The sequence below is a fragment of the Ciconia boyciana genome, chromosome 2 (assembly GCF_034638445.1).
Source record: "Ciconia boyciana chromosome 2, ASM3463844v1, whole genome shotgun sequence".
Classification (NCBI taxonomy): Eukaryota; Metazoa; Chordata; class Aves; order Ciconiiformes; family Ciconiidae; genus Ciconia; species Ciconia boyciana.
In genome coordinates this window covers 7,651,859-7,796,037 of record NC_132935.1, presented here as the reverse complement: position 1 = coordinate 7,796,037, position 144,179 = coordinate 7,651,859, and the positions used below count along the sequence as shown (strand labels likewise).

General features: G+C 37.6%; 1 protein-coding gene across 5 annotated transcripts; it reads left to right on the top strand.

The window, feature by feature from the left end:
• Positions 1-41,124: 41,124 nt before the first annotated feature.
• On the top strand, positions 41,125-136,516 carry KHDRBS3 (KH RNA binding domain containing, signal transduction associated 3). Of its 5 annotated transcripts, XR_012040569.1 has the most exons (12): positions 41,125-41,641; positions 66,752-66,870; positions 79,137-79,253; positions 84,359-84,505; positions 90,450-90,589; positions 102,522-102,632; positions 104,021-104,213; positions 114,513-114,595; positions 128,999-129,057; positions 132,397-132,546; positions 133,910-133,966; positions 136,387-136,516. XR_012040569.1 is itself a non-coding variant. In XM_072851153.1 (10 exons), the coding sequence occupies exons 1-10, from the start codon at positions 41,554-41,556 to the stop codon at positions 132,486-132,488; spliced, it is 1,146 nt and encodes a 381-aa protein (XP_072707254.1). In that variant the 5' UTR covers positions 41,125-41,553; the 3' UTR covers positions 132,489-132,946. The 5 variants fall into 5 exon arrangements, 4 of the variants coding, with proteins under 4 accessions (XP_072707254.1, XP_072707252.1, XP_072707256.1 ...); XM_072851153.1 differs by lacking the exons at positions 133,910-133,966; positions 136,387-136,516 and having other exon boundaries at positions 102,525-102,632; positions 132,397-132,946; XM_072851151.1 differs by lacking the exons at positions 133,910-133,966; positions 136,387-136,516 and having other exon boundaries at positions 132,397-132,946.
• The last annotated feature ends 7,663 nt before the right edge of the window (positions 136,517-144,179 follow it).

Below are 144,179 nucleotides of genomic sequence, written 5' to 3'. Positions count from 1 at the left end.
AGATAGGGAGATTGTGACATCAGTTCATCTGATATAACTGTAGAAAAGCAAGTGTAGAAGCAATAACAGACCCTCTAGGTCATTCATCCTGGGAAATACACACCAGTAAGTCTGGCTTCCATCACTCGTAAGATGGTTGAAGCTGTCACAAAAAGTAAGATCACTTTGTTCATGGATAAACACAATGCGTCGGATAAAAGTTGTCAGGGCTTATCTCAAGGGAAATCCTGTCTTTCTTACAAATCCAGTCACAGTTTTATGGGGATTCAGTAAGCATGTGGCTAATGGAGATGCAGAATACATTATATATTTGGATTTTTAAAAAGCCTTTTGATAGGATTCCATAACATTACAGAAACCAAGTTGCCAAGAGATTGTAAATCCAAGTTTTTGGACTGAAGCTGGTGAAATTGCGGTAAGTCACACTTTTCAGGAGTCAGCAGTGGGGGTCCCTTGGACCCTTAAGTCAGTAATTATTAAAAATAAGCAGAACATTTTGGGGGAAAATAGGACAGAATGAGACAGTGAGTATCCTCTCTAAACTTGGGAAAGTATATTAATACTCTAGTAATTTAGAAGACGCTTGCTTCCTTCCCAGGCATTAGGAATTATCGTGACCCTTACAGCTGTGAAGAGCTGACGTTAACTGACCACTGCTCCCTCTCGTATACCGTCTCACAGCTGGCTGTTCAGACTTGGAGACTGCATTTTGGACATAGCTCTCTGGTTCTCTTCAGGAAATTGCAGTTCAAGTGCTCTCCTATGTCTCTCATCTCTGGTCATAAATGGGGCCTACACTGGACTCCTTCAATTAGGCTGCTAGTGTCAACACTCAAGTAAATCTGAGGTCCTTACCACTGCATCAGCTAATACCCTCCTCACTGTCTCAACTTCCCAGAGAAAAATCAATATTATAAAGAATCACATTGATGTCTTGCCCATGAATAAGCCCTCTGAGCACAAAAATGCTTGTTTCTAGCTATTACAAAGAGTCCCCTATTCCAGCAGCAGAGGCTGCCATTCAAGGTTACTTACCTCCTGCCCAGATATGACATGATTCTTTTGCCATTTCCTTAGTGGACTGCAATAACAGCTTCTTTATTATTATTTAACACAAATATCTCAAAAATTGACACACATAACAGGCAAACAGCGTCCAGCTCAGTAAGTTCCTCTTACCCCACAAAGATTTCTCCCTACTTAGGTCATTGGTCTATCTGGATTTCTCATAAGCCACCAGTTTCTTTCATCCATTCTTTCTCTTCATCCACCAATTACCTCTTCATTCTCTGAAGATTTAAACTCCACACCTTTCACCTCACATCTTCAGGGAAATTCTGAGGGAGAATACAATATGCTTAGCACAGCTGGCATGTATAGCTATTACAAACAAATATGAAATAGCCATACGTAAGTCAACAGAATTAAAAACTCAAATGAAACTGTATTACCACAATCAGTAACACATTTAGATGATAATTTATATTAAGTACAATATGAAATATTGAAAATTTCTTTACTGAAAGGGTGGTCAAGCATTGGAACAGGCTGCCCAGAGAGGTGGTGGAGTCCCCGCCCCTGGAGGAGTTCAAATAACGTGTAGATGTGGCACTTCAGAACATGGTTTAGTAGTCATGGAGGTGTTGGGTTGATGGTTGGACTAGATGATTATAGAGGTCTTTTCCAACCTTAATGTTTCTATGATTCTATGATTCTATATGGGTATCATAACAGCTGAACTATCTCTAGATGTCTTTCAGGTTGATAAGTAATAACATGCTATTCAGACACAGATCCATACCCTTCATCCATCCTGACAATACAAGCACAGATTTCTTTTTTTGTTCAGTGTCTTATTGCACCTTTTTTGCTGTAGATATTTTAGTCCTATAAGTTCTCTCCGATAGCTATCTACACGCTGCTTCTGCTCTTCAAAGTGACTGTGGAGCTCCATAAGCATTGCATGTCAGTGATTTTCATACCAAATAAGCTCAGTTTAAAATTTGAGGTGTTCTTCCTTTACTGCTTCCAGCTCTACAAAGTCAAGCCTGTGCCCATACTATGATAACCAGAGCTGGCGTGTACCACAGTAAATGCAACATGGACCCACCATACCCACCAAGGGTCTGGAGGCTGTGTTTCAGGACCATGCTTGCTCTAGCGTGTACTTACACCCCCAGAGTTTCTGACTCTTGAAGTCACCTCCTCAACACCCAGCTCCGGTATCTGGACCCACTGAATACACATGGCTCATATGCTTTTTTATTCTTCTGTATCAGTACTGGCAATAAAGGTGGTGTCACATTTTTATCCATACTGTCTTCAGGTTATGTCCCACTGTCTCCACATGACAGTAATTTCCATCCCTACAAGGACATTTCCTGCAGAGCGGTTTTGTCTTGGTGTAACTTCGGGGAAAAGCAAATGGCAATAGGGTTATGGAGGTGTTATTGAATTGTTACTGCTGGCAATAAAGTGCCAGCAGAGAAAAGCACAGTTTGACTGCCATATTCCAAACTGAGTTACCAGCTCTGACAGCTAAGGAAAAGAAATGAGTACATATCTTTTTGCTGGTAAAGTGATCACATTTGACTCAAAGCCCCTGAAACACTGTGCGTTTGGAATGATATGTTACAGCTTTTATAGTCACTAATCAGAGGAAAAACGTGGTTTTCTATAACTTCTTTTAATGCAGACATCTGGATGACATAAGCTAACTGTACCCAGAAAATCTTACAAAAACTGAAATTCTGATCCAAAGTTTTGCAATAACTATACATACCTACAATAATAGCTTGAGCTCCCTAATCTTTATTGCATGTGTAGTGCACCACTGTGACAGAATAATATACATTACAGTCATTTGTTTTTCAGTGCTGAAAATTTAAATAATGTTAACCTCTCTTTAGATTTGATGTAAATTTATCTTGCTTATATAGCAAACTCCAGTCTTTCCCTGGATAAATTCTGCATTCCTCTTCTGTCTTGACCTTTGCAAATCTTCCCCACGACTACCAATCAAAACACTCCATACATCAGAAATTATTTCAGACCTTGCTGGAAGATTAATCATTCTGTATTCCAAAATATTCAGTTGAGAGTCTTTTAGTTAGTTAATTTCCCCAAATCATATTCAAATAGTGTCTGAGTAATAAAAATTGGCAGAAATGATTAGTGGCAGTATCCTACACTTGCCGTTGAAAAGGACATGAATACTTCCTCACCAAAGATATTCATTCCCCTAAGTGTACTTTTTGCTTCCTAAGCTAGATCCAATAAGCAACTCCTATGCCTGGAAACTAATATATGACATTTAGAGGTCTGATTCCCCGTAGGCAGAATCCAGAACTCTTTGCTGAGTGTTTGGACTCTGGGTATGAGACATAGACAATAACATACCACAAAATGAGACTCAGGGCAGCTACTGTGCTGAGCAGAAAGCTGACAAGAGTATTTATGCTCAGAGCACTGACACCTAGGTGTTGTCAATAAAAAACCGTTGTTGGGATAACTCTGGACACAGCTTTAAAACAGTTTAAAAACACCTCTGCTCTGGCTCCTTACACAATCTAGTTTCTTTTCAGGAATATTGAGAATTCAAAGATAATCCAAATACAAGAGCAGACAGGTTTAAGAAAGAGCTGTCAAGCTATATACACCGACTCTCCCAGAGTACACTGGCAATTAGCACAGACACACTCCAAACAATTTGCCAAATTCAAGCCTTGCCATACCCAAGTATATGGGATGAAGGTGCATGTGTGTGTTTGCAGAGAGTGTTCATGCTGATCTCAAGTCCCTGCTCCTTCATCTGTTGTCTGATGGAAGGTAGAACGGTAATTGGATAAGAAATAATCAAAAAGGGGGCTCTGGGATTTGCTGCTCTAACGTGACACACCCCCTCCCATAGGGGCACACAGTTCCTGTAGTCATTATTCCCACAAGTTTAATTTCTCCTTTCTATTGCATTGGAAACATAAGTGTTCAAGTGAAGGCTCTGAATTTAAGCAGGGGGAGCCAGGTCTCTAATGGAGGGATCATATAGGTGCTCATCCCCTAATCTCTGCACTTTTCCCCAGAAAGTTATTTTATTTTTAATTCCCATGTATATCAAAGATTCATCATATAATTATGTTTATAATAATTCCTCCTCGGAAAGTACCAGCAGGGTTGTTCAAGATGAAAGACACTTTAGAAACACATTAGTTCTCATTGTGATATCAGGATTTATCATTTACAAACTGTACAAATAACAGTCTTAGTAGCTTTTCCTAACTTTATGTTTGTGATATAATTGGTATCTCTCTTGGGATTCTTCACCACCAGATGGGTGACCATATGGATAGGGACACTTGTTTATAAACCCTGTTATTTATGCACATACAAGGCTACCTAGGGAAAATAAACTTCCCCTAGATTTTATTAGGGAGACAGGCATTACAGTATTGTCATTCCAGAGTGGTAGGAATTACATTTTTCTTGTACCTTTTCAACAGAAACTAGAGAAAAGCTTAGGTTTTGCTTGTGGTTTTTTTTTTTTTTAATAACTTCTTAAAGTGAAGACTTAAATCAGTAGTAAGGTAAAAAGCTATTAACTGTGCAACTGCATCACTTTTTCTTCTCCAAAGAAAGAGCACACAATGGTAACAGGGATAAAAAAATGTCTCTGGCAATAAGCCTGACTCTGATAAAGAATAGTGGGGTTTACTATTGTAGAGTGCGCCAGAAATATCAGCTGGAAAACCAGCAAATGAAACCTGCATTTTAAGTCCCACCAAGCAGGACAAGGGGTCTGGATTTTGGTCTATTACATTAGTAAATGTTCAGAAAAAGTTTAGTAGCTCTAAATCAACAGTTATCTGCATTCACACCAGTGTAACTGAGATCAGACCCTGGCCTGGAAACTGTAGTAAAACTAATAATATTAGAATAATACTTTAGGCTAATGACAATTTACATTACTTAATTTGCCATTTCCCTAAAGCCCTTTAATCCACCAGAAAAATTAATTCACTGTTAAAAGACCTTTTATATCCCATTGACTTCAGTGGACATTGGATAAACCTTTATGAGTTCACAGCTATTTTCAAAAGGAAATGAAGATAAATAGTAGCTAGTTTTAATATCGGTCAATTAGGACAGTACAAGTAAGGAATACTATGAAACAATTTATACCAAATCATTTTTACATACTTCCTGTAAGTCAGCAAAAGAGTTTTTTATAACATGAAGTTAATAATTGCATTACTAACACATACAACAAATGCAATTGAACAGGGCCTTGCACTGAAAAGAAGTGCAAGATGTTTTGCATGCTCTGTGATATCAATTCAGTACTGATCATAAAATCCTAGAATGGTTTGGGTTGGAAGCGACCCTAAAGATCATCTAGTTCCAACCCCCCTGCCATGGACAGGGACACCTTCCACTAGACCAGGCTGGTCAAAGCCCCATCCAACCTGGCCTTGAACACTTCCAGGGAGGGGGCATCCACAACTTCTCTGGGCAACCTGTTCCAGTGCCTCACCACCCTTAGTGAAGAATTTCTTCATTATATTGAATCTAAATCTACCCTGTCTCAGTCTAAAGCCGTTACCCCTTGTGCTATCATGACATGCCCTTGTAAAAAGTCCCTCTCCAGCTTTCTTGTAGGCCCCCTTCAGGTACTGGAAGGCTGCTATAAGGTGTCCCTGGAGCCTTCTCTTCTCCAGGCTGAACAACCCCAACTCTCTCAGCCTGTCTTCATAGGAGAGGTGCTCCAGCCCTCTGATCATCTTTGTGGCCCTCCTCTGGACTCGCTCCAACAGGTCCATGTCGTTTCTTATGTTGGGGACCCCAGAGCTGAACGCAGTACTCCAGGTGGGGTCTTACAAGAGCGGAGCAGAGGGGGAGAATCACCGCCCTCGACCAGCTGGTCATGCTTCTTTTGATGCAGCCCAGGATATGGTTGGCCTTCTGGGCTGCAAGCGCACATTGCCAGGTCATGTTGAGCTTCTCATCAACCAACACTCAATCCCACTGTCCATGTCACCGACAAAGATGTTAAACAGCACCGGTCCCAATACCGAGCCCTGGGGAACACCAGTCATCACTGGTCTCCACTTGAACATCAAGCCATTGACTGCAACTCTTTGAGTGAGACCATCCAGCCAATTCCTCATCCAGTGAGTGGTCCATCCATCAAATCCATGTCTCTCCAATTTAGAGACAAGGATGTTGTGCGGGACAGTGTCAAACGCTTTGCACAAGTCCAGGTAGATGATGTCAGTTGCTCTTCCCTTATCCACCAACGCTGTAACCCTGTCATAGAAGGCCACCATATTTGTCAGGTACGATTTGCCCTTAGTGAATACACATCTCATCTGATACACTAGATGAGTAAAACCTGCAAAACCATCAGCTCCTACAACAAAACATCTATTCATATCTTTCTGTAAGTATTAAACATAGTCTGATGCCATCGTTGGACTGAAGGACTGAAATATGGCCAAGCGGTATAAGCAATGAAAGACAGAGTTGTCTCTATCTATTCCTAGCAGGGCTGTTATGTTCATCCCTAGGCATCATTGTCCAGCCTCCAAGGCCTCATCCAGTTTCTCCTAGCCTCTGCTCTTCCAGGCTGGGAAACTTATTGGGCCATGCTGGGGGCCTGTTCACCTTCCCAGTTCATGAATGAAGGGAAGAAAGAGAGGGTATCTGGGTCTCATCAGGACATGAAGTCAAATGTGAGTAGCACCTGAAAGTGAATACAGGAGCTGGGAAACACAACTGAGATTGTAGGGTTTTTTTGGTTTTGTTTTTTGTTTTCAGATATAGCTCAAGAAATTGCTTGATTTGTGTTTAGCCTCTACAGCCACTTAAAAGACAGGTTATAACAAAGTATAGCTTACATTTTTGAACTGTTGGTTTCAGCAACACAGCACTGCAGGGAGTTTTCACAAAGCAGCTCACCTTCAAAGCCCAGTGTGCAGGAATGGCTTATTTCCTTTTTGAAGCCCTGTAAAGGAAATAACAAGACAGCGTGAAATGGGGGAAGTATTCCTCTGCGCTGCGATTCTCCACTTAATTTGTCTGAAATCCTGCCTTACTTCGATACGAATCGAGTTAACTCAGCTGTGAGGTTAAATTTAGGTAGAAGGTTTGCATTGGCACTTCTCCCCCTTCCTTATAATCCCCCCGTAATACTCACAGCAAACGTAGCAGCAGGTTGGCTACCCAGTTACTGCTTTCTCACAAGTACTTGAAAGATCCACACTTTCAATGACAGAGTAGCACAGAAAGTGTTTTCTAAGGTCAGAGGTTTCTTCTTATTTACCTAATAGCCATGTTAATGTAGCTTTCACATAGAATTTATGGCTATGTCTATACAGTACATTAAACAGTGCCAGGGAATATTCCCGGACATGGGTATTCAGTTCTCTGCAATGTTAAATCATTCAGATGGTCTTTGGTGCTGTTTTGGCCCATGCCAACCAGCACTCCCCCAAACAACATCCAAGCATGGTTTGGGAGTTAGCACAGGCCAGTGATCACTCCTAGGAGGAAGTCTGGATGTAGCCACCCTGTTTTGGAAGCTAGAAAGCTTCAGTAGTGTGGACACAAGCCATTAGCTTCAGGGGCAGATGACAGTCTTGGTTACTTTTGACTTGATAGAATAAGAGTAGCCTATGATTTTGTTGTATGAAAATGTACATGCCAAGAAAGAGATGCTTAAAAAAGGGTGAAATTTATAGCCGTCATAGATCATAAAAATCAGATTTCCATTGTAGTAGCCAGCAGTGCATGTTATTAAGGCAGTTTATGAAAATAGTGGCTATAGGAGATGAAGACAATTCCAGACAAGATGGATCCAAGAGGTACAATGTACTGTGAGGGTGACCGAGCACTGAAACAGGTTGCTCAGAGAGGTTGTGGAGTCTCCATCCCTGGGGATATTCAAAAGCTGTCTGGACATGGTTCTGGGCAACTGGCTCCATGTGGCCCTGCTTGACCTCCAGAGGTCCCTTCCAACCTCAACCATTCAGTAATTCTAATGAAGAAAAATAATTTTAAATTATTCTGTTTTAATTCTGTCAAAGGCCTCAAAGAAGATGAAGGGAAATATCACTGCTTCTGGACTGTTTTGTAACAGAATTGATTGTCTTACTGTGGCTGCATGTCTTAGGCAGCAGAGAGCTTGACCCATAAAAATCCTCTGCTCCTATACTATAGTGTGCAGGAAAGTGGGAAAGAGACTGGTGAACAGGTGAGCTGAGAGAGTTGAATAAAGACGAAAAAATAATTTGCCACCTTGTAGTGATAAAACATCATACCCTAGTACTGACTAACTCAAGCTGGAATGCAACTCTTTCCTTTAAAGGCAGAATGTATTTCTCACAAAAGTTGATTAATTGTCCAGCTTTTGCACAGAATAGGAAAAGCACAGGGAATAAAAAAGAAAACTTCTTTGTCATGGATTGACAAGCATGTTATTAGGGCTATTTATTCTGCATATATGCCTCCGGAACAAGTAAGCTGTCATCCTGTCATCTGAAAGAACTGCAGAGGCCAACAATTAGGGTCACTAAGTGAACATTTGACCACTAGAAACAGGGCTGAGATCACTGCACTCACTTTTGACCACAGGCTGCAGGATAAAAGGTCCCATATCCCATAATTCATCAGGCTTATCAAGTCAGAAATATGGCCACATCTGTGGTCCTATTTACTGAATATGCTTGAGCGTTAAAGCACCAATAAATCAACTTTTAGGTAAAATCTGCAAGGGAAACATTTCAGATATCTCTTTAATATTTCACAGCTTGAAGAGGGTTATTGCCCCTTTACCTCTCACTTCTCAGAGGGCTGAGAGTTTGAAAGGCATGTCTGTACCCCCTCCTTCTCACATCAACTGCACCACGTTATTCTCTCTAAATAACTTACGTTCTGGATTAGATTCATCAAACTTTTCTCGATAACTAAGTAGAAAGATTTCGATCCTATTAGTAAATTATATATTTCATCCCTTTTAAGAAATCTACATTCATTTTTTTTAAAAAAGTGCCTTTGGACACTGGAGCAATTGATGGTACTAGGGAGAGCAACAGTTCTTACCACTGAAAATGGGCCATGGCTTCGCAGAGGTCACTGCTTGTTAAATGACTGGTGTAAGATGAATTAGAGCCAGATCAGGGTGGAGAGAGGGGAAAAGGTGTTGCCAATTGAAACAGAAGTGGAATGAGTAAATCCAACATGGGTCCCAGCTGATATCTACCACTGAAACACCTCACGGAAAGCAGGTTTCTCCTCTGTCCTGGTTTCAGCTGAGATAGAGTTAATTTTCTTTATAATGGCTGGTATGGGGCTATGTTTTGGATTTGTGCTGAAAACAGTGTTGATAATATAGAGATGTTTTAGTTGTTGCTGCACTGGTCAAGGACTTTTCAGCTTCCCGTTCTCTGCCAGGTGCAGAAGAAGCTGGGAGGGGGCACAGCCAGGACAGCTGATCCAAACTGGCCAAAGGGCTATTCCATACCATATGATGTCATGCTCAGTATATAAAGCTGGGGAAGAAGAGAGAAGGGGGGGACATTCGGAGTGATGGTGTTTGTCTTCCCAAGTAACCGTTACGCGTGACGGAGCCCTGCTTTCCTGGAGGTGGCTGAACACCTGCCTGCCGATGGGAAGCAGTGAATGAATTCCTTACTTTGCTTTGCTTGCGTGTGCGGCTTTGCTTTCCCTATTAAACTGTCTTTATCTCAACCCAGAGTTTTCTTACTTTTACTCTTCTGATTCTCTCCCTGATCCCACTGAGGGAGGAGTGAGCGAGCAGCTGTGTGGGGCTCAGTTGCTGGCTGGGGCTAAACCACGACATCCTCCTGGCCTTGAATTCACTGTGCATGCCCAGAATTGCCCTGGTTAATCAGATATGTCCCTGCCTCTTGATTTCTACCTGGGCCGTGACAGGGTAGAAAGAGTAGGTAAAGTAAGTCCACACTGTCTTGACGAGCCCATCTGGTCTGTTCAGGGTCACATAATCAGCATACCAACAGCTGTCTGGAAGCTGCAGATTATGTGTTTATTTTCAGTGCTACCTGATGGCACTACCAACATTTTCTATATGTCATATCTATCACTCAGTACACTCCTCTCAGGCGGCAGACTATGCTAGCTGGGGAAGAGGATTCCTGTCCCTGTTGGTGGCTAGGATGTTTGAACAGATAGGTGTAGCTTCTTTGAAACCCCTGTGGCTGAGAAAGGCCTTGGACCAGGGTCTCACTTTCTGGGTAAGAGCTTCTAACCACTTGTCTTGAAGGTAAAGGAGTGACACTACCACTGCTTCTCCTCCCTCTTTAAAAAGACAAGAGTAAATCATCATCACATGAGCTCTTTGAGAGAAGAATTGTAGGGGCTTATCCTAAGGAGAGAACTTTGGGCTCTAGCTTCCAAATAGCTAGGTAAATCTGTCTGGAAAGCCTTTGTTGAGACTTCTCATTTTTGGAAGAGAGTCAGGGTTTAAAATGCATCCACATGCTTAGCAAATCAAACCGACTACATGGAGAGAGGTCAACCTGAGCTCTGAAATGGTTGAATTGATCTAATAGCTCATGATAATCAGATGGGTGGCCTACTTAAGGTTATATGCTCTCATTGCATCTTACATTCATGAGGGACCTTGCACTTCACTAATCCAGGAGAAAACTGTTCCCTCTTTCTTCCTAGGGTAGTTTTCTTTCTAGCATAAGGGAGGGAACAAAGAGAGAAGAGGGGGGGACAAAACTATACCTCTGGCTCAGTTTAGCCTTTTTCATGAAACCTCACCCTCAGACTGCATATTCTTAACTTGCTTTCTCTGCCTAAATCTTCCTGTACACCAGATAGAAAGGCAAACCTCTGAGATCTGGATGTGACCCTAGGCATCAGGGAACTCCACTTGTAGGTACTTAAATCTTGTATAGAATTAATTCAACAAGAGTCAATAGGCTACTGTTCAAAAAATCTCAAGGCCCAGTAACCACAGCTCAAACCGCAGTCAACAGACTGCTCTGTTGCACCTTCCTAGTGACCCTCTGGCTGAGTTAAATTTTCTTCTTCTTCATTGCTCAAAGACAGTCGGCAGTATGGAGAAAGCGATAGATCTTGGCATGTGCAAAACACTTTGGGAATCCCACAAGAAATGGGTATTTTGCTGTATAAGTGAAAATTATTCGCACCATCATTTTAAAAATAGGCCCTTGAGTAAACCTGCAATAAGCAAATCTGTGCCTGACCTCATGAAAACAGATATTACAATGGATAATTTAACACTTTAGAAGCTCGGATATTTACCATTTTTATTCTTGTTATTAATAATGTTTGCACAATTATTAATCCAGGATTTTACTTACTTTTGTGTCATTAGGATTAAGTCAGACTGCAATTCCATTTTCTTGTATAAATATTAAATGGTAGTCAGTGCTCTCATGAAGGTAATTCCTAATGGACAAGACATAAGGGGTGAGTGTCTGTGCCCTCACAAGTACACCGACTAATGGAAAAGATTGCAGAGCTGAATGAGATAAAAAAGTAGTAAGTAAAAGTGGAAGAGGGGATTTTGAAAACAACATATTATTTCAGTATTAGTCATCAATATGCATCATTTAGAGTTAATCAATAGTGGTAATTACAACTCCTCACTGACCTAAACATTATCAGATGGCAATATTATATAAATATTCATGTTATTGGAATGGATTACCATTATTATTCACAGCTATATTAATTTTTATAGTGGTCAAAATCCTTTTCATGCATGTGTGGCATATTAAAATTTTAGTTTTGGTAGAAAGAGATCTGCTCCATCCATCTTAGCTCAGTTCAGCTGCTGATGAATTTTCTGATTACTTAACCCTGAAGAAATATTCCTGCTAAACTGCCATTTTGTCTCCTCTAGTCACAATCTAAATTTCAGAATACCAGGAAAAATGCTGGGAGGTGTCAAGCATTTATAATTTGTGTTCAGTGAAAGTTACAGATGCTTGATACTTTTCAGGTCATGAACCAACGTCTGCTTCTCTAGCTACTGAAACACTGATGCTGTCCACTGTAATTTGAGTTCACTTTGAAATCATGGACTTGATTGTCAATTGCTGGAGTTAATGGCAGTCTTGCCATTCATCCCACGTGGGCAAGACAGAGCTACATGCAAAGAATAACAGAGATTTATTTCTTATGATTGCATTGAGTATTCTGTGAGGGAACTAAGTAATAGTAAAACATATTTATAGAACAGAATTTATACACAAGTCATAAAAGTACTTTACAAATAGCATAGGTCTATGCTTCATGTCCAACTGTCCCAGCAATTGAGATAAACTCTTGTGGTAAGATTTGGTGAGCCTTTGCTCCACGTTCAAGGCTCCAGGTAATCAACAAAGTATTTGTTTATCAACAAAACTGAAGAAAATACTTCTGGAAATAATTATTTAGTTTATTTATCCAGTAAGACTAGCCACATAAACATCAGGTTTGGGGTTTATATTTTATACTTAAATGATCAAACTTCAATAAGTATTGGCATACAAATAAGATGAAAATCTGAAAAGATAGATAAATAATTAAAGGCATTACTCATATGTTGACATATGGCCATGAATTTCTGTGCCTAGAGATTAGACGGTGTTTTTGGAGATGGTTGTGTGCATTTCAAATATTCACCTCTGAGGTCTATAGTATTTCCGATAAGTACTTTCCATGTAGAAATCCACAGTTGTACTGATGTTTCAGGAAGGGTAAAACCTGCTGCACAGATGTTGTCCAGCTGATCTATGTTTGCACGACAATTCTGAAATTTCCCAAATGGGCTGACCATTCAAGGAGGCTGTGAGTCTTCCTGTGTCTGAAGGGACACTGAACACATTGCGGTTGCACAGAATTGCGCAAAATCTTCTAACTCCACTCAAACTAAACTTTCAGGCAGAAAAAATATGTGACTGAGAAAATGTTGACATATGGTAGCCATAAACCACTGGGCTCTGCAAAGCGGAGATGTGAAGTAGAAGAAAAGTAAATTAAATGTCTTGCAAGATGTTGCAAATGAAAAATAATTCCCTTAAAAGTTGAGCATTAAAGAACTGTCACCAGTGGGGTGACAACGACAGTGTACCGCTGTCAAGATCTCCACAAGTTCACAGCTCTCTATTTATTGTGTTTTTTGAAGGATTTTGATCTTGAGAGATCTTCATCACTTATAAATGAACCAGTCATTAGTAGTCTTTTATGTATCTCCAGAGAGCTATCACAGCTCTCATTAACCGCTATATCTAAACAACTGAAATCTCCTGTTCCAAAGGCATGTGTTTTCAAGTCTGAATCTTTACCCGTTACCATGTCCTGTCTTACAGAAGCAGAATAAAGCCTGAATAAATTAAGGTAAACCACAAATCTTTCAGCACTGCCTCAGTTAGTGTTTAGGGTGTATACAAGATATATTGAACTTAATATTTCAGTCTCAAAGACTTTTTCAAGAAAATTAGGAGAAAGTAAAGGACTGTCACAAAATGTTTCTTGTGAACTGATAGAACTTTTTTTTTTCAACAATTGTTGGTGATCTAATTTGTATCATTCATTTGCTAGCTATAAATGTGATCATTTAGGTCAGAAAAGAAACCTTTAATAAGGTCTTTATGCAAAACCTATTTGGACAATTATTGAATCCTATCAAGAAAAGCAGCTGTGTTGCTTGTTCTTTTTTGCCACAGCTTTCCAAAGGGGAAAAAAAAAAAAATATCCAGAAATGAGTTGTCACCTAATTCACAGCTTCCACCTTGCCCTTTGTATGGCTCTTTGTCTAAGACTGTGTAAAAACACAAAACACCGTGTGTACTTAATTAATGAGATCACTTTGTTTCTCTCAGTCTTACTACTATCCTTTATCTTAGCTAGAAATGCAAAACATATCCATACTGAACTAGAGAAAAGGTCCATCTTGCTGAGTCCTGTCTCCGACAGTGACCAGTAGCTGCTGTTTATAGAAAGGTATAAAATCACAGTAAGGATCCAATGGTATTTTCCCTCATCCACCCTACCAACTTCCAGCAAAAATATAATGGGTTGCTTTGTACTCATCTTTTCACCCAATTTCTTCCCTTCCTGCTAACTTGAAGGATTTTATGAAGCACTATAACTACACAATCACTGTCCTCTTTTATGGGCACAGACAACATTTCCCCCCACCCCTCTCTTTTATTACATTTATAGTCTTTGCCTGCCAAGATACTTTTATGGCAGTGGGAATGATAGCCTCACTCTTGATAAAGTCTGGAGTATCCCTTGGCGCTCCATATAACTTGTCACAATATTCTTAACAACAGCTCGTCGCGTATTCCTGAGCGACTGACGCTTGCTACCAACTCCCCTGATGTGCTTTCTGACACTGTTAAAAAATATTCTTCTTTACAGCATCTCCCACACAGTGCTGTGCACCAGCTCTTTCAGCTTCTGCTCTTGGTTTCTTCACTTGTCTTAACTCCTGGACTTTTTCCTTTGGAGACAATGAAAATTTATACATTTGCTTTGCACTGTAACTACGCAAACAATTTGAAGTAAAACATTGCCTTTGCTGCAGAGTATTTTTGTTGAGAGCTCTGTGTGTGTTCTTGTAAGGGGTATATCCCCAACACTTTTTTTTAATGTAACTGGAAACCAGGCATGTTTACCTCAAAGTATCTTGTGGAGAGCAGCTTGCATTGTTACAAACTCTTGGCTTTCCTTTCAGCTCAGCCTTGCTGCCTGGTTCATCTGCATTTCCAGCTCATAGAAGATTACATACGTACTTTTTGTACTGAAATGTGTGACCTAAAGGGAATAAAAGACCAAGCAATAGTATAGATTTGGCTCTTCTTCAGAGACCTAAACAGGAAAGAAATATTGAAGATACTGTTAGGGCCCCTTGCTGAATCATCAAACTATTTTGCAGTGGTAATTGAGACAGCATATAAATACTGCATAGATATCTCTTCAGGCCCTCTTCATAGAGCAGTTATATTCCATTAAAGTGCTTTTCTTGTACAGGTTAATCTCTCAGAATAAAAGTGGAAAATACAGCAACAAAACAAGATGATATTTTCACTACTCAATAAACCTCTCTTCCCTTGTCTGTAAATAAGCGATTCCCAGAGGCAGCCCCTCCAGGGCTTCTGAAGACTCAAAAGGGCAAGGGAAGGAATTAAAAAATATCACAGCCTGCTCCGACACATTCATAGTATTTATTAAAAACAAACAAACAAACAAAACAGCACGTCAAAGGCTGTCCTGCTTTATACTTCACAGAGCCTCACTGATTCACACGGTATGCAAGTTAAATCAGATTTGGACCCAATGTGACTGTAGGAATACATGCCTTCTACTCTTGTTGTTTGAGATAAAGGTGAAAACAACCTCCCAGTTAACATGAAGAAGAAAAGCTCTTTTTTTTGAAAATGAGAATGGCAAATCAGGCTTGATGATCAAGACAAATCCAAAGTGCAAAAGGAGTAGAACAAGCTGCAAAATCCCCTCTTGTAATTTCTTGTACATCCATTGCTTTCTTTTTTTCCTGTCCTGTGATTTTTTTTTAGTACCAGAACTATATCTACAGCAACTGAACAGCACCTGATATATTTTGGATACTATGATAGTGTAACTACCAGTGATAAAAATGCATTCTTGTTGCAGCTGCACACATAGGAAAGTACTTCAGTGCTCACTGTTGGATTGATTTCACATTATAGGTTAAAAAACACAAGTGTCTCTCCTAAGGGAAGTCCTGCAGTATAATGGCTAGATTCCCATACCAGGGTACTTCGATAAATTGCATTTATTTATAATGTATCTAATTACATACTATCTGCCATTCTGTTTTGACACCTTTGTCCTTCACTTCCTGTCCCAAACTGTTGTATAATGGTATGGCATATTTTGCCAGACAATTGTTTCTTGCCCAAGCAGTGGTCACATTTTCTTCATAGGCCTTGTGTTTCCTCTCAAAAAGGGTGTTTAAAGGAGTTCATAAAATGTTTTGGGATCTTTGGGGGATGAAAGGCACTATATAAATCTCAGTTATTACTATTAAAAGACCACTGAGTGAGTTGTCTAGAGGCAACTCCAGTATGTGGTTTGGCTCTTTATCAATAAATCATAGAAACCTGCATTACTGGTCTGCTTTACTGTATATGAAACAAGTGTTGGATGACACCTTGTATTTCACCAGCTGCTTTCCTGCAATTTCTCAAAGAAAGTAACACAATATATGGCCCACCTGCTGTGAGAACATCTGAAATACCACAGACAGTAAAAAGCCTTTGAGTAAAGTTCTTCCACAGAGTCTTTTGTTGATATGCTCTATAGCCCTTACTCAGTTTTCAGACAGTATCTCTAGTTTTCCATGGAAAAGCACTATTCTTATATCACTGTTCATTTTTTTATATGCATGAGAATTTGATAATAATATTTTTCAAAAAAATGTTACTTTTCCTTTTGTTTTAGGCTTCCGTATTTTTTTTTAATTTTCATTTAGGTCTTCACAAAGGATCAATCAGCCCATTATTACCTCATTACTACCAAGTACAATTTTAGCTCCTGCAAGAGTCCTAACAAAGGACTAATCTTGTCTCCTTCACTTATGTAAGTAAATTGTCAGATCTTAGTGGAACTAATTACGAGAACATTGCTTTCGGCTTTCACCAGGACTTCAAGGCCTGATTGAAACATGGTCAATATACACTGTCTTCCAATGATATCTTTATTCCAGATGTTGATTTAAGAAGTAGTGTCCTCTTTGAAGAGTGTGAAAGAACTTTATAAGCATTAATTCTTGCAGTGACCTGGAAGGGGGCTACAGCCATCCTACAGACAGGTCAACTGAGTCACAGCAAGGCTAGGTGGTTCAGCCGACACATCATCATCAGCGACTGAGCCACATTTTCCATAACCCACACAATGCTCGTCATTAAATTGCACTTGATTCCCTACAAGCACTCTGTGCCTTTGATTTATACTCAATTCCTCTAGACCCACAAAGCAGCCACTAATTGTACTCTATGTACACAGTGAAATAGGACCTTAAGGGATAGGTTTTTAGTAACTCTGATGACACCTTTCTAGTTAGTGCGGTGTAGCAGTATCCTATTTAAGATTGCTTTGTTTAATTATTTAAGAGCCATTATGGTAACTGGATATACTCTAACTGTAATTTATTAACTCATACACTTGAATTATCCAGGTCTCTACATGCACTTCACAGAATTACAGAGGAACTAGAATAAGGTAATGGTATCAAAACGCTACGGAATATTCCCTCTGCTGAGAAGTACAGAAGCTCTCTTTTCTCTCATAGCAAAGGGGTTCATAAGCTTTTTCAAACTATGCACTAAGATCATAAGAATCATTCTATACCAGCAGCAGTTGTTCATATTGACAGTATTAAGAAAATGTATGCATTTTATATATAAGTATATGTGTATGTATGTATAAGTAAATATTTACACATATATATGCATTCATAGATATATCTTCAATGTAATACTACAATTCGCTTCCCTTTTTTGTGTAAAAAAATGCTACTGCATCCATCTGTTCATCCCTGTTTCTCTGCTCCTCTTAATATGCTTCTTCACACTCCGGATCCTTGTCTCTTTTTCTACTCTTGTGCTTTCTTGTTGTCTACTCGTCTTGTCTAAGCTAGGTTGCCATGTTAAATGGTTCCTTTCTCACTGGAAATACTGCTGTTCCCCTGAATCCCTCTTCACCATCATTCTCTGCATACACTGCCTGTCTGCCTCTTGCCTGCCTGCATGGGACATCTTTTTTCTCTGGAAAATGACAGCTCTGGGAGCAGCACCTTGAGAGTAGTTCTTCCTTGCCCCAATATAGTGTCTGTTCTTGTTGTCAGCAGCTAGATTCTCTTCTTGCCATTCAGGCACTTTTACACATCTCAGAGCTGTCATTTTCAGAAAGAATAGAGACACATGGAGCAGCAGATGAAGAAAAAAATCTAGACTAAATCATGTGAGCAACCAGCTCCCTGAAAGCCATAGCAAACACTCACAGACCATCTCAGTGTCATAAATTAATTTGGAACTCCTTAGAAAGGAAAACTTTTAGCACTCGAGATCCTTACTTATAGCAGTCTCTTCAACAGAATATTGCTTTAGTTACAGCATGTATCTTTCTTAACCTAAGATGCTTACCAGAATTCTGCTGTGCTCCAGACAATATGTCATAAACATCATGAACGTGCAGAGACATTACAGGTCCCAGATTCTGGGCTGTAGCATCCCTGCTGTTCTAATATACTGGCACAGGACAGAAAACTGATAACAGCAATTCTACAAAGCTTTTGAGCCAGGAGGAGAAGAGGATTGCAACCAAATACTGCCTTGGAGGCTCAGATGTTCTAAAGCAAAAAGGGGAAAATTCATAATTTACCTGGACTGACCACTCTTGCAAAAAAAAGTAATTTGCTCTAAACTAAGAGCTTGCCAAAAACTAAAAGTTAGGCAGGCATGTCTGAGAAAGGTTATTAGAAGATACAGAATGCTTTCCTGCACTAACAGAATTGTGTAATCACTAATGCACAACATCCCTCTTACACTTAACCTTTGTGTGCTACCAAAGTACAGTGTCAAGACTGTCCTTCCAGCACATGTCTGTAACTGAAAGCTTTTAATATCCTCCTTCTGCCTCCCTCAAAGCCAAGTTATCAGGAACATAGAAAGATTTAACCACTTACGAAACAGCGCTATCTTGTTACACAATATGTTCTTTTCTGCAGGGCATAGTGAATTGAATGTGCAAGAGAGACAAAGTGTCTAACAGAAAAAGTTGCTGGATGACAAGGATTGCTTCTCCTCTACCAAGGAATTCGACTAGCAAGGAAGCCTCCTCATGGAGTATAAAATAAAGCAATCCTATGATAGGAAATAAGGCAATAGGAAATTACACAAATAAAGATGTAGAAAGAGATTGGTGGACATGAGTTTTGTAGCTTTTTTTGTAATGCTGCTTCAATAATAACAAGAAAACTCAGGACCCAATTGCTTTGCTTACCTGGCTCATGGTGAACCTCTCTCCCTTCCTCTTTTTCTGCAAAGTGGAGTTGGAAAAAACAACTCTTGCTGTCATGTTTTACACCACCACTGCACAAACATGGCATACAGCAAGCCGAGTACAGAAAGTAGCTGAGAATCAAGCCTTGTGGCAGGCACTTGTACACTTAAGAACATGAAATAAATATCATTACATAACTATGGGGGAAAGCTGTCATTGGGGATTGCTCCAGTGAAAGAAAATGCAACAAATAGTTCTCCCATGGCAATATTAACACATCTTTATTGTGCAGTATAGATGCATGCATATATATTGACATAGAGAGGTCAGAATGAGCCTGTATCCAGCTTCACTACCCCACAGCTTCAGCATATCGACACCTGCACTGTCCATGGGGACAAAACAGTGCAAACACTTCAGGATTCCAACATTTCTATGCCAGTAACTCCCATCTTCCACTGAGACTGCTGCTGATACAGATTCACACTAGCTCACATTTGTTTCCTTTCTTTAATGCTCTGTCTAAACCCATAATTACCAGTTGATGTATAGTCATGAGTCATATATACAAAAGCCACCAGCACTTCTGGGCTCTCCAGTCTCTGAAACCCAACATGAGAGACGCTAACCAACCTACAACATCTCTACTTGCCTCTGCAGATCTCTGCTAATTGGAGGACACAAGGGCTTGGTCATATTCCTCTTTTTTTTCTTTTGGACAGAATTCCACCCAGAAAAAGAAGATGCAGCCAAGAATGCATGGGTGTATGGCAGCCTTGAGTTTTAGGCTTCCATGCTTAAAATGGTTACCTAAAATCAGTAACTATTTTAAAAAATGTAGGCTGTAACTTTTACAGGGCCGGGAGCATCCAGTACAGCTGCTCTCACATGGCCAGATGAGATCTTGAGCACAGTCCTAAGAAGGTGAGAAAGAAAAAAACCCGCAAAGCAACCCCGCAAAACTACACCTCCAAACTGAAGTACATTGTGGTTTCAACAGAAAACTAAAATATTAATATAAAAATTCAAAATTAACTGTACAGCCATAATGTTAAATTTACACAGTTAATTTAGTTTTCTTGTTTATTTCACATTTTAAAAAAGGGGAATTGTTTTACATTCAGTAAAACAGACATTTAATTAGGCTTTTTAATTCATATATAACTGAATAAAATACTTGGAAAAGCGCATATCCATCTCAACTAGTTTTATATCATTGTTTGAATTAATACAGCATGCCTCCATAAACAGCAGCTATAGCTTGACAAAATGGAAGTGTATTGTTTTTAAATGAAACAGTAAAAACAAGGACATTTGCAAATTGTTGCCCAATCAGTCACTGAGGCTCCTTTCCTCCTTCCCACATTCAGCACGAAGGGAAATGGCTAGCAAGAGGCTTCTGTATCACCCTTTGTAAAGTGTCAAGTTTCTCATCCAACGTGTGCCAGGTAAAGCTGACAGCCTCTGAGACAAGCTCCTGGAAATGGTCTGAAATACCAGGGTCGGTTTTAAATTTCAAGATCTCACTCTCTGGGGCTTACAAAGAAAGTTCCCCTACACACCAATTGTGTCCTGTGCATATTCGTAGCTACATGTCTTATCTCATTATATACACATATATATGTCACATATGTCTATAATTTGATCTCGTTTTAAGATTTGCAGCTGCTTAGTACATGAAGTGTTAAAAAAGAAGCCGGCTATGAATGTGACAGTGGGAGCTGCCGGAGAGTGTCCAAAACTTCAGAAAGGCTGACCCTTCTTTTAACAGTGACTTTCAGCTTTTGAAAACCTAGTCATCTCTCTGAGGGCTGAGTGATTCTGTAGTCTTTATGCAGACAGGTCAAGTGGAGCTGGGTGTTCTTGGAAAGCCATAAGCAACACAAAGAAGCTAATGCGTATAATTAAGTTGAAGGATACAGACTCATTAAATCATTTCTGCAAAACAATGAGAAGTTGCTAGCAATTAGATTGATCAGTATGCTGCAAAAGAAATTGCTCTGGACCCAGATTTGACTTAAGGAATATAATGCTTTGTCCATCTTCCTCAATAATCTTGTGAAGCCAGAGTAAGAAGAAATTAGCGTGCTGGGGTTTTCAGTCTGAGTCTCAATTACTGCAACTGTAGTAGAATAATCATATGAAAAAGTCAGAAAAAACATCCTGCAAATGCACATATGGATGTAGCAATGTCTTATTGTATACAAAAAAGGAGTGTACATACTTGTGTGCATTTAGCATTCAAAATACAAAAGAAACATCATGATTTATTTCAGCCAAAAAACAGCTTTAAAATTTAAAGGCATCAAGAATGAATGACGGAGGAAGCCACCGGGAGGCAGTAGTGTCACTTAGCAAGTACATGACCAAAGTCTTTCCTGCTGCTGCAGGCCCTGGACCATAACCCTGGGAAGCACAGCGTAAGAGCGTGGTATGCAGCTCAACTTCCAAACAAGAACATCACAGTACAGAAAATATAGCACAGATAGATATTTAGAGGCTGGTGCGTTTGTACCTACCTTGAATAGTATTGAAAGTATTTGCAATAAAAGTGATGTGCGAGTTTTGCTAGTTACCCAAGACTAAAGTGGTTTGGTTTTGGGGTTTGTTTTTTTTTTTTTCCCTTTGGTACAGCATCATCTATCTTTATCCTGAACAATCGTGGTATAAAAAAAAAGAGGGCTATAATGAACAAACAAAAATCTTATGTGCTTATGAAAGAGCTTCTTTGTACATTAGAAATTAAGGAATATCTACAGAATGAATACTTGTCTTTCAAAACTGCAAAGTGCTTTGAAAAAGAAGAAACTGAAAGTGGTGATTTAATATGACTCTCCTCTCAGTTGACAAAAACCCTTAAATTTGTGTTTTATTAATTTTCAACTGTATCAACCCCCTTGATTATAACCTCACAAGAAGAAACAAAGCTATGTGCGGCACAGATGAAAATCAGAAACCACAGAAGCCTAAGAGACATCCTCTTCTTATACTGCTTCTCATCAGAATAAAAGTCCACAAAATCCAACTTTTTTTTTCTTCCAGATTCACTTAAGTAAAATCTTTTTTTTCATGTAATTAACAACTTTTTTGCAACTTGAAGAACATTGTAGGTCTTTTTCACCCCTGCATTCCATGATTCTGAAGGAACTTAATAAAAAAAATTGACTCACATAGTATCACAGTCAGAAAAGGCTTTACTTAATATTCTTGTCTTATGCATTTATTATATTATTAAAAGCTGCATAAACTTGGAAAAATACAGCATTATTTAGGATTTTTGTTATTTTATAATGAAAATAACATATGAAAACTGCTATTTCAAATAATGCTTTATGATCTCTATTGGTCCATACGTACGAGAGTTTAATTCCTGAAGCTGATTGTGCATATAACATTTTCCTTTTCTGCTGTTACCTGCAATATTTCATATGCAGGATATTTGCCCTTTTTCACCTGAAGATAGAAAGACACACACCTCTAATTATTGATAAATGTGCTATCATCTCCCTTGACTGCCCAGGAACAATGAACCCAGAAAGATTTGCTGATAGCATGAAGTATAGAAACACTTATAAAGAACCAAAGTGGACAATTTTAAGGCACACTATACTTTGAATTATTTAGCTCACTACACAGAATACATTGGGAGAAACGCGATACACATCTCAATTGAAACTCCTCTTAGTGAAGAGGTTTTAATGTTCAAGTGAGTCTAGTAGGTTAATCCCTGGGAATATCAGATGTTGCCTGGCATGTCTGCCTGTGCCAAGAGCATGTGCTCAGGCAGGTGGAAACATCTGGTTTTAATTTTGCTTCCACCCAAAGCTAGCAAAATGCAAATCAGCTCCAGGTTTGATAGCTGCGCTCCTGTGAGAGTGTGTCAACTCCTGCGAGATGATGGATACGAGCAGAAACCTGAGCCAATGACATTAAATAGTTCTGCTTTCACACCTGGGTTGCACCCTGCCATGCTGCAACATAGGCAGAGTTAGCCCAGGTCAGTATGTGGCCATGAAGGTATGCCAGGGCACCAGAGAAAGATAGTTTGCTGTATGGGGTGCTAGCTGAAATTCAATCCGCTGCTCTGTCCATAGCTTATCTTTGGACAATTTTCTGTGCTTTGGATCTTCACCTACAAAAGATTAATTCTCTAATTATCACAGTATTGTAGAGATAAATCCATTTATAACTGCCATGCACTTTGATACTGTTGTAATGAGGCTCATATAAAATACTTCAGAGAGGTCCTCAGAGCTATCTTCTACAAAAGCGTAGTAAAGCTGGACAGGCAGCGCTTACATGCTTCAGGCATGAGACACCCAGCAGCTTCAGCAATAGGAAAAAAATCTGTTCATTTGATGTATTTATTTATTTCTTACTGCTGGACAAAGGGAACAAAAAGCAATCATTTAGTTCTACTCCAGAGAGAGAGAAAAAAATGCAAAGTTCAACCAATATTCTGGCTGTTTGCTTCTACCTTTATTAAAAACAATTCATGAAATTATAAAGTCAAGTTAAATGTGGGATTCGGACCCACTTGTGATTCACACAGTGGTTACAAAGCAGCTCTGGCCCCACACTGCTTATCGTCTAGAAGATAAGAAGTGCTGAGAGCCCCAGAGAGTCCACTCATGAACTTGTGATGACATCAGTGTGTGCTGTCATTCCTTTATTTATGAGAGGTAACAATATTACAGAGAAAGTTCATTTTTAAAAGTTGCCATTTCCAAACTTGATGTCAGAGGTAACCTGCAAGGTAGGAAACAGTTTAATTGATGTTATTAAACAACTTAGTTGTTTACTTAGCCTCAGACTTCTGGGGTTACGGGCAACCAGAACAGGTTTCTTGAACCAGTTACACTCAGTAGCTCATCAGAGAGCATATGGCAGATTATATTTCCAATGATGTTCCTACAAGTTAAGCCATCCAGGGGAGACAGTTCCAGAGAAATCCAGAATTTTACCAATGAAACTCGCCTGCCTTCATTATTAGGAACATGAATTTGTATAGGACTGAGTATTCTTGGTTCTCTTTTTTTTTTATCCTAAAGAACAATATTGTTTCTACAAGTTGATGAGAGTGGAAACCTATAAACAACTGTTGAGGGATTGCGAATTACAATCCTCTTGCAGCTGTACAGAGTAATAATAGTAATTAATGACTTAGTAATATTCTGTATAATGTCATGACCTGGTAGATGGTCTTTCATCTATAATTAATTATCGTCCTCATTTTGGATAGATATTTTTTACAAATAGGAATGACAGTATTTTTCCCGATCTATTTAACTGCTAACATTAGTCTAATTTCATTCAAAGTGAAATTTTGTTTCTGATTTGCACCAATGAAAACAAAATCAGATGCATGTGCTGGTTTTGGCTGGAATAGAGTTAATTTTCTTCACAGTAGCTACTATGGGGCTGTGTTTTGGATTTGTGCTGGAAACAGTGTTGATAATACAGGGATGTTTCAGTTACTGCTGAGCAGTGCTTACACAGAGTCAAGGCCTTTTCTGCTCCTCACACCAGCGAGTAGGCTGGGGGTGCACAAGAAGTTGGGAGGGGACACAGCTGGGACAGCTGACCCCAACTGACCAAAGGGATGTTCCATACCGTATGACGTCATGCTCAGTATATAAAGCTGGGGGAAGAAGAAGGAAGGGGGGAACATTCGGAGTGATGGCATTTCTCTTCCCAAGTAACCATTATGCGTGATGGAGCCCTGCTTTCCTGGAGATGGCTAAACACCTGCCTGCTGATAGGAAGCAGTGAATGAATTCCTTGTTTTGCTTTGCTTTCATTTTACCTGTTAACCTGTCTTTATCTCAACCCCCGAGTTTTCTCACTTTTACTCTGCTGATTCTCTCCCCCATCCCACACGGAGGGAGGGAGCGAGCGGCTGCGTGGGGCTTATTTGCTGGCTGGGGTTAAACCATGACATGCATAATTCCTGAAAAGTACCTTAAAACTAACTAAACCTTTGCTTGCTTTTACCAAGGTACAGAAATAGATTTTTTTCCATATAAAAATAAGATGAGAAAATATGGACTTACTTACCTTTACTGTCTGGAAGTTGCTGCCCATTTCTTCCATTTCAATAATGCAGTAGCTGTAGAGCTAAAAGATAGGCTCGGAGGACATTTGTTTTAAAATTAACTCTTTGGAGAGTTATTGGATTTATATGCTTTTTTATGGAAAAGGGCAAAACAAAAACGATGGTGAAAACCAGAATGCATAAATAGACCATGTACCTAGTTACATACTATAAATCATGCAGATGAGTATTTTTAACTGAAGAAAGGCAACACAAGAACAATGAAGAAATGTAGCTGTTTCTAAACCTTAATGTGATGATATTCTGTTGTTCTAGAGACACTAGAAATGCACATATACACAGAGGTTTATAGAGCTTTGCTTACTTCTCAAAGGGAATTGATAAATGGGGGAAGGCATCCCAAGGGGTTCCCTTAGTTTAACAAAAACAAAAGTACTTTTCAGTACATTGCTTTTTCTTCACGTCTTCCCTCAAATAAAATGAATTATGCACACAGATTGCTTATTGTCAGTTTGCATGCTGTGGAATTTGTGTTGTAATAACCAGGGCTCTGAGGACTCCTCTGTAAATGCTTTTCCTGTTTATTTATGTGGTTTTTAGCAATACAAATGCTTATCTCAACCCCAACATTTTAGCCCTCACCCCCCCCAAAAAAAAGAAACATTATTAATTTGGAGATGCTGAGATATGTTGTAAGTTGCTGTCTCTGCATCTTTCCATCTGCAGAGCAAGTGGAATACGAAAGTTTACATTCCTTCAGCATTGATTGTGAGATTTTTTGCATTCCTTATATACTTAGAAAATGGATTTGCTAGGTGTTTAAGTTAATTTTATAACTAAATTAGCTGTAGGATTTAGGAATAGTCATGCACAATTTAGAAGAGAAGTGCATATAAAAAAAACAACCTGAGGATATTTTTATGGTAACTCCATTCTATACACAAATATGGCAATTTTTTTTCAAGCAGGTGCAGTTCTGCCTTCTTCCCCCAATAGCCCGAAGCACGAGCTCTGTCAGGATCAGAAAATAGGTAGAGCAATGCCTAACACTCAAGACACCCGGTCTGGAAGATGTCTTCTGAGAATGGTGGGGACACATAGTCAAAAGGACAAATGCTGCCAAAATGCACTTGTAGCTTCTTTCTTTAAAAAACCCAGCTGTAGCAGTATCTATCATTATAATAGCCAGTAGTTGCAATGTTTACCCAGAAACTGTTGAGAACTAACTTGCATGCTTTGGGAAGTTTCTCCCCTCTCAGAAAACTACTCTAGTCAGTTAGCAGTTCACTCTTTCACATCCTTTCTCCTCCTGCCATATGAATCTTTCCTCCTTTTCAACACAGGGGAACGCTTTGAATGCACCTACAGGCTACTATGTTTTGCATTCAGCAGTCAATGGATTTAAAAAAGAAATAATCTTGAGGACAAGTTGAGCCTCCAGGACTCCACGCTCCTAAGTCAAGGCACTAGGCACTAGTGTAAAAGCATTTCTGATTAAGTGTTAAAACCAGTAGGTTATTTTGTACAAGGAGGGCATCACAATGTTTTTAGTACAAGACTTTTTCCATGTTTTCAGATTAGGCATCTTCCCTCATGAACCGGTTTTGACTCTGGACTCTGAGGACGCTGTGTAGCATCTCCCTTGCAGAACTGACTGTGGTGCCTAAATTGCAGCAAGGACACAAAAATTGGACTTCTCCCATGCTCAGAATTTTCCACTGGCAACTGCTGAGGTACTAGCGATTCCCTAATGAATCTGAGGGTCTTTGGATTGTCTCCCCAAGGGAATTAGTTCTCCCCACGTCATTGCAGAGAAAGCACATGGTGGGCTTTGGCTTCCATTTCTTGGGACCAGCCACCTAAAAAATAACCATTGCAAAAAAATCACTGCAGTTCTTTATCCATCTGTCTTTAGTGGTGGTGTGAGACAATTTTATTCTAAGTTGCTAGTACTGAAGGAGTCCTACTTCACTGAAGTATTGCCATCAAAAACAGCTAGGCAGAAAAAGCTGTTCTTGGAAGATACCTTTGCTCATTGAAGCAGATTATAATACTCCACAGACTTACACAATCCTGAAAAAGTAAGAAGGTGCAGAAGGCTCATTTTGGCTAAGGTTTCTGTGGCTCCCTGTCCCCATTATAAATGTGCTCATTAGAGGCCATCATAAGAGGTCTGCATATATGTTTGAAGTTAAACACCTGCACAACCTTTGACACAATGGGGTCATAGCTATTACCAGTTACATATTGATAGTTATTTTCATCTGCTCTCATGCTAGCTTGTTTTCTATATTTTAAAAAGGTTACCAAAGCACCATCATGTCATTAAATAGTCAGGACATGAAAAGCTTGGTGAAGAACTTCAATTCCTACAGAAAAAAAAAAAAAAAAGAAAAACTAAGCAAAAGCTATATCAGCCCTTTGTCTGAATATTGAAATAATGTAATAAACCTCAGGATTTCAACTACTGCTATTACAAAAAATCCTATCATAACAGATTTCAACAGATGATTTATTTCATGTTGCTTACAGACCCTGTAACGAAGCAAATAATGAAACCCAAACCAAACTGTCCTACATTATGCTCATAAAAAGCATCTGGTTTCTTTACTGAATGAAATCAAAACACAGGCTCTAAAGACACCAGGTAATCTAGACCAAATGTATCACAAACAAGGTTATGGACCCTTATTACACCCTAACATTCTCCTGCTAGTGCCATGTTGTCTTTAACTGCAAGATACAGTTTTATCAAACACTACCAGCTCTTCATCCCCTTTTCCCAGTGTGTTAATAAGGTTTAATTACCAAAATAATCACTTGCAGTAGAACCACATTTCCCAGACTGTTTTTCAAAGCACTTATTTTTCAATAGCTCTCAAGACTCATGTAACAGGAAACCTCCTTCTTGAACCTTTGTCAGGGACTGCATTTTAAGACCCAGTCGAATCAGCCACTACAACTGGTATTGTAGAGTAGCTCTCAACTCAGGGTTTGCAGGTATTTGTAAGCAAAGACAAAAGATTAATTTTTTATAGGGACCTTATCTTGCCTCAGCCTACTTTACTGTTGCATCTGTACACTGTTGTACATTATAACTAATTTCCTTACAACAAAATTTGAAGGGGGAACCAAATTTTCTAAGAATTTCTTCACCACAGGAAGTGTTCATGTAGCACAGGAAACATCTAGGGCTGTATTGAGAGCTTCAATTTTTGAGGCCTTAAAAAATCTTATAAACCACAAAGGATTTGTTAATATGAGATAACATGATTTTTCACATTTTTAATGCATCTTAATGTTTATTTGTTTCAAAATTCCCAATATTAGAACCAATCCCCTTTTTGGTGGGTTGGTTCTAAGGCTCTGGAGAATCAGAAATGGATTAAGAATTCCAGGCCTGCTTCTTTCTCAATTTGGATAAAAAAACATGTTATAAATATCACTAGCTGTGTGTGAGGCTTTAGGGTTTTTAAGAGTGGAGGTTGATGGCTTTTTTAAAATCAGGTTAGAAATTACTCCAGTAAAGACTCCTGCTGTATCAGCAGATCTGGATGAAAGTAATCAGTATAAAATGATGTATGGGTTTCTTTTCTTTAATAAAAAACCCAAAACAAAACAAAATCAGAAGAAAAAAACCCCAAAAGAAAACAAAAGTTGAGAGCTCAGTGTAAGTAAGGAAAAGCTAGCTGCAATAAAGATTATATGAACACTAAATTAGTTTATAATTTATTATTTTTTCTTCCTGTGTCTCATATGCTTTTTAAATTACATACTCAATGTAATTTTATGTCTTTGAAATGAATATGTGGACTAAATTTTCTTATTTTTATTAACAATTGAATATTTTCCTTCTTCTGAAGGACACAAAATTAGTCCTTTCAATCTCAGGACAGTCATAGCAATGAAATGCCAGAAGTCCAGATCTTTTAAGCTCCTTGATATGGATGAGCCATCCTGTAAGATTAGGGCCACGAACAGTCAACAGACTTCGATTTCATTCGTTAAGAAGAAAACAACTTACTTCTCAAATTACAGTGTTTGCTTTTCTCATCTGATATCAAATTCCTTTAAGTTTTTGTAAGTTTACAATAGAAAAGAAAAATTAGACAAGCACAACTCTCTTGACTTCCTTTCATTTTTTTAAAATCAAATTAAGATCTTTTGTCTTACCACTGCCGTAGTAATAATACTCTCCACATCTATTTTCTGAGTCCTTTCCATGGAGCAATTTTGAGACTGAATATTGTTTTCTGAACTTCACCCATCCCATATTGCAGTGCATAGCAATCTAACTAAAATGACTGAAGCATTAACATTTTAATTATGAAGATTTTATTCAGAATTTATTCTTCAAAAGCCCATAACTTTTATGTTAACCTTTCACAAGTGCCTTCCTCTGGCCTTTACATTTAGTGAGACACAGAAGACCATTAGTCTGCAGCAATTTTATTGCAGTAGGTTTTAAATAAAAAATAGACTAACCATTAACCTTTTCAGCTAAAAAGGGGTTAATTGGGAGACAGTATTGCTAGTATTATTTTCAGAACTGTTGAAGACTGAAACATGTTAGAGGAGTGGTGTGGAAAACACACGGACTCTTTCCCATGCAATTTACTCATTCCACATGTAAACAGATATGGTGGTGTGAATTCAGCATCTTCTATGAGCCCTAAATTAACTTGAAAATAATTCATACCATGGAAAATAGTATAGTGGGGTGTAAAGTTAGGTTTTTATCTCATGTTTAATGTAAGAAAGGGTAACTAGGCACTTGTATAGATACTTAGATTCTAAAAGCATTACATTATTATTCACATTCTTTAGGGTGGGTGAATATTAACAACCAAGATGCAGGATGCGTAAGAGCAACCTGCATAACCTGAAAAAGTGGGATAAACGTTATCTACGTTGTCTTACAGCTTTAGGGCAAAAGCTCAAGTCCCGCAGTGAGCTCTGTCCTGGTGCACTTGCATCCCATAACGCTTTACATCAAAGGACATGTCTGTAGGTATAAGAAAAGGCCCTTACCGGGGGCATTGTATCCAATTTTCTGGCAAGGCAGTTCAGCAGATATTAGTGTCCCCTGGACTCTTTCCTTGGGCAAACTGTTGGATTAGATGACCTTGTGGGGTCTGTTCCACTCTGTTTCTCTTCAGTTCTGTATCATGCAGCTCACTGTAAGACTGTGTTGTCAAGAAAGAAAATTCATGTTGTTTTTTTTCCTGCATGTAGAGGACAACAGCATCTGCCAAAGAAATCTTTTATAAAACTGCAGTTGACCACTGGCCCGTTGTGTTAAGGAAATCTGAATATTCGTATTTTCTTCCATATAAAAAACCAGCATGACTTTAACACTACCATAGCTAAATACCATAAATCTTGAAATCAAAGCATATGTTTCTTTCACACATTCCCACGTTTATGCTTTAATTTGTCCCAGCCTACCTGAAGTGTTTTTACTCAAATTAGATCTGTTACTAGTATAAAATTATAGCTGTTCTATTTATGTGATATAAAAAAATGAAATAGAAATGTATCTGGCTATACTTAGGATTGGATATTTTTAGGGTTGCTTCCTAACTGCTGTGGAAATCTAATGCAACATAGAACATAAGAGATCACGTTATTATCCTTATAGCTATAATATAGGCCACCATGAAGCAAAAAAAAAAAAAAGGATACAATAATGAATATTAAAAATCTAATTATTTGTGTCATTTAGAACATTGTATTTGTTTTACAATACAACCAAGAATATGGCACATTTGTGTAACACATTCTGTTTATTGAAAAACAAATACAAAATGAGATAATTTTAACTGTATATTCTATCATGTGAACAAAAGATCTGTGGCAAAACACCAGAAAAAAAAATCACAGTAATGAATTAAAAAATTAGTAGCTGAGAAACTTACAGCTAGGGACCAATTTGTTCTCTAGGATTGTTATGCTAATTTTCGGGACTTGCTGCAGCAGCAAAGTTGAGATTTAGGATGAATGCATCAATTACTAACTACTAATGCTATAAAGATATCCTTAGCTTCTCAAGGTAATTTGAAAGACCCATTCATATCCTACTTTTCAAGCATTGCACTTTTACTTTAAGAGTTAAACTCTTAAAAAGTCAATAAAACTTAACAGTTTCCTTAAGAAAACAGAAGTGGTTTCCTTGGGAAGTATTATGTTCTAATTCCCCCCTAATGAAAAAAAAAAAAAAAAAGCTATCTAGAGGACTGTGAATAAGACCCAGAATTGAGGTATTAGCCCACTGATGTATTATTTTTACGGAAATGCGTGCTTGGATACATTTTAAGCCTTACTGAGCATTTCTTACCCAAGCTTACATTCATGGCTGTTCACTGCCAAAATAAGACAGTGCATCAGTAAAATTCAAACTATTGATTTTTAGTAACTTGTTTTTGAAAAAAAGTATATTTCTCAGTTTAAGTCACAGAACTGCATTAAGTCAATATCCCAAATTATTAAGGAAAATGAATGGGTGAGGGAGGGAAACTACATTTAATTAAAATCTCTGAGCAGGAAAGCAAAGACATATTTTTGTCTTAACATTTCACTTTATACACTGATCTATAATGAAATAGTCCTGCTTGTTACTTTACCTCATTTTGCTAAATCTTAAGAGTTGGACAGAAGTGCTGTGATATTTCTGAACATATGGTCAGGACTATTGTTTCCCAATTGAGTTCTAAATTAAAAATCTGAAATCAGGTCATTCTCACCCACTGAATTCTCAGGCATACTTTGTAGAAACAGATTATTTTTTTTCCTAGTGACTTCTCTTTCTCTTTTCACAGCCATTTCCTTTTACCATCCCCCAAAGCAACAGCTCTCTCCACTCTTCTTATATTGCTCTATTCTATGTGTTCTGTCTTGTTTCCAAAACACATTTAGGACTCACAAATCTGGGACAACCTCCAGTATTGCTCTTTAAGTCTCAAAAGCCCATCTCCTAATATACAACTGCCAGACTGTATTCCCAGAGCGCTTTCCCTTGGGATTTATTAGTGCTCAGATATTTTTTAAAAATGTAACTAGATTTGATACTTTTGTAATTTTTTTTTCTTGTTACACCATAGAAATTCCAATACACTTATTGCAATTATAACCTGTTGTTCTGGATTTTTTCTTTTTTTAACAGGGCAGGTAAAACTGATTTTCACCTCCTAAGGTGAAATTTTGAAATTACCTAACCTCTTTAAACACTCTGAAAACTGCATGCAGTAAAGGAGGCTGTAAGACAGCTAACAAGATACCACCTTATAACTGTAAAACTAGCATGAGGGGTTTTGCCAACTGTTGTAATAACTCTCTCTCCCCTTAACTCCATGTAATGCTACCTGAAGCTGTGACCACTCAGCATTTAAACAATGCATGATACAAGTATTGTTTTCCTCCTACAGTGAGACAATTAATGGGATGATGAATCTTGATAAACAATTTTAATTGATACTTCCATCCAGACTACATTATCTCAAATAGAGAAATAAATATATGGCTATATATTTAATATAATTATTACAAAGAACTCAAGATTGCTGTTCTAATGCAGTATCATATTGCAGAGCAGGCACTTGAAATTTCAATTCATGTCTGATATAAAAGAAAACCTGAAAATGAAATCAGACTGTTACTGAAATGGAAATTAGCTAGTCTATTCACTGTCTAAAGCAAGAAATGCTACACTTAAAAAGATAATACTTAGTTTGCTTATTGCAAAAATCTAGAGAAAGTTAAATTTAAGGAAGGAAACATTTTATTTCAAAATATAAGACCAAAACACAATGATTAGAAGTTCAATTAGAACTGAATTTAAACTTATGTGATGGATCTAAAGAGCGATTTTCTTCTGAGACAAAATTCATAAATACAGTATCTGACAGAACTCTGCCTTGCCACTATAGGTACTCTCTTTTTCTGTTACTAATAATTATCAATATATGCACAGCTGAAATGTTTTTCGAAACAATTGTTTTGCATATATTGCCTACCTGCCTTGTGATATTACAAAATTAAGCAATGAAATACGTATGTAACACATCAACATTTCAGTGTGGAGCTGTTATTGATAGGTGGCTTGAAAGCATTGGGCCGTAGAAAACAGAACTACTTTGAGTTAAAAGTGCAAATGACATTATTTGGAGCTAGACATAGCAACACGCTAACCTTTATAGCAATTGCTAGTGAGCTGAGCAAATCTCTGATGGCAACTGTTTGATGATTCTGTTTCTGTCCCTTATCTCTCTGCATCACAAAAGATACCAAGAACATAGGACACCGAGAACATTTTGCACTGCTTGATCCTTCCGTTGCAGGACATATGCCTGGCAGAGTGGGAGCACTTATGAAATCAATGTTTCACATACTCATTTGCCTGTATAATTTGAGCAGGAGCTGAGTCTTGCTGTCTTTCACGGTGAGTTCATCCTCTTTCATCTGTTGCCTGTAGAAGGTGCAGAAGGAGCATGCTCCCATTCCTAAACAGAAGATGAACAGGTTAGAGTGCTTTACGCTCTTTTTTTCCCAAGAGTTCCTTTGGGGCTCTCCTACAGCTGCTGCTTTGCTTCATAATCTCACTTCAGATATGCAGACTCTTGAAGGTCACTTAAAAGCGTCATTATTTTTGTGTGTACTTTGGTCTCATCACAGTCTGCAAAGTTTTCATGAAGTATGTTCTGGCTCATTCTCATAGAAGTAGCTGGTGCAGGCGAGCACCTGGACTAAAAACCCCCATCTTCCAGCATTTTAAACAAGATTTTTTTTCCCAAAGAAAAATGGACATTTTACTGTTATCCCTCCTTGCCTGTTAAGAGAAGCTTAAGAAATGCTTTTGATAAGACTACTTCATGATTACTCCGTCTGAGTTTACTCTGTTTAAAGGCAAATGCAATAAACTACCATCACCACATGGCCTCCATTATATAATAACTTCAGTTTACCCTAGCTCTCCGAGGATCTGAGCAGTCTGAACAATGATATTTTCTGATATATTATCATAAAAAAAGAAACTATCTACAGTTTTCATGCAGAATAATGAAAGAAATGGGCCATGGGTAGATCAGAAAGGAAGTACTGCAGAAAATAGTAGTATATAGAAGATACTAATGCAGCAGATTTCTTTCAGGGTTGGAGTAGATAATATTCTTCACCCTGAATAGCCACTCGTTCCACTAGGTAACAAGGAAAAAGGCAGGGGTATTTTCAAAGCTCAGGTATCCAGTAAACTCATACAAGCAGACATGAAAACACAGATTATCATTCTGAATTGAGTTCTGCTTCTTTTTAAAGAAAACATCACCATACAAAGATAAATGTTGTGAGACACATCAAGGTCTTACTAAGACAACTGATAAGTTATGGCTGATGAGGCCTTGGTAGTTGTGAAAGACAGTCTGTGAAAGACAGGCTTTTAATGGGATTGAATACAAGAGAGAAAATTAGTAACAAACAATTTCACACTGGAAAAAGCTGTCCTAAGAACAAAAGATAACATTCATTAGCACACAACACAATGTGCTAAAAGAGGTGCAACCAGGAAGAAGACAGGTATAACAAAGATAAGGGTGCAGTGGATTTGGCATCACCCACATTCAGAGCAATAAAAGAGGTATGTGGGTGGACCAGATGCATCGAAGCTTGTAATACATGTTGACTGTCCAGCACTAGAGAATAGAGTCACAAAGTGCACACAGCAAACCATTTTTATAAGCATACTACACAGGAAAATAGGAAAGGAAAGAGCATAGAATTTTGCAAAAGCTCCTAGCAGAGGAATTTAGCAATAGTATAACATTCCTTCATAGCTACAGTACAGGATCAAGAAAGGAGTAGTAAGGAAGTATTTATATTCAAATATGACACAAGAGAAAAAGCATATACAAAAAAGTCTTTTCACCATGATAATATTGATATCTTTTGCATCATTAGAACTATATGAAGTGAGTTTTAGCAAGTATATAAAGGAAAGTGTCAAAATCTAGATTTTTAACAAATACATGTACAAAGCCAGAGAGCTGTAAAATCACTGCACCTTATTTAAAACAAAATTAGAAAAGACTCTTTTAATCTTACAAAATACTTCAGAGCAGAGAAAATAAAGTTCATCATGATGCCTACAGGCAGATCAAGGTATCAAGGTATATGTGCATGCAGTTCAGGACTATGTGCACTGTTACAACTGCCATTAGCAATAATGCCTAAAGGAAATAAAAAAGCCCTTTAGATCATGGCATACATGAATATAATGAAAAAGGTGGTGAACTCACTGCAATGTATCACCTCAATTACTGTACTAGAAACAGGAGAGACTGTTCTGATACAGTGTGTTAGCTTTTAAGACCTAAAAAGAACAATAAGGTGGAATGCTAAAATTTACCTGCTGCAAAGTATGTAAATTTTTTTGCCCCCCAGGTCTCACACATTCTACATACTATGTGTTCCACCTGGATACCAGGAGTTCAGGCCAGGCAGAGTGTAGCAACCCACATTTCAGCTCTCTGGAAGATGGCAGTTCAAGAAAATGTTTTTTATCATGACTGTTGCACCTGAGATTTTTAAGGAAGGTGCAATGATATACTAGAAGGACTGTTTGGAATTAGCCATTATTGATACTATACTGAAACAACAACAACAACAAAAGATTATGACAAAATCCTAATGTCACAGGCAGAAGATACAAGGAGATGCAATCTAAAATTCAATTACACTTGATGGAAAACTCGTGTAAATCATTTTGGTTATGTCTAGGAATAGAGACATATCTAACTCTCCAGAGCTAGTGCTTAAAGTAAGTAAAAATATTTTCTTTTTACAAGAGCTGAAGAACATAATGAAGATGATGACTAAGACTGGCAGAAATCTAGAGCAATTGGGGAGGGAAGGATGAAAATGGTATTGGGATCACAGTCTGAATGATTTCACAGATGATATTTTCCATAACATGAAAGATTTAGTCATTTACTTGTTCTACGGTAGTATCTTAGCTCATTCAAGGAAACACACTGTAGGCCAATATATAACAAGAAGTTAAGAGTAGCCCTTCATTAATGTAAAATTATGGTTATCAGAATAGTAGTTACTCGTAAATACTATACATATTATTATTTTTTTTTCATCACCCATATGGGTACACAGGAACAGTAGAAACTAAACATAATCAGTTCAGATTCAACAAAAATCTTGATAAACCTTTGGCTATTTCAGTGCTGACTCTATAACACAATATAAAAACTACAAAAGTACAACTTGAACAAGGTATATAATCATTAAAAAAATCTTTTTTGCACATCTTTTGTACAATACAGAATCTGGTCCAACCCTCCCGCTCAAGCAGGGCCACCTAGAGCCAGTTGCCCAGGACCGTGTCCAGATGGCTTTTGAATGTCTCCAAGGAGGGAGACTCCAAAACCTCCCTGTGCAACCTGTGCCAGTGCTCAGTCACCCTCACAATAAAAAAGTGTTTCTTGAAGTTCAGAGGGAACGTCCTGCATTTCAGTCTGTGCCCATTGCCTCTTGTCCTGTCACTGGGAATCACCAAAAAAAGCCTGGGTCTGCCATCTTTGCACCCCCCCTTCAAGTATTTATATACATTAATAAGATCCTCCCTGAGCCTTCTCTTCTCCGGGCTGAACAGTCCCAGCTCTCTCAGCCTTTCCTCATAGGAGAGATGCACCAGACCCTTCATCATCTTCATGTCCCTTTGTTGAACTCTCTCCAGTATGTCCATGTCTGTCTTGTACTGGGAAGCCCAGAACTGGATACAGTTCTTCGGGTGTGGCCTCACCAGTATGAAGCAGAGGATAAGGATCACCTCCCTCAACCTGCGAACAACACTCCTCCTAATGCAGCCCAGGATACCATTAGCCCTCTTTGCAGCCAGGGCACATTGCTGGCTCCTGTTCAACTTGGTGTCCGCCAAGACCACCAGGTGCTTTTCTGCCAAGCTGCTTTTCAGCTGGGTGGCCTCCAGCATATATTGCTGCCTGGGGTTATTCTTACATAGGTGCAGGACTTTCCACTTCCCCTTATTGAACTTCATGAGGTTCCTGTCAGCCCTTTTCTGATATTTAATACCATATAACAAGGTTTAAAACAAATGGAAGACTTGGATGAAGAGGTGCATCTTTGCAGGAAGAAAGTATCTTGTGTTAGGAAAAAAAAGGCTTTCAGGCATATAAGTTCTTTGCCATCATATTTGTAGTCACTATATGAAAACAACACAACAAATCCTGTAAAAGAAACAACCTTAACATAGCTGATAATGAAATAAGTTTCATTAGGGATGAAAATAGCCTAACCTTTGAACTATGGGGCAAAAGGTATAAAAGAGAAAGCCATGAATTTTTTAGAAGAAAGCATCCAGAGCTTTTGAAAACGGTTCATGATGGATGTCTTGATATGACAGTATACTCTTGTCTATTTTTTCATACTTTAACCGACACGGAAGTATGAAAAAAAAAAGAAATGGCCACAGGAATATTGGAAAAAGGAGTGCAATGGTCATTTCCATGTGCCTAATAGAAATTGGCAAGTGATATATTGGAATACTAAGGAAGCCAGCACCTACTTAGCAACATGCTAATCAGAACTGTGGTGAGTCACATCAAGGACATATTCACTAGATGTGGTATTTGTGACAAACTATTTCCCAAAATAGACCCTGCTTCTATAGGTCTTCAGCTGTGTGCATTTTAATGAGCTGAAGTCTCAAATAAATAATGATTCCGTAACAGTCTGTTGTGGGCTGAGCTTTAAATCAGGAATGCAGAGGTAAGCCAGAGGTGAGAACTATATTAGAGCCATGTAAAGTCTATCACGGCCAGTGACAGCCTGATATGATCATTGCAAAAATGGAATAACACTAGTCATACAAAATAAAAATATGAGTGAACAGTAATTTAGGCAAAATTACAGATATTTAGGTGTACTTACAATATTAGGAACAAAGACTTAAATGGTGAAAATACTGCTTGTTATGCTGACCCAGCAAAGAAGGAAAATGTAACTGCAAGAAGTTCTACAGAACCTACATACCAGAGAGGATGCAGCTCAGTTTCAGCCTCTTCACACATACTCCTCAGACATCCCATTGGCTGCATCAAGAGGTACAAGAAGTAAGAAAGTGAATCTCACCCCTGAGAGTGAAGGTACTAACACATCCTAATGCTTCTATTAGGTATGAATACTAATTTTGGCATCTACAATTTTTGTTTATAAATAGGCAGGCACACTGTCCGCTCAGACAACTGGTGCTTTAAGGGAAGTAATGGAGGTTACTCTGACACCCTCTTGATTGATGTACACCTGCCAAACTAACTTCCTGAGACTACCACATGCATATAGACAGCAGAGTGGACATGTGTAAATAAATGTTTAGTTTACTGTTGGAGAGTAGGAATAAACACATGAATTGTGAATTTTAAAAGTTTGGACTCAAGACACTTAAACATTTGTGAATACTAAAGCTAATATTGACTGGGCAGTTCCTTGATCAAGCTGCTTTTCAAGCTTTGTATAGATTTCAGTAGCAAGAAAGCAATCAATCTTTAAAAAGTTGGTGTTTCCTGCCATTCCTAGACAGTAAGAACTACGCTCAGCAGGCTTTTCCCAGCTAACCACATCCTAGGCTGCTTTTTATGGCTTGACGCTCATCATTTCCCATCCTTTCTGTCCTCCTCTTGTTTTATTACATTCTAGTGAATTTCATTGGAGAAAACAATATGCTGCACTTGTTATGTGCAGGTTTGAGTTTGAACAATAGGGCAAAATGGGGATAATTTTATAATTCCTATATTATTATAGACTTGGTGAGAAAAAAGTCTTCAGACATCCAGTAAGCCTTTCTCTATTGTAAGCCAGAGGGAATGGGTATAATTTGGGAAGAAATACTGTGGTTTCTTGAAACACCAAATGTTTATTTAATCAGTTACCAGGGAGAATATGACTCTTTCCAAGAAAGGTACATTGTGTTTTACTCCATTTGTAATAATATAGCTGCCTTTCTGTCTGAGGTCCTGTATGCTGTAGAGGGAGTTTAAATACATTTTTGGCTTTACTGGCAAAGATAGGGATTATTTTGCTCTGGGTCATTCAATAAAGATTACACTCCTACATATCGTTCTGTGTCAAAGTTGTATGTGTCTGCCTGTTTCACAACAGATGGCTGCATTTCAGTAGTTTTATATAGAAGATGTATATGGAAGGTTGAAATAAAACATTCATTGTAATCCAGCTTCTTCCGGTTGCTTGTATATTTCAGTTGTATCTGTCAAGCTTGATGTCATGCAGGAGAACTTTTAAATTATAACTTTGCAAATTTGTTTCTGTTAGTGCTGGGTCAAGATTTATTTGGAACGGTTGTAGAGAGAATGTAAATCAAGTATATTTCATATTGTAACATATCAGACATTGTTTTATGAGATATTCCAGCCTGTAAAATACAACAAGAAATAAGATACCTTAATATATGGTCCTTCTGTTTTAAGGGTGAAAGAGCACATATAATTCTGAGAAGGGAGCCTTAACCTCTGCTTCCAAGCTTTGAGTGAGTGATTTCTCATGCTAGCCTTTTTTTCAGAGCTTTTTTCTCCCCGTCTTGCAAAGATATGACTAAGATACATTGCAAACCTTTTTTTTTGCATGAAATACAAAAGTAAATGTGTGATTATTCGATTCACAGAGATACGAATATTTTCAGTGGTCTTTTAACTGTAGCTTATAACTTAAAAGTTTCTTATCAGCTTTTCCAGTAAATGTTGGTTTAAAACCAACAGAGAGAGAGAGGAAAATGTTACTTTAGCATTATGATTTTGGCTTCAGTGATTTAGTAATTTTCCTCTGTTTTGCCCTTGTGCTCTGTTAGAGGAGAATAGTTGGTCTTGCTTCCTTTGGGCTTTTGTCACCAAAGATTCATTGATGAAACACCTAAGGTCTAATGAGGAAGCTATGTAAAGCCTCAAAGCTAAAGATCAAAGTGAATAATGATCTAATACACCAAGTGTATCCACTGAAAAAAATAGGAAAATACGCTTGAGCAAGGGCTCTTAAATTTTGCTTCTCTTTCTTGTAAAATAGGCTGCTACTGAATCACAAGCCCACTTACAAAGGCCCATCGGTGTAATTCAGTGGAAATAAGATTTTCTGGCTAGTATTTATGAAGTGCTTTGTATTACTAGAGGCATAAGTACAAAATGTTGGATAGAGTACCGCTGTTTGGGGGAGAAAAATAAGTTAAAATCGCGATTTTACTCCTTCTTTAAAAACAAATCTTGCCCTTCTTCGTTCCCCTTCCCCTTGAGGTCTGAAAGGGAGGGTCAGGCTGTCCTGCCTCCCGAGCCCCTCTCACACTCCCTGTTGCCTGAGGAGCGGGTCCTGAGGAGAGGAGTGCGACCGGCAGGAGGCGGGACACCCCGGGCGGCTCCCTTCTCCCTTCGCCTCGCTACAGCTCTCCGTTCAGGGCACTCCCGCGGGCTGAACGCCCGCAGATCGGCCGGCGCCGATGGAGCGCTCGTATGTCGAGGCGCCCACGACCTTATGGAGGTGAACAGCGTCAGCTCTCCTCTCAGCAGAGGGTCCGCTGTGGGTTTTAATAGCATACCCCGCTCCCGCCTCCTCGCAGCCCCTCAGACCCGCCCTGGCGCCCGGTCCGCCCCCCGTGAGGAGCCGCTGCACGAACGTTACCTCAGCGCCGCACCCGCCCAGCGCCAGCACCACCCCTCACGTCGGCGGCGGGGCGGGGCAGCACAAGAGCAGGCACCAATCCGAAGCTGCGGTCCGTCCCTGACTGGCAAGCCACACCACCCAATACAAGTCGTCACTTGAGTAGGCGGGGCGACAGTGAAGGGGGCTCTACTATCACCGCCCTTGGGAGGAGCCGGGGAGAGGGGCAGGGGCCCGGGGCGGGGCTGGGTGAGCAGGGGGCGGGGCTTCTAGGCGGTTGGGGGCGTGGCCTCAGCAGGGGTATTTAAACCTGGCGCGGAGGGGCTCGCCCGCTCAGTCGGCGCAGCGCCGCTAGAGGTGCGTGTCTGTGTCTGCGCCAGCCGCCTCCCTTTTCTTCTTCGCGCGTGTGTGCCGGCGGCCGGGGGCGCCCGTCCCGCCTGGGTCAGCGGCTCTCGGGGCGCGCCTCTTCTTCCTCCCCCCCCCAGCCCTGTGCGCCTCCGCAGAGGGATTTCTCCGCGTCTGGTGTGCGGGGGCGTCCCGTCCCCCCTCTCCCTCCTCCCCCCGGCCCGCGCCCCTTCCTCCCCGCTCCCGGCCGGGGGCTTGCGGCGCTTCCCTCTGGATGCGTCCCCGCAGCCCCGGGCGGGAGGCGGCCAGGGGGAAGCGCTGCCTCCGAGGATTTACCGCTGTCTGGGACTCGGACCCGCGCCGCCGCCGTCCCCTTCACCGCGGGGGCACCCGGCGCCCCGGCTCCGCTGCCGCTCCAGGCCGCCGCCGCCATGGACGAGAAGTACCTGCCCGAGCTGATGGCGGAGAAGGACTCGCTGGACCCGTCCTTCACCCACGCCCTGCGGCTGGTCAACCAAGGTGAGGGCCGGCGGGGACGGAGTGGGGCCGCTTCGTCCCGCGGTGGGGACGAGCCGGAGTTAGTGACGGCCGCCGAGGATGCTCAGTGAGGGGTTTACTCTTCGTTTTGCACCGCTTGGTGGGGTTTTTTTGTGTTCAGGCTGCTGGTGTTTACCGGCTCTTGCCTCCTTCCCCTTGCTAGGCTGCGGGGAGGAGTCGGGGGGCTCTGCCCAGCGCCGGCAGCCGCTAGCGCCCTGCCCGCCAGCCCGGCGCTGCCTGTGGCGGGCAGCGAGGCTTCCTGGGCTGCTCCTCTAGCAGGCAGAGCATCTCCCCCAAACAATAGCAACCGCTGGACTGCCTTCCCAGTTTTCTTCTTTCATAGGTGTTTTGTTTGGTTTTTTTCAATAGCAACTTGCTTGAGTTATAAATTATTCCAAGTTGAATTGTTGTGTAGAATAGCTTGGGTCTTCTGTGCTCTGCTTGGGCTTCAAGTCGATTAAAACCCCAAAAGGTTTTCCGGTTTTACCCTGCTAATGTGTTTCTTAACAATAAATAGCTTATTGTTTATCTATGTGTGAGCCTTTTTAAAAAGGAGCCTACAACCTATGTCTTTTCCTAGGAACTTTTGGCTCTGTAACTAGAACATTAAGGAACCAACAGTACATTTTGGTGAATCTTTTAAAAACCCAAAAGCATATTTTCTTTTGCAATTACACAACTCCAAATAATGATTCCTACCCCTTCTGCATCCGACATGTCAGATGCGGTTTAAAGTGCTAGCTCTTTGTTTCGGTGATACTACACTGAATAAAAAAGTAATTCTATGTGGTTTACAGTATGATTTAATGTAAGTTTGGAAATATTGTATAATTGGCAGGTGACTTTCAAGTACAGTTCTGGAGAGACAAACACTTGATACAGTGCTTGGGATGGTCAAGTGAAATAAGTTACAAACTGATCTTGTAATGTAACTTAACGACAGCCAAAATGATTTTGGCTTCAACTGAAGTGATTACAAAGCTGTGCTAGTGTACTTTACTTCCTATAACAGGAATAGGTTTAAATCAATGCGACTTCTTTTAAGTGGTGTTGTACTTTTTGATGTGTAATGGGCTGCGAATGCCCATCTCTAAATTAGAAGGAGAATTAACTATTGTCTGAAGTATTCTGGGGTTAGGAGTAGTTGTCACAATTTCAGCTGTGGAATGCATATGCCACGTGATTTGTAGCTGCATGTCCCTGGATGATTGGTATTTTGCATATTTTTCCTAACTTTTTAAAAACACCACTGTTGATAGTGGGAGATGGAGAATTATGTTAATATATATTTGTATTTTTTGCTATAAATAAAAAACTTGTTAAAATTAAGCTTGATTGCTGAGAATTTAAGGCTGCAAATTAGTGAAGTTCTCAAGCTAGTGAAGGAAGAATCTTTTTTTATATGTAAATTATTTGAGGAGGTTACAGAAGTATGTGATTTACTATTTTACAAACAGTATTTATGAAAGCAGATATGACTGTATGGCTGTTATAAAAATTGTGACTTTTTGGGACTAGGATAGTTTTTTTTGAGGTTCTCATTGAAATTAGAAATTAGTGGACAGACAAACTTCTGGCTGCTTTTATTATGTAATACTTGGTATCTGCATGCATACTTTCAGCTCCAAAAAGAAATTATATTGTCAGTGAAAAAAATGAATGTAGATAGACCTGGATCCAATGTCTTTATTGTAGTATGTCTCTAGATTTTTTTTGCTTACTATGAAAGTGAAGTCTTGCATTAAATCTGAAGTACCTCATGTTAGAGATGGTAAGAAAAGATTAAGGAGTGTGACTATAACTGGTTAACTGTAGTTTAAAAAGCAAATTTGTGTAATATCTATGTAAAGTAGGTATTTTAAGCAGTTGTAGAGTCACCAAAGAACCAAATAAGGTGAAGTGACTGTATAATACAAGTGGGAAATGTAAGAAGAGATGTTTTACAAACCCATCCTATCATGACACTAACTTTATCAGTGGCTGTTTTTTTCTTCTCAATTGTAACAATACTGTGCAGTTAAGTGAAGGCAAATATTAGTGGAAATGTATATGTAATAGTTCTGGCTTGTACTTCATGTCAGGTCCACTGAGTTCTTTCTATGATAGTTAAGTGAGCAGGCAAATGAAATGGCTTGTCTAATTTTTTTAAACTGGGTTTGTTTAGCTTTTCAATTTAGAATGAAACATGTTTCTCAGTTTGGCTTCTTCCAGGTATGTGTGAGATGTCTTAGCAAAGGTCTTAAGTGCTTAAAATAACCAGCTTAATTATGTAATAGCATTTTGATGTCTTAGTATCGCATTTACTATCTGTATTTACTTAAACTGAAATACTGTTGATCAGCCAACTTTCTTCAGAAACTCAAGACTGATTTGTAAGAATTGTATGGTTGAATTAGTAAATCCTTCCAAGATGCTGAAGGAATTGAAGTTTGTGTACTGTATAGATAAGAGCCAAATCGCTAACCAGTTTCTAACCATGTTGAAAATTGGTTTCTAGGGAAAAGTCCTATGTCTAGATTTCTAAAATCTGTTAATTATAGTTCTCAAATGGAAGTGGACACATTTGCATATTATGCTTATAATTATAATTTGCAATTTGGGTACACACAAATTACATAATTTTAAATGATATGGGGAAAAAGTGGAGCTTGACATGCTTTTAGAGTTCCAGGGTAGCCTTTCAGTTGAAAAAGAACAATGTGGAGATAAGTAGGATGCTGCAAGAATACTTACTTTCCTGGGCAGTATTATTAGTCTGTGTTTCAGAACTGTGTTTCAGAAGAGATGACTGCATCTTCTCTTGCCCGAACAAAGCCTTAGCATTTTGAAAGCATTAAATTCAAAGATCAGTATCCTTCATTGTTCCTGCTTAGCATGTGGAAGTGCTGATTTTTCTTGTTGAAAACTCTGCTCAAGTATTCGACTTGTCTCTTTGGGACACAAATATAAGACCTATTGTTAAATTTTGCTTTAAACAGTCATTGAAACATTCAGCTGCTGCTTCAATTTTAGCACAGTAGGAATCTTTTGCAGGAGATGAGACTATATCCTTTGCTCTAAGATGATTTACTTGTATACTTGAACATTAAGCCTTCCTAAAAAGGGGATATTTTTACCTGTAAACCTTTAATCATCATTATAGATTAGAAGTAGACTTATTTTGCATGTGTAGTAAGGTGACCATGCTAATAGGATTAATTTGCAGCTGGTACCAGACAATGGGAACTGGAACATTATGTCCAATTATTATCTTATAATAAGTTCTGTAATTGAAGAACCTTGGGAAAGATGAGATTCTGTGAAGAAGCAAGAGTTTAGTACATGTGTATTTGTATTTTTCCTATTTACAGCTCTCATGCTCATCTTTATGCAAAACCTGAAAAGTGTTTTTTGTATGTGACAGTGATGCTTGTTCTGAAATCAGGCTAGTTCTTTGTGTTTATCATTGTAAGGCACTGAGTAGCTTTACCTTTTAAGCTTTTTTGAGACCTTTATTTTGAAGGCTGACTTTGCATTTGGGATTGTATGCAAATGTTGGTAAATGTGCAAGTGTAATGTTGATTGTCATAACTTAGTTATGACTGATGCTGTAAAAAATATTGAAAGATCTGTAAGAGAAGAGTTACTTTATTTTCATCATCTTCTTTCACATCTATGCATGGTATTGATTTGACAAGTATTTTGTGAATGTTGGGTAAAGTATGTGAAATTGCAGATGGAAGAAGCTAACTGTAAATAAAATGTGTTGATACCAGACATGTTGTGTAACAGGGGAGACATTAAAACAGATGCCTGGCACTTGATTTGTGTAATGTTAAATGTGTAGGTGGAGAGACTCTGTAATCAGTCAGGACAGCTCAAATCTTTGAGTCCCGGTGCCATTGCTGAAAGACAACTTTTACTTCTCTGTGGACTGGACCTGTAGAATTCTTCCTTACAAGCTCATTTTAGCTACTTTGAGACTTGAGGTAATATCTTAAATTGGTAAGGCTTCCTTTAAATTGTCTACAGGATGAACAAGCCTTCCTATCAGTAGATGGCTGTATGTGCTAGCTGTATATTGAGTGACTTTACTGAGCCATGTGCTCAGGTGGTTCATGTGAGCTGGTTCTTGTTGGATTTTGAGCTAGGAGTTCAATAGTCAAATAGACCAGTACCTCCCTAAATATTGGGGAGAATGGAGTGTGTGGAAAAGCGTACTGACTTTCTGTGTTGTGGAGGATATTAACAATCTGATTTTTTTAAGCAGGTAAGGGATACCTTTGTAAAAATGTTTGAAGTAGGAACTTATAAATTAAGGTTCTGAGGATGTTACTGATTTTGAATAAATCTGTCTTGGTATGCAAGGGCTTCTGGGTGCCTAGCAAGGATTTTCTTTGATTTTTCACAAATAGAATTCTAATTTTTCATGATTCTGAAAGATGTACTTGATCATATGTAGTGAAGTGACATACATATGTTGTGATATAAATAATCAGTTTGCTACTGAATCATCCACTTTCCTCTGAAGACAGGTGTTTCATGGCATGGAACAGACATGCGTGGTGCTGCTCATTCCAGTCCCTGATGGTGTTACATGTACTCTGTTGCTGTATAACCTCAAGCTCTCCTTCATTTCTCATTGTAGTCTCAATCGTATGAACAGCACTTGTTTCAAGTGTCCTGCTCTTGGAGGCTGGCAAAACGCTTTATGAAGGTCATAGGTGTTTTGTAAAGCAAATATAGCTGAAGAAATCTGGGTTTTAAGATTACTCGGATCATCCTATTAATTTGAATAAAACAGTTTTGTAATTTGCCCTTCAGACAGGCATTTTTTCAGACAGCAGGTCACTAAGTTGTCTTTCTTGGAGGTTAACTAGAAAGAAGAAACTCTTCTGTCTTCTACTAATCTGACTTCAAAACAACAGTCTATGAAAATGTGCAGGGGGAATTGGTTATTTGGCAGGCTCAGTGTGATGAGAAATTTTGTGACAGTAATAGGAATGGATATGGTGTGATGGTAGCACCATAAAACCAGGGAAGGCTGGCTTTGGTTCTATTTCTTTTTTCTTAAAACAGCCTGAAAAGTAATAAGATTAGGAGTGAAGAAGGGGTATTTCAGAGATTGCCCCTCATGTCTCAGCCTTCCTTGTTCAGTAATACTTCGGAACTTCATGTTTTTGTAATGGTTGGCTCTTTGCTTTTACTGCAGTGAAACTGTACTGGGAAAGTCAGAGGACTTATTAACAATTAGATTCCAGTCTTGGTCTCTTAAAAGGCTGGGGAAGTGATTTATCAGGTATTCCAGTCATGTTAACAGTGCTGCTGTGAAATGCAGCTGAAGATAATCATACATACTTCACCCTAGGCTCATCTGCTCTGAAGCATGACTCTAGCCTGCAGCCACTCACCGATGATCACATTCAGTCTAAAGCTGACTTCTAATTCACTTGCACACTTACTTTGGCAGTCAATGAGAGAGCTCAAATTTAAAGGTTTCAAATTTAAACTGACATGGTTTGTCGCTTTCAATCCTTTTCGACACCAGCCATGGAAATTAAAACTGTAACCTTCTGAGTACTTATTTACTAGAGAAATCAGAAAGAAGGTCACAGCACTGAATGGCTGCTCTTCTGGCCTGTGGCTTGTTTGACTTAACTTGCATGTACTTAAATTCTGTGTATGTGACCTTTCTGCCCTCTGAGTTCCCCCCCTCTGACTTAAAGTGTAATTAAGAAACAAAAGAATTTAGGATGCGCTTTGATTTGAAAGAATTGGGTATCAAAGTTCGGAGTTGAGTAGCCTCTGTAAAGTATTCAGTCTGGCACTGCATGACTTTAATTAGTATTTAGCAGTTTCAGTAAAAAGCATGTTTAAATGGATTAACTGGTAACTGACATGCCTAATACTTTATGGCGAATTAACTGACTGTTCTTAGCTGAGCTCTGCAGGAATCTTGCAAGTTTAATGTTTACATTAATACTGTTTTTCAAATAGAAAATGAGAAAGGACAGGATGTTTATACTGTGCAAGTGGAGCATCTTGATAAAGTTGGGGTTATTTACCCCTGAGACCTGGGAAGGCAAGTCTCACCTGTGGAATGGGAGCTGGATGGTAGGGGTGGTGGTAGTTCTGGGGATTACTTTAGAGCCATATATTGCTAGCTAAGTGTGACTTCCAGGTACAAGACTAGCTAGAAAATTAATATCTTTATGGCCTTAAGCTAAGGCCATAAGGGCATATGGACTTGAGAATTTCATTTTCTTGTGACATTCTAAGTACAGAAGTCCATGTGTCTTAATCTTTGAGAAAGATAATGGGAAAAACACAATGCTTTGCAAGCTTGAGAAGGTCTGTAGGCCTCTTGCTAGTCTGATTTGTTTGTGAAAGTGATCATTAACCTGTGGGTTGTGTGCCTTACTACCTTCACAGAGGTAAATAAAGGTGCTAAGAGGCCCTTTAAACTGGTGATGAAATGTCTGGCCAAAAAAGTGCAAATGAAAAAATAAAGCACAGTGCTTTAGCAATGGATGATTAACTCTTAAATCAAATATAAGAACTGGTAGATTTTGCATCTGTTGGCATCTTTGAGATGCATTTCTGGACAATTGATCTCAACTAAATTGTTAGGCTCTTTACCAACCTGTCAGTGATTATGGATATACTGTAGACATAGGCTGGCCTTTTATGACAAGGAGCAAATTAAAGAGTAACAACTGGAGAGGTGGAATGAAGAAACATTTTAAGGTGAGAAAGATGTATTTTTGAGTGTCTCAACAGCTGAGCAGTGCATGTGTTATTCTCTGTTTATTCTATCTTAAAATATTCCTTTGCTTGAACTCAACTTTGTCATATTTATCACTTACTGTTCTTGTGCTGTCATTTTTCATCCTTTTACCTTATTGTCAAGGTAAAATTAATAAGACACTGGAAAGTTAAATGGATTTCCTTCCTTCCTATTCTCCATTTCCATTGCTGTTTTGCTGGCTGCATTCCATTTCTTATTTTGATGTGTTTATCAGGCTTTTGGCTTCAGCTAGCAGCTCAACAGGAACAAAGTTGCAAGGCAGCAAACAAATGTCAGTTTAATTCTTGTAGTTGGTAAATCTTTCACTTTTTTGGCCTATATAGGTGTTCTTTTATAGGTCTTTATTTTCTAGGAAGAATTTCTTGACAAAATAATTGGAAACTTAAAAGATTAGAAATCATTTCAGTAAACCTATTGTTCTTGCACTTAATCCAAAAGCATATTTGTTATAACTGCTGCTGTGCTGATCTCGGTATAATGTAGTGACAGTGAAAATCTGAAGTTGCAAATCCTTTGAGGATTTACTGATTTTTTTCAACTTTATTAATCCAAGAATCTAGGAAGAAGTCAAAATTGCTGCTGTTGCTCTGACACTGAATACTGCATTTAGTGAATGCTTGGAGAGTAAATGCATCTGTGGTCTCTTACTGCCTCTTATCCAGTAACAGTACTCTGGTAAGCAGATACATTTGAAAGCAAAAAGTTTTAGATATTTTCAGCTGTTTTTTCCTGCTGCTTTGGGATAATAATGATGTTTTTAAAAGATGTAGAAATGGAAGGACTGCTTTTAAAGCTGTCATTCTTCCTTTTGTGTCACCTTTTCTGTTAACTGATAATGGACAAAAGTTTTCATTACTGGTTCCTTTTGATCTGTGTCCTAACTAACTAGAGGTGGTGGTGAGGCACCAATCCTGATGCACCTCTGCTAAGCAGCCCAGTTTCTGCTCCCTGAGCTCCTTAGCCCTCAGATACTGAGGATTGATCTTTTTCATGTAGTCTTTCTCCTGCTACCAAGCAGAAATTATGTGCTCCCTTGTATGCAGATTTGTGTGATACAGCTCTGTGGGGTAAACCAGTGAAGTAAAAAAAATCACACTTTTCTCTTCTGCCCACCTCCAAAGTAACGTTAAATGATAGGTTTCACTTTTGCAAAAGTGGAAAGCACTAAGGTCCATCATGTCTGGTTCTTTCATGGCTTTTTGTTATGCTTAACTATACCCTATACCCCTCCCAGAGTTTGAAGGAAAACAGATTTTTCTATTCTATACTTGCCTTCACACAGTTTGAGTACAGTGTTCTCAACAGAAGTTCAGAAACCTGGAGTGGTTTGTCACTTTATGAATTATCTGACTTGCATGACCACTTCCAGCCTGCCTCTTTTTAGGATCAAGAAGCCCTAATTTCAAGGAAGAAGGGTGTGTCACAGATGAGTTTTTTGCCTTCCTTACAGGGGTTCCTCAAAACTTTTATAGTAGGTGGAGGAGTTTCTCAAAGTGAAACAGTTTCTTACTAATGATTTGACTCAGTTTCTCCATTTAAATCCTGGCTGTGTGTGGAGGAGCTAATCTGCTTCACTTTCTGCTTCATAGCAGGTAGGTTGCAGTGATATCTTTAGCTCTAGTTAACTCATGCTGCTTTTCTAGAGATATCCTAATGATATCCTAGGCTGAGTAGACAGAGTCTGCAAGGTGAAATGTGGCCCCTTAGTCCTAGATCTTAAGACTGGAAAGGACTACTGTAGTCCAATTTCTTGTGTAACACAAATTGGTCTTAAAGATTCTTTTCACTTATCATATACCCTTGACCTTTTTGTTACACCATGCATCCATGGTCTGGAAAAATGATTAGGGTTTTATTGGCCTACTGTATGAAAGCATACAACAGAAGATTTATCATGTCTTTAAAGCTTACTGTATCTGTTTGCCAGATATTTTTTCTGCAGACACTTAAGTCTTCACAGCAGCCTGTTAATACCATGTGAAACAAATGTTGGGAATGACATAAGTGTAGCCATATAAAAAGCTTGTGAGGGAATTAATGACCTTTTAAGATTTCTTCTGGCCTTATTTTTTTTCCTGTGGATTTGAGGATCTTGGGCAATTATGAAGTATTAATATGAGCACACTTTGGAACTGTTCCACAATGGGTTTTCCTGTAGGATACCTATAGAGCATCTTAAATATAGTGATGCTGAAATTTTGAAGGTATAACTTAGCCAAGAAGTAACTTATAACTTACCCAGGAAGGCTTTTGGATGCTGTCTGTGTGAGGAAACTCCATTGTATTAGCGGTAGGTCCCTAAGCGTTGGAGCAATCGTCACGCACTTTTCAATTGCGCGTGGAGCTTTTTCTGAAGCGCTTTGTAGACCGTTTTTTGGAGTTGCTGAAGATAGAAACGCTGCCGGCGTTTCCAGCCCGGCGGCAGCCTCCCTCAGGTGCAGTGCTGGCGCGGTGTCAGCAGGCGGAGCCGGCGCTCAGCCGCTGCGGCCCTGCCGGGGCTCCCCGGGGAGCGGGGTTGGCGGGAAGGGGGGGGGTCGGTCCCCGGCGGGAAGCCGGGGGCCGCTTTCGCGAGAGCTGCGCATGCGTGCTGGGTGCCATCGGTGTTCGCTTGTCACCACAACTCCTGGCAGTGTTCTGGCTGCATCTTAAAACGCAGGTTCCTCCTGAAAGCCAATATTCGGTTAGCTGAGTTCGGTGCTTAGAGAGTCTTTTTGTCAGTATTACTTTTCATGTAGCTTTGCTATGTGAATATAAAAAGTTGGTGCTCGAGGTATAAAGGCTTTAATTGGGAACTGGGCTGTTTGAAGTGAGCATTGGTTGCATCTTCCTGCTCGGCCATCTCATAGGTATTTGTCTTTACTGCTCATACCTCGATTGCAAGCTTAGGCTCAAATATAGACTGAATGCTGCGGCTGTAATAGAAATACCTTATCTTCAGGCACAGGGTTTCCAAATACAATTGAGATGTGGATGGGAGCTGAAATAGCTTTGGCCTGGGCTGTTCTCTTGATGTATGCTTTAACTAGTAAGACTGCTGTCAGTCAGTCCAATTTGATAAGTGTTGAATGAAATTTTAAAAGAAATACTTTGCCAGACTTTTAAACTCTAAGCTTTTACACTGTCATGTCATTTAATCAGCTGATTAAATGGGAAAGTGCAGGGAAACTACCATAATGTTATTTACAAATCATTTATTCATAGATGCACTTAAAGAATTTACAAATCTCCTGAAATAATAGTCCTTGTTTGGAACACAAAGTACTAGTTCACTTAGTTCATAATAAGGTTAATTAAAAATGCTGATGTGTTTCATTATCACATAAGTGGCAAATAGCTGGCTGTGAGATCAGCTCTATGAAGAACTCTAGACAAATTATCCTTTTTAAATTAAGGCCCCTGATAGAAGAAAATGGATGCGATTTGCTTGCTTAATCAGTAGATCCTGGTTTCTTTAGACTTCAGAGGTATGCTGAGCATTATGCTAACATAATGTATTTTCTGCTTCTGAGTAGCTTGTAGGTCTTCAAGGCACTTATCCCTTATTTTTGTCAATGCGGTCAAAGCAATGACCAAAGCTTTCAATGGCTGGTTGTCTAGGCTAGAAGACTACCTGTTATGATGGCTTGCATGAAGATGGTGCTGAGAATTTAGCTGCTTTAGGCACTAAAATACTCAGCTTGCTGGATAGCCTCCTGCTTGGTCTTTCTGCTGGGGAAAACAGTGAAATGGATAGAAAAAATTGAATCTGAAATACTTTTTTTCCCCACTGTTGTGGTTTAGCCCCAGCCAGCAGCTAAGCACCATGCAGCTGCTTGCTCACTCCCACCCCCCGATGGGATGGGGGAGAGAATTGGAAGAGCAAAAGTAAGAAAACTCGTGGGTTGAGATAAGAACAGTTTAATAATTGGAACAAAATAATAGTAATAATAATAATGAATTGTAATGAGAAGGAAAACAACAAGAGAGGAACAAAACCCAAGGGAGGGGAAAAAAATGATACAACCACTCACCACCTGCTGACTGATGCCCAGCCAGTCCCTGAGCAGTGACTGTTACTCCCTGGCCAACTTCCCCCAGTTTGTATACTGGGCATGACATCATATGGTATGGAATAGCCCTTTGGGCAGTTGGGGTCAGCTGTCCTGGCTGTGCCCCCTCCCAGCTTCTTGTGCACCTGGCAGAGCATGGGAAGCTGAAAAAGTCCTTGACTAGTGTAAACACCGCTTAGCAGCAACTAAAACATCAGCATGTTATCAAGATTATTCTCATACTAAAATCCAAACCACAGCACTATACCAGCTACTAAGAAAACAAACTCTATCCCAGCTGAAACCAGGACACCCACTTGTATGAAGTAGGATGTAAAACTATAGGTTTTATTCTGTGCAGTCCTTTCAGAATCCTTTGCATAACTTGATATTATTGTATTGGAGTAATACCTGGCTAGAGATCAAACCTGTATTTTGTAGTGAGTAAATTTTTCAGGGTAGCTATTCATTATTCATAAGTCTGCAAATGATGCTAATCATGTAGGTATGTCTTGTCAGCATTTGTATGAGGTATTTTTGGGCACCTCATTTGGAAAGCTTTGGTGCTGTTATCAAAGCAGAGATTTGAAGCTTTTCTGCAGAGTCATCTGAAAAGAGCTGAGTGCAGAGAATACAGAAAGCAAACGTGGTCCCTTTATTCAGATTTGGCACCTTAAAACATAGCTGTGCATACTTGTCAGTAATGGATGTCAAGCTGTGTTGTAATAAAACAAATGTTAGAGCATTATTTTCCCTTCATTTTATTGATGACTAATTAGCTATTTGAGCTGTATCAATTATAGTCAATCAGGTTTTGGTAATAACCCCTCTTCACCTTATAGTATTTCATCCTCAGGACAGCTATCCTGACATGGGAGAAATTTTTACATGTAACTAATTGAAATCCTGACAGAATAGTGAATGCAATTTCAAGCTAGGCCATGAAATGAAGAAATAAGAGCAGATGGCCCCTTCAGAAAAATAGATTAAAGAGAATAGATGTTCCTGGACAGCTACATAGTTAATCCCTTGCTTCTTGTCAAGAGGTACTGCCAATAGGTACTTACTATGCAAGGGTAAAATAAAAGCTGTATGAATTTAATGAAAAAAATGCTTTTCCTCATTCCCAGCTCTTTCTAATAATTTAATGTTATGTTCATATTTTTAAGATACAGCTATAGTAATTGGAATAGTAACCTGTTAAATTAGTTGTATGTTGTTTCAGAAAGGGATACTACAAAGAAAGAGAACAATCCTGGGAATGTAGTTCCATTTATATTCAGCAAAGATTCATTCTAGCATTTCTAGTATCTTCTTGCTCTGTCAAACACTGACTGAGTCTTTAAACCCTCATGTCAAATTTGGTAGAGGTATTTGTGCCTATATGTCTCCTGATGGCTTAAGGAAGTGTTTAACACCTCCCTTGTTAAATGTTCTTTCCAGATTTATTATTAGTGGATACTCATATCTCTTTCAGTTCAGTTAAACACCTTTATTTCTTGGGTTTATGCAAAGTAGCACATTCCAGCATTTTAGGTGGTTATTCTGTTTGTAACTAGGTAAGTAATTCCTGCACTTGCTCTAAAATCTGTGAATCAAGATGGGGAAGTGAGATTTGAAACTTTATACACATGAACTGTTCTTTAGGAAGACTTATTCATGGGATAATAAGTACCCATTATGACCTTTTTGATCTTTTCTTCTTCCCAAATGCACTTTTATGCTTTGCTTCTCTCTAATACCAAGGAGTGATAGAACGATCTACCATATTAAGTGGTTATTGCTCTCTCAGCTGTCCTTCATCCTTTGGGCACCCAGATCCTGAATTTCTTAGGCAGCTGCATTTTTTAAATGCATCCCCTTTGTCCTGTGCCACATCTAGAAGGTAACTTGATGCTATACTTCTGGAAACTGAAGCATCAAAAGTTCCTTTCCCATATAGAAGCAATTTAAACATCACTGAACCAAGAAGTAATGGCACCTCAGGTTCTTGGTGTTTGCACTTTTCTTATTGTTTCTTGGCAGACAGAAGTGATGGAGCAGAAACTTGAATATATGGGATTATGAAGGCAGGTGGGGGACAGGCAGGGCAGGTGTCTGGTTAGTAGCAGCTTCTGCATTTTCCCAGTGCTGCTTGTATCTCAGTGTGACCAGTTCAGCTGTGGTTTTGGTGTCTCAGCTTGAATGTAGGTGTACTTCCTTGGCTGTGAGTTGTTCCACTGCACTTAAAGATGTCAGCTGCCTTGTGGGTGTGACACTTCCTAGTAGTTGACTATTCCATGTAAAATATGTAGAAATGTACTGAAATCTGCTATTTAAACTATCAAATATAGGAATTACTACCACAAGAAAATTCATAATGCACACAGGCCTTGATGGGAAGAAGTTGTAGTGTTCAGTGAAAGCTGGGATTTTGAAATTAGGTGGATTAAAACTAAAACAGTAACATTTCTAAAATTCATCGCATAACTACACGAGAGAATGTGGCTTCTGAAACTGCAGTAAAACTGAGGCATCGCATTTCCCACTTCCACATAAGCACTTGATTTTAAACTGTCTTCAGGACAAATTTGAGACAACTGAATTTGTAATATCTTGACTGATGAGTAGTTGCACAGAAAATCATGCAGGTATTCTGCTTCTTACAGCTATAACATGACTGTCTGTTGGAAAGAAACTTGACCTTGGGTTTTTGAAAATACTTTTTACTGAAGAAAGATGGTTTTTGAACAAATTTACTAACCTGAAATATGACTTATTCAGAAGGAACTGTTTAGTTTTACTGAAGCTAAACATGAAGACACTTTCTTTAGATAAAAAATTTTAATTCAGAGCTGTTTCCTATGGCAAGTAGAACCATACCATAAATGCTCTAAAACTGTAGTATATTAATTTTATTTACAGAATTTCTTTACTTTAAGGTTTGTTTCAGCAAAAGTTTACTGGCATAAGTTGGTAGTTATTTCGGAGACTTATGCAGGTATAAATTATGAAGGTCTGTTCCATTTTTCTTAAATCTGGAAAAATGAGTAATGTTCTATTAGGTGAATGCTAGAAATAGTAGTTTAAGGAGAAAAACTCAGACAGGTACCATAAGTTGGAAGATTGCTTTCCTTAGTGAAGGTGCTAGATGGATAAGCACATGGTGCTACAGAGAACAGGCTTATTGCAGACTTAGATCTTGCTTCTCTCTTGGAGAAACTGGTCTATTGGCAGAGATGTTAGTTCCTTCCCTGTGAGTTGCAGCTAGAATGAGTCCATGAGCTGGACTTTCAAGGTTTATCACACTTCTAGGGAAGTCTGATCTTGGTTTAAAATTCCATGAAGTGATTCAACTGATTTTATGAGAATAAGTTTAATAGAATAATATTTGGAAACAACTGAATGTGGTAGCAATCTGCTTAATTCTGTGTAATATACATCTTCATACACAGAAAAGATACTTGGATTCACCTGCTATTGAGCATGTGGAAGGGATAGTAATTAATGTTATCCCTCTGCTAGTTAAAAATTAACTTGGATGCTAAGAGCTTAACATCCAAATTATGTTGAAGTTTAAAAAAACATGTGGAAATTTTGTGTTAAGCTGCACTTTCCCATAGGGCAGTAGAAGTACAAGCTTCCTTTGTGTTTTTCCTGCCAAGCTATGTTACTGCAGCCAAGGCCCCTAATAGATGACAAATAATAAAAGTACTGCCTACAATAATTGTATCAAAACTAGTGTGCCTCTTTTGTCTGCTGGCAGTGTCAGTAATGGCCTTCTGAAGGATTAGAAGTGTGTTAAAGTAATCCAGAGTGCTGTGCTGGAATTAGTCCCCTTTCTTCTCCATGTACCAACTAACCTCCATAGGTTTGTCTCATGCATCTGTGGACCTAAATATACAAATGCTTTAGGATCCTTTGGTTGTTACCTTTTTCATAAGTATTCTGAATGCATTTTTCAAATTGTTGAGCTATATTTTTGTTTTATGGATTAAAATACAACCTATCCACAGTGTTATGCCCCTTCGCATTCACCTGTTGGCTTCATGTTCTTTCTGTACAAGTTTACCTTTTCATACATCAATAGTTTGTGCTTTAATGTAAACAAAGCTGCAGACATGAAGTCTCAGGAATCTCAGAGCAATTTACATCAGAGGATGAGGAGATTTGTGTTAGAATCAACAAGCTGAGAAACTTAAGAACAGTAGGTTGAGTCAACAGATATGCATGAAGGTTACTCCAGCATATACTGTTTTCAATAGGTAATCTTCTACAGGCACCAAAGTAGTGGTAGTGTTCACCTGACCAGTGCAGTGTCACAGAATTTAGGGATGTTTTTCTCAATTTCTGTAGTAAGAGTGAGATTACACTTGTTGGTAATGGTTACGTTGGATTCAGTGGGTATGAGTTTTTCTAAATCCTAAGTGTCTGGTGCTGACTGAGTTTCACTGAATTCAGTGTAAGAATTTAGATGCATTATGGGTGCTTGTGATACCTCATCTCTGTTCCTTTCCCTAACACTATGTAATACGAACAATGAGTTTTTTATTGGACAGAAGTGTGTTTTAGACAGCATGGTGTTCTGAGAAGCAGTGGGAAGAGATTTGTACCTTTGGAAGAATGTGTATGCTTCCATCCATGCAGAACAGAGTAATGGTGGGACTATGGAGAGGGGAAACAATGGACTACTGTACATTGGATCTGTCTGAATCTGTTTCTCTGGACTGTTTGAGCACATGTAATCCTGTGATGCAACATGAATTTCTAGCATGCTTTCAGGTAACAAATTGTGGCTTTCTGGGCTACAGTATTTAATGAGAAATAAATATTGGGGTAGGGACAATTCACTAGAACTAGTATTCTTTAAAAATACCAAAGATGGAACAAATCTTTCCTTTAAAATATCCTTTCAAAACTCTTCTGCAAAACAGTAGAAATCAAACAAGTAGCTTGCTAACACTTGCACCAGTGCTGAGTAGAGAGGAAGGATCACCACCTTCACAGTGCTTGCAGTGCTGTTCTAGTGTGGCCCAGGATCATGGTGGCCTTCAAGCATACATGCCTGGCTAGTGTTCAGCTTGTTAGGACTCCCAGTTCCTTTTCTGCAAAGCTGCCTTGGGTTGCCAGTCTGTTCTGGTGCATGGGGTTAATCCTCCACAGGTACAGGACTTTGCACTTTGCTTTGAACTAAATGAGATTCATGTCTGCCCACTTCTCCAGCTCGTCAAGGTACTTCAGAGTGTCATTGCAACCCGCTGATGTTTGAACCACTTCTCCCAGTTTTCTATTATCTGTAAACTTGCTGAAGCTGCACTCTGTCCCATCATCCAGGTCACTGATGAAGATGTTAAATGGTATTGACTCTTGGGGCACACCGCTAGTGTCCGACTCCCAGCTGGACTGGTTATGATGCCACTAATCGCAACCCTGTGAGTCAGGCAGGTCAGTTTTCAGTCCACCTCGCTGTCCATTTCTCTAGCCTGTACCTCCTCAGTTTACATGAGGATGGTATGGGGGCAGTATCAAAAGCCCTACTACAGATGAGATGGACAACATCAGCTGCTTTTGTCTCATCTGTGGAGGTACTCCTATTGTTGATGCAGAGGTACTCACATTGATGAAGGCTCTTAGTTTGGTACAGTGTTACTTCCTTGTCATAAATCCATGCAGACTACTCACAATCACCTTGTCCTTCATATGCTTGGAAATGGTTTTCCAGGGCTGTTTACTGCATCGCCTTCCAAGGGTCAAGGTGAATCGTACTATCCTGTTGTTCCCCAGATCCTCTTCCTTGCTCTTGAAGATAAGATTGATACTTGCTTTGCTTCAGTCAAGAATGTTCCCTGATGAGCATGACCTTTCAAAAATAGTGGCCTGTCAATGACATCAGCCAGCTCCCTCAGTGCTTGTGGATGTTTCCTGAAATACCTGGTTTAGTGATTATTTTAAGTAAATTGTGACTTATAGGTGTGAATTATGTTTTATTAGGATTTATCAATAGGATAGACACATTACTGAATTAAGGGTTGCCAGAGTGTGAGGTCTGCCCTTCTGTCAGTTGGGACAGAGGGTGTTGGCAAAGCTTTATAGTTGCTAAAAATGATTTTTAGAGAAGTAGGGGAAGATAACACTCCTTTGTCTTGCTGATGGCTACATAAATCTTGCATAATGCTAGGTAAACAGTGGTACACTTACTTGTGTAACTATCAATTATACAAAATATGGGGATGGAAAATACCTACACTACCAAAATACATCTTAGTAGAGTATCTTCCAGTATTACATGTGGTTTGTTTGAGTCTATCAGCAGATTTTTAGATTGCACTGTCTTTGCCAGTGCCTTAAAAAGCTTTAAATGTGGTCTTTAATAGTGCTCAAGTCTGCCTGCTTTAGGGTTCAATAACTGGATGTGCTATGGCTAGTGTTTCAACTTGGCAATAGTTTAGAATGTGATATATGCATATTAAGAGCTGTGGGTCGTATCCATTTTTCAAATGAGATCTGAATTATGCTTTTCCTTCTTGTGAAAGTTGTTAAAGCATCACAGAAAGTTTGAATAGTGCTATGTACATAATGAGGAAGAAAGCATATAGACCCTTGATGACTCACCAAGATGACAAGTTTAAACCTTGTGTGAGGGCTACCTGATCGTGTTCATACATATAGATGAAAAGATGGAATAGCTTTTTAAAGGGCTCTTGATACAAAATATTAACTTCATTTTGTCTAAGCCCTATGCCCCAAGTTACATAAGATGATCTGTATGTTGGATCCCTTTCGAGAATAAAAAGTCATGGATTAACATTTGAAATCTGCATCCAAAGTAGCTTTATATCTGTACTGCCAATTGTCATGTTTGCACATGCTGCTTTTTGAGGGAACTACTTAATACTCACCCCTCCATACCATCTAAATAGTTTAGAGGGCTTCCAGAGCTTTGCCTTTGGGGCTTGAGGGCTACTTGTGCTGTCATATGGAAGCACAAAAAAGTCTTTGCAGAAAGAGAATGGTATTATCCATAGGCTATTGCTCAGTAGACACAGTAAGTAAATCCAAGACAGCATGGGTCCCTTTTTGGACACCTTCTCCTTATAGGAAGAATCATAGGATGCCTGAGACTTTAAGAAACCTCTGAAGGTTCAGTCTCCTGCTCAAAGCAGGATGAAAGCCAATGCTTTTTCCAGTGTTTAGGCAGCAAGGTTAGGTGTTCCTGAAGCAGGGAGGAACAGTGAAGTCAAATGTTTTCATCCTGATATGATGGAGCTTCCAAGTTTGAAGTACTTGACTGTATGACATTGGGTACTGTTTTTCCACATATATATAAGTTGCCTTGGCATTTTTGTATTAAGTTGTGGAGCAAATGAGTTGACATTTTTGCAGTTAGTAATTCTTGACTGTGTTAATGTACAAACATTCATGTTTAAACAAAATTGTCAAGAGTAGATAAGTCGTATAGGAAATGTTAGCACTTTGTTATAAGTTCAGAAGCTCTCATCACAATGAGATAAATAGTAATTTTCAGTGGAGTAGGGTGGGTATATGGGACTGAAGCCTATGTTTACATCTTGTTTTTTTCTTGAGCAAGGCAGACTGAACATCTGTTAATATCTGAGATGTTACTTTTGACAGCTTCCACTGTGGTACTTTCTACTTTATTGCTAATATTAATCAGTCTGAACATATTTTAGTGTAGTCATTTTTGATGTGAAGGTAATAGGTGTTCAATTAGTTTTGAATTGCTTAAATAAAAAGGCCTATTCAAAATATTTGCCATATTGGTGACTGAAATGTATTTTCAAATCAGTGCAGACAGTAGTACTTAACTGTAAAATAGAACTTACAATGCCTGTGAATGCAATTTAAATAAAGATTGGTTTAAGTCCTTCAACAGGGATATTATTGAGTATGCTGAATGTTGTAGACATTCTAGCATGAACCAGTCATTTTATTGTAAATTCAAATTAGATTCATTGTCAGTTGCTTCTACAAAATTAAGGTGGCATATAAAAGACAGTTATTCTGAATTCAACTATTGTAATAATGTGCATTTGTCAAAACAAATTCCTATGTTTCTTATGCACAGTTCATACTCTTAATGTATTACTTCTTATGCCAGTTCAGAATTAGGACCTACTGTGGAGGTTAAATTTGTGATTTTAAACCAGGCTTTTTTAAAAGTATCAAAATTATGGCTGAGGAAGAGAAGTGGAGTTTTCTGAAGTTCCTAGAGGAATGGGGATGGGTGTAGTAATAAAGCAGCTGCATTAAAAATTGAAAATTTTATTGCATTTTTGATTTGAGTCTTTTAGGCCCATTCTGGGTAGATCTACATGTAGCCATTCCACATATTAAACTCCCTTATTTTAAAATAATTTTTGAGGCTATTTTTGTTTTATTTGTGTGATTACTTTAGTTGTCTAATTTGCCTTTTTCTTGAAGATACACAAATCAGTATTTTGTTTTGGGAAAAATCTTGTGGGTGGAAAAAGGGATATTTGTTTACATCAGAAAATGTTTAGTTGCTGCTGTCTTAATTGTGTTTTTTCTTGTGGGGAATTGGGATGCTACATACAATTCAAACTGAGGAGTTCTGCATTTCTTGTGAATATGTACACAGAGAAACTATTTTAAATCTAACTAGGCTATGCTAGACATGTGTTAAGATACTCAAAAGCAGGAGGCTAAGTTTACCTCTTCTGTTTAGTGCAAAAATCGGGAGAGTCATCCAGCTTCATACTGATCAAGAGGACAGGGAGAGTGAGTAGTAGGTCTCTTAGAGGCTGCCTTCAGGAAATCTGTGGGGTTTATTTCAGAAAGTCTTTTGAAAATGTATTAAAGCCTTAGTGTGGTTACAGTTCAAGTTCATGTTGCACAGTACTATTTTCAGCTGAAAAGACAAGAAGTATTTGTTGGAGAGGTACTGTTTCAGGTAAATTTTAATTGCCCCATTAGTGGGGGAGGAAATAAAGGAGTCCAGTGTAAGAGATGTATAATCTGAAGCACAGTTGAGACTATTTTATTATGACAGTAATGAGATTAAGCTGTCAATGTAATCAAAATTAGAACTATTGTTAGGTTCATAATCCTATGTTACTGCACTTTGGATTTAGCAGAAGCAGCCACGGAAGGACTGTGAGCATTAAACTAACATCCAGCGTAGCAGACTTTCTATGACTTTGCTTCATTGCAAAAGTTCTAACTGCTGGTATTTTCAGAATAGGTGTGCTTAAAATGTGCCTGAAATACAACTACGGATTTTGCCACAATGAAAATTTTCAAATAAGAAACAGTATAGAATGCTGGAAAATTTTACACATGGTATAAAAGCAATGTTTTAATCCCAAAGACTGTTTCAGAAGTACTTACTGATACTGTGAACTGGAAGGACTGTAGAAAGGTTGAGGAAACTGAACCGATATTTGTCCATGTTTTTTTCTCCATTAAGGAAGAACTATTTTTGTTCTGAAATTCTGCTACAACTGAATTGGAGTCCCCCTCCTCCTCTGGAAGCTTGTCTCTTATTAAAGCTTGGGTGTGTTCCTTAATGGAGATCTTTAAAATGCAAACTAATAAGCCAAAGTCTGTTTTTTGTAGTGCCATAATTTTGAATTTTTTCTAATGTGAAACCATATGGAATTGTATGGTGAGACCAGCTATCCATCTAGCTCAGTGTTGTCTCTCTAGCAATGGTCAATAGGAGAGATTTTTCAAGTGTTAAAAGGACAGGGAAGGTATATAAAGATACTTCCACAGCCTTCAGTTGACATTAAGAGCTTTCTGAACTGGAGATGGTGTATTTTTTCTAAGTCAGCTACATAGTCTTGAGAATTTACTGAGAAGTACTATTGTTGTTGGGGCATGCTTCAGTAGTTGTATAACAGACTTGTTTGACTTGGTCTAAATTGTAATGTTACTTTCTCTTAGCTACAAGCTAATAAAATTGGCTTATCCAAATAAAGCAAAATATACTGCTGCTGTTGTATAGTGTTAGTAATTTCCCAAACCTCTTCAGTGTATTTGTCAAGCGTTATTTAGGAGTATTTATAAAGGATAATGTTACTCTTACAATATTTTCATTTTCAAAATTAATGTGGAAACTATTTCTAGTGAAATTGCAGTGCAGTTCTATCAATGCCCTATGTTTTCTGAAGCCACGATCATTTGGGTGTCCTAGAATAATAAGCCTTGGATTCTTCACTTGTAGCCTTGGATTCTTCACTACTTCCATCTGAAGTAGAAAAAATTAGTATGAAATTATTTAGGTTTTATAGAGTGTCTGATAAGACTTCTGAATCTAAGGAAAAATAGTAGAATGTTTCTCAAGGATTTGCAGAAAAATTTACCTGGTTCCTGTTTTCCCTGATCTTGTGTTTTGGAAACATTGTATTAACAGAAATGTTTCCTGCATTTGTCCTTTACTTTGAGTTTTTGACCTTTGATCTTACATTGATTACATTGATTTACTACAGACAAATACAGAGCATCACTTTGTTCTACATTAAACTCATGTATTTATATTGGCTTAGCAGAGGGAGCTGGAATCCTAGCTTGTAGTTCTGTCACAGGAAGATTAATTCTACCTAAAGATTAACGTGGAACAATTCTACTTTGTCATTATCTGATGTATCTAGCAACATTATTTGGTAAATTAACTGAGGAGTAATCATTGCTTAGATCTCTCTGCTATGATTAAATGTAAAGAAAAAAATCCATGCAGTTATTACTTCATCCAGTTAAATTCCTGGACTGTTGCATTAGCTGCATCCTTGGTCTGAGAACATGGGATTTTAATCTCTAGCATTACGGGAAGCTTTAATCACATGTTTATTTACTATTTGTGATCTAGGAAATGTCATAGCTTCATATAGCTAAGCAGTACAGAATGTAATCTAAGGATTAGGAAAAGGCAAATCTTCCTATCCATTTGACCTTGAAAATCTGATTGGATTTTCTGTGTGATCTGGCATTTTTCCCTAATTATCTAAAACTTGATGTATGTGATAGATACTGAGTGAGCTGTGGAGATATGGGTAAAATTCTAATGCTTAACATTATTTCATATTCATCTTAGATTCGAGTGCAAAGAATGACAAGAGAAATCTGAGATAAAATGTGGTCTCAATGTAAGATAAATTTTCAGTAATTCAGTGGCCTTGACATTGTTCATTCAAAATGAAAGTCTTATGATAGCAGTGAGTATGCATAAAGTCTTAAGTCAGTTTGATTAACTTTGGACCATAATAGGAAAAAATCTTACTTTGTAGTGCTATGGTAATTGTCTATGACTGTTTATTAGAAGAAAAACAAGTCTTTTGACTTTAAAACAAATGGGGAAAATTGTGATCCATTTTGCTAAGAGTTAATTGGCAGCCTCTTATGGGTTTCAGTAGCTGCTTCAAGCAAATAAAGTTGATTAAACAGTGGAAGTTACAATAAAGAAAGAAATGGTTGTTCTTAAAATGGTAAATAAAAAGTATGTAGCTATTTGGGGTAGGAAAACTGATCTTCAGAGTAATGAATGGATTTCTTTTAATATTTACTTCGGCCACTTCAAGTTGAGTGATCACTAGAGCAAGAATGTTCTTTCTATGACCTTGATTTTTTTGTATTGAGTAAATCAAAATACCATAGAATTCTATCTAGCATTATTTAAGTTGTTGCAGTCATGTCCTTCAAATACTGAATTCAAATAACTTATGTAAGCTAAAATATTTAGGAAATATGAATAACAGTGTATTGATCTTTTAAGGAATTTATGCAGCTGGCTCACCCGAGGAATGCTACTGAGATATTGTTAGAACTTGGCTCTTAACTTTTACAAATACATTTTAACCTTGACAAGTCCGTTTGAGACCTCTGAATGTTCCTGAAACAAAACTCACTTAGGTATAATATTTCTTGACACCTTTTGAGAAGGTCCTTAAACCACTGTTCATTCATAAACTTGTTGTTCTAATTTAAAATTCCTTACTACTTCTAGAAATGCAATTTTTATGAAATTTTCTGGTGGGCAGGGGGATTGCAGTGTATGCCATACTGTGCAGTTGTGCACAACAGGATATGACTCAACAGGAGAAAACAAATTTTTAGCTTTACCAGTTTGTAAAAGCATGGTGGGATTTGATGTTACAGGTACTTTTATTTTGTAGGTTTAGATTACTTCAGGAGAAAGTCCTTCACTGTAACAGTAACTATAGCTACTGAAAACTTCTAAAGATCTTGTATCACTTTAACTATCTTTGCACTGATCTGTTCCAAAATACTGCAACACAGTGCATTAATTTTCAATCTTGAATGGAGTTGAACTGTGCTTTTCTGATTTTTCTGAACAAATTTTAGTCCTAACATTTAAAGTCAATAATAAAATAAGTCATATTAAATTTTGTTGTAAATGCATTTGCTTCAGTCATGACGAAGTGGATGTATTTTTATTACAATTTTAATATTTGGTATTTCTTGGTGTAAAATGTTGCTAAAGAACAACATACTTCTGATCAGTTTTGAGCTTTGAGTATTTATACTGTTAATGGTGTATACCAACTGCAGCATTAAAAATGTCATGTTTCTATTTTCCACTTGTAAAATGTACAAACCTATGAGTATCTAGTGTTGTATTCCAAGAGAAATCAAAGAGCTTTATCATAACTGCCCTGTTATATCAGGAAGCAGGGGTGTTAAAAGTAGTTTATTTGTATTTGAGTGCTGTTCCTCAGTAGTTGCCAGCCAGTAGGCTGAGGGGTTTGGAGTTTTTTCTGAGCATGCTGCAACATAAAGGACACTTCAGAGGAGGGTTGCTTTGATAGGGCTCTGCCAGAATGTTTACTTCACTAGAATCCATATGAATCAAACTTCCTAGGGACTTACCAAGAAGATTTGAAAGTATAGCTGGGGAAGGCTTTTCTTTCAAGAAGCCTTCAGGTAGTCTTAGGGTAGTTTGGCTTTCTTAGTTTCTCAGTCACTGAACACTTATTTGAATAAATACAGTTGTATTTATTTCCTGTTCTGTGCTGGTGAGGTGAAAACTTGCATGGAAGACTGGAGTTTCAGTTATTGAGAAAGATGTTAGCATCTTCATTTCTATTGTGGTAATTGAGAATGAACTGGTATTCATTACACAAAGGTGCTAATGATGCATGGATTTTTTTCAGTAGTAAGAAATGTGTTGGTTTACTACTCCTTCTGTTTTTCATTGCAAGTACTTTTAAACTAAATTGTCTTTTAACGTGTACGTAAAGGATGCTTTATCCTTCTATATTTTTGATTGTTTTCTTTGCACTGAAAAGTTTTTGTTTGTCTCCTGTTGGCATAAGATCACATTCCCACTAAAGAAATTTCAAGGTCTTGATAAATGTCATTAACTTCTACTGGTGAAGTAGAGTAGAAGGCTGTGTTTTCTTCTTAAAAACTAACAAGATATTTGAAGATTTGGGAGGACAAATGCTACATGTCTATAGAAGAACCTTTGTCACACTTCTGAAATTGGTTGGATTTTTGGTATGTCCTGTGCTAACAGGTTTAACACTGCAACTCGCAGTGTGCTGGACTCCAGTCCAGCAAAGACTTCAAGCAGTGCTTCATTTTTAGTGTCCTTTTATGCTCATACTTCCCCACCAATGAAGTGAAATCTGTGATTTTTCTTTAGCACACTGGAGAGTCAATGTTTGGAGAGTTATAATCAAGAATCAGTTTTGTATGTTGCTCTAGAATGAGTAGTCATGCAGCCTGGGTTTGAACTTCTAAATCTCATTCCGAATTCTGTTGTCATTGGTATAACACTAATCTCAGATTTTTGGGTATGATCTGCATGCCTCAATTCCATTCCTGAAATTTTGAAAGATTGATTTGACATTTGCTCATAAGTACATTGTAGACAACCACCATTAAAACTCTATACTTTGTTTATAGTATAGAGGGATAAAATAGTCAAGTATTCAACTATGCTGTAAATATTTGAATTTAAAAATGAATAAAGGTATCTAAGAATAGTTTTTCCTGCTTGAGCCATATAAAAGGTAAATGTATCCTAAGTATTAAGCTAAAAGTTAGCATTTACAATGCTTGCAGTGCTAATTCAAGGTGCTGATATGAATGTGAGTATTAAAGCCTGAAAAAGCAAAACATGGTTTACCCCATTGACCTATGTAACTAATTACATGTTAATTACACATTATGCCATATGTATTATGCCATACAGTATTAGTTTTAAAGTTTTTAATTTATACTGCCTTTGAAGATTCTCAGCTTTTAGATTGTTATATTAAACTGAGAAAATAACTAACTTTTTTCCTTTAACAGAAATTGAAAAATTCCAAAAAGGGGAAGGAAAGGAAGAAGAAAAGTATATTGATGTAGTCATCAATAAAAATATGAAGTTGGGACAAAAAGTTTTGATTCCAGTAAAACAATTCCCTAAGGTAAGCCCAATTTTCATATTTTATAAATCTAAATGCTTATAGAAGATATTCCACTAATATCTCAACTAGTTTAACTGTTACATTTAAAATAGTATTAACAGTCTCTATTATTGCTGTTCTGCAGCCTGTTCCATAGAATTTCTAAGGTAGGAATGGTTCTTGTTGGAATAAATGTGTAGGAAAGTGGTGCTGGTCATGCAAAATAATAGTATGTTGAGAACAAATGGTAAATGAATCATATTTTCAGGATAGCAGGATCCTCCTTCAGAACAGCAAAATGAATGAAGTATATTTCAGTTGACTCTGATGCCAGGCTTTGAAACTTTCTTATTGTAGGTAGAAGTACAGCTTAAAATGCACCATAAAAGGAACTCACTGTGTGAACTTTTTCTTCTCATCCTCTTAAGTTTCAGCCATTGTTAGTCTTGAATTAGTTAAATCTGCACTACTAAATTATACAGTCTATTCTGGAGGGGTAGGGACTGTTTTGTTAATGTCTGACCACCACTTAACACTTCTTTACTGCCAAGTATTATCCTGCACTAAAATATCGCTACCTGGAAGCATTTATTCAACATTCAATAGGCTGTGGAACCTTTATTCTTTTGGTCCCTTTTTAAATTTTAAGGTTAATGTTATGAAAATCAGATTAGCATTTTTTCACTTGTTTGAAATGGCTTTTTCTTCCTACTAAACTTCAAGATTACTTCTGTTTCTGCTCATGGAGGAAAGGAATTACTTCACTCCTTCCATTTCTTTAGGAAGACTTTTTCTGTCAGTGTTTTCCTCAGACCATGCTGGGGAACTTGCAGGGATTGGTTTACTGCTGTTCAAAGTTTCATTAAATACTGCTCCAGTGAATTCAAGATTGCATACCACTTATTTTTACCCCGATATAGGGGAGCTCAATTTTTCTTAAAACTTCTGTTTTATTACATATACATGGATATTTATTTTAAAGCTTACTCATTAAAGATTCCATATAGTCAAAAGGAATTAAAATTTCTCACTGTAGAGTAGTAGTCTGGGAGGTGACTATGAATTCAGACTTATGACAGTACTCTTGAACTTCCCTGAAAAATACCCGCCCTAAACCACAAGTGGTCACTGCAGTTTGGTATCACTTGTTTACTAGGACCAGGCTTGTGGTTTTATTTCTGAGATCTAATAAACCTATATAAATGTTACGAAGTGACATAGCTTCAACATAGCAAACTGAGAGCCTTATCCTGGCATACCGTAGTCTGCAGTGAGTCACGAGTTTTGAATGCCTGTACACAAGGGAAGAAAGTCTTTCTGCATCCTTATATTTGCTCTAAAGACGAATCCACTTCTGTTAAGTGTGTTCAGAGGAGGGCTCAGAAATTAGGGTTGATTTATCAAGTCTTTTGGGGTAGTTATGAAATGACTCCATTCATCTTGGTTTCACTGAGTTGTATTTAGAGTGCATGCATTGTATATTCAGATTCTGCAGGACTTCAGCAGAAGGTATTACATGGTACTTACAAAACCTGAAATGATACTTCACATAAATGCTTTACGCCTCTATGCTGTTCTTTTCTGTGCATGTATGCAGTTTTATAGACCATTTTGGCTACAAGAGGTGTTAGTATTAGTGCAGATGTGTCATTTGTAGAAGGTACCAAGTGATAGTTCCTCAGAAAAATGGTTAAAAGATTTGTTTCTGATTTAAGAGCAATTTTCTTCCTCCTCCTGATCAGGATTGGTGACAAATGCTTCAGAAGAATGAAATTTAAGACTTAAATATGGATGAAATCTGTGCAAAAAGCTTTTCTGCATGTGAATATTTGATTTAGAGCAGTTCTCCTAGCAAGCTGGCATCTCTTTCTCTATGCTTGCAGTCCACAGTAATGCTGTTATAGTGCAAGATCCTGAACAAAAAGATACTTCCAGTCTTTCAGGCGATGTAGTCTTTTTGGTGTTAGTGAACTGAGAATCTGCTGTTTGAAGCTGACCATGTCACTACAATAATTGATAAACCTGTCAAACTAGCATTTAGGGTACCAGTTTGGGTTGAATCTGGCAAACTTGAGTATCCAGAAAGTGGTGAGGAAAAATTAAGTTTGCTTCAACTTTATGAATAGAATAGTGCTTCCCCAAATAAATGATCCTGCTTTTAAACAGGATTAAAAAAGCAAGTTATTAAAGTTATTAAATCCTTAACAGGGTTTAATATCTGAAAATGAAGCTAACTACAAATATAAGTGATTTTGCTAGCAGAAACTATTCCTTTGTTTATATTTGCCAGTGACTCCAGCAAGCAAAGATGCCTCTGCTGTTCAGGTATATTGATAGGATTAATGAAATATCAATCATAATTTTTTGTGATAAATGAGGTCTCTGGACCAAAACAGCCCACCAGTGCACTACACGTGTTCAGACAGCTTACTAGACCTGACACAGGGTTAACTTAAGTTTCCTTAAGTATTTCATTGCCCTTTCCCTCTTTAGAACTCCTCTCTAACTCTGACTCCTTGAATAAATCATAATGGCCTCAACATGGGTCAGGCAGCCCTAGCTCTGATCCGATCAACCTGGCGTTGTAATGCCTGCTCACATTACCTGTCCTGTCAGATATATTTTCATGGGCTTATATCTGGGTTCTGTGCAAATTCAGCCTCATTACCTCTGTCAGCCCTGGAAGGTGACAGGTTAACTGCAGCAGAAAGCTATTCAACTGAAGTTCAGAGCAGCCGGGTTTCTATTGGAAAAGAATCTGGTAGGCCTCAGATTCAAAAGTAGGTATTTCACTTTTTGGGCATCTTTGCTCTCCCTGAAAAAACCCTATGAGTTTCTGGTCTTCTGCTTAGTGTGCAAACAGTTGAATGTCTGTGTTGATGTGCTTAATTTACCTCCTACCTAACAGCTCTTGGTTGCTTCTATGGTACTATGTATTTATATACTTTAGCTGGGACCTTTTGTCTTGCTCGGACTTTGGCAATGTTAACAGGCCTAATATCTCATACTAGAGCTAGTTGGCCTAAATGTTTTTCATGTCAGGACCTTGATAGAAGGTGATAGAATAACCAAGACAGCCTGATTTTTTTTCTGCTTTATGAAATAATTTGTCAAGATAGTCCCAGGTGTTATGTTCAGTTTCTGCTTGAGGCTAGTTAGTGCATTTGAATTAATTTATTCATTTGTGTGCTTTAGACTCCTGTATGCATTAGAAAAACACCTGCATTAATATGTCTTGATATGGTGACAGTCTTGCTTGGTAAGACAAAACCTTGTGGAAACTCTTCTATAGATTGCAGGTCCAGTCAAGTCTTTTCAAAATCCAATTGTATACAATCTTGTTAGTAATTTTTCAGGCTAGTCCAGCTCTACAGATTCCTCTGAAGTCTAATTTCCACATCACAGCAATTCAATCTGAGGTATTTAGGTGAGGCTTGAATATGCTTTGCTAATGCTGTCTACAATCCTATTGTAACTGGGATGTGCTACAAGCAAGGATTAGAGAGGTTAGGGCTTTTATGCAACCTTATAGGAAAAGGGCCAACTTTTTGAGGTAGGATTCAGTTCTAAATCGTTACCTATATGTAGGAGTCCATGTGGATGCTGGATTTCTAAACTGCAGTTAGTGGAATGAGATCTTGTCAGCTTACGCAATGGAGTTCAGGGTGATTTAATACACCTTGCTATTTGATCAGCTGAATACCTCAGCTGAGTCTAGGTCAAGTGTGAAAATGTGACCCTTAAATCTGTACTTCTGTTGTATTTCATGCTTGAAAATAATCTTCAAACTTGCACACACTTAGATAAAGGCAGAAAGAGCTGGCCATGGAAGGTCATGATGTGGTTGTCTTGGTGGAGGGACTCTCTGGATCTGTCCTAACACTACTGTGAAATGCCAACATGTGTGAAAGGTGTTTCATAGCTTAGATATGTACAAATGAGGCAGGAGGGAGTTATCTCCCTCCCATGCATTCAATGAATATGCATCACAAAGTAGTTTAGTCTCAGAAATCTGATTCTGTTTTGTCAGTTTAGTGAACTCAAGTGTTCTGAACCTGGAGGAAAAATAGCTTCCATGGATGATAAATGGAATGATGATGGCTTTCCATGAGATGGATCAAAACTATGGGAACAATAATTTCTGTTTTGTGACAGGCTACCATTTTAAAAATTGCTCATAGATCTACACTTAAATACTGGGTAAATCTCAGAAGTTGGTAAGAAATGCTCTGTGTTGTGTCCCTGAAGTGATAGTTTAAATATATATTCTCAAAAGTTACTGACTTACAGAACTGGTATCCATTTAAGCCTTTTAGCTCAACATTTAAAGTGAAAATATCTGTCCTGGTTTTGGCTGGGATAGAGTTAATTTTCTCCCTAGTAGCTGATATAGTCCTGTGTTTTTGATTTAGTATGAGAATAATGCGATAACACTGTTTTAGTCGTTGCTAAGTAATGCTTACACTAGTCAAGGACTTTTCAGCTTCCCATGCTCTGCCAGGTGCACAAGAAGCTGGGGGGGGGGGCAGCCAGGACAGCTGACCCCAACTGGCCAAAGGGCTATTCCATGCCATATGATGTCATGCCCAGTATAGAAACTGGGGGGAATTGGCCAAGGAGCAGCAATTGCTGCTTGGGGACTGGCTGGGCATCGATCAGCAGGTGGTGCTGACTGCTGCGGAGCAATGGCATTGTGCATCACTTGTTTTGTACATTCTATTGTTATTTTCTCTTCCTCTGCTGTCCTATTAAACTGTCTTTATCTGCAACCCATGGGTTTTACTTTTTTCTAGATTCTCCCCCATCCCACTGGTGCGGGGAGGGTGAGTGAGCAGCTGTGTGCTTAGTTGCTGACTGGGGTTAAACCACAACAATATCTATTTTAAACATTGTCATATACAGTGTATCTACAGTTTTTATGTAAAGTCATGGAGAGATTAATATTTTAATCACATGACTAGTTAGAAAACAATTTTTCATAATACCTTAGTTCTGAGGATTTCCTAGAGAAGGACTGAAAATGTGGTTGTATAACTGTAAGTGACATGGAGAAACAAGCATCAAATGTAATACCAGGGATAACTTTTGAACAACTTTATAGTAATTGACCAAGCTTTCTGTTGTGACTAAATGTCTAAAGTCCTATTACTGTGTTGTGTGAAGGAGAGAGTAGTTTGATGTACAACATAGATGCTTGAAGCATTTACCTTTCTCTAGAAACCTTATTTTCTTGAAATGAGTAAGAAAAGTCTTGATGATTTCCTGCTTTCAGGTCACTGTAAGGGAAAATGCTCTGAATCTTAATTTAACTATTTTTATTTTTTTGTAGTGACCCTATCACAGAGGAACCATTGCAGAAAAGTAATATGCCAAGAAAGCTTTCTATGGCTTTAATGACAATGGCTTACTTAGAGCTTTACAGGAAAGCATTTGGTCAAGCATTTATATTTTCACTAAGCATTTTAAGCTGGATGAACCATTCTCAGCAGACTTGTCTTGGTGGGGATAAACAAGGATTACTTTTTCTATTATATCCCCCTTTCTGTAATATATACATTTAAAAACTCTGTAGCATTGACATTAGTTCCTTTTTTGCTGAGATTCATATAGTAGTTCAAATGCTTATGAAGAGAATGTCTCACTTGTATACTCTTTGTAGCTGTGTTTTCTCCAGAACTGTTTTCAGGGAATAGTTTCAAGCAGTGATCTAGTAAGGAAATAAATCTCTAGATAACTGTTAGTCATATTTTGATTTGGAGATTCTGAAGAAATGGGTGTTAAGCAGCGATGTCCCTAATCTCCATTGTACTATATCTGTAAAAATGCTTCTTAAAATGAGGATTTATGAATATCTAGAAAGGAAACAATTTCCAAGCAAAAACCTGATTATTGATTCATTTTTCTATTTCTATAAATTTTTCTATTAAAAATGTATTTTAAATTAGAGATTTTGTAGTTATACAGCAGTTTAAGATAATGTGTGAAAGCAAAACAAATCCATGCTTTCAGTATAGTTAACCAGTGTGTGTTTGGCTAGTGGACACTGTGGCCAAGGGATAGAATCCCATATCTGAGGAATTTGAGAAGGGGCTGTTGCACTTCATGGTGTATCTTTAACCACAAAGTAAACCAGAGGTGTAGATATTGGGGTATGTGCTTTCAGTTATCAGAGGCTTTAGGAAATAAGAACACCCCATAAGTCTCACATCCTTTTGCTCAAACTAATGTATATCTGGTGATACTTTGTAGTGATGTAAGACTACAGAGGGTACCATTTATCATGATTGGAGTATTTGGCTTGAACTGTAGCTGGGGTAACAGCTTTTCCCATCTTCTCCAATTGTCTCCTATCAGCTCTGTTAATCTGAATCTTGATAGTATTTTTGCAAAGTTGCCTTAAATGTTTTGCTGTAATCTTGTTTGAGGTGCCATATTTGGCATATCCTTCAGAGCTGGTCTAGAAGCAACTTTGAGTTGGGGACTTGATCTTCCATTTCATATACCATAATCCTTAAGATGCTGATTATTACCGAAGACATCAGAAGCTGTCTTAATGTATAGACAAGCCTTGATTTAACATCGATTATTCTACACTGGATGAATCACATTCATGGCTGGCTCTTCAGAGTTCAGCTATCCTGTAGAACTGAATATGGCAGTAGCTTCCAGACCAGCTTGCATTGGAAAGCAGCGTGACTGCTTTAATACAAAGTTAAGCTGAAGCTAGTGAACTTGAGGACAATTTTGGGTATTTATGGCAGTTCAGATAGGATCATGCTGTACTAGGGAGAAGGATGAGTGAAGAGTGGAGTCTGGCATGTCTGATTCTGAGCCAGAGCTAGTGCATGTGACTGATCTGACTTGTATGGAGCTGCTCAGATGTTCTTTTGTTACTATCCAGTGCTGATAATTCAGAGTTTATAAGCTTGAGTTCAATACTAAACCCGAATTTGTTTTTTGTTCTCGTGCTCTTGGGCAAATAAACTCTAGGAATGTGAGGCATGGGAAGTGCCCATGAAACTTGTACATGAGCTATCTTGTGTAAGAGTTAACTTGGATCTGCCAGGCTTATTTGCTTCTGTTCCACCAGCAGATAGCCTGGATTTGTTGCTTTTGTAATGAAAACTTGTCGTGCTGTGTGGTGGTTTTGTACCTTTAGGTTTGAGTCCTTCTACTCCTTGATTGCTGGGGATAAAGTGTATAAATAATGATAGTAACTTATTGGCTGATATCTTTTTAAGTGTTTCTATATCTCTATGAAATATTTCAAAATAAACCTTTGCTGATCAGATGTTTCCAATTTGATGTAAAAGGGAGATAAACCAATAGTTTGAACAAAATCCAGTACCTGTTCAAAGTAAATCTGTTTTCTACTGAAAGGATTCATTCAATATGAGAAATGGATTTTATTTATGGAATAATCAACTGAAGTGTTCCTAAGCTTTTTAGCTTTGTTACATGGGAGCAAAAAGGCTTTGGGACTGCATTGCAAGCCATTTTTTAGTAACCTTCAACGTTAGTCGTGTTTTTAAGCTACATCCAGAGGTACCGTGCTTTCAAATCAGCGGAATTTCAGACTTGCAGCACAGGTTTCTCATGCTTCAGACTTGTCAAATCTAATATTTGGAGCCTCGGTGCACAGGAAAGAATAGTTGAGTGGATCTCAGGCTACAGCTAATACATTTTCATGTTCATTAAATGCGTTGTCTAGAACATGTCATCTGTGCAGCTACTTGTATTGCTACCATAGCATCTAGCTTCAACACTAGAGATTTTTTGGTTTTGTGAAGATGACAACTTTTGACAACTTAAGTGACAACCTACAAGTTTTGTAGGTCAAGTTTTAGATATACACAACATATTAAGCTATTTGGCTTTAATTAAAATAAACAATACAGCTGGAGTAAACAAATGTGCTTTGGAATACCTTCTGAGTGCTGAAGCCTTTTAGTTACTTTGATTAGACACAAAGTGGATTTCACTTTTGTTGCAGGTATAAACTTCCATTTGTTATGACTTGTAGTTTGTATTTTAATTGTCAGGTAGTTGTTTGTTCCAGTTAGGAAGTCATATTCAGAGCTATGCATTGCATAGTTAAATACATGCTTGCTTACTCCTAAATTGCTGTCAAAAATTCAGTAAAATTTCATCTGACTATTTTAACTAAGATTACTGCTAGAAATTTAGACTGTATTGGATGACAGGTACTCAACATTCTGAAATAATTTCAGCATACTTTACTGTAAATGGAAAAATCTCTCATTTTAAGTGTATGCAGTGTTTATTTTTGTTACTAATAACTTACAAGGCTATTTTAAAGTAAACATAAGTAATCTTAAGTAATGCTTGAAAAATACGTGGTATTCCACTATAGGAAAGCTTTCATTTGAGCTTAACTATGAACTCCCTGTTCAAAAGTAATGATCCTTTATCTAAGGAAACTGTTGACAAGGAGTTACTAACTTCTGGAAGTTCAGCCTTGTTATGAATTGTCTCAATTTGTTTGCTTTCCTTGCAGTTATACCTCCAGAAATAATAAAATCAGAAGTCTAAGTTGGAGGGGACCTCTAGAGAACATCTGGTCCAACCTTCTGTTGAAATCATGACTGTAAATTAGATTACACAGGGCCTCATCAGTGGCCCTAAGTCTTGAATATTCTCAGCATGGGAGATTTATACTGTTTTCCTGGGCAACCTATTTCTGGTGAATGTTTTCCTTAACTGTATCTTAGGAACCATAAGAAAAAAAATGGAATATACCTCAAAACAAACTTCAAGAAATCCTCGGACAATTTCTTTATTTGGCCTGATAATTTCAGAAAAGACTAGTTAATGCAAGGCCTTAGATTTAATAGCTTCTGTGGACTATAGTCATCCATAAGCAATTTACTCAATTGTATCTTGGTTCCAACTTGGGTCTACATTGGGAATTGAACTTGCAAGTACCAAGGGGAATGAAATTATATTTTCATATTTAGTAGGCTTTTAATGCTTGTGTTTCTTTTTGTCTGAAGCTGAAGTAGGTGAACTGGAGCTGTAGACTTTCTGCATTGTAGGGTGACTGCAGCTGGGCCTTTTTTCCATCAGTACTTCCAATGAAGCCGTAAAGGATTTTGAGCTGCTGCTACCCTATTGTTAAGTGTTTTCAAACTTCTCCAGAGGAGTAGGGAGATAAGAAGCCCATCTTGGCCCTTTAGTGACACAGTAGTAGAGGAACAGTCAAAGAACTTACATACTGTTCGTTGTGGTTTAGCCCTAGTTGGCAATTAAGTACCACCCAGATGCTTGCTCACCCTCCTCCCCCCTGGTGGGATATGGGGGAGAATCAAAAGAGCAGAAGTAAGAAAATTCTTGGGTTGAGATAAGAACAGTTTAATAATTGGAACAAAAAATAATAATAGTAAATTGTAATGAGAAGAAAAACAACAAGGGAGTGAGAGGAACAAAACCTAAGGGAAAAAAAACAGGTGATGCAACCACTCACCACCTGCTGACTGATGCCCAGCCAGTCCCTGAGCAGTGACTGCTGCCCCCTGGTCAACTCCCCCCATTTTATGTACTGAGCATGACATCATATGGTATGGAACAGCCCTTTGGGCAGTTGGGGTCAGCTGTCCTGGCTGTGCCCCCTCCCAGCTTCTTGTGCACCTGGTAGAGCATGGGAAGCTGAAAAGTCCTTGACCAGTGTAAACACCACTTAGCAACAGCCAAAAACATCAGTGTGTTACCAATATTATTTTCATACTAAATCCAAACCACAGCACTATACCAGCTACTAGGAAGAAAATTAACTCTATCCCAGCCAAAACCAGGACACTGTTTCATAAATCTGAGGCCACAAAGAAGTAGTTTAAGCCTGTTTGCTCTTTAGCATCACTATATTTTACTTGTGCCTAAAATGGTCTTTCTGTTGACATGATTGTGTCACTTTAGATTCCAACAGTGTGAATATCCTGGTTTTACAAAGTTTCATTGGGGGTAGTAAATATTCCTGAACAGTAGTTTTAAGTAATCTCTATTGCAGTATTTTGACAGGAATTGTGGTGGCTTGACCTTTGCTGGCTGCCAGGTGCCCACCAAGCTGCTCTGTCACTCCCCCTCCTCAACAGTGTGAGGGGAGAAAGTAAGATGAAAAGCTTGTGGGTTGAGATAAAGACAGGGAGGTCACTCACCAGTTGGTCATGGGCAACACAGACTTGACTGGGGAAGATTAATTTATTGCTGGTTAATTGTAACAGAAGGATAGTGAGAAAAAACAAAACTAAAAACACCTTTCAGAGAATCATAGAATCATTAAGGTTGGAAAAGATCTCTAAGATCATCTAGTCCAACTGTCTTTCTTACATCCCCCTCTTCTTTCCAGGCTCAACTGCACTGCTGACTCTTCTACCTCCTTCCCCCAAGTGGCACAGGGACATAGGGAATGGGAGTTGTGGTCAACTCATAACACTGTTTCTGCTGCTCCTTCCTCCTCATGCTCTTCCCCTGCTCCAGCCTGGGGTTCCTCCTGCAGGATAGTCATTCACAAACTGCTCCAATGTGGGCCCTTCCCATGGGCTGCAGTTCAAGAACTGCTCCAGTGTGGGTCCATTCCTGAAGGACTGTACCCTGTGGAACAGACTGCTCCACTGTGGGTCCCCCATGGGGTCACAGCTCCTGCCAGGAGCCTGCCCCAGCATGGGCTCTCCATGGGCTGCAGCTTCCCTCAGGGCACATCCACCTGCTCTGGTGTGGGGTTCTCCAAGGGCTGCAGGGGGATATCTGCTCCACTGTAGTCCTCCATGGGCTGCAGGAGTACAGCCTTCCTCACCATGGTCTTTTCCACAGGCTGTAGGGGAATCTCTGCTCTGATGCCTGGAGCACCTCCTCCCCCATCTTCACTGACCTTGGTGTCTGCAGGGCTGTTTCTCTCGCATTTTCTCACTTGTCTCAATTTTGCAGTGTTTTTTACGCTTTCTTACCTATGTTAACACATAGGTGCAATGTTGCTTGATGGGCTAAGCTTTGGGCAGTGGTGGGTCTGTCTTGGAGCTGGCTCTATCCAACATGGGGGCAATTTCTGGCATCTTCTCACAGAAGTCACCCCTGCAGCCTCCTGCTACCAAAACTTTGCCATGTAAATCCAATACAGGAATAAATTACTACTTTCAGGAAGTGTTTACAGCATTCCATACCAACTTCCAAGTGTTTATCAGCTCTCTTTTTTGTGATTTTTTTTCCCAACTGAAATAGTTGTCTGCATACTTTAAGTGAATCCTCGTCTTCTCTAACTTCTCTGTAACTTCAAATTTTATATACCTTCCAAAATACAGTGCAGTGATATATGAAAGTGGACTGCTGAATGTACACAGCTTTTCTCATGGTATGTGTGACTGGGAATTTATGCCCTACGGAGCAGTGCTCGTCAGAACTTTTACAGCTTCTAGCTCTACTAAGTCCAGTTTTGTGTTCAAGTGACAATAGGCAGATTCTCCCTTTTTGTTTTCCTTTATTATGAATGGATTTTTGATACCTGTTTTCTTTAGCCTACTTTCCCTCTGAAGCACCTTCTGGGCTGAAAGAGCACCAGCTGTATGTTTTGGTGTTTTCTATGAATGGAAATGGTTGGGTTTTCCTTGTCTTCCTTTATTTTTGTGGCTCTCCACTTTCTTCTCCCTAGTTATCTTAATGGTGTAGTGCTGTGGTTATGAACCCCAACTGGTTTTGGTAAACTTTAGTGATAATGGGGGTTGAGTGGTAGTTGGGAAGATCTTGAGTGTTGATTCTGGTTTGGGACTGGATTTATATGCTTATGTTCGCTGGATTTAATTCCCTGTTTGTTTCTGTGTTTTAGTGTAGGGTATATTGTCTGGGTTGCGGTATTACTTCATAAATCTTCAAAGGAGGATAAGGCAATTAAGATTTTTTTCTCTTCAGAGCTTTGGTTGGATAGTATTGTATCTGAGACTGCTGCCAGCTTTGTTTTTATGGTTTTATGTACCTGGGAACAGCTGTTGAAAATTGAATTGCAGTTTGAGCACATCTGTTCTCAGTGTTGAATGTGATAAACACAAAGTTCTCTTTATACTATTAGAGTTCTTTGAGTTCAGATACTTCTGTGTTTCTGTTGGCACCTGGTAGAACCACTGACATGCTGTTAACTGTCCTAATGACTTAATGACTGTGTAGTTTATGACCTAATACTTATTTGCACCTAGAACAAAGTTGTTTCAGCAAAATATTCCATTTTCCTTGTTCATTTATGCTTAAAAATCCAATGAGCTTAATGTTTTTTTGTTTTCTTGTAGTTCAACTTTGTGGGAAAACTTTTGGGTCCACGTGGCAATTCTCTAAAGCGCTTACAGGAAGAAACACTGACAAAAATGTCTATTTTGGGAAAAGGTTCTATGAGGGACAAGACAAAGGTAAGACCTGAGTATGCTAATGGAGTGTTTGATACCTGGATTTCGCAACTTTTCCCTGAAGATTTTAGGGAGGTGAACAAACCCTGTGACAAAAATTAGGGAGCAAATAAAAAGCATAGGATATCCTTGCATTGGTTAGATTCAGATGGAGTCTCTTTTCTCCAAGGAGTCTGTTTTGACTCTGAGTATTTGAGGCTACCATGAGTTGTACTTAGCCCCTCCCAAACTACGGTCCTTGGGGGTGTACGTGGGGCATTACCAGTGGTGTGTTCTAGGTTGATCTTGTACAGCTTGTAATGGGTAATGCCCAGGTGAACATGGTAGTGTTCTCACTTTTGAAGGAACCTGATTTCTAGATAGGTCCAAACATTGTCACATGAAAACATGTAACATTTAAATTTAATATCATTAATAACACTTCTAGACAAAGAAAAATAGCTGATGAAAGGAGATAAAATACAACTGGAAAAAATTTCACAGCTCTGAGGATGACTTATGCAGCTTAAGCAATTGACAAATTGCAATTGTTTCTATGGGAAGTATTTGGTTACAGGATGTATCCATACAAGATGTAATGAATGTATCCATTACAAGAGCCAAAGTAGACAGTAGAAGAGAAACCTTTAGCTTGATAGGTGTTTGTACTAATCAGTTTCACCCTTTACTGAAATAAATCTCTGGACAAATTTATAGCAGATAAGGGTACATCAGTAAGGAGATATGTCACCTGTCTGGTAAGCTGCATTTTTTAATTGGAGCATTCCTAATGATACAAATTAAAACACTGAACATATTTCTTGCCTGTAGCATACCATGTTTTATAGGCCTCCAGTGAAATCTTTCTGTGGTTATGTAGTCTGAAACTTAAAAATACTGTGTGCTGTAAAGACTGATAATGACATACATATGGAAGAGTGACTTAGAGGGCGGGCTACTGAATTTCCTAAACTATGTATTTTTTTCAGCATATTTCTCTATCAGCGAAATATGTTATGTGATTTATAAAGTATTTATCAAGACCTTTATCTGAGCCCATAAATGACCTTATTTTTTATACAACTCCAAAGCTAACTCTTTTAATTCCTTCTTGAAAATATTTATTAAATATAGCTTACATAAATATAACTTGTTTATAAAAACTTAATAAAGCCTTGAAAATATGAAATGGGTTTTTTGAATGAGCTGTTATATAATACATAATACAGATAATGCAATTTCAAATGCTACACAATTAGTTATTAAATACTAAACTTGAAATATGACAATTCAACTAGAAAAAAACCCCAATGAATATAAACTAAATTGGCTACTAAGCCAGGATGACAAAGTAAGGCTTCAAACACTGTTTTAAATGACACTTGCTGAACTTTCTCAGTTCTTGTGGAACGTGTCAAACTGACATTATGCTGCTGGATTACATGTTTCTATATCAAAATATGATGCATCATGGACTAGGAAGGCCCCTGAGTTTTTCTAATGGCTCTGCAGTATTAAAAAAGCTTGTTTTATTAAAAGTAGAAGCTCAAGCTGAAAAGTTCCGATTTGAACTTGAATCTCAGAATCCTGAAGAAGAGTCTTAAAGAATTACACTTGAATAATTTGAACTTCTCTTGTTTCCTTTGGTAATGATGTAATTATGACTTATATGTTAGTACACCTGCTACATTACCAGTTTTAAATGTATGATTGTTACCTCTTTCCTGAAGAAAAGTGGCAGTAAGCTCTGTAGGCTTCTCTGGCTAAGCCAAATTTTTAGATACTTTTTTTAGCTTTATGAGAACTTCAAAGACTTGTGGAAGAAAGCTGACCGATATGAAAGGTTGACAAAACATAGCAAAGAACACAATTACCTTCTGCAAGTGCTCTAGGGAAAGGTATAAAACAGGAAACACAGGATTCTGTCTCACTTTAAATTCATTTAAATAATAAGAGACCTGGGTCTAAAAAGAGCACGTTCAGGAAAGTGTTTTCACTGGATCTTTGTTCCTTACTGATTAAAAACTTGAGTTGTAGAATCTGTCTAGTGTTTCTATTTCCACTTCTTTGTCAACATCTGGAGAACCATTTCATGCATCTACTTGTCATGTGCAGTATCTAAATTCAGTAATTCTTCTCTTCCATTAGCATGTTTTTTCAAGCTGTGCTGTCACTTCATCACTGGCTTTTCATGAGTCATTGCTCAGTGCAGAGATACCTTCTGCTAGACTATTCAGGCTTTCATGTGTCTATGGGAGAGTGAAAAAGTAACAGGACCCATTTTGGAATTTCTTTATTGCATGACAAGATGGCTTTTGTATTGCAAATCTAAATAAATAATAGTTAAATAAAGCCTTCAACCCCAATTGGTTATTCCTGTATTATCAATAGTTTGAGACTGGTACAGGCCTTTCAACTTCAGTATTCCGAATGGTCTTTAAAATCTGACAGAAGATAAACTTCCTTTAAGGTAATGTTAAAAAGAGATATTGGGTAGTACCCAAAAAAACCCCTTACAACCTAAATCAAAGGTGGTGTAGTAGAGATGAAAATGGACAGTACTATGAGCATTTATTTTGATAAATACTACTGCTCAACTAATTTAAAGCAGTAGTGTTCTAGGGCTGGTATCTGGTTCTTGATAGCTTGACAAATAGGATGAAAAGAAACATGGTGCATAGGTACAACAGAATACAGGGCAAAGTATATTAACTGTCTTTAGGAGGCATATTGCCAGATGCCTTGTGCTGCTATGCATCATAAGCTGTGCTAGTACTCTGCTTTGTTCTGGACCATGAAGGGATGAAATATAAGAGCACAAGGTACAAAGCAAATAGTGAGCTTTGTCATAAGGCTCCCAGAGTGCAGTACTGCAGGGATGTGTCTGTACTGAAAACATAAGTTACATCAGCTTGTCCAAGCCATGAACCATTTGGTGTGATAGATTTTGTGTGAGAAGAGGGAGACTTAAAGGACAGGTTTTTAAAAAAACTAAAGGAAGTGACCACCTTGCTGTCTTTTAGCTCCCTTTTTCCATATCTGCTTTACTTTCATCCTTTCAGCATCTCTCAAAAATCTCCATTGCAGTCAAGGAGAAATAAAGTTCTCTGTTTTGGCTGGCCACACAGCATCCACATGGACCAGGCGAGCCTAGCCATGTATGTACTGTCAAGTAATGGAAGGCAGAGGGTTTTGTGGGAGCTAAAAATACTATCAGTGAAAGATACTGGAATGGGAGCAAGCTGTGGCTTTTGTTTGTCATCATGGGGAATAAAGCCTGAAATTCTTAATGTGTGCCCAAGATTGGGAGATGTAGGCCACAGTGGATGAGCTCTTTAGCATTTGTGTGCTGTTAAGAGCTGTGGACAGTAGTGTGTTGCCAAGTCATGATACAGAATGGGGAAAAAAAATTAAAGTGAACTTTGCAAGTGAAACAAGAAGAAAGGATAAAGTAAAAGCTTGCTTATGGGAATGATTTGAGAACAATCTGCATTGAAATATCTTGGATGTTTTGTTAAAATTGCTGACTGGGATCCTTTTTCACCAGACACTGCACATGAAATTGTGATGTTTCTATTGCTTGATGCTATTACCAGGCAAGCTGACTGATAACCACAGAAATGAATTTTCTTAATTCTCAATTCTCTGCACATCTAACTGCAAAGTGATTTTTTTTCCCCTTCAAAAAAAGGGACAGGGGATGCTTGATAGCATGTATATACTAAAAAACAAAGTCTATGTGGAACTCCACTGATGAAAACATCTAGCTTCCAGTGCTAGATGATGGTTCATGTGTCTTGAATAACTGTGCTTAAATACTTAAGTGAGAGTTCCTATTAAAACTAAATGTTTGAGCTGTAGTGTTCATATTGGTTTACTTCTTATTTCTAAGATCTGTTATTTGTATCAACAAGATAATGGTTTTGCTGACAAAGTCTAATCCTGCTGTCTCTGGCCTCTTAATATTCTTGCTGTGGATGCTCTAACAGTTAACTAGATTCTGTTGATTTTTTTAAACATCCCCCTAGTTGAATATAGTCTGACAAGAATGTTATTTATGAGAAGCAGTAATGGATTGTCATTTATAAACCTCAACCCATAATTAAGGGGGGTGTGAGTGGGGAGGTTTCAACTATCACTGAAACTATATAATTTTAGTCATCTAAGGGATGAAGTACTTACCTGGTGCTTGCTAAATACAATAGAGTTCTTAGGGCTTTGGGTTTTTTAGATAACATTATACCAAATTCTTAGCAGTTCTGCTATCTGGTAATAATGAAACTATTTTTAAAGGTGGCTTAATCTCCTGGAATGGACCAGTCACAAACACACATGGGGGGCGCAGAGAGCCTACCTGAGACTAGCAAATGTCCTTTAGGTCTGTGAACATTTTGCATGTGATTGCAAGTATTCAAGAGAAGTGAGCTCTGTTCCGCTACACTGAAATCATAGTTTTTCAGTCATGTTGAAGTGGGTTGGGTGAAGCAGAATAAAAAATAAACTCAGTTCTTAAATAGTTGAACTCTTTTTTTTTTCCTCTAATGTCCTCCTCCTTGTCTCATATGCTGAACTGTTAGTTTCATGTCCAAGTAGCACAGTTCTGTGAAGGATGTACTTATGGGGTAGAAATCTCAGTGAGAACAGAAAATAAGAAGTATCTGAGCTGTGCAATGATACTAAGAACAGATTTAAATAATATTGGTAAAAGAAATCTTGCTCTTGTGGAATATTAGATCAAACCTGTTTCTAAAGACTTTACTTTTGAGAAAAAAGGCTTCAAGTTCACTTATGTTTCTCAGTGTCTTCTACGTGAAACTGGTGCACTTGAGAACTTCTGGGAACATTCTCCCTTGTGCTACAGTTTCTGTATGTGAGCAGAAGCTCGTGGGTCTTATTTTGTGTGTTAGTAGTCACTTAGTGTTGATAGACAAACTGATATTATGATATTTTAGCAACATGCTTTGTTTGAAGTGTGTCAGAAAAGTGTGTAACTTTCTACTTTTTTAGTTGTTGACATTTGAACATGAGTAAACAGTATGCACAAATGCCTCAAACAACTTTAACACTTGCATTATAATATGTTTGAAATAAGAAGGTGGAAAAAACCCAACTTCTTTCTTGTCTCCTAGGAGGAAGAGTTGAGAAAAAGTGGAGAGGCAAAGTACTTCCACCTAAATGATGACCTGCATGTTTTAATTGAAGTATTTGCTCCCCCTGCAGAAGCATATGCCAGAATGGGACATGCATTGGAAGAAATCAAGAAGTTCCTCATCCCTGTTAGTATTTTAATTTTTTTGTAAGAATTCTGGTAGTCTTGAGTGAGAAATTTCCTCACGCTAACTTACTGTATGATATTGGTCAGGTCATGTTGCTTAATTTCCTTCACCTGTGAAAAGTGATATTTACAAATACTTTTCATTCTGATACAGGCAGTTATTGGGTGAATGCATAACTGTCCACATACACTGTCACCTCTTGATATGACCTATAGTAAAAAAGCAACTTATTCTTGCTTAACTGGCTATGTGCAAAGTATTTAAGTTTACAAATAACTGTAAAAATCTGTAAAATATGGAAAAAAACTTTAAGGTAGGGCTCTTCCCTATGTTCTTGGTACACCTGAAGCATCAACATAAGGTTCTGTTTCACTAAGAATAAATTTGAAGTTGTAGTATTGTTCCCACCCATAATCCTGGTTTAGTACTCAGTGATGAGAATCAATACAATTTTATCTTGTAGCTTTTTTCTCGCAAAGCTAGTGATACATGGGTTATACTTGTCTTCTCGTGTATTCTTCAACTTGTGATGTATGGATATATAAGATGAGATGTGATTTCCAGTATAAGTTTGTACTCCAGGTTTGGGATGTGTATAGACACTGATGTTGCAGGGTTTCCAATGTCTTTTTACAGAAGATTCCTTTATTTGCTTCTCATGTAAGGACCACCCTCGATTGTTTTGCAACACTAAACTGCTTGGAACAGTCCAAGCTCTCTTAAGCTGGGGCATTTGAGGTGGTCTTACTGTGTGCAGTTCCTAACTGTGTTAGCTCTTCAGTGAACGTTCTTCTATTTTTATTGGTTGTCAAATGACTGAATATAGAAAGCAAAGCATCCTCAAGGTGCATTGATTTCTGTTTATTTTTACTGCTGAAAATGTTATCCAAGTGTTATTCTTGATTAGTGTCAGATCTTGGAAATGTGGGAGACCTAGCTAAGGAAACTTCACTAAGGTGTGTATTGGAGTGATAGCAGCACATAAAAGTTTGAGAGTATAGTCAGTGTAGCTGTATTCAGGACCAGTTGGGGATGCCTGTTGTATGGCCGCTACAGCCTGTTGGGAGTAGAACTTCCAGCTGTACCTCAGAGTGAAGCGGCTGGTGCTGATGACCTGACAATACTACTGTATTCATTTTGGGGATTTTAGTTTGTGCTAACTCTAGTCTAGATCCATTAAACTAAGTCCCCAAGTGACTCGAGTTGATTGTGTTGTCCTTGAGTGTTTCTTCTGGCTTGTTTTTGTCTGAATGAAAACTAGTTCATATGCCCCAATACCATTCCTTGACATGAATCAAAGTGTGGTAAGAAACGATCATCAGGAGGCATCCTGATGTGAAGTAACACACTAATGGGGATGCACCTTAAGACAGTTAAACCCCCCCCAAAATGTCCTGAGTGTTATGTTCTATTATAAAGAAGCAAGCACCACATCATAATTCTGTCTGTAGGTTCCAAATGGCTTTTGTCTTGATGTATAGGAAGAGGTAAACAAACGTACTACTGTTCAAACATCCTAACTGATTAGGTAGGGGATACTCAACAAAATATTTGTAGGAATGCTGGGCTGTCATAATGTCGAAGGTTACTGTATTTACATGATTCATGATTTGATTGTGTGAAGAGATAAGGGTGACTGAAATTCTTGGCTATTCTAGTGAGCAAACAGCTGTTTTCTTTTTAGATGAAAATATGCTCAATTTGAGTGCTTTTTGTGTGCACTGGAAGTAAGGATGTATGATTCCCCTGCCCCTTCATCAGAACTTTTTTCTTCACTGAGCTTGATTCACATAATGTCATAAATGAAGTAAGCTTATCAAAACCTAGTCATTACTCTAGTGCTGTTAAGCCAGTAGGATTACAGACTGATAATGAGCAATTCCATTCATTGGTTGTACACTTTTCTGTCTCAGTTTTTGATCATTGTATCTTTATTGTACTGAGCTGAACTGATGCTACATAATCTTTTCTGAACTATGGGATCAAGCCAACACTGTCTTAATTTCCCTCTGGCTTTTCAAATGTAATCTTATCAGAATGGTTCTAAATGCCTTAATCTCTTCTGCCCCCCTGTCGCCCTTGCAGCAGCCACTCCAGGAAGCAATAAGGAGCAGCTTTGTCTTCTCCAAAACTAGCATTTGGTTAACTGCTGCCAAATGCAACTTGATTTTTATTTTCTATAAGGTCTGTTGTGGCTTTCTTAAAAAATTAGCAGTTTTATTTCAAGTAAGAAGTCCTGCTATTAGTATGTATGACTACGATCTTAATCTGTGCTCTCCTTACAATGTAAGCTAATTATACATTCCAACAATTTTAGATGCTCATCCTAATTTATGAATATAGGGTCATTGTTCAGTTTTCAGATCAGGCCTGAATATACAATTGCAACTGGTGCTAGAGTAGGATACAGAATGTCCTTGTAGTAGCTGACTATAGCCAAAATGTCTTAGCCTCTCTTCTCAGATCTCTTTAGATCCACGAACAAGCTCTTTTGCATTGAAGTTTAGCCTCAAGCAGCTGCAGTGGTGTACTTTCCTTTAAACTGTTGGTATAATTCAAACCAAGACACAAAACCTTCTGACTTGAGTTTTTTTGGCTGTGCTTATGTTGCCTTGACTGTCATCTGTCTTCTGCAGGTAGAATTGTGGCTTCTGACTTCAAGTATATTCTCTTGTACTCCTTTAAATTAGCCAGTCCCTCTGTTCTGGCCAGACCCTCTGGTCAGCAGTCTGTTCGACTGTTAGATTGGGGGGTTTTGTGCTTGATATTTATCCCAGAATTACTCCTGTCAGTTAGGACAAAAAGCCAGGCACTTCCACCCTCACCTCCCCCCAGTTCCTGTATTATACCATGATTACTGCAGTTTTGGCCAATAGGACTTTTCTTAGTCTATCTTGCTTAATTTTTGCATAGTGGCAGTTATTCTTCTTTTAACAGCTACAGTATTAATTATGCTTTGCTGTTGGTTACCCAAGTTACTTGTTTTCCTTGTCTTTAAAGCAAAGTATAGAAATATCTTTGAGAGAACAATCTGTAGCAGTCAATTTACAATGTGAGCAGAATTTACAAGTTTTCCCTGTAGTCTGCCTTGCCTCCTGCAGGGTCGGTTTGTAAGGTGTGGTGATGAAATAGCATTTAATGGCACTTGGAAGAGCTGGTGGGGTTTGGAAACTCACACACTTTTCTTTAAGCAAGCCGACAAATAACTGTAAGGTGTGTGTATAAAGGTGGCTGGAAACCTGGTAACTATTGCTTGCTATCAGGATAAAGATCTGCTTGGGTGTCTTGCAAAACTGCATAGGGTTTTGCAGGGATCTGCCCTAACAATAAATAAAAATTTTTACCACTAGTTTGAATGATAAATTGGAATAAGGTCTTAAGTTACAGATAATCCCAAGGAGAGCTGCTGCCAGTGTGTTGACCAGGGCTGGGGGAAAATCACAAATAACATCTAAAAGAACGTTGCTTATTTGGGTCATGTAAGTAATTATGTGTAGGAAGAAAATGTCTTGCATGTATCTTGATGATGTAGTCATTCCTACAGAAGAAAACACCATCCACCTTCAGAGAAGACTAGTCAAAGTCAGGATGGGCAATATTCATAAAAAGAGTACATCTGTTCACTTGAAATTAATCCGCATTTGACTGAAATTCGAGTGTTGCCTCTGCCTAAACTGTACAAGGGAGGAGTGCAGTCTAAATGGTTTCCATGTCCATCTTGTGTTCTAGGTGAGGAAGAGATTGTCTCCTCAATTTGACTTGGTGTGCTGTTTTCCAGCAGTGGGTATTTGTAAATTGACCATCTGTTACTGTTAATTGAAGAATCCATTTCAGAGTCTAATGGATTAACACCGCTGCTTATCATGGCTTCCCTGTACTGCCCCTTCACTCTGTATCCTCCTGCTGCCTCTGGCATATGTGATAAGGACTATATTTTCTGGTTTGTGCCTTTGTGCAGTGGAGTCCTTGTCTGTGAGTAAGGCTGCTGGTATGTCTAGTAGTATGCTGCAGGAAAATGAGAAATCATTAGGAAGAAAAAGGACCCAACATGTACAGTGGCAACCTAAGCATGTCTCTGAGAAATTAAATGATACTAATATCAAATGATGATCAAAGGTATCTTTCTAGGAGCCCAATTCTGAGGAGGATGTGTTGTGGAGAAGTTATAAACGGCATCTCTGATATATGCTATGTCAGAACTTTGAGACCTAAGCATGGTGTTTGTGGAACAGTTTTAACAATTCATTAGCATTTTGTTTCAAGACTGAAGGTCTCTGTTCCATACATACTTTGCAGAGAATTTTGCATTTGTAGACAGTTCCGGTCCAGCAACAAAGCACAAATATTGAAGTGGGTTTCTGTACACTAGTTGGCCAGAATAGCATGCAATTGCCTGTTTCTATTCTGTTCCCTATGATGGTTTGGCTGTGTGCTGGGTCCAAGCTGTTTTATAATGAAATCTGTTCCTCAAAAGCTTCAATTACACAGTATGAAACAGTTGATTCAGTCTTCCAGACTTTTCTTTTCACCTTGTTTGCTGGTTGATTTCTGCTGCTAAGTAGAGGATGATCTCAGATGGGCAGTTGTGAGTTAAATTTCAGAGCCTATTCAAGACAGTTTGGACAAAATGCCTTTATAGTGCCACTTTTCTTAAACACTATCTTCAGAATTGGCATGTAAAGGAAAATTTCCTTATTTCTGTTCGTGGAAGCCTAGGGGAAGCAGAATGTTTCAAGGATAATGGAGGTCTTTGAATTCATAGGAATTTTAACTTCCTTTCATTGCAGAGTTATGTTTCAGAGTTGTCTGATGCAAGGCTACCTGACAGTCTTTTGGTACCTGCCTAGTGCATAAATGTAAAACTCAGATTTCCCATAAGAGATGCAGGTCCTTTGTTTTGTAATTGAATTGTAGAATGGGCAGCATTTAAACAAACCTTCCTTCTTTGAAATGGGAGGATTTGTAGAAGATAAGAGCTTTTATATCAGAAGTATCACTTCATTCTCATTAGAGGACCTATTAATATTTTGATGCTTGGTTTGTATGTATGTATTGAGTAAAATATTTGTTTTTCTGATTCACCTTTACAGATGCACTCTTTGGCTCACTATAAATGGGGGAAAAATGATAGCAAAATATGTATAGCTCAAGAGTTCACTGCTGTATCTATTTTATTCCTGTGTGATGTGCTAGTTTTGCAGGTTGGCTCAAGGTCCCTGAAAACTCTTGTGTATTTTAGAAGTACCATATTAATTCCATGTAAATAACTTGAGCTTTCTTTTTGATAGAGAGAGAAGATTTGTGCACCTTGAGAGAGGCTTTGTGCACAATAAGAAACAAGCCATGTGTCTTCAGTTTGTTTACTGTTGCATATTCTAGAATTGACATTTTTGGAGGTCTTTTTATTAGATAATAGTGCATGTGTGTATTGAATGAATTTCCCTTTTATTCTTTCTTTAACTCCTGATTTTAAAAGTGTAGATGTCTAATCTATTCCTTCTTCGTGAGGGGCTGTTCTCAACAGTGTGTTTATTCTTTACTGCTTTGCAACACCAGGCGATAGGATTTTTCCTGATTTTAATACACTATCATTCTACAGCTGGAACTACAAACGAGATCTCAACTCAGAATATGGGACCTTGATTTTGTTGTTGTTTCCTTCCATCTACAGCATTTTAACACTGGCATTTTAAGTGGTAATGCTATATGGAGGTAATATGCAATAGGAAAGAAAGCCATTCCTGAGCAAAAATTGTAATTAATATGTAGAACTCTTTTAGAAATTTTTGACTGAATAATATACCTATAGTATTATTCTGCATATTAAACTTTTTCAGTGGGATGTTCAACTTCTTAAGAGGAAACTTTCAGGATCAGTGTTTGCTGATGCTAAGCTTGGTGGTTGAACAGTTTGGTTTTTTCTCACTCTGCCCCCCTGTTTTAGGACTACAACGATGAAATCAGACAGGCACAGCTTCAAGAATTAACATATTTAAATGGTGGTTCAGAAAATGCAGAAGTTCCAGTAGTTCGTGGAAAACCATCTATTCGAGCAAGAGGAGTACCAGTTCCTGCTTTGGCCAGGTAAGTATCTCAGCTGCAGTGGAATCTCATTTGAACATACCTATTTTAAGCTTCTCCCTTGAAAGGCACCCCCCCCAGAGTACAACAGTAAAATTCATGAAGGACTCCCAAAATATGAGTAAAAGATAAGGGAAACAACCCTGATTCACTGAAGATAGTCTAATTAGTTTAGAATGAATTAACAATGGTGCTGAAATTTGTCTTATAAAACTTGAATGATACCTACGTTAAGAAACAATGTGCATCATACAAGATGTTCAGTCTTACTGTGTGAGCCACCTGCTTGACTTCTAACTTTCATTTGCTCCTTAGGTGCATGTAGGGTCTGTGTCTTGGCCCTGTGGAGCTCATGGCTTTGAAAAACTGGTAAACCTATCTTGCCTTGGCTGACATGAATTTCAGAGCGATTTCTCTAACTTATGGAATATGCATATTCCTTTTTTACAGTATTACTAGGTTTTTATAGTCATGATAAAATGTTATAGAAGTGCTTTGGAGGTAGAATTTGGATTTAGTCTCATCTGAGTGGCACTTATTTCATAAAGTGGCTTTTATTTGATTCAGGCATAGGCAAGTCTACTGCTTTTGCTTTATTTTTCTTTGACACAGGAAATGTTTTATTTTTACTCTAGCATCCGCTATCTTCCTTGCAGTACTGAGATGACAGCTTCAACTCCTTTGAGTCCTGAAGTGTGAAAACTAAATAAAGTGCATAACTGTTTCTGTTACAGTACAGACATTGTGGCTGAAGCACCTAAGTGTAACTGTTTTCTACGGTGAACTATTTTCCTTCAGTTGTGGCTATGTGATTATTAATGCAAGCTTGAAACTTACATTTTGGCTTTTAAAAATAATTTCAAAATAATATTCTGAAGTGTTTTAAGTCAGATTAAGCATGATAGAAGAAAGCACGGAGGAATGATTCCATTTATACAGATCTGTTTAGTTACATGTATCCTGTAATAATGATTGCAAATGCAATGCAGAATTAGTCGTAATTTAGAGAATTTACACTTACTGTTGATTGTGTCCTGTAATATAATTATTTTCTCTAAACCAACAATTTTTTTCTTATATTGTGTAATATATCTATTCTGCTTCTTTTCTTGATCTTAATGTTATTCAGAGTAGTGGTAATTATATACCAAGGTTCACTCCTTTAGCACTGCAATCAGCCATACAAAAGTGCTGGCAAATTAGAGATCTCATCTGATTTTGGAGATTGTTTTTTTGCTAATTCTTTCCTGTAGATGCCTGTAACAGCTATCCTACAGATGCTCAGTACAGAGACGCTCACAGTTCTATTTCATGTTTTCTTCATTTTTCATATGTCCTTAAGCTAGTGTTTGTGATACAAAAGTTAGTTATTGTTTGGTCCGATCTTACTACTGAAGTTTGATACCTAATTTTCACTACTGGTATCTAGCACATGCATGCGTAATTAACTTTTCATAGTCCTGAATTTCTAACATCACATGTTCCATCCTCTGAATTCCAGTAAAATACTTTTTCAGACCTGCGTTTTGTACAAGACATACATGCTGTTTGGTAGCTCACAAAATCCTTTGTAGTTCATCCTATTGGCCTACAACTATTGAAGTGTCTTCAGGGTAAACTTAAATGCTGTTAGCATTTGATTTGGAGATGACAGCTAAAAATTGTATTTGTCATCTCCTTTTTTGTATATGTTCTAAAGAAAACTGAAAGGTTGTTGGATTGTTTGACTTGTCCTTACTTTAAGGCTTGTCTTAAACTCCAAGACTTTTTCCCCTCAAATTGAAGCACTCTGTTAGCATAAAAGATTCCTTGACTGAAATTTAATGCCATTGCTACTGAGATACTACAGCCATTGAGTTAAAGATCTCAAACTCAGTTACAATGCTCTGATTCTTTCTTAGCACAAATTGATTTCAGTGAGTAACACTTTTGATGGAAGGCTTTGTTAAAGGCTTTGTCTTAGTGTTAAATAAGAGTTTTAATAGCAGGCATCCCTGAGGTCCAGGAGAGGTTGAAGCAAAGCTTGAGAAGACTTGTAAAATGAAGTCTAAAACCTCAATCCTAAGCTTTCTTTATAGTCCGGAGAATATTTTTAAGATATCAGCCTTGATACATGAAACATCCTCTGAGGATGCAGTAACTGACTGTGTTTAAGTTCCAGATTTTTTTAAGCCTTTATTCCTGAATATTTTCACTTAAAAAACCTAAAGTACTAATTTATGCCTTTTTTCCTCCTTATCAGACATGTTGAAACTGGAGATAATGCATCTTATCAAGTGCCTTCTTTTAAGAAGACATGTGTATATTTAGCTCCATACCAAAATTTTACTTTGTAGAAAACAATACATTTGTTGTGCTTGCACACAAATTTAGCTTGTGCACATGTATTCCTGTATATGGTAAGTAATTCCCTAATGGTTGTGGTTTGGTAATTTTTTTTATTCTGCTATTTCTGGCTTGTTCCGGATTTTCTTGACTGAATTTTTTTTACTTTAGAGCCAAGTAAGATTTTGGGGGTGAGTGGATGGAATTTGCTGTAGAAGGGGTTGTGTGTGTCTTACTTTACATTTAGGAATATGCTTTTTTGTATCATCATTGATCTTGGGCGTATAGCTGCTTCCTTCTGCCCTCTTGCCCCCACTCTTTAGTTTTTTCCTTCATCCTAATACTGTTAAAGATGACCTTCAAATGTAGTTACAACACTTCTATTTTCTGTGATGTTTGTGGAGCATTTACCTTTTTAAGGTAGTACCTGCCTCTTCTGTGCAACAAGAGAAGGGACGTGAGAATCTTTCCCTGGTGAAAGTCTGGTTTTCTTTCCTTTGTTTTTATTGTAAACTGACATTGTTCTTAAATGTTTTTTTGGAGGCAACTATATAAAATGAAGGATCATACCAGTTAATTTTTAATTTATTGTGCTAGCAGGCTTAGAGAATCCATGATGTTTAATGTGATGCTGTTACAGTGAGTAGCTAGATGATGTACCTCTTTTGGAATCAGCGTTTCTTTAATGCCTTTGAATTCCCATCCTGAACCAGTGCAATATAAATAATAATACTACTGAAATGTGAATTGAGACTTCTGATTAACTAAGGACTCCATATGAACATTTGTTAACATACATGTTAATGCACACCTCTAAGGACATTTTGCAAATAAAGTAGGATTTCCTCTCTAAAGCTTCACATTCCTATTTTAAGAATAAATAAAAATAAGATTTAAGGATCACTCAATTCTGGCTCAAACTAAGATATATTGGAAAAGTGAAATTCTAGAGGATGATAATAGTAAGAAAGAATATGGATAAATCTTCCTTGCTACCTTGGGGTGGGGGAGGAACCAATACATGTCACCTATAGCTAGAAATCACTGTTAGAATCACAGAATGGTTTGGGTTGGAAGGGATCTTTAATGATCATCTGGACATAATCCCCTAGATCAGGTCGCTCAAAGTCCCATCCAGCCTGACCTTGAACGCTTCCAATGAGAGGGCATCCACAGCTTCTCTGGGCAACCTGTTCCAGTGTCTCACCACCCTCACTGTAAAAAAACATTTCTTCCTTATGTACAATCTCAATCTACCCTCTTTCATTTTAAAACCATTGCCCCTTGTCCTGTGGCTACAGGCCCTAGTAAAAAGTCTCTCTTTTACACACAGTCCCCCTTAAGTACTGAAAGACCACAATAAGGGAGAGCTGGTTGGGTTCACTGCCCAGATTGAAAGGAATTGTATTTGAAAGCAGATATTTTGCTTTCACTGAGATGAGGGGAGGAAAAAGTAATTTTGTATAAAGCCAACATGTAGGAATAGTCTAATTAAAGAAATAGAAAAATTCTGGTTTATGCTTGCATGAGATTGTGGGTTTATTTCAATGTATGCATGGCTGGGATCCTAATGGTTGAATGACTGTCACTCTATCTGGGGACAAATAAAACTGTTACAGAAGTTGTAGATTAGAATTTGCTGTCTTATATATCAGAAGTAATGAGGTGCTGCAGATCACTGCTGTAAGGTGTTCACAACTTCCAATTGTTCTTTTTTAGTCACCAGATCAAACTTAAGTCATATGTCTGGAATCAACTGGTTTCATTTTTGAAGAATAACTTTTTGTTAAGAACATGTAGGTAGTGTACTGCAAAAGATTCTGTAGCTAGCTCAGGATTCAGGAAAAAGGCACGTATTATGTGCAGGGTGTTCTGTTTCTTTAGTCTTGTGATAAATCTCCCATTGAAACATGAACATACATATTACTGTTTTCAAATAAAAGTGTGAAATAAAACTTGCATAAGAGTTAACTTCAGTGGTGACTGTCATTAAAAAAAAAGATGGAAAGGCAGGAACTCTAGCTCTGTGAGTGGTATCAGGATATCTGTGTTTCAATATTTTGGTGCTGACATTATTTTAAAATAACAGGACTGTTATTTTTCAGATGTCTAATATAAAACCTGAACAAAAATATTTACTGTTTGAGGAACATTGTCTGTGGTTGGCTGTGCTCAAAGGAAGATAACATATCATCATCTGGTAACAAAATGTTAGATCCATTTATTGAACAGTTTAAATCCATGTAGATGTATGGAACTATGAATGCTAAAATTAAAGAATTCCAAGTGTTTCCTCATTGAATAATACAATGTTAGGGAACTGGTCCTAAATTTCACAAGTATTTTTATTTTAAAGCTATTCCAATGTTTACTTCCCCTTCTGGAGGGGAGATATTGAAAAGGAACTTCATATCACGTAAACTGATTTAGTTTTTGTTCTTTCACTGAAACAAAGTGAAGGAAAGCTGTGAACTGACTCTAGTTGGGATTTCATAATTAGAGTAATTTTATTAACTCAGTCATCCAGTGAAAGGAGAAACTTGAAATAAAAAACAGTATTATACTAGAGAGAAGGTGATAAATGAAAAGAAAGTAGACCTATTGCTTAGGGAAGCTGGAAAGGAGTATCAGCTAGACACTATGCCTGCTATGATCAAGGGCAGTAATTTAGTTTGCTGGAAACAAATCCTAGAAATGCTACGGGACTACTATAAAGTAGATATGTCAAATTATTGCTAATAAACACTTCCTCTTTGGCCTTTAGTTTTCTATGGATGTATTTAAGCTGTATGAATTGGTAAAATACTATTTTAATGGCAATTGAGGATTAGATTATACCTGTGAACAAATGTTCTGAGTCCAACATAGTACAATGTGGTTCTGAGTGGTACTAGATTTTCTTTGGAGTGTTTTTCCACACATTAAACTCTTTATTCAAACAGTGAGTGATTAATCAATTAGAAAATGCAGTGCTTAAGTAATATTTTAACTCTACACTGTCAGGTACACTTCTCAGATTTTTATACATCAATATTGTCTTCTATAATTACTGTACTGCTTTTACAAATCACACTAGCACATTCTAACGCTTTTGCGAAAGGCCTGTTCTCCCATTCTCTAATGTATTTAACCTTATAGAAATTAAGTGCTTCACTTTTTATTCTTAATTTTTCCTCTCATACTACATTGCAAGTATAAATAATGAAACTGTTATGGGGGAAGATTGTTTCCAACAAATAGTTTTCATGACGTTATCTTCAAAGGATGCTGTGACATGAGTTAAATTAGATTATTTCCCCCCACTATTCTGGTACACTGTTCAGTGTGTAGTGAAAACAAAAGATATTAAATTAGTTACTGGGATTTGCTTTATTTAACCTCTAGTCCATGATAGCCAGATTGAAAAAGACCTTTTTTCATTGCCGAGCCTAGAAGTTAATTACATACCTATGGGAGTAAAATTATTAATTTAACCACCTAAATTACCTGTGCATTTAATGGGGAGGGGTTAACTTCATTCACTGCATTCATCACTGCCAGATTAATAAATTCAGGAAAATCAAAACCAAACTGATAATCAAGATGAAATGGAGAAGTATTTCAAATTTTCTCACATAGTTGTAGTAATCTGGTTTAGGGTAGTAAAATGTTTCTTTGAGAGTAGGACTCAATGGTCTCAAGTACCTAGATGATGACTTTGTTTTTCAAGTATGTCTGGAGGTGATGATAATAGCACCTGGCTAGAAGATTGGATTTACTGAGTATGTTTAAGTACTGTCTATTTAACTTCCACAGTCTGTTTAGTATAAAATACAGTTAATAGGTACTTAAGGAGCAGGGTTTCCCTCATCCAGAATCTCACAGATTTCCTTGCATAGCATACTGATTTCAGATTCAGAAGAGCAGAGGTTGTCTTACAAATGTAGCAAAAAGAAAACCAAACACTAGTGCCTCCTGTGATGCTTCAGTACTCAATATTTACAGTATCATAAATCTTAGGGATCGCAGGCAAGGACATTTTTTTCAGATGTCCTGAAAATAAGGCACATTAACTTTGTTTCAAAGTGGTTACACAATCAAAGTATACAAAAAGTTTGAAGACAGATATGTGGGGGGTTCAGTGCCCATTTATGTACACCATTAGCCTGGATATATTGGCAGTCTCAATACTGTAAAAGATGTTCTTAGGGGCACTGGGGTAAAGAGAACATTCAGAAGACTTCTGAAAGGGAATGAGATGACAGCATGGTAGTCAGGAGGGAAAATAAAGGCAAAAAGACCCTTCTTGTATTTCAGAATATAAGCAGGCAGTCAAGGCTGACAAATGAGTTTTGATAACATAACTTCCAAGGTTTGGGGACAATGCTTTGTGGCCTATAGAAGTGGAAACAAAGATCTTTTTTCTTCTCTAACAAAGAAATAGTGGAAGGACTAAGAAGGCTAACAGGCAAGGAAATGTATTGGGAGACTGATCAAATTTCAGATTCAGAAGCATTCTGATTGAGGGTAAATATAGCAGTGTTCTTTATCAAAAGGAAAAGTTAGTTCCAGTAATTGTGCTGCTTTTCGTGAAATTGTAGTGAATTATGTACTTGAACCAAAGTTGTGGATCAAGACTGTTTCATAGCTATTTGAACAAACGTGCCATAACTTCAATTAAATGGGAATTTGGTATCTAATCACTGATGTTCTGGAAAGTTTCAAAATCTGCTTTTCTAAACCTTCAATTAGCGTGAAAGAATATCTGATTTTGGGAGAGGAGCCCTTCATTGTTTTAAAGTTTTAATGTCACCTGAAATCTCCATGCCAAATAATTTTTCATGCAATTTGAAAAGAAAGGCTATTTTAAGTGTTTTTATGAAGAAAAAAGATAGTCTGTAGGCTGTGTGCAAGGACGAGGAGAGTTGGTGATGGTGGCTGAAATCTGAAATGCCTGCAGAATGATGTCCTTGGTCAAAGAAGAATGGTCCTCCAGTGAAAGACTTGGAGGAAATAGGAGCCGTGATGAATTTGATTTGATGGTAAGGTATCTCTGTGAATGTGATAGAACAGAGCTGAGATCTTGATTTGGGTGAAATAAGGAGAATGAATGTAAATGTTAGCAGATGCACCAAGGTTTTGGAATTTATAGGTGACACGATTGTAGAAAGAGTAGAGAAAGGATCCTCTGTGCAGTTTCTTCAGAGAGCTGAGAAGCAGATGGATACTCCTCAAAAGTACTTGATTAGAAGAGGGAAAGCCCAGGAAAGTGAAAGAACAAGATTCCAAAAGGAAAATGTCATTGATTCAGAAATGGTAAATACAACATGGAATATGTGGAGAAAATGTAGGAAATCTAGCTGAAAAGTTGTTAGATACCCACTGGGAGAGCTTTTTAAGATGCTGTGTATATTTGCACTCCACTGAATGTCAAGGGTATAAAGGGAAGAGAAGACTATTGCACACTCACTAAACTTAATGGTGGTAGTGGGTTATATTCAAGTATGTGTGAATGAAGCTTTTACTTAAAGTAAAATAAAACCACTTCAACCTTAAACACCTGGAGAAATATGTAAATTGTAAAGGAGTGAAATGGAAAGTGAAAGTAGGCAAGATGGACCAGAATTGAGAGCTGAAGCATTAGCTAAAGCATAGATGGAAGATGAGAATTTTAAGATGTGTGGGGACTAAACTGCCCTAGGGCCATCAGTTCTGCCACTAATGGATAGACATGTCTGCTGCATAGACATGAGTAGAGATGACTTACAGGAATCATCAACGATGTGGTGAGGGATGTCAAGTCAACACGTGCTTTTATGAATACTTCAGTAGCAATAGAAAGACTGGGGAAAATGTGGGCCTGCTGCTGAATGGAGCAGGGGCCCTGATAACAGGGCATGGAAAAGGCTAAGGTACCTAATGACTTTTTGGGCTCAGTCTTTACTAGTAAGAGAGGTCTTCTGAAATCCAAGGACCCAAAAATGAGGGGGAAAGCATACCCTTGGTGGAAGAGGATCAGGTTAGAGAATAGCTAAGCAAACTGGACATAGAGAAGTCCATGGGCTCTGATGGGATGCACCCAGAAGTGCTGAGGGAGCTGACGGATGTCATTGTGAAGCCACTCTCAATCTTTGAACAATCGTGGAGATTAGGAGAGGTGCCTGAGGACTGGAGGAAAGTAAATGTCACTCCTACCTTCAAAAATGGCAAGGAGGACCTGGTGAACTATAGGCTGGTTAGCCTCACCTTGATCCCTGGGGAGGTCATGGAGCAACTAATCCTGGAAACCATTTCCAGGTGCATAAAGGACAAGGTCATCAGTAGTAGTAAATGTGGATTCACAAAGGGGAAGTCCATGCTTGATCAACATGATAGCATTCTATGATGAAGTGACTGGCCTGGTAGGGAAGAGGAGAGCAGTGGATATTGTCTGCTGTGACTTCAGGAAGGCTGTCTCCCATAAGATCCTCATAGAGAAACTGTTGATGTATGAGCTGGATTAGGAGAGAGTTGGATTGAAATGTGGCTGAATGGCTAAGCCCAGGGGGTGGTGATCAGTGGTACAAAGTCCAGGTGGAGGCCAGAAACAAGCAGTGTACCCCAGGGGTGTCAATACTGGGTCCAGTCCTGTTTAATTTCATTAAGGATCTGGATGATGGGGCAGAGTGTACCCTCAGCGAATTTGCAGGTGACACTGAACTGGAGAGTAGTGGATAATATGCCAGAGCGTTGTGCTGCCATCCAGAGAGACCTTGACAGGCTAGAGAAATGGCCTGACAGGAACCCCATGAAGCTCAACAAGGGGAAGTGCGAAGTCCTGCATCTGGGGAAGAACAAGCCCATGCACCAATGTATTCTCGAGGCCACCCAGCTGGAAAACAGCTTGGCAGAAAAGGACTTGGGTGGACACCAAGCTGAATATGAGCCAGCAATGTCCACTTGCTGCAAAGAGGGCCAATGGTATCCTGGGCTGTGTTAGTGTTGCTTGCAGGCTGAGGGAGGTGATCCTTCCCCTCTACTCTTTGCTGGTGAGACCACACCTGGAGTGCTGTATCAATTTCTGGGCTGCCCAGTACAAGATGGACATGGGCATATATACTGCAGAGAGTTCAGTGAAGGGCCACAAAGATGATGAAGGGTATGGAGCATCTCTCCTGTGAGGAAAGCCTGGGAGCTGGGACTGTTCAGTCTAGAGAAGAGTCTTTTCAGTGGTGCCCAGTGATGGGACACTGGCACATGTTGCCCAAGAGGTTATGGAGTCTCCATCCTTGGAGACATTCAAAAACCACCTGGACATGGTCCTGGGCAACCGGTCCTAGGTGGCCCTGGTGGAGCAGGGGGGTTGGATCATCTGACCTCCAGCAGTCCCTTCAAACCTTGACCATTTTGTCATTCAGTGATCCCATTTCATAAAGCAGTCATAGTGGCTCAAGCCTTAAGGCAATAGGGTTTAATATTCTATCCCTACATGTTGATATCCCCTGATTCTTATAGTGGAAATGACTGCTGAATAATTCCTTATGTACCTTAGAATATCTCAAGTTAGAAGGGACCCATAAGGCTCATTGTAGTCCAACTCCCTGCTCCTCGCAGGACTACCTAAAACTAAACTACATGACTAAGAGCGTTGTCCAGATGCTCCTTGAACTGACAGGCTTGGTGCTGTGACCACTTCCCTGGGGAGCCTGTTCCAATGAGCGACCACCCTCTTGGTGAAGAACCTTTTCCTAATGTCCAACCTGAACTTGCCCTGGCGAAGCTTCATTCCATTTCCTCGTGTTGTGTTGCTGGTCACCAGAGAGGGCATCAGCACCTCCCTGTCCCCTGCCCTCCTTGAGGAGGTTGTAGACTGCAATGAGGTCACCCCTCAGCCTTCTCCATTCCTTTGCTGTTTCTATTGGATTCTATCATATAAACCTCAGTTGTCATTTGTAGCATGAAGTGCCTTAATCTAATTAATTGTTCCTTATATGTAAACTGTTCTATACTGTTGTTCATCTTTGACATGCACTTCCAGTTCTCTTATGTTCTTTCCAAATTAGGAAGCAGGACTGTGAATATACACAGTTGGGTAATGAAGTTTTCTGTATTCCTTTTTGTTTTTTACCATCCTGACCACTGGGCTAATCTTATTTATAGATGTTCTAAGGGTAGTGAAAGCACAGAACCTATTACTTTGTATAATGTTAGGATATGCAAATTTATGTGTGTGTATGAACTCCCAAGTGTCCCCTCTTATAGTTTGCTGCTTTGAATTTTTTTGCTATTTTATTTTCCTTAACATTCAGGTTGGGATTCAGCTACACATTAAAGGGCTAGGCATCTGAACTGTTGTAGATTATAGAAAGACAGTGCAATTTTATTTTATCCTTTTGTTCTGTAATTTGTCTCTAAGACAGTTGGTGGCACCATGCAATGCATTCCCCATAAGGAAAGGCTCTACCATGAGAACCTTGTCCAGTCTTTCTTGAATGTGTAGAAAAAAATGTATATATACATATCTTACTGTTCTTCATGGGTGATTTGGCCTCACTCTGGCAGGTTTCCTGATTCCAGAATGTTTGAAGGACTCTCAAATTTTTTTTAGGCTTTCTACAGGTTCTTTAAATTCTCTGACCTGCTTTTCTGAGTATTTTACATTTGTTTTATTAGCATTTGTCTTTTGAGGTTAGAGATGAGTTCAGCTTTTCAAGTGATACCTCTTTTAATACCTCTCCTTATCCTGCTGTTCTAGCCTTACTGAGCTCTTTTTGCCCTTTCTCAAGCTTTTTCTTTTTTGACAATTGTATATTTACTGTGACTTCCCATGGGATTTCTCTAAATGTCTTCCCATATTGTGTCTATACATTTTACTCTTTTAAATCTTTTTAAACATAACTTATATAGCTGCCCTTTCTCAAATTAAGCAGTACCAGAACTGATCTATTGTTTTTGCAAAGGTATGCGAAGGTTCCTATTCAAGTGGTTCCTCAATATTTTGAGTCAGTTTCTGTTCATTGTTCATGTCAGTCAAACTTATTTGGTTCCCTGATAAGTTCTTAATGAAATAACAATTTACAGTTTCTAAAAATTTGATATGACTCAAATCTGCATGGTGGTAATTGAACTCTCCTGTTACTGGGTTTCCTATCTCTGCAACTTTCTAGTCTCCTCCAGCCTGGTGCAGTAACCATCTGAGTGGTGTAATACAGAACTATACATCTCAGATTGTTTATTTCTCCTACAGTAACTCTTAAAAAAAGCATGTAAATGGTCTCCTAATATAGGAGAAATATGAATTCCCACCCATCACCACTCCAATCCTGTTAACTGTTTTTGCAATGCAGAAAAGACCTTATGTGGATCTGGTGTTCTAATTACTCTTCAAGAATAAATCTATGCTGGCTCTAAAAACTGTACTTTTTTCCCTCCCTCAAATGTTTTTCCATGTTTTTCAGCATGTCCCACTTCCTGCTGCTTTCACTTGCACCCTGTGTGAAGGATGCCATGAAGATTATGGCTAGTGATTCTTGAGTCTTTTTACTGACTTTTTTACTTGGTATTGACTATTGTCTATGCCAATAGGTTCATTTCCCTTTCTTTGGCTTCACTTGGAAAGTGTCACATTTGCTATTTCTTTATATTACTTCAGCAGGCTGTGTCTGGGAACTTCACTGCTCACCCCTGCCCCCACTACAATGAAGTCAAATAAGCAGCTGGTACCCTGTCCTGAGGAGGCATTCTACAGATTAGCCAAAACCAAGTAATAAGCACAGTTTTAAATCACTTACTCTCTAGGCTTGTTTAAAATACTTTGTGACTGTGTTTTGATCAGTAATTAGAATTAGTAAAATCTATCCAGATTGTATCAAGTATTTACGTTTTTGCATTCTTCATTTAGTGATGCAGTTTTTCAAATACTAAGTATTTGTGATAAAATTATTATAGTTTTTCTGATAAGTTTACCAATGAGAAATTATATGACTTATTTGAAATGGGATAGGAAATCTTAAGGCCAAATCTGGATCTTAATTTATAATATTGTTTAAGTTGGAAGTTTCTACTGAAATCAGGACAGAGTATTTTCACTTAATTACTACTCTTGAGGTTACTTAGATGGCTTGATAGGCAGAAAGGTAGTGTAGAGCTTGTGCTTGTTTTTCTTCTATGTATCTGTTACAGTATACAGTAAGAGTGTGACTTCCTCAGAACAAGTCTATATGCCTACAGAGCAGTCATTTAAACTCAGTTATAGTCCATGGGGTGAAAAGATCTCCTTTAAAAAGGAGATGTCTATCAGCAATGTTTTAGACATCCTGTTTAAAAGAGGATAAATGATGCAAATTTCTCACAGGTTGTACCTCTAAGTCTCTCCCTTTACTATAGGGAGGCAGGGGGGAATGCCACCTCTAAATGGATCAAATATTTTTGAAAATTGTTCTGTTTTAGGTCTCAGATTTTTCATCAATATGTTAAGTGTCCAAAGTAATGGAATGCAATTTAATGCTTATCACTCTTTCAGAACTTTAAAAACAAATATACTGTTATTTCTTGTTCTTAAATACATATAGAACATCAGGTTATATCCTATAATCACCCTGCACACTTATTACATGTCTGAATGTTTCCTGCAACAGCTGGAAATCTCTTCTTTAGAACCAGAAGAAAATGTAATTTTTCTGACCCACTCAATCTTTTACATGCAGTGTGATCTCTGGATTGCGTTTAGAAGCTTACACAGGATCAGAAGGGAGTTGCAACTAATTCCTCTGTGCAGGGTTTGAGTATGATATAGCCTGACAGCTTCAAATTAACCTGTTATTCTATGATTGTGATTTCACATACTCTAAGTCAAATTCTAGTGAAGTTGACTGATTCCAGCAAATTGGTTTGGGTGTCTATGTATATGCGAGAATGGCTCAAGCTAGTGGAAGTTCATCACTGAATCACATGTCTAGTTTGTATCTTTCTGCATTTATTGCATAATGTGTGTAATTGGATTAAAGCATACAGAAAAATGACAGACTGTAAACCTTTTAGACTTTCTTTCTGGCTGTAGCAAAGCAAAATTATCATAATGTGGGGGAGGGAGCTGTTGAAAGGGAGGCCAAGGGTGTAGTATTTAACAGTAAGTGATCCATATATTCACAGGGGCCGTGGAGGAGTGCCTCCACCACCAGCGGGAGTACCGAGAGGGGCACCAGCACCCAGAGGAGTGCCTCCCAGTCGAGGACCAGTCAGTCGTAGCCGTGGACTTCTAGCACCCAGAGCAAGAGGAGTACCTCCACCTGCAGGCTACCGGCCCCTTCCACCACCTCCAGCACAGGAGACATATGGTGAATATGTAAGTCGAGCTGTTGACATGCTGTGCATAAAGTGTATAATTTTGAAGGGATGATCCTAACTATCACTTCTAGGATCATCCTAACTTCTACTGAGATTCACTCAGTAGAATATCTTTAATTAGTACCTAATTAAGTCTTGCACCCAGAATCGATGGCAAATGTGGTCATCTTTTGTCTCCTTTTTAGACTTGAATTTTTTCATGTTAATAAAACTTCAGGTTATATGTACTACCATAAAGACGTTTACAGTGCATTTGGGAAAATAGTTATGTACCTCTTAAATGTATTATATTAGGTTTCTGCTTTACAAAAATCTGAAAAATCACATTGTCAGTAGATTTTTTAAATTCTCAACTAAAACTGAGAATAATATTCTACTCTTCTTCCTAAACCTATCTTTGTGGTCATATAACTGTTCAACAATTAGACAATTAAAATTTTTTTATGAAAGCTTCAGAAATGATCCTAAAACTTTAACAATGTACAGTGTATCCCAATAAGCCATACATATCTATCTCGATTTTATTGTATTAAAAATTAAAAAACATATAAAAATATTTTATATTGTCCATGACTGAAAATTATAGGCAGTTATGAATTTTTAGGGTAAATTTAATTTAAACTGAACTTACAGAGCAGTGACATAAAGAAAAAAGCTTATTAAATCAAAACTATTGTCATAAAAATGGATTTAGTCTTATAGAAAAATAACACTTTCAAGGACGATGCTTTTAATGTTTTATGTCTTAAAGCTTTTAGCGTCCATTCTTTGAAGCCAAATCTGTCTGGACTTTGTCTCTGTTATTCAGACTAGCGAAAAAGGAGTTCCTGAGTTCCAGAAAATGGTTTTGCTATTCAGATATTCTTTGCTTTTCTTGCAACCTTGCTTCCGCCTACGTTCTTTCACCCCCTCAAAACCCTCTAAATCAAATCTCAACCGTTGTCCTTTTGATCAGAAACCTAATTTTTTATAACATTTATAGCTTTATGCAGAAAGAAGTTTAATGTCATTAGTACAAACATTATACACACACCTGAACAATTCAGAAGAAACTAATGTAGTTAATGTTATGAAAACCAGTACTTGAACACTATCTAAATGTCCCCTGGCTATACCTGACTTGACTAGTCAAGGTGGGTACTGCAAATAAATGGTTATTTCACAACGCTTTCAAAGGAATTGATCCTCATTAAACAGCCTGTTTCCAGGGCATACACTGTAGAACACATGGTGATGTGGTAGAAAATAAACCTCGTTGAGTAACTTCATATTTATATATATCTGCTGTTTGTAGCATGTGTATATAGAACTGGCATGGAAATAACAGCTGTTTGAATCAGTATCCTGATGGATGCTTTACTTCTGAGAGAGAATAATTAGAAAATAGCACTTTAAAGAAAAATAGCGCTGTGCTAAACTTCTAAAAAGAATGTTCTCTAGAACTGGATCGCTTATCTTCCAAACAAGATATTTTAACTAGGATATATTTATTTAAAGCTGTAATCGATATAGCAATGCTATCTGGTCCATTTTAAAATGACCATATTTTCTGTGTCTCCTTTGTTAAAATGGAGATTCATTAGAATAAAGTTTTGCTAGGACATGAACCACTAGTGTATTTATGTTAAATGTTAAATTTAATGCATGGTATTTTTTTACCTGCCCATTTATAGTACATTATCAAAGTGCCTTAACTGTATCTTTTACAGGTTAAGGTAACATGGCAGCAGTCATTACTAGTATTTCTGTCCTTTCCTTACCAGTTGCTGTGTAGCTATATCTAGTATTAAGTGCTGGTTTGCTAACCTGAATATCTGAGCAGGGTAAGGTGTCACAGTTTGCTGAGAAGTGTCTGTAGAATGAGAACATCTGTGAGATTGTGGATATCATAAGTTATTTTAAGCAGCAGGTAGCTTCAGAGCCTCAGACTGGGATATCCAGAGAGGTTAGAGAGCAGCCCTTAGAACTTTTCCATTGAGTATTGGAATTCTGCAAGGATTCATGAAGGTTTTCATTCCCTTAGGCTTACAAGCCTCTGCTTTGTACTCATTAAAATAATTTGAAACTATGCAAGTTCAGACAGAAACAGACTATATTCTGGATGGAAGCCTTCAACCACTTGCCTTCTGTAACTCTGTAAATATCTGAGGTGATGCAGGGCTTTCAGTGCATCAGGTCCTTGCCCTTTTCCTCTGTGGTGTACTATTAAGTATACCCTGTGACAGAAAATGCGGCCATCATGAGTCACAAATAGCATCCATTTTCCTTCACTTGCTTTAACTTTTTTCTGTAGTCCTTGAGACCAATGAATCTAACACCTATGAGGAACTTACTCGGTTCTGCCTCCTGCCTATCCTAATCTCTCTCCTTCCTCTTCATTGTTTAAGAAGTTGTTTTTTAAATGATAATATCAAAATGGGAAGTGGAATACCTACCTTATTCTGAAAAATTGGAAGGGTTAATTCTGGAGGCAGTATCTCACATGGAAAATCATACTGCAGTCAAAAAATAATTCACTTGATTTTAGGTGCATTTTAACATGGGCTTAAGATCTCAAAACTAGGTGATCATTGCTGTCCTGTGCTTGGACCCTGTAGGGAAGTTGTCCAGAGCTTACCTGTTACAGAAAGCTCTATGCAGAGGCAGACTACCTCCGTTGCCTGTCAGCTTTCTGGGACGTTTGTAACGCTGACTCTGGATGCTTGATGTGGCTTTCTCTGCTGAAGGCACACAACATATCAGACTAGCAGCAATATCTGCATGTTTTTGCAGTTCTATATAACTAGTTTTCCCACTCCACTGCTGCTAGTCTCACTTATGTGTGTATCTCAACCCCAGGAACCATTCCTCCTGCGATCTCACCATATTGTTAGTACCATGATGAAGGTTTGAAGCCACTAAGTGACAGTTCCTTATTTTCTGTGAACACTGTCGTCTTAATAGCTGTAGCATCAGCTTAAATGACAGCAAAAATTCAGGCCTCTAAGGCCAGCCAGCTTTATAATCACGGTTTTAACCTTACTGCGCTATTTGGTGTGATAAACTTTCTCTGAAGGCTAACATGCCTCCTATTTTTGTCCTCAACCGCTCAGGTCAGGAGAAAGCCTAGTATGACATATGAAGCATGTCCAGGATTATTTTTATAATACTTGGATAAGGGAAGTCATACTAGATGGCTGCTAGTTTTATTGAAGCACTTGCAGATAGTTTCAGGGACATCATTCTCTTAATTATGAGAATTTTTCTCTACTCATTGAACAAAACTGTGCAATAGATAAAAATATTTTCATGTATTTAATTTGACAACTTATTCCATTAAGATAAGAAATGGAAATTGTATTTAACTACTAGCTGGAGATTTTAAGCTTTTCCATAATTTTCAATAAGCAGGAAATTAGTAACAGTATGCTACCATTTCACTACTTTTTAAGTGTCAATTCCTTAGCCAATGTTCAGTCAAACATAGGTTAGAATGTAACTGTTAAGTCTCAGTTACTGTCTAGTGAAGTTGCTGCGCTCTGCCTCTTCCTGTTGTCCTCTTCTTACCAGCTTCAAACTTTGAGGCTTTTTCCAAATTAGCAACACAGCAATGTGTCTGAAGCTTTTTAAGATTAGATTTTTATTTGCTTCTATTCTCATTTTACAGAGGTAAATATTTTGCAAATATTCTGTAAGTATTTCGGTTCTGTACTTTGTATGAATATATTTGCGATCAAGCCATGTCAAGTCCCATTTTGGCTGCTTAAGTGTGTTAGATAAATCTCACTTTGCATTTGAGTTGATGATCAGATTTTTTAGGCATTAAGAATTGGACTTTAAACATGGATTTAAAACCCATTGCTGTGGCAGTGTGGAATGTCTGCACTGAAAAATAAAACTTGGCAATCTATCAAGTTATGGCCAAGACTTGCTTCAACACTACTTGGAAAGCAATTGGATCTAAATGTTCCTCCCTAGTGTATGTGTGGGAAAGTTGTGGCAGAGCTTCAGATCTTTTTCTGGCAATTTTATTGATGTTTTCTTGTGTTCAGACAAGGGTTACCTCAGCAGCAGATTTTTCTAATGCAGTGACCACATGTATATTTTCTAGCAGTTAATGCTTCAGTTAGAATGCTTCAATGAGATTGTTTTCTGTAATAAGAAATTGAATTAAGATGGAATGTCTACCAGTAATAGACCTAGGGAGCCTTTCTAATGTTAAGTGAATTGTAACTTGAAAAAGAACATTATGAACTATTTCCAATTACATGCAAAGATTTTTTTTAACTTAAAGATATTACTTAGAAGGGTGCATGAACACTTGGATACCAAAGGGATGCTGATAACAGACTTCAAAATCTATTCTTTAAAATCTGCATTTGGTTATCGCCTGATTCTGGAAGATCCTAAAACGTAGGGACTGCAAGTTTTAAGTTTATAGTTCCTGAAGTATGCATTTCTGGATATTTCCAGAAATACATTGCATTACTGGTGGACAAAGCAGTGTTTCAGACTTAATCATGTAAGTCTGTACTATGAGACTATACTCACACTACTATACTAGAAGATACATATATATTATAGATACTACAATAGAATGAGACTACGCTCATACTGTTTCCCATGAGAAATGGGGAAGACCCAAGACACATTAAGTAACATGCTGGCTAACAAGATCCCATCCAAATGATGAGCAGAAGATGTGATGCTAGATGTCTCTTCTTAATTTAAAGCTCAGTATTTCTCCAGTAGTGGAAGGCCCTTGGTGTTCAAATGCCTGTCGCAGGTATTCGTATTCCCTTGGTTCTCTCTGGAGATGGTGTGCTGACCACCAGGATACTGACTGTCCTAGCATACGCAGTGTCAGGAGCAGTGCCTTCTGTCCTTTCGATTTTTGCAAGAAATCCTTACAAATTTGTGGGAAGATTTAAGGGAAGTTTGTTCTCAAGTGACATTTGGCTGGATGGCTAAGAACAGAAATCCATTTCATGATCCAGCGATTATTATAAAATATGCATATATGTATCCGTTAGTGAAAGAAATGAACACTAAGTCTTACTATTTACAAGTGAGGGCCCATTCAGCTGAATAACCTATAGCCTGTTATTTAGTGCCCCTTCCTAGAAGGCTGGTGCAAATTCTTTTTTAATCTCCAGCATTAAGCTTGAATTCTGTATCTCTTCATTGAGATTATACTTAGTTTAGACTTGAAAAATTGAAAATTAGGATTAAAAAAGCATACTGTGGAAGCAATTTCTTGGATCTATTAATACAATGTTGATTTTGCAGCGTAAACTGTTTTTAAAGTAGACTTTTTTCTCATTAACGTTCATTTGCTCACTTACTGTTCGTGGTTGAAAAAGGAAAGATCTGTAGGAAAGAAGAGCAAAAACTTTGCATACAATATGAAAAACCCCGAGCTTTTTATTTACAAATAAATGCTTCTTGGACTTGAGGTGGCAAAGTAAGGGCTAATCCAGATGACATAAGACTTTGAAAAGAATTTACATTCTCCCTGATTTAGAGTTCAAGTATCACTTCAGTGTCACTTTGCAAGAGTCACACCATGTTTTAATTTACTGTGGTCTTCTGAATATTGATAGTCTCCTAATAACTTGCAACATTTTAATGAAGTTAATTTCAAATGTTTTTATTTCCTTAGTTACTTTGAGTGTAAAAGGTTTTTTGGGGTTCCTGGAAAAGGGTTTGAAATAGCTCCATTCTCTAGGAACTGGAGAAATTATCTTCTGTCCATTCTGTCTCTTACCCTCTGGATAATGTGGTTTCCACTTAGGTCTTACACCTTTTTTAAGCAATGTATTTACTAAGTTGTGGCTTTTCACAAGTGCTAAGACTATTCTTAAAGTCAGAGTGAATTCAGGTAAGACTTCTGGAAAGCAAGTTCGTAACAGAAAACCATTACTTCTTGACTTTTTTGCCAGTTACAATATTCTTTTTCATGCTAAATAGGACAAGCAAGAAGAAGTAAATGTAAAAAAAAAGTTTTAAAAATTTAAGTCCCTCAATTGTTTTGTTTCATTTTTAATCTTTTACATTTACCTTCTCTGGGCTTTTCATGATGAGGTGGAGAGAATGGAAAATCTTTTAATTTTCTCAGGAACTCGGGCAACTTTGGTTGTGGAAACAGTAGAGTGTCTTTGGGGAAAGGCTGAAAAGCTTTTTCCACCTGCTTATCTTGAAGTTGAAAGTTCACCTATAATGTGCATATAAAATTTTCTTCTCAAATTATTTTAGACTTTAAGCTGCTGATCTAAGTTGACCATTTTCTGACTTGATAGAATCATAGAATCATTAAGGTTGGAAAAGACCTCTAGGATCATCTAGTCCAACTGTCAACCCAACACCTCCATGCCTAATAAACCATGTCCTGAAGTGTCACATCTACAGATTTTTTAACTCCTCCAGGGATGGTGACTCCACCACCTCTCTGGGCAGCCTGTTCCAATGCTTGACCACCCTTTCAGTAAAGAAATTTTTCCTAATATCCAATCTAAACCTCTCCTGATGCAATTTGAGGCCATTTTCTCTCGTCCTAAATATTATTGAATGAGCATGAATCGTCGTCCTGATTCTGACACTGCTCCCTGCTGTTGTATATAGAAAAACAGACTTGCTTAGGCCTAGTAGTAACTTGGTTTAAATGTTACTGCTTATATTCATTAGCAACTTTTTTTTTTGCAGTGCATGAAAGACAATCCACTAGTACGTCTCGCATTCTGGGAATACGTTATTTGTTCTGGTTGAATATACACTAGGCTCCTTTTAGATGAAAACAGATGAAAATCTGCAAAATAAGAGCTTACAGTCTGTGCATGCTTGCTGCTAATGTCCTTAATGTTATCACTCAGACTTTAGACGGTAGTAGCTACCCGTATTTGTTTTGATTGCCCCATATTCCCCGTTGATTAAATGATGGGGAGATGTTATTTCCATGTAACAAAATGGCTGTTCCCTTTACAATTCTAATTTGCAAAAAAATTCTTTGCATTGTGTTGATGTTGTCTCATGTTCTTTCTCCTTCAAGTTAATCTCTGTGCAGACAATTTTTTTGAATGTGATGGTTTTTATCTAAAAGGAATACATTCCTCCAGTATTCTGTTATAAAGTACTGGTGTAAGTATTAATTTCAGAGAATGATGAGGAAAAGAAACAACCACCTTTTAGTTGTAGTGATAACAGCCTTAATTTTTTCCCTTGGATGGATTTCTTAGTTGGGGAGAGCTGGAAAATTGATTTGTTATTGATTTCATTACTTTTTTTCCCAGCACTGCAAATGGCCTTTTTGTTAAAATGAACTTTTTACCCTCTTCTTTCTTCCTGTTTCTCTGTCTTGTTCTCTTTGAAACATTGTTAATTTTCCCTAAAGAGGGCCCAAACACTAGTCTGTCATTGTCACTGCCAGCAGATTATAACTTAAAGCCACCATTTCCCATTCCCCACAAACAAGGGTATGTTTAGAGTACTTAATTATTAGACAGAAACACTGATGAGCAAGGCTTAGCATGATTTATAAACTTTTGGGTAGTGCAGAGGTTTTGGCGAAGATTGTTTTCATTGCTTTTATCATCTTTTGACCTGTGATAGTAACTTACTATTTAATATATTTGAAGGGTGCATATTTACACGTTGCCTTTGGTTCTGTTCATGAAAAATTTCTGCACTTTGCACTGAACAGTTACTGTTACCAGTGCTGCTCTTTGGATTTATATCAACTTCAGGCAGAAGCTCTCTTTAAGAGGAAATGTAACATGATTCTGGCTTATAGGCTGGCTTAATAAAGGAGTTATTTATCAGGTTTGAGATTTTTACAGAGTAATTTCATGTTGTTTTCAGAAGATTTGTCTTGTAATTACAGCTGTTCTGTTACTTTGGGGGAAGATTCTTAAGACTGAAATTAACAGAAGGCAGGACAGTTGCTACTTTCCTGGTTGATATTACAAATGTTGTGTGGAAAATACCTATAGTTTAAGAGGACTTTAGCATTTTCAGCTCATTTTTCTTCTACATTTTTGTTATAAGCACAAACTGTACAGCACACTTGCCTTCTTTTGATCAGACTAAATGTGGTGAGAGTTTTCTAGGTTATCCTGAAAAGTAGAATAATAACAGAAGCAAAATGTTCCCATTCATGGGATGAAAATATGATCTTGTTTGGGCTTTTTTTTGGAGTGGGGGAGGAAATATGTCTTCACCAGTAAACTCTTTCTGATTACTGAGACTTCGGAGTAGTCTGGTTTTCCCTTCTTTCATGATCAATTTTTACTAAAATAGTTAACATAAATGTGAAGAATAGGACTAATTGCTTAAGAATTGTCCAATGATTCCTTAGTGTCTAAGCTTTCCTAATATGTTAAAAGTTAATTTCAGTCCTCGGTTTTCATTTGTTATCACTGCTGGTTGTGCAGGGTTTGAAGTTTGGGAGTCCCTCTTAGGGATGGCTGGTTCACAGCTGGGAGATTCTATGAGAGAAGACCAAATGTCATGTAAATGTTCTGGAACAGAGCACATAAGTTGGCTCAGCTTCTGCTGTTGATCAATGTCTGTATTGTTAACAGATGTCTGTGTATTGCATCAATAAGTAATAAAGTGCTTGTTCATAATAACTGCCAGGAGGCAATGGTTTTGTGTGTTTAGTGTGTGGCTTATCAAGGAAAATCCATATCCATATCAGATGGGCAAAGAAAATGCTAAGACTCTATTTTAATTTTTAGTTTCAGGACAGTGAGTTACTGAAAGAGAAAACAGTGCATTTGCTCAAGTGGGACTATTTTATCCATGGATCTCTTCAGAACAGACAATTGGAAGAATCCTCGTTTCTTCTTCCAGACCTATGAATAGGCTGTCACTCATTTGTGCCTGCAATTATTCATAGACACCCTTCTACTAATTGCTGCTGGGAAACAATCATGTTCACTGATCTAGCGATGGTGAAGCAGTATTGATGGGCAGATTGCCTGGTTTTCCATATAAGCAATTTTAACTGACTGGAAAACTGCTAAAAACTCTCTTAGCAAATTCACAGTTTCCTATTGGTTGTTTTGAGGATGTCACTGGCTTTTCTTACAATGTCTAGAAAGCTGTCAGATTCCAATCATTGGAGATGTTTTCTACTAGAGTTGGACAATCCATCATTTGTCATCCCTGCCTAATTGATACTGCTGTCAGTTTTGTTTTCTGTCATTGCTGAAAGATTCTTAAAGGTTTCTTTTCCTGGGAAAGAGTTTGTTCTTTCATGAGACTTTATCCTTACGTCGCCAGGGTTTGATACACACTTATTCAGAAAACACCATATATAAGATGATGCCTAACTTTCATTTCTCTGGGTCCCTGTATCTTCAAAGTGTCTTCTCATTAGGTCATTCTCATCTGGCAAAACTGGTCAAGATACCCCTAAATATCCCTTGAGGCCTTTGGCATATCTGGATAGGATTTGTATATTCGGATTTCCTAGGAATCAGTACAAAAGAAGTGCTGTTTCTGCTTTTCATGTGTTTAGTTCAGCTAGGCTTATTATTGGATGAAACAATAAATTGGTGACAGTTCTTTGGATTTCTGTAGTTCATCTTTCTCTGGGAAAACACAGCATCATCGTCTCTTTTTATCTTAAACTTCTGTATGACTTGTAGCTGGAGTTAGTGGTTTGTTCAACTCTGCTTTAAATCCAGTGCTATTTTGGGAAGACTGTTACTACAGTGTATACTTAAATAGTGTGGAAAATGTGGGAGGAGTAAGAAATCCTTACTTTTAGTTTCTTAATGGATGCTAAACTCCCACAAGTTGAAGAGTATATAGAGGGCATTCAAAGTAAAACCATTATTCTTACTAGTCTTATCTCTAGGGAATTTCTTTCCCATCTAGTCTATGTAGAATATTGAATTTATTGTCCAGAAATAAGTCAGCCACCTAAGTCAGTTGCACAATATTTGTTCAGGTGTTTTGATTCCTGAGATGCTTTCTAGGGCTTTCTTGAAGATCAGTAGCTCACTCATCTCAAAGTCAAGTACACGGAGACATGAAGCATTTTCACTGTCTCTGCGCAAGCCAGTGTTAACTGAAAAAATCTCTTCGAAGCACATTGCCGATAGTTCAAAATGCCTTTAAAGTAATTATAGTCTTAGACGTATGTGCCCTCCTAAATGGAAGTAGTCTCTATTAATATCTTTAAGATTTTGACATTTCATAGTGTATGTATGTCATATATGCATTTCAGGAGTGTTGTCTTTCATATTTAGAACTAGGTTATGATTTTGTTTCTGCAGTGTGCTCACAGTTAATACTACCTCTTATATCATTTCAGGAGTATGATGATGGTTATGGAACTGCTTATGATGAACAAAGCTATGATTCCTATGATAACAGCTATAGCACTCAAGCACAAAGGTAAGTCTCCAGATCTGCTGTAACTACATTTGAAGTATTCTACAGTTGGAAAGTTAGTTTTACTTAAAGATTTTTTCAATTTCATCTTAAACAGCAAAAATGTTATAAGAGGCTTTTTAGAAATAACCTCCGATGTTATTTGTCTCTAGTAAGTGTCTCACGTAAGTATAAAAGTCAAGTTACTGAGTGGTTGAAAAGAAACAGAAATGAGAACTTGAAACAAAGAGTTTTAGTGATGCCAAATCATAAATCAGAAAGTTTTCAAAAGTTCAGGAAATTCAGGAAAATTTAATTCAGATTTATTTCCAGAGGGAGGGGTGGCAGGGAGGAGGGAAGAGAGGAAAAAAAAACTTTATAAAAGGTATTAAATCATCTGAAACACGGAGCTGATTGCATTTTCTTACTACTTAAACATGGTTATAGTCCAGTATTTTACCTTTATTTGGCTGTAAAAAAAGTACACCCTTTAGTTTGTTTTACTCCTTTGTGGAATTGTCTTTGACAACTTTGAATCTCTTGCGATTTGTGTTCCTTTCCCCACTTCATTCCCAACAGTACTTTTAAGCACTTCTGATTTATTTTCTTAACATTTTGCTTTCTTCAAAGGAGTTGCTATTTGAAAACTCCATGACTTACAAGGAATACTAATGTGTCCCAATGATGGGAAAAATGCGATGAAGTACAAACTAGGCAAACTTCAAATAGTTGAAACAACTTGTTGAGACAAGAAGAATGTTGAGAAAATGGTAAAATAAAATCAAATGTTCTAGTTCTGCATTACTGCTTTGGTTATTTGGGGTGATTAGAGCTTCAAACCTTGCCCTTTGGGAAGGAGATGACAGTAGGAAAGGGAGATATTGGTGGGTATTGTGATGTTGATAAATAGATATGGATTAGACCATTTTACCTTCTGCTTAAGTATTTAAGACTTTTTTACAATGTAGCTTTATCTGAAATAGTACAGAACTGTTCATAGAAAAGTTGAGAACAAAGCTGTTTACACCTGACATCTGCTTTGCTGTAGGGTTGACACACCCAACTTAAATTTTGTTGCATAAATGAGTATTTTCCTGTGCCCAACAATTTAGTCAATGTGAAAAAGCTTAGTGGAAAGTTCAAGTGTCATTATTGTTGCGAACTAATGGAATTAAAATACCTTTGTGTTTGATACTTGGCTCCTACAGTCTTGTAAGCTACTGAAAACTGATAAAAATAATATGACTTAAGAAACCAGAAGTGTAGGACCTTCAAAATATGAGGCTCTGTAGGTTGTTACATTTGGAGAGCAGCTGCTGGTAATGGATTTTTTTTTCCAAAAAGAAAATTACCAAAATAGTCCTCAACTTTTATGTTGGTAATTCTGTTCTGTTTTACTGCTTCTAGTGTTGGTAAATGGGTTTATTGCACACAAACATTTGGACTTCATTACAAAGTCATTTGCCTGAGCCAAAACTCGACATTACTTGGATTTGATTTTTTTCCACGTTAAGAACATTTTCACTCAGATTTTTTTCCTTTGAACTAAGATTAGTAAAAAGCAAATCTCCCAAGAAATGAAGTTGCTCTTGTAGAGGAGTAATACATTAAGAATATATGTAATATTCTTAGATATATGTGCACATGCTTAACCCAGTCTGGAAGGAGATATTCATTAAATTATTGCTTTGTATTTTACCTGTAGTTTCACAACACATATACTGCTAGATTTTGTTGAATTCATTATCTTCTGAATAATTACTTCATTTTTTCCCCCTAATTTTAAGTGCTGCATGGTAAAAGAAAACAAGAAATGATTCACTTGTACGTTTCTCCCGGGGTATCGACACTCATTTTCTGGCATATTTTCTCGCTTGGCAAAAAGATTTTTAGGATTGTATTGGCAGGCAAAAAGTAATAACTATAAACAGCCATCTGAGCTACCTAGAACAGCTTTCCTATCTTTAATCCAAATATCAAATAGTAGCCCATATTGCAAAATGTCATTTTGTAATCACTAAGAGATACTTATCATATTTAGGTGCATTGCAATATCTTTACTGTGAAGGAAATTAGGGAAAAGTATATTGTTTTCATAATTTAGCCTTATATCGTTCTTGATATTTTGCCCTCATAAAGCATGGAAAGAAAATACATTTGCGCATAGAGGGCATTCACGTGTTTAAAATGCATTACTTAGTGACTAGCATGTGTAAATAACTTTTCCACCTTTCCTTTTGTAAGTTGAAAGTAGTAATCTAAAAAATAATAGTATTTCTAGTATGTCTTCTGATATGAATTTCTCTAGAAGATTGTGATATTAATGATATTGCGTATTAGAGGAAACTTGAGAAATAGCTAGTAAACTGAAAAGATGGGTTTGCTCATTAAATAATTTGCAGTAGTTTTTCAGTATATGAATGCTCTTCTTGCACCTCATCAGACTTGGCTAATGTTCACAAGTGTACTTTGTGTGTACAATGTACAGTGTGATACAGTGGAGACAGTTGAAATACTTATTTTGTGTTTAAAGTTTTTGCTTAGTTTAGTGATTCCTCTGTTAAAGATGGAAATTCTCCAAATTTGGCCATTCAGTACAACACGGCGTGACTCTCCTTTATTGTTTTTAATTTTGATGTTTCCAGTGTCTTTCCCAGAAATGGCCAAATCTGAGATGGACTAGGATGGCTAATATGTTCAGATATGAAGAATAGCATACTGTATATTTCTGTGGGCATTAAGGTAGTTGAGACTTTGCATGCCTCTGCAAACAATTATTCTTTTCTGTAACCTAACTGCTGCTACCAAATCATGTGTGTTTAAAAGTTTAACAGCATTGTATTTGACATTATGTGAGACTATCTGTGCTTGTGCTTGGCAATCTGAAGCTTTAGTTAAAACCTGTCACAGTACTAATATTGAGAGTAACATCAGAGTTTTCTCCAAGTTCTCATTTATCTTAATGCCCTGTAATCCTATAAAAAGTAGTTTTCCTTTACAATATTTTCTTATCCACAGTTTGTTCATACAACAAAGCCCCAGATAGTGCTTCAGGATGTTTTTTAACAGAATTATTTTTTTATGGTCAAAAAGGCTTAAATATTCCTTGGAGCTTTACTGAGCTTGACTAGATATCTTAACTGATTTTTAGAAGAGATGTGACTAAATTATACATAAAGATTTTTGCAGAGGATTGTTAGATGGTATTTTTACCAGTATAAACTGGGATGGTTTATCAACTGGGCTGTTATTGTTATAAAAACCCAAAGCAATCTAAAATCAATTTAACAAAATATTTCTGAATTTCTGAAAATCAAAAGCTAGCAAATACTTAAAGCAGCTGAGACAGTTTTATGTTAATAGAGCATAATGAACACTGTCAAAAGCTATGATCATTTATGATTGATACTCAATGCCTAGCTAAGGAGAGCAGCAAGACTAGGCTGAATGTTACTCTGTCATGCAGGGTAGATTTCACGTTATGCAGTCAGTAATTCCGTCACAAAATTTCTTCTATATACTTATGTAGTAATTTAACATGTGCGGTTGTATGCCAAAAACCTTTTTGGTAGAATGTGAGTTACAACTGTGAAACACCATGCTTGTGTGACTGCTGGTGCAGACATTTTCTTGTCAGATGCATGTAGATTTCTCAGCTCCCCTCACTAGTGCATATGCATGCTTACTTCCACAACCCAGCTGACTCTTAAAGGACTTCCCCAAATCTGTCTGGAACTGTAATCCTTTACTTGGATTTATTGCAGAAAGTAGTGGGTGTTTTAATGGCCTGATGTTAATGCTAGACTAATTTTATTATGAAAATTCAGAGAAGAATATTGTGGAGGAAGCAGGAGCATTTAGTTGGGTCTTCATTTAAATTTGTAGATCAGTTTAAACATTTCAGCATGAAGAAAAATTCTATTTATTTTAAATCTCAGAAATATGTTTCAAATTGAGCAAAAGTGCTTTTGTCCCTTAGTGGCTCCATACATGATCTGTACAAGTGTTTGTGAAGACAATAATAGGGCAAAGGGAAATGGATGATAATAAATCAATTGGCACTGTCAGTTCACTGTTTAATGTTCTCTAGAATACATAAGATTTATCACTGAGGAATTGTAGAATAATGGTAGTGTATGGAAACAAAGTCCACCAGGGAGATGTACTACATCATTTGGATTTAGCGCTGCCATCTGCTTAATAGCATTGAGATGACTACAGAGGTACTTATGATCAACCATTCATAGCAGTGACAGATGCTGCAGAGAGTTAACATGCCAGAGAATGAGGTTTGTTACTAAAATTCAGATTATGTGACAAGCTTGCTGAGAAAGGGGGCTGGGTTTGTTACCTCTCCAACAGCATTAAAGGTTTACTGTGTGCTTTTAAGTTTACTATCAAGAGAGAATGGCTAACACAGTTACTGTAGTACAAAAAAATGTGGAGAACCCCATCTGTCTGCTTCATGGCACTCAGAAGTTTCAAATAACTTCTTTATGCTTGTCTGCTAGTATTTAAAACTGGATACCTCTTTTCCTGAAAAAATCCCAACTGCTTTTATCTAGCTTTATTGTTTTTTTACCTACAACAGAGATCAGCAGTCTCAACTATAAAATGAATAGTTTGTATAACTATATGCCTGTGTCTGTTGAGGGGCAAAAATAAGTCATTCATGTAGTAATGTAGTCATTTTGTGTTCAATTAGAATTTATAATTTAAAAGCTGGCTTAGCTCTTCAGTCTTGGTGATCTCACCTTCACTCCATTGCAGGAGAAATTAATCTAAACACTGATATGAAAGGGGAAATACTAGGACTTAAGGTAATTGCTGGTGTTGTCTACAGTTTTCTGTGATGTTTTCTGGGTTCTGTACTTACTAATGCTCTAGATTTCTCTCAGCAACAACCATTGTGCTGTTGGTTTAAACATCGTGTGTCTCAGTTGCTCTTGCATATCTAATAATAATTGCTACCATGTCAAACTGTACCTAAATGTGATACATTCAAATACCTGTAAATTGCCTGTAAACCTTAGAGCCATCCAGTCAAGCTGATCTGAATTTAGGGAATAGGCAAATTCTCTTTAGTATACCTATGTTCACTCAGTGCCTCTAGTTCACTCTGTGTTTATTGGCTAATGTGTTGGGAAGTGAGAAGTACATGCTGCAACTTTATTTTAAATTATTTATTTAAAAGCATAAAGAGATAACTGCCCATGTGGTAATTCGTAAGCATGTTAAAAACCCAGCGTTATGAATACCATGTGGTGAGGCCTTATTCTTTACCGTTCGTTTCAATGGTGACTGATTCAAGACGTAAAATTTCTTTAAAGTAGGGAAGACTATGCGAAAAGACCCCGTGGTTTAAAAGGTTTGAGGAAATTTTTGTAGCTTGTTGTAGTTACTTAAGAGCTAAATAACTGGATATCAGGTTGAAAAGAGGACTTAAAAAAAAAAAAAACCTTGAAATCCAGCAGTGGCCATTGTTCAACTGATGCCTAAATAATACAACTAAATTGGTTTGCTAAAATCCTTCAAATCTCTAAATCCCTGATTGTGTGCCACTCCAGAGGCACCTTAGTTTTGAGAGAAGCTGATTCCTAGTACGTAGTTCTAGTATTGTAGTCCTCATTTTCCACTAGGAACTAAAATTTTCAGGTGTATTCTGAAACTGTGCTTAGTAGTAATACAAAAGATGATGACATTGCTGTTTATAAGAGGAGGATTTTCATAAAGGGCTGAGTGTATTTATTTGAAATTGGCTTGTGGAGGTGTTGCTATTGGTATTTGAAAGTTAATTGCTAACATTTTGTTTGTGATGCTCAGTGTTTTAAATTTACATTGTTAAGTTTGTCAGCAATCATGCATTTCCAGGGTGTATAAATATGCATTATATGCAAAACAGTGTCTGTTACTGTAGCTTTTCAAGATGTAATTCTCTGGATTTTAATGTTAGTAGCTGTTTGTATTTCATGCTCTGACTTATAAATCAAATCAATCCACAGCAGTCTGATTTCTGGGGATAGTGCAAATGGCTAGTATTTTGCAATTGTTGTTGCTTATGAACACCTGGTATGTCCAAGCTTATAATTCTGTGCAAATAAAACCTAAAAACATTAGTATAAACAAGCTACTGTATCTTTTAACTGAAAATCTCTGCCATGTGGTTTCCTGCTTAATTTTTACCCTCATATTATTGGAAGAGATTATTTTCTGCAGTTTTTCAGATCTAGTTCTTCAGGTAGAGATAGTTCGTCTTCCTTTTTTTGTTACCTGTTAAAATGTGACAAGATAAAATATTCAGAAGTGCCTCAATAGCACAGATATTTTATTTGTGAGTCTAGCATACATGCTTGAATTTTTGTAAGAATTGGTTTACAGAAATCTGGTCTGAAACCTTCAGTAAAAGGCAATTCAAGTGTAATGATGGAAAAAACTTATCTTTAAAGGAAAAATTAATCTTAACACAAGTATACCACATGCTGCACTCATAAAATTGGAAAAGGTTTTTAGAATCCTCATCATGTTGACATTAGGAGATTACTTCACTATTTAAGAAATGTTAGGATTACTTTTAATTTGTACTAATTATACTCAGTAAAATGCTTTTTAGATACAAAAAATAATTCTGGTTCTCTTCATGGCTTTGCTATTAAACTGAACTATGACTATGCCTCAATGCTTAGAAAAAAAGTGAAAATGCATTCAATAAATTTAGAGACCTGTTGGAGAAAACTTAGAGGTGTTGTAATAGTACAAAAGTAATGACATGAAATTTTAAATATTTGAATAATCCAAAAAAGTAATTATTTCATAAAATTAGATTATTCATTTTGTGTGATTGGTTTAATTTTACTTAGGTGATTGTACAGCATCTTAAACTGTGTGCCTGAATTACCACAATATAATTACAAGAGGATGAGTATTTGGTAGGATTTAGGATTTTTTCCTTGACTGATTACACAGGTGAAAACATGAGAAATGGATAGGTCAAATAAGATCTTTTAAGAAGTCCTTAATAGAAAGAAAAACTCATTAACAGTGAATATTTTTGAAATGTTAAATACTATATTGTAGTTATTAATGGTAACTTGTGGAATTAGTCAGAGTTTAAAAATATCTTAATTATGAGGGCTTCAATTTAATTACAGGATGTTTAAAAAAAAAAGTACTTTAAGCTTGGATGATGGAGGTAACAAAGAGGAAGGAGAGTATCCAGTTGCTAGGGCTCAGCAGGGTGCTGCAGCAGTGTTGCTAGCTATATTGTCTTTGGAGACAGAACTTGGATAATCAGGCTTCCAAATCTTACAAATTTAAGTTATTCATTTAGAAATAACTTTTCAAATGTCTTACATAATAAACTTTCTACTGGTTTCATTAAGATACCATGATAAGGAAGAGAGACTACATAGTCTCTCTGACTAGAGAAAGGACATAATAAATTTATGCTTGCAGTAGACAGTGAAGAATATATATAAGGAAGATTTATTTTCCCCAGTGTGGGATGGAAAAGGAACTTCACTGAAAACTCACACTTTCTTGAAAGCCAATGTCTATTGAATGAGAGAGGCATGAGAAATCAGGCTTCATCAGTTCAGAACATATTTGTCACAGAACCTGCTTTTGTAGATGAAGATTTGACACTATTTTGCTGTTTGACAGTCAACATACTATGTCTGCTTACTAGCAGTAATTGAAAATTGCAGGCTTTTCTGTTAGACTATCCTGTAGTATTTGGTTTGCTTTCAAAGGAAGAAAAATCTTGCTTCTTTCCATTGGTGAGGAAAATATCTATTTAATTGGGCAACTTCAGAAAAGGGAGGTGGTTGCAGGAAGACTTTAAATTGGTCTTATTTGTTTCTCCTGGTTGTATTTTATTTTAGAAGAAATACTGGGAGCTGTAAATTGTACTTTTAAGCACAATTTTGTCGTCATTCAGTTGACAGATGATGAAAAATACAGTTTAGTAACCGTCAGAATTTGAGGTTTATTGTGGTGTAATTGTCAGGTGCAATGTGCTTGGAACATACACGTTGATAAAAGTAGTAGAGCCCACATAAGCCCAGCAAACAAGTTTTAGCAGTTAAGTGGCTTGAATTATCTTTAACACAAGAGGAAGAGGTCTGACTTACTGTACTTGGAGAGGCAAGGCTTGAACCCTGCCTGTGTAAGGGGCATTAGAGGAGCACTGGGAAGACCTCAAACATGGCAATATATTGCTTTTAAGATCTGCAGATGCTTATGGTTATGTAGCCCTGAAAACAGTTAAATAGAATCTCTTTAACCAAATACATTCCTTGATTGTACTTCTATTACTTTTTAATTATAATGATATAAAACTGGAATGGAATGATATTTTTCTCTCAAATGCTCTTCAATTTCAACTGATGAGTAAGGATATCAAATTTATAGGAAACTGATGAAAGTTGTAGTATTCCTTCAATAAATTAGACAGACAAGAAGGTATGATATATATCTCACTGAGTAGTATTTCTATTGACAGAATGGTGACATACTGTCTGTGCAGTTTTTGTGGATGATGATGTATTAGAGGCAGTGTTGTCTTACTTGTGACAGATTGGGGTACATCCTCTTGGTTCTCCAACAACATCTTATGCAGGACTCGAGGGGTAACCAAGAATGAGAGGGAGTGATATCCACAGCTCTTTCCAGTATTGCAATGGGTAGTCTAAAGATTTTGACTGATACCTGCCAGATCTTCATTATTCTCTGCTGCTTCCACTGTCCTGAGTAGTCTTGTCTGTTTGGCGGAAAAGGGAAAAAAACGCATCCTTTTCAATGTTCATGTTCATGTTGGTTCACATCTCTGTTCTCCATTTAGCAGTTGGAACACATTTGTTACACACCCGGGTAGTTTAAGACTTCCACTTTATTTTCCTCTGATAGCAGCCTAGTTCACTTCCCTCAAACTGCTTTGCAAACCAGACAAATGTGATGTGGGGATGGCTGTGGCTTGGTTCTAAGGCACAGGCCAAAGCAAAATGCTGATGTTTACGCAGCCTGAATTTAGTTTTTCTGCTCATGCTTTCTTGTTTGATGTAGTGAATTTTTTACATTTTATTTAGTATTTCTCATGTTTAGGAATGTATTGTTGCTGTATTCTATTCATAGTTTCAAGGTACAGCTATAGGTCCCTGCTGCTGCTGTTCCTGAAAGGAAGCCTTACTTGTACTGTGTGCTTCAGTCACCTCTGCTACTTGCCATTTACCTTTCCTGTTTTGAGAGGTGGGAGGTGAGGGGGGGGGGGGACTGAATGAGCTTAGACAGCAATAACTGAGCATTTCAAATGATAAAACTGTTAGCTTTAGGGAAATGTGTAGAGTTCTGCTAGAAATATGTAGACATAATTTTGTGCCTGGTAGGTAGCACCAGAATGCAGATGCCTCTGAGGGCATTTCACTGTTCTACAAAAGTGAAATTTATTGCAATTTCTGCCATAAAAAGCAATTTCTAAATAGTGATAGCTAAGGCAATCCTTGAGGGGGCACTCTGGTCATCTTTTAGGATTATAGAAATAGATTTGCTATTTGTATTATCCATAGGAGAGTACAATAGGATATAATTAAAGGAAGATTGCATCATTTTTCTGTATTTTATAAAGCCTTCACATACATGTCTCAGTTGCTTTCTGAGATCATTATCTGTTTTACAGACAAACTGAGATGCAGGGATGAGAGTATGTACCAAAGAAACTTCTGCTAAGAAGTGGTAGAACTGGGCATTAAATAAAAATCCATCTGCAAGATGCAAGAAAAGATGTGGATCTCCTCTTGATATCTTGGTTTTATGCTATCCTGTTGTAAGCTGGCTTACAGAATATGATGTTCTAATGATCCACAGAAGCATTAAGAACAGATACGCCACTCAGTGTTCAAGACAATTATGGAGATATGAGAAGCTTCCCTACAGTGATTGTTGTCTTCACAATAACATTTGGGATGCTCTTCCTGTTTACTGTTGACGAATGCTTTTTGATATAAGAAGCAGCTGAGTGTGAAGATCTGGTAGGAATGATAGAGAGGCTTGTCCTTGTGGAAAAGTTCTGTTCAGATGTGATCATATCAGTCAGGATCTGTTATATAAGACCTCTTGCTAGAGAGATCCTCATTTGTTCTTTCTACTTTGTTCTGTGTGACCTCTGTGTAGAACGACAAAGGTGACACATGGAGCTACTCTTAGCAGAAGAGAAACCGTTTGTGTTTTGAAGGGGGTTTTTTGGTCACTCTCTGAAACGGTCCTGGCTTCTGTCTAAAGGCATCAGTCCCAAAGTTACATGTGATACCAATGTGCAAAAGAAAGCAGAATTTTTTTCCCACTTTTCCCTAGTAAGCATTACCAGGAGCTGAACTTGTTGCAAAAGGTGTCTTTCATCACTGAAGAGGAAGAATGTTTCAGTTCACTCAGTGCTTAAACCCGGTAACCAGGCTTGTCAGTGCTTAAATCTAGGCTTTTCCAGTAAACTAGAAGTTTTCAATCGGAGACCTTTTACTCTTCCCTTAGCAATGAGGCTCCCTGCCATACTATTGTTTCAAATGCAGAAGCGGCATAATGCTGACTCTAAAAGATGCCTGTATTAAATCTAAAGAACTGTGGCAATTGCATTCATTCATCACAATATACTTAGGCCACCTTTATGCATTTTTTTGGAAATAATACAGAACACTTGCACTGTATGGTTGACATGCCTGTTCTAGGATTGTCCCAAAAATAGCCTAATGACCTGTTCTGATACCTTCATGAATGTTAGGTTGAACTCTACCATTCCATTGATATCTCTCCCAAGAGAATATTCCAACATCTCTAGACAGAATAAGCTAATAGTTAATATAGTATAAAAGGTAAGAGTTCCTTAACCATTATGTCAAGAGCAGTTACTGCTATTTGGTTTTTTTCATAAAGATTTGTTCTTCTATTATGGTTCATGAAGATATTTTCAGAAACAATCAGCTTAGCAGAAAAGCCTGAGAAATTCAGGTCATATTCCACAAGACCTTTGAAGGCTTATATTGAATACCTCTAAATTAAACTATTTTAAGACACTTCTCACAGCACAATGTTTCTAGAAAAATGGCAGGAAGCTTCCCAGTCCTCTGTTTTACTAGATAAAAAAAGCTCCTCTAAGGTTTTGCTTCATCAGTGCAGGACTAAAATCTGAGGTTGCTCTTCTCTCTCAGGCTGTTTCTTAAACAGAGAAAACAGGCACTTCCCCCTGGCCTTATTTAAACTACTTAAGCCTCACTTCACACTTCCTCTAAGCATTGTAGGATTAATGCCCAGCTCTCAGCAATTAGAAGCAACATACTTCAAGTTTATTGTTGTTTGCTAATTCTTCCATGCCATTAGGTGGTTCCAAGTTTTTATGTTGACATGGAAAATCAAAGCATTTTTTTTGCCATCTCTGTCTTCTCTGTCAGCCCAAAGACGTGCTGGAATGGGAATACAAAAGAAGTTAAACATGAGTAGATATAACCAAGGGCTATATATGTACAAAAGATCTAATCCACAGCTGATACTCCAGTGTTGATTGCACTTGTACTGTTTATTTGATGTTTGGGAAAATGCTCAAACTTGCCCGAAATCTATCTACAAAGTAGATATCTACATTTCTACAAAGAAATCTATCTACAAAGTAGACACCACAGAATTTTCAGGTATTGCCCACATCTGCTGCTAGGAAGAAACTACTTGCAGACAACTGGAGAAGTAAAGAAAAATTAAGAAAAGAAAATTGAAGAAAATGGCCACAAGAAGACATTTTACATCTTAAAACATGTGAACTCAAAGCAGACTCGAGGTTTAGTCTTGCTGGGTTAAAAAGGAAGGGATCCATGGTATGCTTTTTACCTCGTTCTGAAAGGAGGGAGGCACAAGAGGTAAAAAGAAAACAAACCTGTTTGGTGTTTTTTGTTCTCCTTTCTATGAGAGGAAATGAAGGGAATAGGAATAAAAGAGTTTTCCTTCCAGAATAAATCCATTAAAGGTAAATACAAAGTTTGAATAGTCTTCAGTCAGAATTCTAAGATGCCAGCGAACGTATATAAAAAAAGTATAAATGTCAAGGATGCTTTAAAACAAAAATTGACATCATACCTTCTGTCCAGAGGAAGAATTATTTAATATAGCTACTTAGTTCCTCGCAATAGAATTAACCTCCACTATCTCAGTTAATGAGTTAAAATGTATGATTTACAAAGAAGTTTGATATTGCAGGTTCCTTTGACTAGGTTTCCTTTTAGCAGGTGATTGCTTTGAAGAAAATGCAGTTCTATAAGCTGTAACTTCATATACAGTATTAGATTTTTTTCCTGTAATTCCTCCAGAAAAACCTCAGGTATCTTGGTTTTGGCTGTGAACTCCATGGGCTATTCAGACTGTTACAGGTGAAACAAAAAATCTTTTTAATGTTTTACCCAGAACTCCTTACAGCTGTCTGTATGTACCCTTTTCTTTGGGTTGTAGTCTTTAAGTTGCCTTATCTGAAGTTTTGCATTTGTTTAACATACAGTTGCATTGAGAGAGTTTGCATTGTTCATAGAGCACAAAGGGAAGTGCTCAGAGTAGTGAGTATTGAATTGCACTAGGCAATATTACTTCACATTGTAACTTCTACTTCTTGGAAAGTTTATTAATTTTGATGGGTCATGATAGACTTTCAGTATAAGTAAAAGATTTTTCCTTTCTGATATTTATTTGTTTTGCAGTTTATACGCTGTAAAATGAGTCATTTTTTGTTTAATAGATATTTTAGGTCTACGAAATGAAATGCTGCAAAAGTCATTCTGACAGGATTGACAGATATGGGGATAGGGCTCAGCTGCTATAGGCCTCTAAACTTGATGACAGCCTTAAAATAAATAATCAAGTACTATGTTGAAGGATAGTTGAATGTCAGTTTTAAGTTGGTTGTCAGAATAAAGACTGTTTTATCACTGGCTGCTGCAGGGCAAAATTATGTTATTTCTTATGCTTCAAACTTTGCCCTTGTTATTCTGGGGTCCTCATCATGTGGACTGACAAACCATAGATAACATTTAGGTTGTATACAGATACTTTTTTGTGGGTCTTCATAGTGCATTCTGGTTAAGTTTAAGAAGCCTTATACTAGCAGTAACAGATATAAATCCACACTTTTTACATATGCATTTGCACACACCAGAACTGTTATTTCTGTCCTGGATTATTTTGTGGTATTTAAAACTTTTTAGTTTAAAAAAAAAGACATAAACCAAACACAGCAAATGATCTTTGTCTTTTGTCAGTTTAGAAGTGGTCGTGATGTGTTGTTTTATATAAATGCTTTACCTGCTAATTCATGTTAAGACTAATAAATTGCCTTTTCTCTCTGGTTTTTATTTTGTTAGCAATCAATCTAATATTAGAAGCATTTTGTCAATATTAGTAATTACTTGCTAGTGATCATGTATTACAGTGATTTCCTTCTCACTCAGAAGGTAATGACTTGGGTAGCATCAGTTTGTAGAGTGTTTTCCAAATATCGTCAGCCCTGGGTCGGTCTGTGGTTCGAAAGAAAAGGAAAGAAACAATTGAGACACCTGCTTTTGATGTCCTACAAACATGTCTAATAGACTTTTGTTCTGTCAAGTATATAAAAGACTATACATGGTTATATGAAATCTGAGAGCATAATGGAAAAGCAGTATGTAATAAGGCTTGTCCTTCAGTTTCTATTCAGTGGTCTTAATACAAATAGAAATGCCATTATGAAATGGAAGACTGGTTTAGGCCGTGGTTATGGTATTCATACATACTTTTGAATCCTAATGACTGCAGATTTCTGCTTTTAACTTTGAAGTTCCTGTTATTGTTTCTTGTCTGCCTATTAAAATGATAGCATTTGCATATGTATACATTTATCTTGTTTTGAAGACACTGGAACCTGTACACATATAAAAACTATATAACCCTCTGATCAGCAAGTTGCTTGTCCTTTATTGCATTTTCATCAGTGAATTTAAAGATGCAAAGACAAAATACTAGGCAACAGTAGGTAATGAAAAGAAGTTTGTAAGACAAAGGAACTGGGTTCAGTACCTACACCTCCTACTCTTCTTTCATTGGGACTCATAAGATCTTCAACCTTCCCATCTACAAGTATAATTATAAATATAAAATTCCCACATCCACATTTAACACTGGATCAGGGGCTCAGTGATGGAAAAAAATCCTTAATGGAAGTAAATAGGGTTTATTTTCTCTTCTTATTAATAAAACAGAATCTAAGCTGTCATTGTCACATGAATGCTTACCTTTCTTACCTTAGGGCATGTCTACATCCTCCAAGCTTTCTTCTTTTCAAAGGCAGAATGTGTAATGATAGGCATTGATTCTTAAAAGGTAACTGCTTTGTTTCTTGTTCTTTCTTCTTCCTGCTTCCCTCCTCCCATACAGTGGAGCAGATTACTATGACTATGGCCATGGACTGAGTGAAGAAACATATGACTCTTACGGTGAGTAGTTTTATGAGCTGAATGACTACAGTAGTAGACTCTTGAACAAACATAATCAAAGAAGTATTTCCATAAGGCAAGCTTCAGTTCTGCAGTGGATAACAGCTGTTTGGGGATTCCTGCACTATCACAGAGCTTCTCATGTGGTTATTGAGAAAAATACTGAAGGAGGTTTCTGTAGTCTGCTAGCTAACATAGTCATGTGAAACTAAAAAGAAATTTAAAAAAATCTAAATCATGCTGCAAGTACCATTTTCATGTCACATTCAAAGAGATTTAAGGAAAAAAATGGGGGTGTAGGACCTTTTTCAGGAGCTGTTTGAAGCTGAAAGCAAATGCTTCTAGTGTGGCACAGCTGGCATTGAAACTTGGTACAAGGTAAGAATATGCTGAAGTGCTCAGCTGAATCAGGGCCTAATTGAGTGCATTTTAGACTTGTATGGTCTTTTTAGTATGGTCTTTTTATATTAGTTCATTTTCATGCATCAGTCTTGTGAAATCTAGCAGGGAGTCATTATGTAAAGGTTATGAAAGTATTTTAGGTAGCTAATAGACATGAGGGCAGTGGGTTACTCATGGAGACAAAACAATGCGTAATGAAGCAAAAAAAATACACTAGTGGTAAAGATCACATTTTTTTAAGCTAGAAGTGTGGTAGTGACAGGTTTAAAGAAATCTGTTACGGATTAGAAGCATAAAGCATGTTAAAAGGCACCTTTGCTTAAGGGATAAATGTTAAATCTATGCCTAGAGAGCAGAAATATAATCTAGATCACTCAAATCTCAAACATTTGAGGATTGTTAATAACTAGTGTAAAAGTTGTGATTCTGGGTAATGGATGCTTCAGTGATTTTAGTGTTCTACTTAAAACTTTCCATGGTGTGTGTATTAAATTCCATTTGGAAGCGCTTCCTGCTGAAAACTAAAATGACCTCAACTAAGTTGTTGTGATAAATGCATCTAATACAGAAGTTTGCTCAATGTCATCTGCTTAAACTAATTATTTTGCTTAAGTGGAAAGTCAGTTCATCAAAAGAAGAGGTCACTTGAAATTCCTCTGTCCCCCAGCACTTTCAATGTCTTGATAGATATATAGCTCAAATGTTTATTTCAGCATTAAAATAAAATGTTTGCTATTATAAGCCTGGTATTTCTAAGACTATTTCATGAATGCAAAATTGGTATGGGGGAAAAAAGTATGAAACTGCTTAATGTAGATAGTTGGCTGATGGGGGAAAAATGTGGATTGCAGTATTTAAGGTTGAAAATATGGATTTTTCATTGCTTTTGCATTTAAAATTGGTTTTCTACTTATCAAAGCATAGCCACTCAGAATATTAAGTGATATATTTGCTCAAGTTGAGAGGAAAACTATAAATACCTTGAAGAATGATTATGGGTTACAGCTACTGAAGTTTTTGCACATACAAATAAATAGTTATACACTTTATTTCTTAACTAGCTGACCCTCAAGTACATCCTTAAATGCAGAGTTAGATACTAATAATCATCCTTACAGTATGTAAAGAACATTAGGTGCCCTGGACTAAAATTCGTAAGACTGCATAGTGAGCAGATAGTTGCCTAGTGCTGGCCAGGAGGAAACCGAGTTTCCCAGGAAGTACCTGAACTTTTCCTTCTCTAAGAAGCTCAGGTGCCAATCCAGAGGATGTAAGAACATCATCAGTATTTTTAGGATTCGGAACCCTGAACGGCACCAAAATGAAAACTGATAAAAAGTAAGGTGACTCTCTACCCTACTGATTTGACCAATTGCTTGAAAAGGAGCAAGTATCCCCTTAAACTGTAACCAAGACTGCTTTTTACGTTTAAATAGTTCCTTGCAGCAGTGCTTAAAAGCTAGGATATTTTTCATTCTTACCCCTCAGCCAGCTACCTTTACTGTTAGGCTAGGGTTCTTTTCCTTGCTTAATACAAGCCTTGCTTTCTGTGTGAAGAAGCACAAGACATTGCTTCTCGTGTACATTATTCTGTTATCAGATTCCTGTGGAACTTGCCTGAGGTACAAGTTTTCATTCTTTCAGCCTTACACCAAATTTGAGCTTGTTCCTTTTACCTCCTAGGCAAATGTTCTGACCACTTAGGTATGATATATAACCCAGGCTCTGCAGGCGACCACCTAAATTTTTTAAAATAAAGTAGCTGGGAAGAGACTTCCATAAAGAGATTGTGAAATTGGACCATTGACTTACAGGATTCTTGTCGCCTAATTTCAGATAGCTACTGTCTGAGGAAGTTACCTTACCATTCAAAGAAGTAGAGGGGTTCTTTGGCTGTTGACTTTATTAATTGACTAGAAAGACAGATAAAGTGATGCCTACATTTTAGATTACCATACCTAGTCATTTAGATTCCACCCTTAGTTTCTGGATTGCATTGGGTTCACTTGGACACTGTCTGCTTAGGGCAGGGCAATTCTCCAAAAGTAGATATGGAAGCACATACACTGTTTTCAGGTGTTTTCTTTTGGGTTTTTTGGTTTTTTCTCTCGGGGGCAGTACTCTGATTTGTTTACTTGACTAAAATGTACCTAAGTACTGATTCATTATACTCTGCATTTGGTCCTGTATCTTCTCTTTTGTTGTAAATGCGTGGCACGGTAGGTCTGATTCTTATTTAAGACAATACTTCGCTACTTTTGTTAGTATTTATTACCACTAAAATGTGGTAGGATTATGAAGCATTAAATATAGCATAAGCTTTTCAAAAACGTATTTTGTTGTCAAAATTCAAACAAGCAATCTCCTTTGCCCTTTTAATTTTTTTTATAATCTGCCTTCCTATTTCTTGTGTGTTGGAGGAAGTGTATGTTTACAGTGAAGTCGAATATTGCCCTTAGATTACTAGAAGCCACAGGTGTTTTTAGTGATTCTTGAGGCTTTTCACTATTGGATTGCATATTTGAATTAAGCCTAAATTAGTACTGATGCAAAGAAACTTATTTTTGAGGGTATCTGATTTGCTTATATACATAATTCATATCCTCCATTCATTTCATCCTAGCATAATTATTTGTAGGTCTGCTACTATAGCTGGCACTTCTGTGTATTTGCAACAAGCAAGTCCAGCTGAATGCCAGAGCCCTAAATACAGGCCATTAGCCTGCCATGCTCCCTGCTGTTATGTACTGAAAAAGCATTGTGGGGTAGCTCATATAGTTGCGTTGTACCAAGATTTTTTGCTTCCAGTGTTAGACTTTGTACACCTTGGTTTCAATAAATAAAATGTTGCTGTTTAATGCACAATTAATAAGGAAAAAATAAGTACAGCATCTGAGAACATTGGAAGGTGTCTAACTATATTTTCCATTCTTGTAGGGCAAGAAGAATGGACCAACTCAAGACACAAGGCACCTTCTGCAAGGACAACAAAAGGAGTCTACAGAGACCAGCCATATGCCAGATACTGATTGTACTGTCTGATGTTGTGAAATATCCAATCTCCACCAGTCCTGTATACTGTTCAAAGTAATTTTTTCTATGAACAATCCCTTTTTATTAAATCAAAGCGCTTAAAAATCTGAATGGATGGACTGAACTTAAAAATATTTTGTTGAAAGAACAACCTGGACATAAAGATATGTAAAACAAGGAACTTTGTTATTTCCAAGCTGTATTTGAAAAAATAGGTGATCAAAAAAATAACCTTTGATTAACTAGTGTTAAACAAAAAATAGGTTTACTAAATATGTTAGTCCATTCTTTTAACATAAGCGTAACCTTTTATTTTAAAGGTTTTCAACAATTTAGTTTTTAGTTTTTATTTTCAGCCATTTGCTAGTTTTTCTCTTTGCAAACATGCGTAAAAAGGGAAGCAAATTACAAATGCAAATAATGTGGTATTTTGTAACTCAAGTCTTGAAATGTTCTGTAGTGTTAAGCAAAGTTTTACCCTTGCTTGATACTAAATAAACTTTTGAAAGAAAATCAGTGTGTGTGAGATTAATTTTATGCTTTATCTTATAATAAAACTTCATAAATAGTAGTAAACAGGGAGAAATACGTTTAACAGTGATCAGTATAAAAGGCTCATATTAAACATTGCGCAACTTCTTTTAAAAAATGGTATAAACCTAAATGTATATATATATTCACAGTAGATATAAATGCTGTTTAAAGTATCCAAATGGTATGGATCTGCTTGAGTGCCACATTAAATCAAAATATTTTTGTTAAAAATGGTTTAAAATAGCTAATGAATTTTCTGAAAAAGATGTGACTAGTTTTCATCTTGTTGAGCATTCTTTCACTAGTGCAACTTTGGAATTTTTATGAGAATTTTGGTACGTTAATGACCACCTCGCTCCGTGCTGGAAGCAATAAACACAAAGCTTTTAAAGACTTTCTGACTTGACTAATTGAGGTCGCTTTCGTCAGAGGCAGAGGATGTGTAACCCTTAAAACGGTCTTCATTTGCAAAGGTAAATAAATCAAATAAGATTTTAATCTCAATTTATCTTAATATAACCAATAAAAACAGGGAGGCTTCAACTTAGAAAGTTTCATTTTAGAATGTAGGAAAGACTTTAAGGACACCTAAATTCTCATTTTAAAACATTTAATTTGTGTTAGTACTCTAAAAAGCCTTAGCTTAGCTAGTTAAATTTGGACAAACTATTCCCTATTAAACAACTGTAAAACCTCATAACCAATAGTTTGTAATATATTATTTTTCTATAAATTCTAGTAAATTAAACATTACAAATGTTATCTAAAGCTTTTTGTTAATCATTACGTTTCTATTAATTATAGTTTGATTTACATTGTTTTCTTTAGTTTTTATTTGAAAGTCTTTGAAATTTAGTAAAAATACCTTCTTTTCTCTTGTCAGGAAACCCACCTCCTTGGACAGCCAAGAGAACAAAAACCTTAATCTTCTGATGCTTTGGTAGGTATCTTTACTCATCTGTGAAATTATTAGAGAAATAATGGAGCTTTTGATCAGGTCCTTAATTCTTTATACCCAAGGCTTTAATTTATGTAACGATTACAGGTACTGAGCTGGAGGCCAGCACAAATCATTGGCTATGTTCAGTTCTGGTGGGAAAAGTCATAGTTTTAAACTATCATTAAACAGGACATTAAACTGTCCCAGTATGTGGACACTGTCCTCTGGCTGTTCATTTACTGAAAGGTATATGTAGCTTTGACAATATTTCAACCGATTAAGTATTCCATTGGACAGAGGAAGGTGAAAGAAAATGAATGTAACTTTATCCTAGTAGTGTTCAAATGGGAACTTAAAAACTGTAATCTGGTCAGCAAACATGTCTAAAATGGTTTTATGAAGCTGAAGAGAAAATCATTCTACAGAATGCTTTAAGTCAAGCATTTCTGCACAAGGAGCAGGCTGACTTTTGGCACAAATAAAGAAGTCCATTGAGAAACATTAGCTGTAGAATAGCTCTACTGTTTCTGGTGAATTCAATATATAAAGTAAGAAATAATTTAGCTGTATTTATGCTCAGATTGTGCATATTTTAAATTGAACAGATTTTTTTCTTTATTTCCTACTTGGAATGGTAATTCTTCCTGCTAACCTCATGATCACAGTGCCTTTAGTTGACATGACTTAGATAAACAGAGCTCTATACTTTGAAATATTGCATACATTGAACTGCCTCTGTATAACCACAGTAAATTTAAGATACTCCTGTCACAGGCTAAAGGAGCTTTTTGTACATATAAGATCGCTTTAGAACAATTTTGAGAGTATTTTGAAGACTTAAAACAAAGGACCCTTTTAAGGTTAGGAAGGTAGGAGAAGATTTCTGCCCTCTGGGGCTCAAAGGGCTGAGATTTGATACCAGCTGCTAGAACTGCTATGGCAAAACTGAGTATATAAATATCTTTTAAAAAATTTGTAATGGAATTGGCCAAATCTTTATTTCTGTTCACATCTTAAAACACATAATATGACGAGTTACATAAGTCATAACAAGTTTTCATTTGAAAATATGAAGTTTTATATTAACCATATACAATGAAACTTGATGGGTTGAAACTAAAATATCTAGTAGCAGGGATGGCTAGTGGACGAATTAAGTGACTCAGAAGTGAATTCAACCTTCTGTAATATTTATCCAACTCTTTTTTTATGCCCTCTTTCTTTCATCCATCCTATATGGAGGATGAATGTATCAGCATGAATTTGTGTCACTTTTCTGCTACCCTGCCCTGAAGTCCTATAAACCCTTAAATTTTTCCAGGTTCCCTCTTGGTGAGGGGAAAAAGCGTGTTCCTGTCAAATCATACAGAGGCTGTTTGGGTGCACCATTGCGTGACAGTGTCATATGACTGGAAGTTGCAGGTCACATGAGTAAATTAAAAGAAAATTCCCCTCCTGACTAAGAGCACACCCATCCTATGGTCAGAAGTGATTGTTTTGGTCATGTGCCAGATGTGCATCTGACAGAAAATGGAGTAGTCTGGCCTTATGGTGGTCCAATTAAGTAGCTGTGGCCCACCTTGACAGAAAAGTTAACAGTTTTGGTCCAATTTTATTTGTTCTTTTAATGAGTTGCAAGATCTAACTTTGATACATTTAAGAAAAAAGTCTGCATATATTGAGCAGGATAGTGGTATGAATTTTAAATCCATTAAGTCTTCCTTCTTCCAGTGCTCCACATGGATACACCTGATTTCTCCTAAGAAAATGTGTTTTCATACCTCTTAAAAAACCCCAAGTTGTATCAGTTCTCATGTCCTATACATGTGTGTACTATAAGCTACATCAGCTCAAACAGCTAGTATTAGATATTCTTAGAAACTACATATCTTAGAAACTACATATTTGCAGTACAAAACTTCTCTTGACAGTTCCTGAAATAATATGCACTACCATTGTGTTCTGCTATTGCATTTCTGTTTTTTTTTTATTTGGAGTAATCTATGCAAAGAAATCCATTATGTCTTGAAGAGAGGAAAAAATTATCTAAAGATCCCTAATTTTTTTTAAAAATCAATGTAGAAGGCAGCCTTTCTTTTATTGAGACAAACTAACCTAGGAGTGTTTATCTGTTCTAGTAGGATTTTGTTCTGACACTGGTCAATTGCTGTGTTACTGGTCAAAGAAGTAATGTTGATTATAATTAACCATAGCATTAATTTGCCTTTATTGAACCTTTTTATCACATTTGCACTCCATTTCAATGATAGCGGTTTCTGCAATGGTTTCCATAAATCTACATACATTTATTATATGCATAATTGCCTGATCCCACTGCTTACGATCTGACAGTCTTCAGAGAATTCATAGTTGGTAATCTCGGGATGTATACAAATAAATTATATTTTGCTCTTTTTCAGGAACTTCTGCCCTGTTAATCACAGACTGCTTAGAGCATTGTACTTATCCGTGTGCCTAGACAACGAGACAGGCTACGGAGTATGAAAACCCTGTTCTGTATTTCTTGTATTAAAGCCTTAAAGTGTATAATATGATACACTTTTAAAAATAATTGTATACTTAAACTCTTTAATTGTTTAGTGATGCAACAATGTTTTATTTGGAGCTCAATAAAGAATTTTCATCTAAGTTCCTGTTACAAAGCAATAATGCAGCCTCATGTTCCTTTTAGTGATTCTTTTTAGCCTTATGCAGCAAGTGTAAGAGAGTGTGTGAAGTCTCATGACTAGAATTTAAATGCTTTTGGAAATAGCTTGTCTAATGTATGAAGAACATGGATAAGTTCAAACGAAGATCGGTGTTTTATGCTGAAGCTTTTCTTAATAGCTAATTGTAAACAGATCTACTCAAAACAAGACTCTTGGGTAGAAATGATACTCCAGCTTCCATTTCCTTGAGAAACTTGTGTAACATGAAGGTGTTTTAATCCCTGTCAATTATACTATGCTGCTTATTCTCTTTCACTTGGTGTTTGATGCGCAGAAATGTTTTCTCTGATATACAGTCACAGGTTTTCTAGTAGTAGTCTTGGATGAGGCTTTTACACCTTGATAAATCTTGTATCTAACAGTCAAGTTTCCTCAGTGCTTTCTCTGTTTTATATTAATTGTGATTGTGATAATTTGTAACAGAAATAAAATTCTGATAATTTAATTTCTTGTGTTCTTTCCTAAATACTTCTTGCAAAGTATGAGTGTCCCATTCCTCAGTTATGTTTCCATTAAATGCATTTTTCTTCACTGAATCTCAAATTCATCCGAAGAAAAGCATAATTGAGGTCTGTCATTTATTTTATTTTGAAAATCAGCAATATCACTTAATAGCTTCACACCAAATGCCTCCTCTTCAACATGTATTCATAACTTCTAATACTATACACTGACTATTGAAGAATGGCTTTGAAATTTATGGGGATGTGGAAAAAATTAAGATTTCCTACTAACCCTGGCACTGATCAAAGTATCTTGAGTAAGCTATCACTTTTAATAGATGAAAAAAAACTTTGACTGTAAAAAAAAAAGTCTGTATTTTTAACCTTCAAATATTTAAAGGGATTTTATCAGTTAATCTCACAATCTGGAAAGATTTTCCCTGCCATCATCTTTCACTGTACTACGACTGCATTTCTGTAATGTTTTCCACAGCAAGCAATAGTGATTATTTAAATAAGTAAAAGCAAAATCCAAAAACCTTTGAATAAGCGCAAGGGATTCACTACTAATGGATTCCCTTCAGACTGACAGGCAGGAACCTCTGATGTGGAACAGCGCCTAACATTTTAAATGCTAGCCAAGTATAAAAATTGTATATAGATACTGGGGCGGGGGGGGAATTTAGATAAGCAGAATGCAATTTCACTTGCTATAATTTGGACCAGACATGGATTACCAACACAATCTCATTTGAGGAGTGCTATGAACTATTTAATGAGTGAAGTATCAAGCCTTCCACTCTGGAGTCATGAACAACAGAGCTTCTTAATGTCAATGCTAAAATATTTTGCTAGTGTGACTTATTTTAATATGTGACTATCACAGCTATCTAGCAAATCTGGTAATTTTTGAGATCTTGTCTGATTACTGAGTGGCCTAACACAGGAACTGTTAGGGTCCAGTCAAAGTGGGTTGACTGCAGACTATCCAGCTGTTTGTCTTGCAAGTACTTTGCTTGATTTCACTAAAAAACTTAAGGACTGGCTGTTTCTGTGCTTTGAAGCCTGGACTTCATTTCTGCTGGTTATTATCATCACTAGGTAGGGGTTTATGTGTTTCTTGTGATTGTGCTTTGAGTGAAATCTGGTTATCATTGGAATAGTTTTGTTGTTAACTTCAAGAGACCACATATGTATGTGCATCCTGCCTGTGCTGTCACTGATGATTTCAACCTACACGGTGAGACAGTCCTGATCCTCTGTTCTGCAATACCAGTTCTACATGACATTGCCTCACTTAAAGGTTTTGACCAAAGACATGAGCCTGCTGCTTCACATGGATTGTCCAGTCTGCATCACAGTCTTTCCAATAGTGTTCATCTTAATGTGGGGATGTCCCTACATGTAGGTACATAATAAATGTATGAAATAATATTCTATGACTGTGTGTATTAGAACAAACCTTGAGGTCACATCTTTCTAAGTGATGTTGCAGAGCATACTTTTCAAGTTGGAACTTCTCATCCTTCTGGGCAAAGGAACTGAAAATAATTTAAAGATCAAAATGCGAAGTCAATATATATATAATGATTGCTGATAAACAGGATTTAATCTGCCCTTGAGTGGTTTTGCTTCCACTTCACACAAACTTTGCAGTCTTTTTTACTAATTTAGCATTGTAGTTGGATTTTTGTAGCAGGTTCACAAGTGTGTGCTAAAGGGCCCACCTTACAGTAGAATTTCCAGGTTACTGATGTCCAAGAACCTCAGTACTATTGTAGCTGAATAAATGCACATCAAGAATCAGAATATCTTTTGACTTTATTAAAAAGATTAATTGGATGAAGGGGCTGAGAATTATTTTCAGAAGCTCAGCAATTTTATCGAAGACAGCTGCATTTGTTTAATGGGGAGAAAAACCCCTTTGGTAATGGAAATTATTGAAGGTATTTAGTGTTAAAGCACATATTGTTAAGATGATAAATGTTTGTGCAGCCTCAGATACTTCAGTAAGTTTGCCGTGCATTGACCCTTGTCTTCAGGCAGGCTTTCTCTACAATTGCAAGTCAAGAGAACATCCCTGGCAAACTTGGATTTTAAAAAATGCTTAGAAACTGTAGCTGAGGGCTGAAATAAAGCTGCTTTGCTGTGTAGTTCTTTTTTAGGTTTCTCACTGGGAAAGTATTAAAGTCTGAAATGTCGACATTCCTAAAAATAGCAAATGAGGGAACAGGCTTAATGGAAACTTCCACTTTTCAGTCAAAGATGTACTTGGAAATTATGAAATTAAAATAATGTAGATTTAATAAAGGTTTATGACAAAATGTCTCTGGATTCTTTATATCCACTAATCAAAATAACTCATGCTCTTTCAAGATAGAAAGCTACTGAGCTAGAATTCCTGACTAAACAAGGTTCTGCTCATATTACCCTGAGAGTCCTTGGAGCTGAGTTTCTGCTTTTTGCAAAGCTAAACGCTTGTCCAGTTCTTTATGCCTAGAACCATGTAGTGTAGCATAGCTTAAAAAATCTTATCTTTATGTTCTTACTGAAATTTAGAATCAAGGAAGTTTTCACCTGAAGTGAAATGCTGGCCCCTTTGTGAAGATAAAGGAAAGTCGTTTTTTTACTGACCTCCATAAACTGATTTTTTTTTTCCCTTTTATGCAAAACATAGTGAACTGCTCCACATGCTTATTCAAGCAGCAACCTATGAATTCAATAGTTCATTGTCTTCTACAGCAAAAGAGTAAGTGGTAACGTGCTATTGCTGTTGATCTGTTTGTGAAAGATCCTGATGCCCTAAACTTCTCATGAAGAGGAAACACTTTTTATTCATTTGATAAATTGCCTTATTTCTTCATTCTTCTATTAAGAGTTGGCGTTTCTTAATGTGGAGGTAGCTGTTTCTTGTGTTTCTTACTGAGAGAAAAATATGCATGCTCCATCCCACAGAATTCCCTACTCTTATTAAGGATGTATTAAAAAAAGAAGGAAAATACATTTGTCTCTGCATTATCAGAAGAATGACTTTAATTACCAGCTCAAAAATCCATGGATGTAACAGATAGTAACAGACTGCTACAGAATTACACTGCTAAACATACATTCACAGACTCTGGGCTTTTACTAAATCATTTTGTGATGTTCCTATCACAATATAAATACTTATTGTTCTAAAAATTCAGTAGACCCTTCAGGATAGTTAATTACAGGTTTGAAAGCAAATTAGAAGACCAGGTATAAACTATGGTGAATGCTACCTACGTGCATATTTGAAGTCGTCTGACTAATGATGATGATCAGAATTATCCACATATGAAAATTAACCTTATTCTCTTTAGTATAAGTTTCACTTTTTTACAGCACTTGAGGCTCTAACTTGAAATGGTTTGAACAGAAAATTCCCTTAGATATTTAAAATATTCTAGTAATGATTTTTTTATACAGCATATTAATAAGAAAAGTATGTGTGGTTTTTTCATTATTCACTTGAAGACTATATTATTGTTACATCACAAATAGAGTCCCTCTAAGACTGCCAGAATTAAGGAAGTATAAGTCAAGAAAGCAGAGATGATCCTCAGGCAGTTACTCCTCTTGAAAGAACTGTGGGATAAATGCATAAGAAATTGTGGTAAAGTTTTGTGGTATGTTTTACAGTGGTGATCATGAGTCACATTTACTTTTTTATTTTAGTCATTACAGATTTAAGGAAATGAAAATGGAAAAAATAATATAAGCATATGACACAAAAGGAAACTTGATGGGCGGCAGGGAGGATAGGTTGTTAAAAAGCAATCTAAATACAAAAAGCCATTTTGGATTTCAAATTCTGGAATGAAGGGGAAAGCCTCCATATTCCAGAGTATATCTTCTCTGAGCTAGCTTGGGAAGCCATGCAATAGCTGCTAATCTTTAAAATGTCATTCTTTTGGCATAGACTATTCCAACAATTATTCCCTGGAGTTCACTCTTGATTTAGACATATTTGATGTTAGGAAGTTAAAGTGATGCATCCTAGGTCAGAGGGGTAATAGAAACATAGGTCACAGGCATGGTCTATGATAACTACCTTTTTTTTTTGTATCTGTATCTAGCTAGTCTGGCCTTGGAATCCTTCATATAGTAGAAATAACTTCATTCATTTTTGGTGATATCCTTCAAAGGTATAAGCAGATAATTTTTGTAAGTGCCACAATCAATACTTCTTTGAAAGGTCACTTTGTGTACTCCTGAACAATATTTATATGCATGTGTACATAATTTAACGTATTTGGTAAGGGCTCTTCAGAAGAATCATTCAGAGGACAGAAGATGATATCTTACTGTGAGAGACTTAAAAAGCTTGATTATGGTTTATAATTGCTTGCACAGGGAGAAAATAACAAGTACTAAATGACTCTAATCTAGTAGTGGGGAAAAAGTAAGAATTAATGCTGAGTGTAAAAGCCCTGCAGTTTTAAATGAGGAATCAGGCTCAAATGAGAGTGATTAACCACAGCAGCAAGCCACATACAGAAGAATGGGCTTCTGTTGGTTTTCCTACATAGCAGACTAGATTGAATGATCTAATAACCGTGTCTGAACTTGAAAGTTGTGGATCCATGATTGTTGTATAGTAATTCTAACCATCACAAGAAAGCGCTGTGTCCCCCACTCCCCTTCTCCCCCATCCCCAGCTGGTCTCTACAGGTGTACATATGGTGTACTCCATCCTATTGTCCAGTATTGGCTCCAGTGTAGATCCCTGAAGCATGCTGTGAGGAACTGTCTGCCACCAAAACTTCAAACCAGTGACCACTACCCTTGGAGTCCAGCTGTCCGGCTATTTTTTCAATACAGCCTAGTTTTCTAGTCACCTTGGAGTCCATCCAACCACTCATTGTAACTCCAGATTGACTGCAAGTTTTCCACTCTTGTCGAAGTACATGACATTGACCGCTCTCTCCAAGTCTACTATGCCAGACACCACAGAAGGCAACTAAGTTAGGCATGATTTGCCCTTGGTAAATTAATGTTGGCTGTTCCTAGTTACCTTCTTGTCCTTTGCATGCACGGAAATGTGCTTCTGGGTGGATTTGCTCCATAACCTTCTCGGAAAACAAGATTAGGATAACCAGCCTGTAGTTCTCCAGATCCTCATGCTTGATGATGGGCATGACATCCAGGCATCAAGAACATAATTATTTTGCTTTATATTTGATTTTATATATGTCAGGGGGAAAAAAAAAAAGTGGGATCAATCTTCCCCCAAATTTTCCCGTATTCTTCATTACCTACTATGCTGGACTAGTTACTCGGCTTTTACCCAACTGAAAGTAGCTGAGAGGAACCTAAAACTAGAGGGGTCCTTCCTCCTTTCTCTTCTGTAAAAATGTATGAAGAGGGGGTTAAAAATATACTATATGCTTTCTTGTTAGTTTTTCTTCTCAAGTCAGTCATGGTAAAAGAGAGATATTTACATGTCTTTTTCTCTCCCTCGGCCAACAGGCCCGGGACCATTACAACAGTTTTGTTCAGTGCAGTCTTGAAGGATGCTGTAGGAATCTGCGAGCTTTTCAAAGGTATTTACAGTGTCAGGGAGTGTAAATCCCTCCACTTTACAGCAAAGCTTATGTGTTTCAGGTATTTTGGATCCACATAACATGATCTTAAGTCTGACCTGTGGTTGTTCTAGGTTCCTTTGTAGATAGCTGTGATAGAAAGGCATGGAAGAAAGGGAGAGACAGGTGTGCCAGGTATGATTTGGCTAGGCTGAGGAACATGAGACCACTCTTTTCCTATGATAGAAGCCTCATTTGGTTGCCTGAGGTTAGCTGACACCTCCTTGCTGACACCTCCTTACTGACTCACATGAACGGTTTTTGAAATAATTGCAGTTGTTAATATAGTAATAGAATTAATTTAGTAATGAATAAACACACTAAAGATGAAGTCTGCACTCCCTCCTCTGTCTTCTCTCTTATGCAAACACAGACTGTAATTGAGCTCACTATAAATAAGTTCCCGATGACCAGCATATGTTAGCACAAAAAAGTTGACTTCCTTATGCTACCCCACCACCAGACCCGTTATTGTCATTCACTGATGATAACCTGTTCTGCTAATTCAGGTGGAGGATTGTGTAAACGGGAATGCCATTAATCAGATAGTGTTTGAGAAACAGTGCTAATTTATCAACCCTGCGGATCTTTTGTTCTAGAGAACAGGTATGTCTAGAGAGCAGGCAACATTTTCAATTATATGCAGGCATTTATTTTTCAAAGTGTTTCTTAGTATTAAAAAAAAAACAAAAAAACCCACAAAAATCTAGTGAACCGCAATTTATTATTTACTTTCTTTTGAGCACCTGCAGCATTTCACATCTAGTGGGCAGAACACAACACTGCATTAGTTCTGTGAATGTATTGTTCCTATTAGCTCTGTGTAACAGATTTTAAAATTTAAAAAGCCTCAGCTATATTTTAGGACAGGCCTCCTGATCCATCTGTATCTTTCAAAAGAACAATAGTCAGAATCTTAAGTACCTCGCCATAATATATTACAGTTTGACTACGATGGAGCAAGCCTTGAAAAATTTACAGCTTTGATTTACACAGCTACTCGCGCAAGTACAAGTCACCAGTCTTGAAGCAAAGAGTTCAAAATTTTGCCATTAGGGTCATATTTGCAAATCAGGGCTGCTATATTTATCTATAAAAAGCAGATCTCTTAAGCTCATGGGTCAAGATAAAATGGGAAGATCACTGTGGTGGGTTGACCTTGGCTGGATGTCAGGTGCCCGCCAAAGCTGCTCTATCACTCCCCCTATTCAACTGGACAGGGGGAGAAAATATGACGAAAGGCTCGTGGGTTGAGATGAGGACATGGAGATCACTCAGCAATTACCATCACAGGCAAAACAGACTCGACTTGGGGAAATCAGTTTAATTTATTACCAATCAAAATCACAGTAGGATAACGAGAAATAAAAGGAAATCTAAAAAAACCTTCCCCTCACCTCTCCCTTCTTCCTGGGCTCAGCTTCACACCCAAATT

Excerpts from the sequence above, each read along its gene's own strand:
- KHDRBS3 (XM_072851151.1), top strand. The coding sequence starts at position 41,554 with ATGGACGAGAAGTACCTGCCCGAGCTGATGGCGGAGAAGGACTCGCTG. Across the intron at positions 114,596-128,998 it reads TATAGCACTCAAGCACAAAG|TGGAGCAGATTACTATGACT; the intron begins GTAAGTCTCCAG and ends CCTCCCATACAG. Across the intron at positions 129,058-132,396 it reads AGAAACATATGACTCTTACG|GGCAAGAAGAATGGACCAAC; the intron begins GTGAGTAGTTTT and ends CCATTCTTGTAG.